At 43.3% G+C, this 144,179-nt stretch overlaps 2 protein-coding genes across 5 annotated transcripts; both read right to left on the bottom strand.

Moving 5' to 3' along the window:
- Window positions 1-28,106: 28,106 nt before the first annotated feature.
- Window positions 28,107-39,393, bottom strand: TMEM222 (transmembrane protein 222). The gene is made up of 6 exons (XM_056560644.1): window positions 39,152-39,393; window positions 32,144-32,228; window positions 29,191-29,222; window positions 29,019-29,115; window positions 28,749-28,876; window positions 28,107-28,652 (listed from the first exon to the last, which is right to left on the bottom strand). The coding sequence occupies exons 1-6, from the start codon at window positions 39,295-39,297 to the stop codon at window positions 28,565-28,567; spliced, it is 576 nt and encodes a 191-aa protein (XP_056416619.1). The 5' UTR covers window positions 39,298-39,393; the 3' UTR covers window positions 28,107-28,564.
- Window positions 39,394-59,769: 20,376 nt separating this feature from the next.
- Window positions 59,770-137,752, bottom strand: WDTC1 (WD and tetratricopeptide repeats 1). 4 transcript variants are annotated; one of them, XM_056557390.1, is made up of 16 exons: window positions 137,527-137,752; window positions 128,255-128,363; window positions 118,910-118,993; window positions 117,772-117,818; window positions 106,586-106,697; window positions 105,115-105,302; window positions 100,381-100,563; window positions 100,187-100,278; window positions 89,414-89,529; window positions 82,646-82,721; window positions 82,410-82,494; window positions 78,263-78,436; window positions 77,939-78,174; window positions 76,310-76,472; window positions 75,426-75,618; window positions 59,770-60,822 (listed from the first exon to the last, which is right to left on the bottom strand). In XM_056557390.1, the coding sequence occupies exons 2-16, from the start codon at window positions 128,303-128,305 to the stop codon at window positions 60,613-60,615; spliced, it is 2,010 nt and encodes a 669-aa protein (XP_056413365.1). In that variant the 5' UTR covers window positions 128,306-128,363; window positions 137,527-137,752; the 3' UTR covers window positions 59,770-60,612. The 4 variants fall into 4 exon arrangements, with proteins under 4 accessions (XP_056413365.1, XP_056413362.1, XP_056413364.1 ...); XM_056557387.1 differs by having other exon boundaries at window positions 76,310-76,475; window positions 137,527-137,749; XM_056557389.1 differs by having other exon boundaries at window positions 76,310-76,475; window positions 137,397-137,533.
- Window positions 137,753-144,179: the final 6,427 nt, after the last annotated feature.

Here is a 144,179-nt window from a genome sequence, read left to right as displayed (position 1 = left end):
TCAGCCCGGAATCGCCACGAATCGCCAATATGAATCTCAGGACGCCGATCTGAATCTCAGGAACCCATACCCCCCCCCCCCCGAGGCATTTGCACGGAATGCCTGCTGAATGATTTCAGCAGGCATCCTGTTCCAATCCCCGTCCGGCTAGCGGACGCAAGGGCGTATCCATACGCCCGTGGTTTCCACATAACTTCTGTACGGCTGGAGATATTTCAATAATACCTGGTACACATATTACTTATATGTCAAATAAAAAGATATGATAGTTAAATTAACCCTTACCTACACCCTTACATAAAAGATGGGTTTTTGTTTCAAGTCCCATGCAAGTATATGGGATTTCCAGTACCTTACTCCACAAGCTCCGCTCTGCATCTCCTGGTGAATGTGGCAATCTGGCTTGCAAGCCACACCCCATCTCACAAAGAGAGGAGGTCGGGATAGGAGGTCGAGATATGAAGATGGGATATGCGGTCGGGATATGAGGATGGGATATGAGGTCAAGATAGGAGGACGGGATAGGAGGTCAGGATATAAGGACAGGATATGAGGTCAGGATAGGAGGTTGAGATATGAGGACAGGATATGAGGTTGAGATAGCAGGACGGGATATAAGGTAGGGATATGATGACGGGATATGAGGTTGAGATATGAGGACGGAATATGAGGACTGGATAGGAGGTCGGGATATGAGGTCGAGATATGAGGACGGGATAGGAGGTCGAGATATGAGGACGGGATAGGAGGTCAAGATATGAGGACAGGATAGGACGTCGGGATTTGAGGTCGAGATATGAGGTCGGGATATGAGGTCGGGATAGGAGGTCGGGATATGAGGTCGGGATATGAGGTCGAGATATGAGGACGGGATATGAAGACGGGATGGGAGGTCGGGATATGAGGACGGGATATGAGGTCGGGATATGAGAACGGGATATGAGGACGGAATATGATGTTGAGATCTGAGGACGGGATATGACAACAATATATCAGGATGGGATATGAAGTCAAAAGCTTCCACCTTTTCCTCCCCAACAAGGATGAGGAAGGAAAAACCGGGCAACGCTGGGTACTCAGCTAGTAGTAAATAAATCTTCCAGTGATATTCCCATGTCTTGGCATCTCTTTCGTTCCTGCTCTTTATAAAACTTGTGCCATCTCAGCTTCCATGTAAATAAGTTGATATCTTTGGTCCATGTGAAGGAGTCACACTTGACCATAGGAACGAATGAGAGGCCTTTACTTAAAGCAAGATTCTGCACCCCCGAGGTTCTAAAAGGTGGGAGGAGGAAGCAACCTCTTGCTCTGCTAGATTCCTCCAAGTGTTACTGGAGGAGGAAAGACGGAACCTGGAGATCTCTGGCAGAAAGTTAAAAGAAATACAAGAAATTACATCTAGGTTTAAAGGTGACCCCGAGTTGGCTACAAATGAAACTCAGTTAGAGCATCATTGATAGATTCTGTTATTACCTTAACCCCTTAAGGACTCAGCGTTTTTCCTTTTTTTAGCATTTAAATTTTTTCCTCATCACCTTCTAAAAATCATAACGCTTTCAATTTTGCACATAAAATTCCATATGATGGCTTATTTTTTGCGACACCAATTCTACTTTGCAGTGTCATTAGTAATTTTACCCAAAAATCCACGGTGAAACGGAAAAAAAATTCATTGTGTGACAAAATTGAAGAAAAAATTTCATTTTTGTAACTTTTGGGGGCTTCCGTTTCTACGCAGTGCATTTTTCGGTAAAAATGACACCTTATCTTTATTCTGTAGGTCCATATGGTTAAAATGATACAATACATATATAGGTTTGATTTTGTCGTACTTCTGAAAAAAATCATAACTACATGCAAGAAAATATATACGTTTAACCCCTTAACACCTGGGGACGGAGCCCATTATGACCCTAAGGATGGGAGCATTTCTTGCAAATCTGACCACTGTCACTTTAAGCATTAATAACTCTGGGATGCTTTTACTTATAAATTTGATTCCGATACAGTTTCTTCGTGACATATTCTACTTTATGGTAGTGGTAAATTTTCGTTGATACTTGCATCATTTCTTGGTGAAAAATTCAAAAATTTTATGAAAAATTGGAAAATTTTGCATTTTTCTAACTTTGAAGCTCTCTGCTTATAAGGAAAATAGACATTCCAAATAAATTATATATTGATTCACAAATACAATATGTCTACTTTCTGACATAAAGTTGACATGTTTTTACTTTTGGAAGACATCAGAGGGCTTTAAAGTTCAGCAGCAATTTTCCAATTTTTCACAAAATGTTCAAAATCGGAATTTTTCAGGGACCAGTTCAGTTGTGAAGTGGATTTGAAGGGCCTTCAAATTAGAAATACCCCACAAATGACCCCATTATAGAAACTGCACCCCTCAAAGTATCCAAAATGACATTCAGTAAGTTTGTTAACCCTTTAGGTGTTTCACAGGAATAGCAGCAAAGTGAAGGAGAAAATTCTAAATCGTCATTTTTTATACTCGCATGTTCTTGTAGACCCAGTTTTTTATTTTTACAAGTGGTAATAGGAGAAAAAGCCCCCCAAAATTTGTAACCCAATTTCTCTCGATTAAGGAAATACCTCATATGTGTATGTGAAGTGTTCGGCGGGCGCAGTAGAGGGCTCAGAAGGGAAGGAGCGACAACGGGATTTTGGAGAGTGAATTTTGCAGAAATGGTTTTTGGGGGGCATGTCACCTTTAGGAAGCCCCTATGGTGCCAGAACAGCAGAAAACCCCCCACATGGAATACCATTTTGGAAACTACACCCGTCAAGGCACGTAAAAAGGGGTCCAGTGAGCCTTAACACCTCACAGGTGTTTGATGACTTTTCGTTAAAATCGGATGTGTAAATGAAAAAAACATTTTTTTCACTACAGTGCAGTTTTCCCCCCAAATTTACCATTTTTACAAAAGGTAATGGGAGAAAATGCCCCCCAAAATTTGTAACCCCATCTCTTCTGAGTATGGAAATACCCCATGTTAGAACATAAAATGCTCTGCTGGCGCACTACAATGCTCAGAAGATAAGGAGCGCCATTGGGCATTTGGAAAGCGAATTAGTTTGGAATGGTAGTCAGGGGCCATGTGCGTTTACAAAGCCCCCCGTGGTGCCAGAACAGTGGACTCCCCACATGTGACACCATTTTGGAAACTACACCCCTCACAGAATTTAATAAGGGGTGCAGTGAGAATTTACACCCCACTGGCGTTTGACAGATTTTTGGAACAGTGGGCTGTGCAAATGAAAAATTAAATGTTTCATTTTCACGGACCACTGTTCCAAAAATCTGTCAGACACCTGTGGGGCATAAATGATCACTGCACCCCTTAATACATTACATGAGGGGTGTAGTTTCCAAAATGGGGTCACATGTGGGGGGTCCATTGTTCTGGCACTATGGGGGCTTTGTAAACACACGTGGCCTTCAATTCCGGACAAATTTTCTATTCAAAATCCCAATGGTGTTCCTTCTCTTCTGAGCATTGTAGTGCGCCAGCAGAGCCCTTTACATCCACATATGGGGCATTGTCTTACTCAGAAGCAATGGGGTTACAAATTTTGGGGGGCTTTTTTCTTATTTTCCCTTGTGAAAATGAAAAATTTAGGGTAACACCAGCAGTTTAGTGAAAACTTTTTTTTTTTTCATTTTCCCATCCAAATTTAATGAAAATTCGTCAAACACCTGTGGGGTGTTAAGGCTCACTATACCCCTTGTCACGTTCCGTGAGGGGTGTAGTTTCCAAAATGGGGTCACATGTGGGTATTTATGTTTTTGCTTTTATGTCAGAACCGCTGTAAAATCAGCCACCCCTGTGCAAATCCCCAATTTAGGCCTCAAATGTACATGGTGTGCTCTCACTCCTGAGCCTTGTTGTGAGCCTGCAGAGCATTTTACGCCCACATATGGGGTATTTCCGTACTCAGGAGAAATTGCGTTACAAATTTAGGGGGGTCTTTTTTTCCTTTTACTGCTTGTGAAAATAAAAAGTATGGGGCACCACCAGCATGTTAGTGTCAACAACAGGCTGGTGTAGCCCCCAACTTTGCCTTTTCATAAAGGGTAAAAGGAGAAAAAGCCCCCCAAAATTTGCATTGCAATTTCTCCCGAGTACGGAAATACCCCATATGTGGCCCTAAACTGTTTCCTTGAAATACGACAGGGCTCTGAAGTGAGAAAGCGCCATGCGCATTTGAGGACTAAATTAGGGATTGCATAGGGGTGGACATAGGGGTATTCTACGCCAGTGATTCCCAAACAGGGTGCCTCCAGCTGTTGCTAAATTCACAGCATGCCTGGACAGTCAGTGGCTGTCCAGAAATGCTGGGAGTTGTTGTTTTGCAACAGCTGGAGGCTCTGTTTTGGAAACACTGCTGCACGATACATTTTTCATTTTTAATGGGGGAGGGGGCAGTGTAAGGGGGTGTATATGTAGTGTTTAACCCTTTATTATGTGTTAGTGTAGTGTAGTGTTTTTAGGGTACATTCGCACTGGCAGGTTACGATGAGTTTCCCGCTAGGAGTTTGCGCTGCAGCGAAAAATTTACCGCAGCCCAAACTTGAAGCAGGAAACTTACTGTAAACCTGCCCGTGTGAATGTACCCTGTACGCTCACATGGGGGGCAAACCTCCACCTGTTGCAAAACTACAACTCCCAGCATGTACTGATCGCCGAAGGGCATGCTGGGAGATGTAGTTATGCAATAACTGGAGGTATGCAACTACAACTCCCAGCATGCTGAGACAGCTGTTTGCTGTTTGGGCATGCTCGGATTTGTAGTTTTGCAAGATCTGGAGGGATACAGTTTAGAGACCACTATATAGTGGTCTCAAACTGCAGTCCTCCAGCTGTTGCAAAACTACATATTCCAGCATGCCCAAACAGCAAACAGCTGTCTGGGCATGCTGGGAGTTGTAGTTTTGCAACATCAGGGCTACAGGTTAGAGACCACTGTACAATGGTCTCAGACTGCAACCCCCCAGATGTTGCTAGGCAACTTACCGGCTTCCGTCGGATCCAGGGAGCCGTCCTCTTCTGCCGCCCGCCGATCACCGTCGCCCGCAGCCTCCGGACGGGTAAGTGGATCTTCGGCGCCGGTCCTCTTCCTTTTCCCCGTTCTGCCCCGCCTATTGTGGGTGGGCGGGACGGGGAAAACTAAAGTAAACCCCCCCCCCAGCCCCCCCTGCTATTGGTGGTCGCGTCTAGACCACCAATAGCAGGGATAGGAGGGGTGGAACCCCTGCCACCTCACTCCTATCCCTTCAGGGAGATCATGGGTGTCTTAGACAACCGCGATCCCCTTTATATTCCGGGTCACCGGGTCACCATAGACCCGTAATGACCCGGAATCGGCGCAAATCGCAAGTGTGAATTCACTTGCAATTTGCGCCGATCGCCAACGTGGGGGGGTCTGATGACCCCCCCAGGCATTTGCGCGGGGTGCCTGCTGATTGATGTCAGCAGTCACCCCGGTCCGGTCCCCGTCCCACGGGCGTATGGATATGCCCTTCATCAGGACGCAAGGGCGTATGCATACGCCCTTCGTCCCCAACAGGTTAAGGACGCAGGGTTTTTCCATTTTTGCATTTTCATTTTTTCCTCATTCCCTTCTAAAAATCATAACGCTTTCGGAAAAAACGGAACGGAACGCGAAACGGAAAAAAAATTCATTGTGCGACAAAATTGAAGAAAAAATTTCATTTTGTAAATTTGGGGGGCTTCCGTTTCTACGCAGTGCATTTTTCAGTAAAAATGACACCTTATCTTTATTATGTAGGTACATGCAGTTAAAATGATACCCTATCTATATAGGTTGGATATTGTCGTACTTGGAAAAAAAATCATAACTACATGCAGGAAAATTTATACGTAAAAAATTCTCATTTTCTAACCCCTATAACTTTTTTTTATTTTTCCGCGCACGGGCCGGTATGAGGTATAATTTTTTGCGCCGTGTTCTGAAGTTTTTATCGGTATCATTTTTGTATTGATCGGACTTTTCGATAGCTTTTTATTCATTTTTTCATGACATAAAAAGTGACAAAAAATACGCTATTTTGGACTTTGGATTTTTTTTACGCGTACGCAATTGACCGTGCGGTTTAATTAATGATATATTTAAATAGTTCAGACATTTCCGCACGCGATAATACCACATATGTTTATTTTTATTTTTATTTACAGTTTTTTTTTTATGGGAAAAGGGGGGTGATTAAAACTTTTATTAGGCAAGGGGTTAAATGACCTTTGTTAACTTTTTTTTTCCCTTTTTTTTGCAGTGTTATAGCTCCCATAGGGGGCTATAACACTGCACACACTGATCTCTTATGCTGATCCCTGCAAAGCCATAGCTTTGCATGGATCAGCAAGATAGGGGCTCGATTGCTCTTGCCTCAGCCTCAGCCTCAGGCTTGGAGAAATCAAACGCCGATCGCACGCGACGGAGCAAGGTAAGGGGACCTCTGCTCGCGTCCTAGCTGATCGGGACATTGCGATTTTAGCGCGATGTCCCGATCAGCCCGACTGAGCTGCCGGGAAGCGTTTACTTTCACTTTCAGACACGGCAGTCAACTTTGCGCGCTATTAGCCCAGGGTCTCAGCTATCATTAGCAGCCAGGACCGACCCGGTGTGATGCGGGGTCACGGTGTGACCCCGTTTTAAACACCGGGACCGGGCTTACAGGTACGCCCTAAGTCCTTAACTGGGTAAATTGTCATCTTCTGACCCCTATAACTTTTTATTTTTCCGTGTAAGGGCCGATATGAGGGCTCATTTTTTGTGCCGTGTTCTGAAGTTTTTATTGGTACCATATTTGCATTGATCAGACTTTTTGATCGCTTTTTATTAATTTTTTTATGATATAAAAAGTTACCAAAAATACGCTATTTTGGACTTTGGAATTTTTGGGAGCGTACGCCATTGACTGTGCAGTTCAATGGGAAGAACCCATACATCTTGCGACCGGCAGTAGGCCGGGGAAAATCCTAACCCCTATGAACAAATCTATAAGTACATCACAGATTCTTAAATCTAACTGACTTTCCACTCTCTTGCTTTAAGTAAAGGCCTATCTTTCGTTCCTACGGTCAAGTATGACTCCTTCACATGGACCAAAGATATCAACTTATTTACACGGAACCTGAGTTGTCAAACGTTTTATGAAGAGCAGGAACAAAAGAGATACCAAGACATGGGAATATCACTGGAAGATTTATCTACTATTAGAGACTTGACCGAGCTTCTTGAAAAGAATGAGAGGGATAGAGGTGAAGATCCCTTCACCGATCTTAAACCCAAGAGTAGAGCACAGCCTCCAGTAAGATAATTATCACGCATTGAGGAATTTTTACAGCTTGTCACATGGGATTAAAGGGAATTGACCAATCAAGATAGCTGTATGAGAAATAATCTGTCACATCAGGAGAGACTTGCCATCAAGGAACTGGAGAACAACAGAAACTTGATAATAAAATCCTCCGACAAGGGGGGGGGGGGGGGTTTGGGGGGGGGAATACAGTGGTTATGGGTCGTGACCAATACAGAGAGATGTGCTATAGGATCTTACGGGACAGACCTATGAGGTCTTATTAGGAGACCCCACAAGCAGCTATAGACAGACCCTCATGAGAATTTTGAAAATGCCAGAATTGACAAACTCATTAATGACAAGGAATTTTAGTTTCTCACTCCAACGGCTCCAACTACCCCCACGTTCTAAACGTTGCCCAAAATACATAAAGGGACAGTTCCCCTCAAGGGACGTCCCATAGTCTCGGGCATAGGAAGTATCACGCAGAACGTGGGGGTGTACGTGGACAAGGTATTGAGACAGTTTGTAACATCCTTGCCGTCATTTACCCGTGACACCATGGACCTTCTGTCCAAGCTGGACGGAATCGAGATTGAGGATGACATTATGCTTTGTGGGATAGATATGGAAGCTCTCTATTCCTCTATTCCTCATGAGAAAGGCTTGAGCGCAGTCTTGTACTATCTGTCCACGAGGGCGACTTTTATACAGAATCATAATACTTTTGTCCTAAACTTATTAGAGTTTATACTCACTCATAATTACTTTCTCTTTGGCGGATGCTATTACCACCAGCTAAAAAGGACTGCCATGGGCAATCCCTGTGTGAAAACTGATGCTAACATCTATTTGGGCTGGTTGGAATCCACCATAGCATTCGTCGATAAGAGACTTCCTTGACGTCACTATCTTCAAGGATGGACAGGGTGGTTTGGCCACCAATCTTTTCAGGAAGCCCACGTCGACGAACAGTCTACTGAGGTGGGAGAGTTGCCACCCGGGACCCCTCAAAAGGGGGATCCCAAACGGGCAATATCTCCGCCTCAGGAGAAACTGTTTGAGGGAGGAGACGTTCTTAACACAGGCCGGAGATCTCAGGGCAAGATTTAGGAAAAGTGGTTACCCCGATCAGGTTCTTATTCCTGCCTTTAAAAATACCCAGTCTACCACAAGAGATAACTTATTGGTACCGAAACAACGGAAGAATGAGCCTACAAAGTGTAGAATCGTAGGAACGTTCAACAATATGTTGAGTCCAGTGAGACAGATACTCCAAATATATTGGAGCATCCTACAAATGGGCAAGGACCTGGGCCCTTTGGTTGGAGACTACCCCCAATTAACATATAGCAAAGGGAGACATGGTTGTGAGAAGCCCCCTTCCAGCACCTCAAACATCAGGCACGTGGTTGGACAGGAATAACAAATCTGGCCACTGCCTACATCTACACAAAAATATAACATCAAAGGATTCATCAACTGCAGTTCAAAAGCAGTGATCTATGTGGCCGTGTGCTTATGCAATCTAAGATACGTAGGCGTATTGCGTAGAATTGCGTAGGCAAATTGCGTAGAAGAGTTCTCGAGCACATAGGCGACATAAAAAATAAATGTGACACGGCAGTGGCACGACACATTAATGAAATGCATGGAGGGGATATACAACAGTCGTATTTCATAGGTCATAGGGATCGAACAAATTAAGCCCTCCATATGGGGTGGGGATTTGGACAGACTATTATTACAGTGGGAGGCACGATGGATATTTATGTTGGACACTGTTACCCCTAAGGGATTAAATGAACAACTATGTTTTACCAGCTTTCTGTAATGTATATCCCACAAGGGATTACACTTTGAGGGTGACAGATAGGCAGTCAGTGGGGGCTGTAGACAGCTCTATAGGTAGTTCACCCTTTAAATGGGAATTTCTAGCGATGTATAGGTTAGGTTCCAGAGCAGGACCACCCTTTTTAGGGCGACCACCCCACCTAGGACTAGGGCATAGGGTTGCCCAGGGAGTATATCAGGCTCACTAGTCCCCTGCCTTTATCCCGCGCCCTGCCCCTGTGGATGAAGCCTGCCCCTATCCCTTGTCGGGTATGCATATATATATATATATATATATATATATATATATACAGATTCATCCCCCTTATACACTCTACAGTTATTGCCATCCAAACCCCCACCCACCCCTTCCCCTCCTTATCTTGCTCTGGGTTCATTCGGTCATGTGTTTCCCTACCCAGACTCCCGATTAGTGAACTTACACTGGGGTCTAAATTTACACCTATTTGGGTTGATCATAATACATTAACCTAACTGTGTTAATTATTTTCTAAACATAATTGTCACTTTTACATTGCCAATTTACCATCTAAGTGTGCCATAAGCTCTAGCATTCTAAAGCCATACTATACAAACAAACCATTGCTTCTAATGGTTGTTAGCAAGACATACGGTCCGGGACCGAATGGGTTAATGCGATGTGAATACTACACGTGCGGGAACGCCTCCTGACCCGGGTGTCTTGGTTGGTCTAGGTGAGTGATCATAGTGCCGCCCACAGCTCATGGAACCGGATATGTTGTCAGACGCCGCCGCTGTCTCACATGTGTGCTAGTAGCCGGCAGTATCGCACGGCTCCCCGCCACTGCGGGCACGCGCATGAAGAAACTGTCAGGACATCGAAACATGAGTGGATCGTCCTTTTCCTTTATAGGTGCTGTCCTTAGCATTGACCTCAGGTTGACAGTGCGTTGTATGTGTGTTTTGTTTGCAGGGACCATCGGATGTTATCCTGAAATTTATTTTTCCACAGGATTAAGAAACTATCTGATTGTGGAATACTATATGTATTTATACTGTTAGAATTACAAGCGGGGCTGTAACTGTATCTGCAACCCTAGCAAATTGGCATCATTTACTTTGTATATATATATGAGGGCAGACCTACAGTCTTCCTTGTCTTTTGTACGCATATTACAAAAAGTCACTGATGAGGTCACCTACTCGGGTGTACTGAAACGCGTAGGGAAAGGCATTGTGTATGGTCCGAATGCTATGTGGCCGGTTGAATCTTGATTTTGACTGTGATTGGTCAGACTGGTTTAATATAAGGCAATAGATAGACAGTATATTTTGTATAGTAACTGAGAGTCATATTTCCTGTGTCTTTTGGATCAGGGGATCATCACCAGTATTCCCTGTGAATATATCATGCACTAGCTTTTTCTTAACAGCATATAAATTAAAAAGTTAAGTTTTAATTCACTCCCCTCCCCATCATTCTGTATCTTAATTTTTTTGGGAGTCTGCTATATCCCAGTGGGTAGACACTGTATATATCTACATTCTAATGGCATTTCCGGTAGGAAATGCTTCCTCACCTGTGCTTGATACTCTTATTCTCCAGAATGTAGCTTCACTATGCAGTTACATCCATATTCTCCGCTGTGAAATCTCTCTTGCATGGAGAGATTTCACTTCATGTCTCCAGAGACCGATATAACTACATCGGACACAGACCACTCTGACACTGATCGGTCCACTGGACGATCGGATAGAGGATGTGGCAAGAACAGGGGAAAGCGAGGCAGGTGTTCCAGGAATCTGAGAGGGCGAAGATGCCAAGCCCGACAAAACACAAATACAAACACATTTCCATCATGTGGACCATCTTCCTCAGCCTCTTCGGGTACTGCCTCTTTTTTAGGGGTAGAACCGAAGGATGAATACCAGTTACACAATCGACAGAATCAGCACAAGTATCGATAGAACATAATAGTTCCAATCATGTACTCAATTTGTCTTGTTTCCCCATTACTAGAGATGAGGAACAGGTCTTGAGTAAGGGACTATCATTTGTACCAACTACCCCTTCTGATAACTTTACCTGGGTCAAGGATCTCAATTTATTTTTACAAAAGTTACGTTGGCTCAAATTTCATAAATTGAGAGATAGGAGGGAGGAATTTCATCTGGGTATCCCCTCTGAGGACCTGCAGCCCGTGAGGGAACTCTCCTCTCTTCTGGAGTCAAATGAAAGACCCAGGGGAGAGGGGCCTTTCACGGACTGCGGGTAGAAAAGTAAATTATTTCCACCTTTAAATGAAGTATCTTGTATTGAAGTTTTTGCCGATATGGTAACGAGAGATCTGGGATCCATTGTACATGCCCAAAACTCTTTACCCTCAAATTGTACTAGACGTGAGAGGGAGGCATTGAGATCCTTGGCACAGAATCAAGATCTGATTTTTAAAAACTTGGACAAGGGGGTAATGTGGTACTGTTTGCTTTACTTCACATTGACCCACAATTTATTTTTGTTTAATGGAAGGTACTACCACCAACTAAGGGGCACAGCTATGGGGAGCCCTCGTGCCCCCACATACGCTAATTTGGTCCTGGGTTGGTGGGAGGCTACCATCACCTTCCAAGATGACAAGGAACATCTATCTGAATATGCAATTTCCTGGTCCCGTTTCATAGATGACATTTTCATCTTGTGGACCGGGAAACAAGCACAATTCGATAAGCTACTAAAATCACTATACTGTAATAATATTGGGTTATACTTTACATGTGAAACATCACTAACAGGTCTAGCATTCTTGGATGTGTTTATTTCTAAAAGAGCAGGTGGGACTCTTGACACCACTATCTATCGCAAAGCCACCTCTATTAACAGTCTCCTAAGGTGGGAGAGCTGCCACCTGGGTCCCCTTAAGAGGGGATACCTAGGGGGCAGTATCTCTGCCTTAGGAGGAATTGTTCTGACATCCATGACTTTCAAAAGCAAGCGTCTGATCTGAGACACATATTCAGAGAACGAGGCTACCCAGATGATAAACCAGCATTTCAGAAACCTAGGGAATCATTATTATTACCGAGACCTAGAAAGGATGAGCGACAGCCCATCAGGATTATAGGGGCATTTTATAGCAAGGCTCCACAGGTACGCAAAATCATAGAACAGCATTGGCTGGCATATTTTGAGACTCGATCCAGATTTGGATGAGATTCTAACTAGTATACCCCCGATTAATTATCGTAGGGGACGCAATCTTTTGGATGTGTTGACCCAGTCGTCTAACACCAACAATTACTTATAGGGAAACTTGTTTAAAATGTGGAAAAAACTAGGACCTTGTTGAACTTTGGCACTGATAAAACATATCAAATTAAAAGTTTTATCAACTGCACAACCAAGTCTGTCATTTATGTTGTCACATGCCTATGTAATAAACGCTATGTGGGCAAGACATTCAGAGAACTGCAAAAAAGAATTCTGGAACATCTAGGTGATCTCTCATCTACACATATGAGAGAATTTCATGGAGACATGAGGGGTTTGAGATTTGTGGGGGTCCAAAAAGTGAATCCATCTCCACGTGGGGGTGACCATAATAGAATCCTACTGCAGCAGAAGCGCAGATGGATTTAAAATTTACATACTATGGCCCCACATGGACCCTTTTATATGAGCCTTATAATGTATTCTCTTTTTCTTTAAATCTTCATTCCTGTTTCACGTTTTTGATTCGCTAGCACATCGAATGGTGACCTGAGGTGGATTTAGGTAGATAAGGAGGGTCCCAGTGGACCATTGTCTTGCCCCACCTCTTAAGGAGTAGGGCAAACAGGGAATTGCAGGAGGTATCCTTTCTCCAGTACCGTCCTTTTAAGGACGTCAATGCTGCTTAGGCTATAGGGCCCCAGAGTAGGTGTTTTTGTAGGGCCATGGTAGACCCATAGGCCCCTGGTAATACCCTCCCCTTCTTGCCCAATAGGGTTCCATTGGTCACTTTACCTCGATGTGCTGGATTCTTTGAAGATTTATTTGATCATTTGAAACCGTTCTTACATACAATACCATTCATTGTTTCTTTGTTTACACCTTGTATTCCCCACCATGTGTTGCACTGTACTAATAAGAACCTTCTTCTGGAATACTCTATCAAACTTTAATTTTATTCTCTTGCGCACAAAAAAAAGCATCTTTGATTATATCAGGTTCCCCTTTTGCCATGCTTTGCCCAGTGTATAATGATCTTACACTGGGCTGTTTTGACACTGCAAGGGTTAACCCGCTTTTTGCAATGCTGCCATATCTGATTGATGGAATTTTGATGACCAATAGTGAGCCTTGCTGTCTAATCCCTATTCTCCACAGTTTCGCCTGACTTTATATAAAAGATAGTGATGGTTTTGTACTTTAACTTATGCCCTTACCTTTGCCCTAAACTAAGATGGCTACAATAAGCATATACTAAACGGCACACCTACTTCCGCCCAGCATAATCTTGTATGTGAGCGCCGAGATGCTCTATGACAGCGGTTCCGCCCCCTCCTCTGAAGTCGGAAGGTGAGCGGACCGGATGCTGTTATAATGCGGAAGTGAGGCTGTGTGCATTAGGCGCCGGCTTCACCACGAGCCACACCAGCACGCCGGGAGATCCTCCCGTTCTCCTGCCACTGCAGGAGCAATTATTCAAATCACTGCTCGGCGCAAGTTGTAAGTATAAACCCGAGCAGCTGTATGGTTCTTATGTTGGTTACAATATAGAGTTCTTATGACCTTGCCCCTCTTTTATAGGGTTTCTCCACTGTTAATATGAATATCTTTTATACTGAGAGAAATGGCTACTGGATGGGGTAAGGTCATTTACTATTATCACTTTCTTTTGTTGCAGGGGCTGACAGTCTAAACTGGCCTGTGTGGAACATCTACAACTGCAGAGAGCTATCCAGCCCAATTTTAAGGTTCCTCTGAGGACATTCCCATGCATTTTAATCAGCATGAGGACAGAAACACGTTGGGAACGCATATGTTATACTGATTAGTGAATCTTTATTTGTGCACAGTGATTATATTTGGAGTGCTTGTGGGCATGCATCATTGTTTATATTGAGCCCACTTGGATCAAGTATATACATTTGCCGCATATCTGTTAGGATACACTGGTATACACTGGTACGGTTGTAGGGGTGAACAGCTCGCAGGCTAACCGGGTTGCCAGCTGTTTCTCCCTTGCTGGTTGGCAGCATTATTGTCTCCTACACACCTGTTTGGGATGCACTTTCCCTTCCTGGTGACTATTAAAATAACCTAATAAACATTATCTTTTGGCGACATCCCTTTTTCTTTAGTACAAATGTTCTCATATCTTTAGTCTGTGGGGTCTGTATCATAGGTTTGTGTAGGCCTCTTACTAATTACTACATACATATTCTCCAGTAAGTAACGTAATCAGTGTCACCAGCACTACAAGCCTATACCAATATTAGTGCGGGTGATACCGATGACAGACTCATCCTTATAACGTGCTTATAGCTAAACACATCAGCGCTCAGCATAAAGATCTGATGAAGTAACGAGCCCCTAGCTCCTCCCTTCATCACTAGGGGTCTGACCCCTCTCTTCCTCTTTGCTCCGGTAGCTGCACCACAGGAGTCAGAAGCCTAGGTGAGTATGTTTTTTTTTTCCCCCACCTTATTTTTGGCAAGGTGGGAGGGCTACCTATTAGGCCACCTATATACATGGGGAAACTACCTACAGGGGGAACTATCAATAGGTGGACCTATATACAGGGGGAAACTACCTACAGGGGGAACTATCAATAGGTGGACTTATATAAAGGGGGAAACAATCTACAGGGCGACTACCTATAGAACTTATCTACTGGGGGGATTACCAATAGGGGGAACTTTATACAGGAGGAACTATTTATAGGGGATCTATATATAGAGGGGGAAACTACCTATAAGGGGACCTTTACAAAGGGGTAAACTACCTACAAGATCTACAGGGGGCTACCTACAGGGGAACCTACATAAAGGACAGTGGTCTCAAACTGTGGCCCTCCAAATGTTGCAAAACTTTAACTCCCAGCATGTCTGGACAGTGGTTTGCTGCAGTCAATGTCTAGCCAGGCATGCTGGAAGTTAAAGTTTTGCCACATCTGTAGAGCCACAGTTTGAGACCACTGCTATAGGGGGCTTTCTACAGGTGGGACTATCTATAAGCAACCTCTCTACAGGAAGAAACTATCTATAGGGGGACCTATATACAGGGGGAAAAAACATAAAGTGAACGACTCGATCAGAGAACTTGTGGAATTTCCATTTGTTACTCACTGTAATCAATATGGTCTGTAGGGGTAATTATAGCAGTTATGGTATGGTGGCATTATTTAGGCAGTATGCAGGGAAATTATAGTTTATAAGTGCACTGTAATCACTTATATGGTCTGTTGGGGTAATGATAGTAGTTATGGTACGGAATTATTTGACAAATCTTTTTAAAAAAAAACTTTTTTACTTACCCATACTGATCTCTGTTCTGCCTGCTGTCGGTACTCCAGTGTTACATGAGCAGCAGATGTGACCACCGCAGACAATCAGCGGCCTCGACTGTCACACACCATACTCAGGAGAATATACCGTGACAATCAAGGCCACTGATTGGCTGCAGGGGTCACATGACATTCGCTGCTCATGTAACACTAGAGTGCTGACTAAACACAGAAAAGCACCATAAGCAATGCACACCCAAATAATGTAAAATGGTATAAAGTTATTAGTCAACAATAAACTTTATACTATTTTGCATTATTTGGGTGTGCTAATGGTGTGTTTCTGTGTTTTTCTTTGACATTTGTAGTGGAATGCGCCCAATAACACCTGAGTCATTTGCTGACTGAGCCCCCCACTCCTATTGTGTGGGACAGTAATGACTGACACACAGGGGGGAGATGAGGGGACAGAAGTGACTGTAACACACAGTCGGAAGATGACTGTTTTTCTCATTCCGAAATGCGTTGGGGCTTTTTGTCCAGTTCAAGCACCCTGAAATGACGTCACTCATGCATATGAACTTTGTACCTCTGGACACGCGGTTGAGGATGCCACCGGCCAGGGCAGTTCCTCTCAGCGGAAGAAATATTCCAGCAGGAAAACCTTGAACCACAGAAGGAGCATTATTCTATTTCCGGAACAGAGAATACAGACATGGGGAAACAGGTATTTCTGAGTTATATGTTAACTTTAACCTTGCCATTTTAACATCGTTATCCTTATTGGACTTTCTATCTTAGGGGCTGTTTTGCCGCATATAGGCTATAGCATATAACAAGTAATATTGTTTACTGTAGGACATATACCTAGTGGTACAACATCACTACCATAAAGGATTTATTATTTACTTTGCATGGCTGATTTTACCACATCATTAAAGGTATAAGAGGACTAGAAGTCCCAGCAAGTGCTTAGGTACGCTATTGTTTTTGACTTGTTATCTTGTAGTGTGAGCATTGCTCCACTTTTCAACTTATAACAGCCTGCTGGGCAACTTAATTCATTTATTCCTTGCGCCAGTGTTATTACTTCATATAAGAAGTTGTTTAGGATGTCTTTGTAACCAAGTTAACTGTGCCTTTAAATAACCTGAAAATCTCAGAAAATAATGCCATGGTTTTAAGCTGTGTTCTACAGTATATTCAGCAGATTACAGTAGTGCTGTGTTATATTCAACATTCTGTTATAAAATTCTTTCTTGTAGCTTTGCGCCAGCAGCAAGAGTATATTTAAAGGGGTTATCAAGGAATAGAAAAACACAGCTAATTTCTTTCAAAAACTGCTCCATGTCTGTCTCCAGGTTGGTTGTTTTATAACCTTGCTCCAGTCACTAAAATGGAACTGAGCTGCCGAACCACACCCAACCTGGAGAGGGAGCGATTTTTCTATTCCTGGTAACTCCTTTAAAGCGTACCTGTCAGATTCCACAAAAAAAAAAAGAATTGATATGGATAATCAGTATCTAATTAGGATTAGATGCAGGATTTTAAGGCTGGATTACCACATCTCAGTAAACACATTTGGCCAAAACCAAGCCCCCATGCGTTCATCAATGAACACAAAATGTTGCCGGAATTGATGACTGCATGGGGGAGTGGTTTTGGCCGCATGCATTCATCTGCATATGGGAACGTGGCCTAAGGCCTTTGTGTGACACCTTGAAAAAAATCAAAAAGACATCAAAAAAAGAATAGTGGATCTTTCAAAAATGTCACATTTCAAATGCCTGAAGGTCCCACAATCATCTCACGATCTATAAACAGCATGGGAACCACAAAGCCAACTATCCCAACCCTGAGGAACAAGGATGGATGCATCATGTTGAAATGCCTTGTTGCAGGAGGGAATTGTGCATATCAAAAAATGGAAAGCAATCTTATGTGGAAGGAAAATAATGTGGAGACATTGAGGCAACATCAGCCAGGAAGTTTAACTTGGATAAAAATGGATCTTCCAAATGGACAATGACCCCAAACATACAGGATAACAAAGTAGGCCCCATAGTGCAAGCAATGGGGCCTACAGACCTGACTCATTTACACCAGTTATGTCAGGAAGGGGAATAAATTCCAGCAACTTATTGAGAAGCTTGTGGAAGGCGACCCATAATGTGTGACCCAAGTTAGGTAATTTAAAGGCAATGCACCCAAATACTTATTGCATGTATGTAAACCTCTGAGCCACTAGGAATGTGATAAAACATTTAAAGCTGAAATACAATAATCGTCTTAAGTATTATTCTGCTATTATTCTTACTAGTCAAATACAGTAGGCATCCGAACTGACGTAAGAGAAGGAATGTGTACTTGGACTTAATGTCAGAAACTGCAATCCACCGCACACTTCATAAAGAAAGACATATGACGGGAATTGCACTTAAAAAGTTCCTTTTTATCTCAATTTTCATTCATTCCAAAAAATGCAGTGAGAATTAAGAACATATTCACCCAGTGCATAAAAATGAGATCTTTCCATAAGGTGTCTTCAGAACTTTCCATCCAGAGCTTGCTGTCTGTAGGACGGTATGTTCCTGGCCGCATGGACGCTGATTCTGAGGGGGTAAGGACAAGCTCGCTGGCGTGCGAGCCGCTGGAGAACGTTTCAGGAGTCTCCTCCCTTTCTCAACTCAATATCCGTGAACCCATCACCACATACTAATACAGGTATTTCTCTTGCGAGATTTCTCACTTCTATATACAAAATGACATAAAATCAATAAAGAATAAAAAATAGGTTCATGACCGGACAGTACTTATAGAAAGACATTAAAATTGCAGCTCTCATTAATCCTTTTTGGTGCCAGAGAATCAAGACAATGTATCCAAAATACCTCACTGTATGTGCACACCTAAGGTCCATATACGTGTTTGAATTGATAGAAACTGCAATCCAACAACATAACCCAGAAGACAGTGCACTCAAAGTAGAGTAGCTGAAATGTTACCAAATTTTTGCTCACAAAGAAAATTCAAGTTTGATGTGCTAGGGTACATTTGCACTATGGAGATATCTCCACATGGAGATATCCAGGGCGGAGATTTCATCTGCAGTGGGCGCTGCCGAAATACACTGGCTATAGGATCACAAAAACATGCGTCGCCCCCATTAACCCCTTAACGACAATGGACGTAAATGTACACCATGGTGACGTGGTACTTAGCACACCATGACGTACATTTACGCGCCGACATGATCGCGAGCACCGGAGCGGTGCTCACGTCATGTCCGGCAGGTCCCGGCTGCTGTCAGCAGCCAGGGACCCGCCGGTAATGGCGGGCATCTGCAATCGCGCGGATGTCCGCCATTAACCCCTCCGATGCCGTGATCAATACAGATCACGGTATCTGCAGCTGTGCGGTACTTTGCACGGATGATCGGATCGCCCGCAGCGCTGTCGCGGGGATCCGATCATCCAGCACGGCGGCCGGAGGTCCCCTCACCTGGCTCCGGGCGTCTCCCGCGGTCTTCTGCTCTGGTCTGTGATCAAGCAGACCAGAGCAGAAGATGGCCGATAATACTGAGCAGTGCTGTGTTCTATACAATGCAATGAATAGTCCCCTATGGGGGACATAAAAAGTGTAAAAAAAAAAGTAAAAAAATGTTAAATTAAAAAGTAAAAAACTGTGAAAAATCCCCTCCCCCAATAAAAAAGTTAAACGTTCGTTTTTCCCATTTTACCCCTAAAAAAGCGTTAAAAAAAATTAATATACATATTTGGTATTGCCGCGTGCGTAAAAGTCTGAACTATTAAAATATATCGTTAATTATCCCGTACGGTGAACGGCATAAACGTAAACAAATAAAAAAAAGTCCAAAATTGATGCTTTTTTGTCACATTTTATTCCAAAAAAATTCATAAAAATTTAATAAAAAGTAAAACCTAATCAAAAGTGGCACTGATAAAAACTACAGATCATTTCGCAAAAAATGAGCCCTCATATCGCCCCATATACGGAAAAATTAGAAAGTTATAGGTGGTCAAAATAGGGCAATTTCAAACATACTAATTTTGTTAAAATGGTTTGAGATTTTTTTTAAGCGGTACAATTATAGAAAAGCATATAATGATGAGTATCATTTTAATTGTATTGACCCACAGAATAACAAAAACATTTTACCAGAAAGTGTACAGCGTGAAAACAAAACCTTCCAAAATTTCGGTTTCTAATATTTGTTTGGTTGCGCCGTACATTTTATGGTAAAATAAGTGATGTAGTTACAAAGTAAAATTGGTGACGCAAAAAACAAGCCCTCATATGGGTCTGTGGATGGAAATATAAGAGAGTTATGATTTTTAGAAGGCGAGGAGGAAAAATGAAAATAAAATTGGTCTGGTCCTTAAGGCCAAAATGGGCCTGGTCCTTAAGGGGTTAAACGCGTTCATTCATTCAGCATAATTTTTTACGTGTGCACGGTACAGCAGAATTCCATTGAATACAATGGGAGGCTGCTGCACCGGAATTCCGGAGCAGAATTTCTCTGCTCAGAAATTCTGCAGCTTGAATGTAGCCTTAGAAATGTGAAGTGACTTGTGTTAACAATTGGAAGGAATTTTTAAATGTATCGGGATAATTTCCATATCATACCCCTGCTAGAAGTCCCACAATGCTGCTCAGTTAAAAAAAAAACAAAAAAAACACACACACAATTTGGCTATGGTCGCACAAGGCATGCTCCTGTCTATGACTCTTCAGGTAGGCACACCAACTCTGTCCTGAGGCAGAGAATCTCCTTGCAGTGATAACTGGCTAAGAGGACTACCTCAAGAGCAGAAGCAATGTTCCAAGACAAATAAAGCCTAAAAGAAAGGGATGCTTTTGGGATTGTTTTTTCCTATCTTGGTTGTGGCTTTAAAATTGCATCACGGCTAGAATTATGCAGGGTTTATGTTGTGATACTGATTTAAGACACCTACTTGTACACCATATTTTTGTACCGCAGCAGTAACTTGATAAAAATTAAAATAAAACAGCGTTAAGTAAAGCCACAGTGTAGCCTGGCGGGTTATCCAGGGTTTAAAATCTATATTAAAATCTGGGGGTCTGACTACTGGCATTTATGCAGCTTGTTCATTCAATCGCTGTAGTACCTTTCAACTCTGCTGCTAATAGTACGGCAATTGCAGTGCCACCAAAACAATGTATTAGGCTCTCTTCACATATGAGCATCGTCCGGCGGCATTTCTCTCCGAAACTGGAAAAATCACTAGAGAAAAACTGACTGTAAAACTAATCCTATTTATTTGAATGGTGGAATATGCTGCATAGCAGTTGGACAGCGGAAGGCATCCTGCTGCATTCCTTGTCCAGCTGCATTCCTTGTCTGGATATTCAACAACTGATGCAGTTTTGTCATCAGTTGTGGCAAGTTTAGGCTGAGCCAGACACAGGACATATATGAAAGGAGACTTAGATAATGTTCACATTCCACTGCAAGTTCTGGCATATTTGACAAAACTAATGCTCTTCCTATCAACGTGACTGAAAGCATGAGGGAGCCCAATGAAAGCCTCATAAAAAGAGCTAACGTACCTTAAATGGGCACTGTCAGATCCAAAAACTTTTTATTTGCTGTTACATAAGACCTTTTGTAATATGGATGTTTAAAATTTTTAAATATTTAATAAAGAAAACCGCTCTGGAAAATCCCACCACTAAAGGGACCCCATACTTACTGGCACACTAACCAGTCCTGCATCAGCATCTGGCATGTCCATGAGTCATGAACAAGAGATGACTCAAGGACAAGGCTGCATAAGCCTACACACCAATCAGCTACCACCACCACCACCACAAGGGAGGGACCTGCCCCCTTCCCCTGAGAGGATTTCTAACACTGCGCTAATGAAAAAAAAGCATTTTTATAATATAGGTTATAGAGGCATAACATTTATATGAACATGGTCAGGATTAGATACTGATTATCCATATCAATAATTTTTTTGTGGGATCTGACAGGTACGCTTTAAAGGAGTTACCAGGGGGGCGCATCTGCGTGGACGTGTTCCCTGTGAGCTCCGTGCCACCTGCTGAGATTTAGCTATCATAAGCCCTGAATTTTCAGCTCCACAACGGCATCGCGAGCGCTACGGACAGGCTGAACCTGCGGAGATGGAGAAGAACCGAGCAGGAGGCTCGCAGAAATCTCTTTCACAAATTATACCCGAGATATTTCGGTCCGGCCAGAAATCCAACATGGCGCCGACTCCTTTGCACGCTTCCAGCCCTGCAGTCCCTGAGGAGGAAGACATAGCGGATGAGATGCCAGCTCCTGTACTTTCAGCGGACCCTATGAACCCGGCTGAATTGTACCGATCCATTCATGAACATCATGATGTTCAAGGTTGAACTGTCTAAGGCTGTGGCTGACCTCTCCAAACAGGTGGGCGAACTGGGTAGCAGGGTCTCCGATATGGAGCTGAGGGCAGATGATTTGGCGGAAGCTATTGAGGCTGATAGAGGTCTCCTCTCCGACCATACTGACAAATTAGACTTGCTGGAACTTAAGATCGAGGATCTCGAAAATAGATCCAGGCGGGCTAATGTTCGCATTCGAGGTCTACCGGAAACGGTTACTGACTTAAGCACTACTATTATGAACCTGTTTGCTGCGCTCTTACCTCAAACAGACCGGGCCTATTTACGTATGGATAGGATCCACAGAGCACTTGGCCGCCCCAAAAACCCTGATGTACCAAGGGATGTAGTCCTACGTATGCTGTATCCTGAAATGCGAGACAAGATTCTGCAAGCTGGAAAGAAGAAGGCACATGAGACCCGTTACCCTGGTGCTTCAAAAGGCCCAAATCAAATACCGTTGAGGATTCCCCTTTTCATTGCAATTTCAAGTACGCTCTCGCTCCTATGTTGTTCATACTCCCTCGGAAGCTATGGATATCCTGCACCGTGAGGACATTCCATATGACGAACATGCTACTTTGCCTGCCCGTTCTACGACTTTTAAGAGGCTATGGCAGAGAGCTGAAGTACCCCACAAGCGCCACCGGACCCAATCACACAAGCCTGGATGAACTTTGTTCTATTTTATATCTCTCCTCATCCCTCTACTATTGAGGTCTATGCCTAACCTTTGTTTATTTCAGGTTCTGCTGGTTTAGGTGGACTCTGGACTGTCCGGTCCCACGCAAGCTTTGTTTTGATTGACCTTCTATATGCTGTGGATTAATGTATTATTTCTGGTTCGGTTCACTGATGATAGCTTTGTTTATCTACAGTACTTAAGCAGTATGTAAGTGTCCATATTGCCTACTGTTTTGGATATTTGTCTTTTTCTATTCTTTACCTCCTTTATACTCCTCTTTCTTATAACTCAAACGTCCGCTCCCTTTAGTAACAACTTTCTTCTCTGTTCTCCGTAATCTGAAGCTAATTTCTGGCATTCCTTCTATTCTCCATTGTCTAATTTACCTGATACTAGCTTGTTGCATATCTCACTTTTTTCCACATCTGTGGCGATGCTCCTCCCCAGGGGGTCTCGGTGGGAGTAGACTATCTTGCTGCCCTGTATCCCGGGTTACTGGCGATGATGAGATGGCAGACTAATGTTGTCCAAATGCTGTACATCATCTCCTGGTACTGTGATTGTCTGTCTGGTTCCCCCGGTTTGTTTCCCTTGTTCTCTTCCCAGTTCACATGGAGCGCTTCACCTCATGTTTCTACCTTCCCAGTTCTAGTCTGTCAAATCGACCATCTACTGTTGTCTGTCTTGGTTAATGCATGTACTTCCCAGCGTTCACCCCCTCCTCCTCATGTGTCGTGTCATCTCTCATACTGTGAGGGGATTCAACTCCCCTATAAAGAGGAAGAAGGCATTTATAGATTACCTTAAGCATGATCCTGATGTCATTAACCTCCAGGAATCTCACTTCACCCCAACATCTTTCCCGAAATTCTTGCATAAAAATTACTCCCGGGTTTATACTGCTTCATATCAGACAAATACTAGGGGTGTGGTGGTTATGCTAAAGAATTCCTTATCATTCACCCCCTACGAATACAATTAGTGATTCCGAAGGTAGATTTCTTATTCTTGAGGGTGAATATCATTAAAAAAAAAAATGTGTCTTGTAAATTTGTATGCCCCCAATGATGATCCCCTTGCATTTCTTTGTCACATTGGCGACCATGCTGCAGTCTCTCACGTATGACTATTTAATAGGGAGTGGGGACTTCAAAATGGTTTTCAATGGCGTACTGGACAGGTCCAATACCTCCTCTCTGCGCCGTACAGGAGCTCAACAGCAGTTGTTGACTCTTGCTGACCTTGAATTGGTTGATACCTGGAGGGAGCATAACTTGCAACAAAGAGGGTACACCTATTATTCCCCTTCCCATGGACTATATACGCGCATAGACTGGATTTTGACCAACTCTTCCACTCTTGCACACCTACTGTATGCACGTCATGTACATTGTGTCTGGTCAGACCACGATTTGGTCTTATCTGATTTCAGCATTGGTACTCGTTGTTCTACACCCTTCTCTTGGAGACTAAATGAGTCTTTACTCTGTAGACCTCATGTTCACACCCAACTTGAATCCGACCTCTCTGACTACTTTTCTTTAAATTCTTCTTCTACTGATGCTGGATGGGTCTGGATGGCACATAAGGCTTATATTAGGGGTAAGATCATTTCTCTTGCCTCCCGTTTGAAGCGTGATAGATTGAAAGCTCAGACTATGCTTGAAAACAAAATGGCACGATTAGCAACTGCACACCAGCTTAATCCCTCTCTATATTTATTGCAGGCATTACGTACCACTAAACTACAATTAGATGCGGTCCTTTCAGAACGTACAGAGAAGGCTTAACGCTGGACGCAGGCTACTTATTATAAATGGGCCAATAAGCCTGACCGCCTTTTGGCCTCTATGCTGCGAAATAGACAGAGGATCAATAAGGTACATAGGATACAGCTGAGACCTGGGGTGCCTACCTCGGACCCATCCCGCATCTACTCTGTTTTTCATTCTTTCTACTCGTCTCTATATGGGACATGTCCTGCTTCCTCCTCTACTTCTGCTGTCTCGTTTCTATCTTCTGCTTCTCTTCCAACACTTACTTCTTCGGCTAGGGACTCTCTTAACTCTCCTATCACAGCTGAGGAGGTGGATGCAGCAATCTCCGACTTGAAATTGGCAAAAGCACCAGGCCCTGATGGCCTTTCTGCTCTGTATTACAAAAAATTTGCTCCCCTATTGATTCCGCATAGTGACTTACTGTAACAAATTGTTGTCCGGTTCCCCTATGCCCCCAGAATTCCTACAAGCATCTATAGTGGTTATTCCCAAGCCTAATAAAGACCCTCTAGTGCCCTCTAATTATAGGCCCATTTCGCTTATTAATTTAGATGCTAAAATTATTTACCTCCATATTAGCTCGGCACCTAAATAGCCTATTGTCTAGCCTCATACACAATTAACAGGTAGGCTTCATCCCGGGCAGACAGGCCCCCGACAACATACGGAAAGTACTGTCTATAATTCAATGGGCCTCAGTTACTAAAACTCCTTTAGCCTTACTAGGCCTTGATATAGAGAAGGCTTTAGACACCGTTTCTTGGCCGTACCTGTTCGGGGTTCTGTCTGCAATGGGCTTTTCTGGTCCCTTTGTGAAAGCCATTCATACCTTATATTCCAATCCTGTAGCATACCTTAAACTCCTGTCTCCTACCCCTTCCCCAATACCTATTTTGCGGGGTACTCGCCAGGGGTGTCCCCTTTCCCCAGCTTTTTGCTCTGGTTATGGAGCCCCTGGCGAGTCTTATCCATTCTCACCCGGACATTACTGGAGCCTCTATTGACTCGTCACAATATAAGACTAATTTATTCGCAGATGATTTGTTACTCACACTGACCAACCCTCTAGTTTCCCTTCCGAATTTATTTCCACTACTTGACCACTTTTCTAAAGTTTCGGGCCTGGTGATCAACAGATCCAAGTCGGAGATCCTTTTCTGTAATACACCTCCTCAGGTACGTGATTCCATATCTAATAGTTTCCACCTTGCTCCCTCCCGTATCTAGGTATCTCTCTCCCATCTACCCTTACGAATCTCTATAAACTTAACTACATTCCTCTCTATAAGTCTATCAGGGAGGACCTGGCCAGGTGGAATCTCCCACATATCTCATGGCTTGGGCATATCCATTCTGTAAAAATGGTCGTACTCCCCAAACTTCTCTATCTTTTCAGATCTTTGCCTATCCCTATACGAATGGCAGACATCAGAAAACTTCAACGAGATGTATTTGAGTTCATCTGGCGAGGTCTTAAACCTAGGATTCCTCGTACTATTATGTTTTATCATAAGAGGCTAGGTGGCCTGTCTGTACCCAACTTTGTACATTATTATACCTCTGCACGCCTGGCTCAGCTTCTTTTATGTAATGCTCCCTCCTCTTTCCCTCTTTGGGTGGCCTTAGAGAATGACTTGCTCTCACCTTACACGCTGCACTCTCTCATGTGGTCTACTTCTTCAGTCTCTTCTTGTGTGCCTTCCTCGGCTATTCTCTCGCTTTATTCTCTTCTTCTTTGGCGGTCTGTCCGTTTCAAGCTTAAACTTCAATCCCCTGTCACTCCTCTACTTGCTAATCCCCTCTTTCCTCCTGGTCTACAGAGGTCAGATTTTTCTTGGTGGCTGTCTCAGAAATTCTATCTGCTTCACCATTTCCTTATACATAAACAATTGAATACCTAGTCTCTGTTCATAGATAGATATAGCCCTCCCCCGGAGGAATTATTTAGGGTCTCCCAGGTGTTTTCATTCTGGCATTTCCCAACCACTGCCTCTGAGGTAGTGGAAAATTCCTTTTTTGAGTCCACGGCCATATACTCTTCATTACATACTGGAGCCCTCTCCCTTATATACTCAGTCCTTAACCCCCCTCCTAAAGATAATAAGCTACTGTTCATGTCCCAATGGGAAGAGGATCTACAGATTTCATTGTCACTACCACAATGGCAGGAATGTTGTGTGCAGTTAAGTAGGGGCAACTGGCAAACTTCCCTAACGGAAACTGCCCTCAAGATATTGCATAGGACATACTATGTTCCCTCCAGGTTGCACGCTATATATCCATCTGTCTCCCCTCTTTGCTTTAGGGGTTGCCCAACAACGGGTGACATGTTACACACTTGGTGGACCTGTCCGTATGTCTCTACTTTTTGGCTCCAAATCAGGGATTTGATATTCTCTATTTTACAATTCTCCTGCCCTCTAGACCCAGCTGTTTATTTATTAGGCCATAAACCTCAAGGTCTACCTTATGCCAAGTTTAGGTTGCTCCAATTTATCCTCTTGGCAGCAAGAATTCATGTAGCATCCAAATGGCAAACCTCAGTGCTATTCTCTGCGTCAGTCATAACTAAAATTAATGACATTATGCTATCTGAACGGCTCAATGCGATCAGAGGGGATGAAATTATACATTTTGACAAAGTGTGGGGTCCATGGGTTAATTCCTCATATGGGACAGATATCTCTTATTATCTTTCTTTGTGAGATTGTTTAATTTGTACTGACACATTTATACTACGCTTTTTTCCTCCATTCGTAATGCATTGACCATGCTTTGTATCTTAATGCTGTTACCACGATGTTCTGATGGACGGATATTACTGGACAAGTAACCTACTTCATATGTTCATGGATTTATACCACTGCCTATAGCTCCATATCTCTCCGCCCCCCCCACCCCTTTCCCCCTTAGGGCTTTTCTTTTATTTTTACTGTTACTTGGGCTTTAGCCCTTATACTCATTGTTGTATTCACACTGCTTTTTACGTACATGAGCTGTGTATTGTACTCTATACTTGAGTTTGAATAAACTTACTCCGTTTGATACTAAAGGAGTTACCAGGAATAGAAAAAACGCTCCCTCTCCAGGTTGGGTGTGGTTCTGCAGCTCAGTTCCATTTGAGTGACTGGAGCAAAGTTATAAAACCACACTCAACCTGGAGACAGACATGGAGATGTTTTTTTTAAGAAATTAGCTGTGTTTTTCTATTCTTTGATAACCCCTTTAAATATACTCTTGCTGCTGGCGCAAAGCTACAAGAAAGAATTATATAACAGAATGTTGAATATAACACAGCACTACTGTAATCTGCTGAATATATATTAAAATATAATCACTTTTACAGACAGAATTATTTATTTCCTATGCTGTAAATATGGTTCATGTGAAATGCTATGCTTGATCGGAATGATGGACAAAATGGTCCTGAACTGATTTGAGTTCCAGTCCCATAGACAATTGATACTTGTGACTGGATTATCATCTCAAATATGAAAAGTTGTCGGCTCATTGCATTCCAATATCATGCAACAAATAAAAATAAAGTAAAAATAATAAAATAATAAAAATAAAGTTTGTGTTATTCTTAGTTGAAGAGTATAGCAGACTGGTAAAGAACATTTAATTTTTATTCACATATGGAAATATACACAAACAGGTAAACCACAGGAAAATGCAAAAAAATAAAAAATGCAATGGAATTACAGTCCATATTTTATTTACAGTCATACTGTATGTATGGTTCTGTGCTTATGAGTGAGCTCTTGACACCAACTATTTGGCTAGTTAACATGAGAGTCTGGGTCCTATATGAGAGTTAGTAAGAGCACCTGCCCATCTGGATGATACTGTAAGAGGTTAAGACAAACTTCCATGTAATTTTCCAGTTTGTTCAAGGAAAGAAGATGCATGCCTCAAGGAGAGTGAGTGTAAGCAGAAAAATTCTGCAAAATGAAGACACAGTCTTCAATTCCATCTTATGCTTTATTCCAGCAGGGCATAGGGTAGATGGTAGACAATGATTTAGGAGTCCTTAGGAAAAATTTCACCGCAGGTGTAAGGTAAGAATGACTGTGAGAATTGCTCCTACCAGTAAAAGGGATGGAACCCAAGTCTTCAGAAAGCCTCCAACACTAGAAGTAGACATACATTGGATAACATAAATAAATATCTACATATTATAGAATAGATAAAATAATGAATAGAATAATGTATAGGTCTACACCCACCTGACATATCTGCCATAAATCAGGCTGTAAATACAGAGTTTCACCATATTCCAGGATGTGTTATTATATTTCATTAAGTTCATCGCCATAGCAACATGGGAATGACAGTTATCACAGCACAGATTGTGCTAAAAAAAAAAAATTCAGAAACAGACATAAACCCGGATACTATATAATAATGTGATTTTTTTTATATTTAATGTCTACAACATAATATTACTCAAAGAAAGACATACACTTTGGCAAACAAAACAGGGGAACAAGACTCACCATACGATGTTTATATTCTTCGGACGCTTCATGGATGGCTGTATCCCATGGGTTAGGCCCACTGGCATGTACAAGGTTAGGATCCAACTGCCAATATCTAAAGAGAATGAGGATAAGGAGATTTAACAACAAGAGCCAGTATGTCACTTAAAGTTATAAGAAAGGTACTTACTTTACTGGCTTCCCAAAAGCCATGCAATCCTCCTGCGGGAAAAAAAAAAAAAAAAAAAAAAAAAAAAGAGGGTTACAAGTTGGATACACTGCTGTAGTAGAATAAGGAAGGTATGTATGGAGTAGCAAAACAGGTGTGCCATGTATACAGAATGGAAATCTAGACCGACTATCTTGGGTGTCACAATCAGTGGGGTCAGAATTCAGATACTTATAGAATGACTCCACCTAAAGTCAATACGTTGCCTCCCTGTCCAGGACCCACACTTTGTTCAGAAGGCAAACTGATGTATATGAGACAGCAAGATATGAAAATAAGGGTGCGACCAATATATATTTCTAAAGGGGTCTGGCTGCCTCCATTTCCTGTTTTAGTTTTTATAAAATTTTTACAAAATAAGGCAATTTAAAGGGATTTTAAGTAACAGCATTTATTAGCCAGAATAAAATAAACATGTATTAGATACACCATTAGGTACTGGGCTGAAACACATCCAACAGTTCTGCTCTGAGAAGGGAGGCCAGATTCTGCAGAAGCCAAACTCGTGGTACCTACAGCCACCTCCTTTTTATTAACTATACTAGCAGATAACCTGGCATTGCCCATTTTTTCATGCCTAATCCTTGCGAGAGGAAAAGCAACAAAGCAATGTAGGAAGAAACTCTTGTCCTCATATCCCGATCTCATATGCTGTCCTCTGGTGGGGCCGAGTTGTGATGAAGAAATTGTAGGCCAAACATTGATGAAAGTATGTCTTTGTTGGAGCAGGGGTGACTTGCAAGCCAGACTACCACACAGAAAAGTTTGAAAAATATTAGGGGGCGTGGCTTTTCAGCAGGGAAGTGGCTTTGCGAGATGGGTGTGGCTGGCAAGCTGAATTGAGGCACTCACCCGGACATGCAGAGCAGAGCTTATGGTGTAAGGAACTGGAAATTCCATGGACTTGCATGGAACTTCATATAAAAAAAACGACTCTCACGTAAGGGGGTAGGTTAGGCTTAATTGAACTTTCCTTTATTTTTCTTTAATTATATACCAAGTATAATTTAACTATCTTCAGCCGTGTGCAAGTTATGCTGGAATACACATTTCCCATAGACTTGCATGATATTTTAAACAAAAACCCCAACCGTCGCAAATTGGGGGGAGTTAGGGATAATTTGATTATTCTATATTCTTAATTGGCATAGAAGTAACATTTGTACTAGGGATCGCCCGATTATCGGTTTGGCCGATATTATCGGCCGATAATCCAGATTTTGGGCATTATCGGTATCGGCAATTACCTTGCCGATAATGCCCCGCCCCCCACACCACCCCCACCATGCGGCGACCGCTTTAAATCAATGATCTGCAGCGGTGTCGCGGGGGGATAAATAGCCGATAACTTATACCGGAATATCGGTATAACCTCCACCGATTATCGGTATCGGCACTAAAAAAAAAAGATATCGGTCGATCCCTAATTTGTACCAAGTTGAAATTTCTCCAGCCGTTTGGAAGTGATGCTGGAACATACACATAGGCCCTGATTTACTAAGAGTGGAGTGGAGTTTTCTTTATGGGTTTTAATTCCATACAATTTTTTTCCATGGTATTTGCTAAGGTTTCCCTACATTTTGCACTTTTCCCTACACTGAAGATGTCGCGGACACGCACCTTTTCGGGATGGTCACGCCCTTCTTTTTTGGGTTCTCTCAGTAAAATGGAGAGTTAATTGGGTTTTTTAAAATTTTGATGCAAATTCTGGCACAGACAGAATCTGGCACACAACCCGACAAAACATGTCGGATTTATAATACTAAAATCAGGGCCGTTGAGTTTTATATATAAAAGGAAGCTTTTGTCCTCACGTCCCCACCTCAAATTCCATCCTCACATCCGGCGAGCTCAGGGAGGACAGAAACCTTCTGTGGAGCCGAAGGGCCAACAGTAGCGGTACCCATGCTCCAAGTCGGGCCCAGGGCTGAAGATACCGAAGAGGATAGCCAAAGAACCACAGCACTGAATGGCACCAGGTAAGTATCTGTCTGTGTCGACAGGTTAGTGCAGGTGAACTTGATGACAGATTTCCTCTTAGGTTTTTGGTTAAGATAATTTAACATGGGGCTAATATTATTAATTATCAGGATTTCTGTTCCATTGCTTTAATGGCATTACACACATTCGATCGTTTCAACATACGATGCTGCTGTGTGTTGGGACCATCGCAAAAACGGCTATGCGGCAGCGCTGAGTGTGTCAGCAGCTGCCGGAAAACCCATTTAATATGCCCCCGAACTCAGACGAAAAAAAGAAGTTGGTGGTTAGACGTAGCAGGCAGCGATCTCTGCACTGATCTCTCCACGCTCACAGTGGGGATACAGCTGGTTACATCCTGCTGTGAAAGCGCGGAGATCGGGCACTGTGAGAGCCACTTTTCACGCTGACCTCTGTGGCCCGTGTCCTGCTGCTTGGAGTACACCTAATACACCCCATACATCAATGTTTCCCAACCAGTGTGCTTCCGGCTGTTGCAAAACTACAACTCCCAGCATGCTCAGTCAATGGCTGTACAGGCATGCTGGGAGTTGTAGTTATGCAACAGCTGGAGACACACTGATTTATTAGACACTCCCCATACACTCAACATACAATGGTCGTCCCGGAACTAACTACCAGTTTTCACTAGAGATATGTACTCAACATACAATGGTTTCAACATACAAGGGTCGTCCTGGAACCAATTAATATCATATGGTGAGGGACCACTGTATATAAGTTAGCTGCCTCAATAGATCCATCCACTCACACACATGCACACTGTTAGCCAGAGAGAGGAAAATGTCTGTCATCAGAAGGCCAGTGACCCCCCCTTTACACACAGGATGGTTGGTCTGTCCAGATAAAATGGGCAGGTTCAGTCCACATTGTGTATGGCCAGCTTAAGAATCTAAAGTCATATCTTACTTACAGAAACATAATAGGGGCCAGCAAAGTCTCGTATCACACCAGATGATGTACAGATGCCCATGTGACCAATGAATGGGAAAAGCCATCTGAAAAAAAGGAACAAAATATTTTTAAATTACACATTTTAAATAAAACATACATATAGAATAAATCTAAACCTACATAAATAGATCAATAATTATTTCTATTTGTAATTATTTCACATTACCAAGATTATCCAAAAGTGTGAAGGATTGTTTACCAAGGATAAATGATTATTAGAAATAAACATTTATGGCAATCCCTAGTCCTCATACTGCAAAAATCTTTTACTCCAATGCAAATGAAATCATGCTTTTGGGCATGGAATAGGAGGGAACATATCTGTAAGGACTGCCGTATATAAACAGTCCTAGACAACACTGAGGCCTAAGAAATCAACAGTTCACTATGGGGGAGATGTATAGCAATCTGTGCAGAGGGAATGTTCACCAGTTGCCCATGGCAAATTTTCTCTTTCATTTTTTAAAAGGCCTCTAAAACATCAAAGATTGGCTGCTATGGGCAACTAGTCAACTTTTTCTCTGCACATGGTTTAATGAATTTCACTCCTATATAAATTCTACTTCTAGACTTACCCATGACCCACTATCATAAATCACATTAACCCCTTAACGACCAAGGACGTATATTTACGTCCGTGGATGGCTCCCGAGCTGTAAAGCGCGCTTAGGACCCGTGGCTAATACCGGACATCGCCGATCGGGCTGATGTCCGGTATTAACTCTTTAGACGCCACGATCAAAGTTGATTGTGGTGTCTAAAATGGGAGAATATGCTGCCGGTTAGCTCAGCAGAGCTGATCGGGACCGCCGCGGCAATGTCGCGGTGTCCTAAACAGCTAAGAGGACAGCAAGAGGCGCCTTACCTCGGTCCACACTAGTCGTTTTATTGCTCCAAGCCTGAGATCCAGGCTTTAGCAATCAAGCGCGGATAACACTGATCAATGCAATGCTATGGCTTTGCACTGTACAGTGCATGCAATCAGTGAATTGCATGTTATAGCCCCCTATGGGGGCTATAACATAACATTGCAAAAAATAAATAAAAAATAAAGTGTAAAAAAAAGAGTTAATAAATGTAAAAGAACAAAGAATCAGGCAAGGCACAGTGGAGGACTTGTAGTCCGAGGTGGGTGCACAGGCTCCAGGGGTCCGACTCAAGATCCCATGTGGCTGAAGAAATTGCAAGGAAGAAGCGGCACTCCAGGGATATTGATCCAAGAAATAAAATTTATTCACCCATCAGTGAGATGCAACGTTTCAATCCACAATCCGAATCTTTATCAAGCATGCTTGATAAAGATCCGGATTGTGGATCGAAACGTTGCATCTCACTGATGGGTGAATAAATTTATTTCTTGGATCAATATCCCTGGAGTGCCGCTTCTTCCTTGCAATTTCTTGAGTTAATAAATGTGATTTAACCCCTTCCCTAATAAAATTCAGAATCTCCCCCCTTTTCCAATTAAAAAATAAAATCATATGTGGTATCGCCGCATGCGTAAATGTCCAAACTATAAACATATATTGTTAATTAAACCGCATGGTCAATGGAGTATGCGCAAAACGCAAAAAAAAGTCCAAAATAGTGTATTCGATGTGTAGTCCGATCAAAACAAAAACGGTACCGATAAAAACTTGAGATCACGGCACAAAATATGAGCCCTCATACTGCCCTAAATGCAGAAAAATAAAAAAAAAAGTTATAGGGCACTGGCTGTTCTCTAGCAGCGGGACCCATCAGAGAGCAGCAGTGGCTGGTGCATCGGCAGATCTTAGTGACGTCACCGCTGCAGCTCTCTGCTTGGTCCCACTGCTAGAGAACAGCAGCGGTTGCCTCACTAAGCTCCGCCCGTGTCCCCAGCCTGGCCCAGAGCTGAAGCTAACGGAGATTACCGGAGATCCCCTGCACATAACGGGACAAGGTAAGTACTGTTCTCATCTGTGTAACCTGCACTACCTGTTGGTACTGACAGGTTAGTGCAGGTGACACTGGTGACAGATTTCCTTTAACCCCTTAAGGATCCATGACGTACCGGTACATCATGAGTCAGCTCCCGTTCTATAACGCGGGGCCACGGCATGGGTCTAACAACGGCCGGGACCCGTGGCTAATAGTGCGGCGTTCAAAGTTGAACGCCGTGTCTAAAGTGAAAGTAAATCATTGCCGGTTAGCTCCGGGGGCTGTTTGGGATGTCAGTGGCTAAATCGCGGCATCCCCAACAGCTGTGAGACAGCAGGAGGGTCCCCTTACCTGCCTCCTGGTGTCCGATCGCCGAATGACTGCTGCAATACAGTGCCTGCAATCAGTGTATTGCATGTTATAGCCCCCTTTGGCAAAAAAAAAAAAAAAAAAAAAAAAAAGGGGAAAAAAAGTTAATAAATGTGATTTAACCCCTTCCCTAATAAAAGTCAGAATCTCCCCCCTTTTCCAATTAAAAAAATAAAAATAAACATATGTGGTATCGCAGCGTGCGGAAATGTCCGAATTATAAAAATATATAATTAATTAAACCGCAAGGTCAATGGCGTATGCGCAAAAAAATTCCAAAGTCCAAAATAGTGTCTTTTTGGTCACTTTTTATATCATGAAAAAATGATAAGTCCTATCAATACAAAAATGGTACCGCTAAAAACTTCAGATCACGGCGCAAAAAATTTGCCCACATACCGCCCCATATATGGAAAAATAAAAAGTTATAGGGGTCAGAAGATGACCATTTTAAACGTATATATTTTCCTGCATGTACAGTGGTCCCTCAACATACGATGGTAATTCGTTCCAAATGACCCATCTTATGTTGAGGGATTCATGCAATGTAAAAAGTGAATTTAATACTCACCTGTCCCCGCCGCTCCGGACTGCATCCTCACGGCTCCCGATGCTGTCCCAGGGGCTCCGACGTCTCCGCATCTTCTCCGGTGTCCGGGCCTCGATTTCTGGTGACGTTATTACGTTGTTGCGCCGGGACGGCGTGTGCAGCGACGTAATAACGACGCCGGAAAGCGAGGCCCGGACCCCGGAGAAGATGCAGAAGACACCGGAGGATCGCGAAGTGGACCCGGAGCAGCGGGGATAGGTAAGTGAACCTGTCCGGGATGCTTAAACTGCTATTCGACAGTAGCTTAAGCATTTTGCACTGTCGGATAGCAGTTAATGCGATGGCCCCGACATATAAAAGCATTGTATGTCGATTTGATCATATGTCGGGGCCATCGCATGTCGGGGGGTTACTGTAGTTAAGATTTTTTTCCAGAAGTACGACAAAATCAAACCTATATAAGTGGGGTATCAATTTAATCATATGGACCTACAGAAAAAAAAGAGAAGGTGTCATTTTTACCGAAAAATTTACTGTGTAGAAAGTCCGGAAGCCCCCAAAATTTACAAAATGGCATAATTTTTTCTATTTTGTTTCCCAATGATTTTTTTTACATTTCGCATAGATTTTTGGGTAAAATGACTGATGTCTTTACAAAGTAGAATTGGTGGTGCAAAAAATAAGCCATAATATGGATTTTTAGGTGCAAAATTGAAAGGGTTAAGATTTTTTAAAGGTAAGGAGGAAAAAACGAAAATGCAAAAACGGAAAAACCCCTTGTCCTTAAAAGGTTAAAGAAGTTCCTCTATTGGCGGAAAAAAATTATTTCTTACATCAACTGGTGCCAGAAAGTTATATAGATTTGTTAATTACTTCTGTTTAAAAATCTTAACCCTTCCATGACCTATCAGCTGCTGTATGCTAGAGAGGATGTTGTTTAGTTCTTTCCAGTCTGAACACAGTGCTCTCTGCTGACACCTCTGTCCATGTTAGGAACTGTCCAGAGCAAATTCTCATAGCAAACCTCTATTGGGACTGGAACGAATTACACAACTTCCTCTTTAGTATACAGCAGCTGATAAGTACTGGAAGGATTAAGATTAAGGCATTTTTCTGATTTTATTTCCTTTCAGCATTTAAATTTTGTTAAAAGCGCTATGGGCAGAGGTTAAAGTATATAGCAAATCACTGAAAAGAATACAGATTTTTCAAAATTCATCATGCTCTAGGTATGGCAATTTATCAGATTTTTTTCATCCATATATTTTCCTATAATGCATGGTTTCTATGTTCCAAAATAAAAATTATTTTTAAAATGCATGTTTTGTTTTGTTTTTTTACGTACACACTATGGGACTCAATGGCCCAGATTTGCCAATCTGCCTTAAACCAAAACGGTCTGGTTTGCAGATTACAACCAATCAGAGCTCAGAGCTCATTAAGATATGAAAGCTGAGCTGTGATTGGTTGTTACGGGAAAAGCAGACAGTTTTGGTTTAAGGCAGATGGCTAAATCACGAGTGATGTGGAGTGTTGGTCAAGTCAATGGGAAATGATGGCTTGCCTGTAGTATTGCACATATTCATGTAAGTCTATTAAATGAAGTTGCCAGGGAAACCCACAGGAAATCAGGTAAGGAGAGGAAAATCTTCAGCAAACTGGGTGTTTGGGTGGCAGCCATAGAATCTAATGTGATCTGTAATGTGGTGCCAAACATAATATGCTCATCTATGTATGGCAAGAATAACCTGTTGAGCTACTTAGGTGTCCTTTATAAAAAAGAAAAAAAATACAGTACCTCTATTGGCTACAAAAGGTTTTATGGTTCTCTCGAACTGGGTTTCAGGGGATATTAACCCCTTGGCGACATCGGATGAAAATGTATGTCATGTCCTCTGGTACATCATGCCGTACATGTACGTCATACAGTGCAGTGAGTCTATAAAGCATTCGGCAAGCACAGTCACCTGATAGGTTTCCTCAGGCAGACTCTACTTGCAAAGCGCCAATATAACTGATCAATGCTATGCAATAGCACTGCATTGTTTAGTATAAGCAACTTAACTGAAAGGCGCTGAAACAGGAATTGCAGGGGGATCGAGGTAGATTAATAATATTTATTTTTACCACACACCCCCCCCCCCCCCATATAATCTAAGAGGGCCAAAGTTTTTCTCATCTTTACAGATAGGACATCACTGCATGCAACACTATACATGACATCACAACACTATACATGACATCACAGCACTATACATGACATCACAACACTATACATGACATCACAGCACTATACATGACATCACAGCACTATACATGACATCACAGCACTATACATGACATCACAGCACTATACATGACATCACAGCACTATACATGACATCACAACACTATACATGACATCACAACACTATACATGACATCACAACACTATACATGACATCACAACACTATACATGACATCACAGCACTATACATGACATCACAGCACTATACAGGACAAGAAGGCTCTAAATAGAATTGTGAACAGGGGCAAGTAAAGTGAAGGAAAAAGCCTCCAAGGTTTACAGCTTCAGGGATGTGGAAATCCAATTGCCCCGGACATGTAGTTCCGGGCGCCAGGCAGGTAAATTTTTCATAGATTTAGCCCTGTATCGGGCAAGCCCCCCCCACCACAGTGCAATCGAGGGGTGATCCACTGTGGAGGTAGCCGGAGGACTTACCTCTGTATTCATGGCTGCCCCCGTGGATCTGCATTTGATTGAGCTTGCCTTGAGCAGGCTCAACCAAATGAACACAGATCAATGTAGTTCAATAGAACTGCATTGATCTGTATGAGGAATATAATGATTCCCCCAAAATAAAGTGTATTTAAAAAAACAACCCATTAACCTCACCCATATTAATAGTTCATATCACCCCCCTTTTCCATATAAAAAAAATATGTAAACATAATAAAAATAAACATATTTGGTATTGGCGCGTGCATAATTGTCCGAACTATTAAAAAATAACATTTTATATCCCATACGGTCAATGCAGTTAACATTAAAAAAAATAATTTAAAAAACAAAGCACAGAATTGCGTTTTTTTAATGTTTATAACATCATATCCCAGAAAAAAAATGAAGTAAAAAAAGTGTTGAAAAAAAGTCCAATCAATACCAAAAATGTTACCGTTTCATACAGCAGGTTACAGCCTAAAAAATGAGCCTTCATACAGCCCAGTATACGGAAAAATAAAAAAAAGGGGTCAGGAATTTATTTATTTATTTTTTTATTAAAAAGTTAAAAAAAAAAAATATTTGGTATTGGTTTAATCAGGCGACCTAAAGTACTGAAATAATATGTAAGTTTGACCACAAAGAGAATGGCGGAAAAAAAAGAAAACCACCAAATTTGCATTTTTTTTTTTTTTTTTTTTAAATGTCAACTCACAAAAAAAAAAAGTGCTTTTGTTTCTGAGCATAAGTTATGGAAAAATGAAAGGTGTCATTACAAAGTATACTTGGCCCCGCAAAAAACAAGCCTCATATGGGTCTGTAGATGGAAAAATAAGACAAACAGAAGTGCAAAAACTAATAAAGACCTTATTTACATTCTATTTTGGTTGAAATTATTTTATCTACCAAGACAAGTGGATTGTTTTCTGTTTTAGACCCTTGGACAAGTAGATTTTTGTAAACATTTCCACACCCCTGAGCTTCCTAATATAAGTTGTATTGAAGATTAATGCCCAGAGTGGATGCAATAGTAACAAACTCTCAGCTGTGAGAAACCTTGGATCTGCAAATTGTCCCCATGTACCACGATTCCCAGTACCCCCCAGCTGTTGCAAAACTACAACTCCCAGCATGCCCGGACAGCCTTCGGCTGTCCGGGCATGCTGGGAGCTGTAGTTTTGCAACAGCTGGAGGAACCCTGGTTGGGAACCACCGCCATGTAGTGACAGCTAACAGGGAGGAAGTGATGTACACCAGACTCATAGCCCAGACATAAAGATGTCATTACAGTCTGCCCCAGAGAATACACTCAGTAATGACCACAGGAGTACTATCTATACACACATGAAACATAACGTTATATAATGGAGGTGCACTACAATAAACACAGTGTCGACTGCGGCTATACCGAGCCCATCCTTACGTCAGGACTGGAATTGGGGTCCATACAACACAATGAGGAAAACGGCTTCGCTCGGGGTCTGGCTTCATCTTCTCGTCCAGCACTTCCGCCATCATCAGCAACACATCCACTTCCGCCATCACTGCCAGTCCCCTCTGCGGCCTCATATGCCAGACGTGATGTCACATCCGTCACGGTTCATGGACTTGTAGTTTTCTTTTTTTTAATACGTCGGTCCAGGTTCGATTACCTTTTGGTTACTTTGTTAGTGCTAATTCTTCCTCCTATTATTTTCTCTCATCGTCATGGATAACTACACAGATAACACCATGGATATAGAAGATCACGATCTTGAGTAAGAATAGTGCGACCTCTGCTGGATCATTCTGGCATTACCAGATTTAGAAAAAGGATTCAGAGCAATAGAAAAGAAACTAGAAAACTGCAATAGCATTACATTGATCTATTTAACCCCTTAAAGGGAAAGTGGAAAACTTTTTTTTTTTTTTCAATCAACTGGTGCCAGAAAGTTAAACAGATTTGTATATTATTGCTATTAAAAAAATCTTAATCCTTCCAGTACTTATTAGCTGCTGAATACTGCAGAGGAAATTCTTTTTTTTTTGGAGCACAGTGCTCTCTGCTGACATCATGAACACAGTGCTTTCTGCTGAAATCTCTGTCCATTTTAAGAACTGTCCAGAGTAGGAGAAAAGGAGAAAATCCCCATAGCAAACATATGCTGCTCTGGACAGTTCCCAAAATGGACAGAGATTTTAGCAGAGAGCACTGTGCTCGTGATGTCAGCAGAGAGCACTGTGTTCCATAAAGAAAATAATTTCCTCTGTAGTATTCAGCAGCTAATAAGTACTGGAAGGATTAAGATTTTTTTATAACAGTAATTTACAAATCTGCTTCACTTTCTGGCACCAGTTTATTAAAAAAAATTAAAATAAAAAAGTTTTCCACCGGAGTACCCCTTTAAGAACTGTGTTTTTCCCTTTTTGCACTTTCGTTTTTTCCTCCTTTCCTTTAAAAAATCATAACCCTTTCAATTTTACACCTACAGACCCATATGATGGTTTGTTTTATGCACCACCAATTCTACTTTGCAATGACATCAGTTATTTTACAAAAAAAACTACAGTGAAACAAATAAATATATATTTGTGGGACAAAATTGGAAAAAAACGCCATTTTGCAGATTTGGGGGGGGCTTCCGTTTCTACGCAGTGCATTTTTCGGTAAAAATGACACCTTATCATTATTCTGTAGGTCCATACGATTAAAATGATACCCTACTTATATAGGTTTGATTTTGTTTTACTTCTGGTAAAAATCATAACTACATGTACGAAAATTAATATGTTTGAAAATGTCCTATTCTGACCCCTATAACTTTTTTTTTATTTTTCCGCATATGGGGATGTATGAGGGCTCATTTTTTGTGCTGTGATCTGAAGTTTTTATTGGTGCCATTTTTGTTTTGATGGGGCTTTTTAATCGCCTTCTATTCATTTTTTTTTTATGGTATAAAAAGTGACCAAAAATAAGCTATTTTGGACTTTAGAATTTTTTTTCGTGTACAACATTGATCATGAGGTTTAATTAACAATATATTTTTAGATTTCGGACATTTACGCACGCGACGATACCACATGTTTATATTTATTTTTATTTACATGCTTTTTTTTATGGGAAAAGTGGGGTGATTCAAACTTTTATTAGGGAAAGGGTTAAATCACATTTATTAACTCTTTTTTGACCCTTTTTTTACACTTGTATAGCCCCCATAGGGTACTATAACATGCAATACCTTGATTGCATACACTGAGCAATGCTATGCCATAGCATTGCATTGATCAGTGTTATCGGCGCTCCATTGCTCCAGATTGGAGCAATCAAACGGCGATCATACACCGAGGAGGAAGGTAGGGACCTTCCTCACGTCCGCACAGCTGATCGGGACACCGCGGTTTTACCGGGGTGGTCCTGATTAGCCCGACTGAGCTGCTGGGAAACATTTTTTAAAATTTTTAGAAGCAGCGATCAGCTTTGATCACAGTGTCTAAAGGGTTAATACCTGCATCACGGCGATCGGTGATGTCCGTTATTAGCCACGGGTCCTGGCCGTTGCTAGGTGCTGGGCCCGACCCGCTATGACATACTACAGTGTACTACAACTTTGTCAGTGGAAAAATACAAAAAAAGGGGGGGGGGGCTAGTAAGGTAATTCCCCTTCATTGGTCCTCTCAAAAAAATGATAATCTGTATCCAGGTAAAAGAGCTCCTCTTGCTCCTTGACACTTCTGTCCTGACCACTGATAAGAAATATGGATGCCACTGTGCTCTTGGGAAGTGTCAGTGCAGCATCTGTGGCTCCACATAATTCAGTCTCCTTGCAGCAAGACCTGCTTTTACAAATCTCCACCCAGAACTACATAAGCTTCACCTCATCACATGGAGGATGACATGGAGTGGAACAGAAGATTAGGGTTTCAGAAAATCTTATTTGTAGTTGCTGCAGCCAAAAGGCCTTCTTGGCTAAAAGTCTATGGGGGAGATTTATCAAAACCTGTGCAGAGGAAGAGTGGTGCAGTTGCCCATAGCAACCAATCAGATTGCTTCTTTCATTTTCCACAGGCCTCTTTAGAGGCCTGTGGAAAATGAAAGAAGCAATCTGATTGGTTGCTATGGGCAACTGCACCACTCTTCCTCTGCACAGGTTTTGATAAATCTCCCCCTATGAGAGTCTGGAAGAAGCTTAATGTGATCTTCACAACTTAGGCTGCATTCACATCACCATTTCTCCATCCGACCTGAGTACACGATTTTTATAACTTAAAATCGTATGAAATCGTATATAAAGTCGGATCCATTGTCCTCCATCCGATTTGATCCGCATCCGATTTCATACGATTTTTGTTCGGGTCTGAAATCGGGGTTGACCAGGATTTCAGACCTGAACAAAAATCGTGTGAAATCGGATGCAGATCAAATCGGATGGAGGACAATGGATCCGACTTTATATACGATTTTAAGTTATAAAAATCGTGTACTCAGGTCGGAGGGAGAAATTGGAGAAATCGTGATGTGAATGCAGCCTTACCTTATGATACTTTGTTTTCAGTGTTACAATTCTTGCAAGAAGGTTTTAAAAAAAATAAATAAAAAAATCAAATCTCAGTTTTTAGCTAATATTTAACATTTAACAATTTTCGCGGCACGGAGGTTCTTCAAATCTGTAAAGAAGTTTTACCCACTTGTCCCGTTCTAGAAGTTTACACTAGTCTTAAATGGTCTTATGGGATCTCCGTTTGAGCCTGCGGAGCAGGTCTCTATAAAGTTTGTATTCTCCAAAACTCTGTTTCTGATGGCTTTCATATCAGCAAAAATTATTCAAGAGCTGCAAGCATTGTTCTTCAGAAAGCCTTATCTTTGCATCTTTTCAGATCATCTTACAGTTCTGCCAGGATTTTTCCCTAAAGTTTAAAGGGGTACTCCCCTGGAATTTCTTTTTAATCAACTGGTGCCAGAAAGTTATACAGATTTGTAAATTACTTTTATTTAAAAATCTTAATCCTTCCAGTACTCATCAGCTGCTGAATGTTCCACAGGAAGTTCTTTTCCATTTGAATTTCTTTTCTGTCTGACCACAGTGCTCTCTGCTGACACCTCTGTCCATTTTAGGAACTGTCTGGAGCAGAATAGGTTTGCTATGGGGATTTGCTCCTGCTCTGGACAGTTCCTAAAATGGATGGAAGTGTCAACAGAGAACACTGTGGTCAGACAGAAAAGAAATTCAAAAAGAAAAGAACTTCCTGTGGAACATGCAGCAGCTCATAAGAACTGTAAGGGTTAACATTTTTAAATAGAAGTCATTTACAAATCTGTTTAACTTTCTGGCACCAGTTGAATTAAAAACAAAAATGTTTTCCAGTGGAGTACCCCTTTAACATCAATAAAGAAATATCCTCACCTGTTTTTTTCCTTAACCTCAGGATGAGGAGCAAGAGTGAATTCAAATCTTGGAAGGTACAAGGAAGGTTGGTGTTGGCTTGTATGTGATGTAACCTCACTCTATACGTATATTCCCTGGGACATAGCTTTGGCTGCGTTGGAATTCCATTTGGAAAAATGTAGTAACTATACTGCCGATTTGTGTGAATTTATAGTACAAACTACACAAATTTTTTTGACTTTCAACAGTATGTGGGGTTTCATTGGGGGCAAGACACTCTCCGTCATTAGCCAATCGTACTGTGTCATTCTGGGAGTATAGATTTGTGTTTACAGTTTCCAATCCATTTTTGAACAGCATCCAATGGTGGTGTGGTGATGTATCTTCCGCTGCTGGGGACACCGGGGATCCCCGCTGCGGCACCCCGCTATCATTACTGCGCAGAGCGAGATCACTCTGCACATAATGACGGGCAACACAGGGGACGGAGCATCTTTACGTCATGGCTCCGCCCCTCGTGAAGTCACGGCCCGCCCCCGTCAATACAAGTCTATGGGAGGGGGCATGGCGGTCGTCACGCCCCCTGCCATAGACTTGCATTAAGGGGACGAGCCGTGATGTCATGAGGGGCGGAGCCATGACGTCACGCTGCTCCGGCCCCTGTATCGCCCGTCATTACGCGAACTCGCTCTGTGCAGTAATGATGGCGGGGTGCCGCAGCGGCGATCCCCGGGGTCCCCAGCAGTGGGACCGCAGCGATCTAACATCTTATCCCCTATCCTTTGGATAGGGGATAAGATGCCAGGGTCGGAGTACCCCTTTAAGTAACAACAATTTTAAATTGAAATTCGCACATGAAGTATACCCTGATACAGTGTAGTTTTTGGAGGTTACGTTAACAGCCAAATGTGGGTTGAATGTACAGTCTATATCGTATAGAAAACCAATTTCAGGGAACACACTTTTGCGGGCAGACAGCAATCATCCAAGACACACTATCAAGGCATTCCCAATTGGTGAGATGACAAGGCTCAAGAGGAATAACATATCCCCTGAGACTTATGATATTCAGAAAGTTGAATTAATGCACTGTCTCAGGGAACATGGATATCCCAATAGATTTCTATCTGGAGCAGATGGTTGTGTGAGGGCGAAGGATAGGTCAGAGTTTCTATTATCCAATCGCAGAAATAAGAGCATTAACTCTAGTCCTGACTTACTCTCCCAATTTTAATACAGCTCGCAACATCGTAAGAAAGCAAATATATTTACTCAAACAGGATCCCATTCTATCGCAGATCTTAGCGCAGGGCTGCATGATAGTTTCCATAAGGACTAATACAATTGGTGACTGCATTTCATCGAATGCTATATTGAGTGGAACCTCCAGATCTAATTCTTGGCTTTTACAAATGTGGAAGGTCACGCTGCAAATATGTGAAAACATGTAATACATTCACCAATTCAGCAGGAGATTGTGAGTTTAACATCAAACAATTTATTAATTATTGTGCCACCAATGTGATATATGTAATTGAGTGTAACATTTGCAAACTTAAGTATATTGGTTGCACCAAGCGCAAGTTTAAAACTAGGATCTTAGAACATTGAAATGATATTAACCATACCTCATCACAATCAGTGGCATCCATGTACTTTGTCAATGTTCACAACTGTTCAGATCATGTGTTCAGGGTCTTTGCGATAGAGAAAGTTTGGCCGGCTAAGTGAGGTGGTGATTTGCACTGGAAGCTCCTTAACCCACGCAGCCCATTTGACCTTAAGGACCCGGCCATTTTCTGCAAATCTGACCACTGTCACTTAAAGCATTAATAACTCTGGGATGCTTTAACTTATGAATTTGTTTCTGAGATAGGTTTTTCGTGGCATATTCCACTTTATGTTAGTGGTAAAATTTTTGTCGATACTTGCATCATTTCTTGGTTAAAAAAATCAAAAGTTTGATGAAAAATTTGAAAATTAGCATTTTGTGAACTTTGAAGCTCTCTGCTTATAAGGAAAATGGACATTCCAAATAAATTATATGTTGTTTCACATATACAATATGTCCAGTTTCTGTTTGCATCATAAAGTTAACATGTTTTTACTTTTTGAAGACATAAGAGGGCTTTTTAATTTAGCAGCAATTTTCAATTTTTTCATGAACATTTCAAAATCGGAATTTTTCAGGGACCAGTTCAGTTTCAAAGTGAATTTGACAGTCTTTATGTTAGAAATACCCTATAATGGACCCCATTATGACAACTGAACCCCTTAAAGTATTCAAAATGACATACAGAAAGTTTGTTAACCCTTTAGGTGTTTCACAGGAATAGCAGCAAAGTGGAGGAGAAAATTCAAAATCTTTATTTCTTTTTACACTAACATGTTTTTCATTTTTACAAGGGGCAATAGATAAAAATGTCCCCCAAAATTTGTAACCCTGTTTCTCTCGAGTAAGGAAATGCCTCATATGTGGATGTAAAGTGCTTTGTGGGTGCACTAGAGGGCTCAGAAGGGTAGGAGCGAATTTCGCTGAAATGGTTGTTGGTGGGCATGTCTCATTTAGGAAGCCCCCATGGTGCCATAACATCAAAAACAAACAAACAAAAAAAAAATCCATATGGCACAGTATTTGGAAACTACACAGTATTTGTAAACCCCTCAAGGAACGTAACAAGGGGTATTGTGAACCTTAACACCCCACAGGTGATTGACAAATTTTAGCAAAAGTTGGACGTGAGCATGAAAAATTTTATTTTTTTCACTAAAATGCTGGTGTTAGCCCAAATTTTTCATTTTTACAAGGGGTAATAGGAGAAAAAGCCCTCCAAAATTTGTAACACAACATCTTCTGAGTATAGTATATTCTAAAGTGCTCTGCGGGCGAACTACAATGCTCAGAATTGAAGGAGCACCATTGGGCTTTTGGAGAGAGAATTTGGTTGGAATAGAAGTCAGGGGCCATGTGTGTTTACAAAGCCCCCGTGCTACCAGGATAGTTTAACCCCCCCCCCCCCCATGTGACCCCATTTTGGAAACTACACTCTTCACAGAATTTAATAAGGGGTGCAGTGAGCATTTACACCTCACTGGCATTTGACAAAATACAATTTTTCATTTTCATGGACCACTGTTCGAAAAATCTGTCAGACACCTGTGGGGTGTAAATGCTCACTGTACCCCTTATTTCATTCTGTAAGGGGTGTAGTTTCCAAAATGGGGTCACATGGAGGGGGGGTCCACTGTTCTGGCAGCATGGGGGCTTTATAAACGCTCTCCAAAAGCCCAATGGCACTCCTCTTCTGAGCATTGTAGTTCGCCTGCAGAGCACTTGACATCCACATATGGGGTATTTATATACACAGTAAAACTGGTGTTACAAATTTTGGGGGGCTTTTTCTCCTATTACCTCTTGTGAAAATAAAAACTTTGGGGGTAACACCAGCATGTTAGTGTAAAAAATCAGATTTTTCATTTTCACATCCAACTTTTCACATCCAAAATTGTCAAACATCTGTGGGGTGTTAAGGCTCACTGTACCCCTTGTTATTTTCCGTGAGGGGTGTAGTTTCCAAAATGGTGTAGGGGTGTAGTTTCCGTACTCAGGAGAAATTGCGTTACAAATTTTGGGGGTCTTTTTTTCCTTTCACCTCTTGTAAAAATGAAAAGTATGGGGCAACACCAGCATGTTAGTGTACATTTTTTATTATTTTTTTTACACTAACATGCTGGTGTAGACCCCAACTTTACCTTTTCATAGGGGGTAAAAGGAGAGTACGGAAATACCACATATGTGGCCCTAAACCGTTGCCTTGAAATACGACAAGTATTGAAGTGAGAGAGCGTCATGCGCATTTGAGGCCTAAATTAGGGATTTGCATAGGGACGGACACGGCAGTGTTCCCCAAAAAGGGTGCCTCCACCTGTTGCAAAACTTCCAGCATGCCTGGACAGTCAATGGCTGTCCGGCAATACTGGGAGTTATTTTGTAACAGCTGGAGGCTCCGATTTGGAAGCACTGCCGTATGAGATGTTTTTAATCATTTTTATTGGGGAGGGGGGGGGGGGGGGTGCAGTGTAAGTGTGTGCGTGTATGTAGTGTTTTACCCTTCATTTTGTGTAAGTGTAGGTGTAGTGTACTGTTTTTAAGGTACATTCACAAAGACGGGGGTTCACAGCGAGTTTTCTGCTGGGAGTTTGAGCTGCGGTGGAAAATTAGCTGCAGCTCAAACTTAAAGTGGGAAATTCGCTGTAAACCCCCATCCATGTGAATATATCCTGTACATTCACATGGGCGGGGGCTAACCTTCAACTGTTGCAAAACTACAACTCCCAGCATGCACTGACAGACTGTGCATGCTGGCAGTTGTAGTTATGCAACAGCTGAGGACACACTAGCTGTGAAACACTAAGTTAGGTAACAGACTACCACAGTGTTTCTGCACCAGTGTACCTCCAGCTGTTGCAAAACTACAACTCCCATCATGCATGGTCTGTCAATGCATGCAGGGAGTTGTAGTTTAGCAACAGCTGGAGGCACACAGGTTGGGAAACACTGAGTTAGGAAACAGACAGTGTTTCCTAACCAGTGTGCCTCCAGTTGTTGCAAAACTACAACTCCCAGCATGCCCGGAGAGCCGAAGGGCATGCTGGGAGTTGTAGTTTTGCAACATCTGGCCCTTCAGATGTTGCTGAACTACAACGCTCGGCATGCCTGGACAGTCTTGTCATGCTGGGAGTTGTAGTTTTGCAACATCTGGAAGTGCACAGTTTGGAGACCACTATACAGTGGTCTCCAAACTGTAGCCCTCAAAATGTTGCAAAACTACAACTCCCAGCATGCCCAGACAGCCTTTGGTTATCTGGGCATGCTGGGAGTTGTAGTTGTGAAACTACAAGGCAGCAGGGAGGATCACTTACCAGATCTTCACTGCTGCCTCTGTCTCCGCCACTGCTGCCTGCATCCTGCTGCCGCCAGTCCTCCCCGCTGCCAGTCCCCCGCTGTCTGCCACCATCCCCCCGCTGTCTGCCGCTGGTAACCGAAGTGGTCTGAAGAAGTGCACCTGGTGCACAAAACAGCTATAACACGCTCCTGGTGTCCCTCCTCCCCATGCTGTAATCTGCCGGTTATTGAATAAAGTACAGCTGTCACTCAGTTTATGGTGAGTGCCATCATCATTTCTTTTCTTGCATAATTTACAAATCTGTTTAACTTTCTGGCACCAGTTCATTTAACCTCTTATAGGGTTATAGCGGGTCGGTCCTGGCAGCTAATGAAAGTCGGGACCATGGGCAAATAGCGTGCAGCACCAATCGTTGTGCCGCGCTATTAACCCTTTAGACACGGCGTTCAAAGTTGATCACCGCATCTAAAATAGCAAAAATACACTCAAGTCAAGCTGATCAGGACCATCGTGGTGAAATTGCGATGTCCCGATCAGCTAGAACACGAGGAGTTACCTGACTCCGATGCTTCTGATCGGCGATTGATTGCTTCAAGCCCGAAATCCAGGCTTGAGCAATCGACCGCCGATAATACTGATCATTGCCATGTTAATGCATGGCAGTGATCTGTGTAGAAGATCAGTATGTGCAGTGTTATAGCCCCTAGAGGGTGCTATAACAGTGCAAAAAAAAAAAGTGTGAAAAAAAAGTTAAAGATCATTTAACCCCTTCCCTAATAAAAGTTTTCCCATTAAAAAAAAACTGTAAATAAAAATAAACATATGGGGTATCGCTGCGTGCGGAAATGTCCAAACTATAAAAATATATTGTTAATTAAACAGCACGGTCAATAGTGTATGTGCAAAAAAATTCCAAAATTGCGTATTTTTGGTCACTTAATATCATGAAAAAATGCATAAAAAGCGATCAAAAAGTCCAATTAATACAAAAATGGTGCAGCTAAAAACTTCACATCACGGCGCAAAAATTGATCCCTCATACCGTCATACCCGTACGCGGAAAAATAAAAAAGTTATAGGGGTCAGAAAATGACCATTTTAAACGTATTCATTCTCGTGCATGTAGTTCTAATTTTTTCCAGTAGTGCGACAAAATCAAACCTATATAAGTAGGGCATCATTTTAATTGTATGGACCTATAGAATAAAGAGAAGGTGTCATTTCTACAAAAACGTAGAAAAGGAAGCCACAAAAAGTTACAAAATGGCATTTTTTCTTCAACTTTGTCGCACAATAAAAAAAAAATTCCATTGCACCGTGGGTTTTTTGGTAAAATGACTAATGTCTCTGCAAAGTAGAATTGGTGGCGGAAAACAAAAGCCATAATATGGAATTTTAGGTGCAAAATTGAAAGGGTTATGATTTTTAAAAGGTAAGGAGGAAAAAACGAAAGTCAAAAACAGAAAAACCGGATTAAAAAGGTTAAAAAAAAAGGTTTTCCACCGGAGTACCCCTTAACAGGGAGGCGTTCTGGCAGTTCACACTAGATACATCTGTACCATCAGGATTAAATATACGGAAAGAATTGCCACTGCATTTTAAATCGTGCATCAGGCATTGTTGGAATACATACGGTTTCTATCATTATGAGTTTGATATATATAAAATCCATAGTTTTCAATTTCATTATTGTGAAACATGTTTATGGTGTGGATATGACAGGTGTGTTCTTTGTTGTTTCTGCTCATGAGTAGTTCCGTGTAAATACGCTCAGGTATCGCAAGTGTCACATTCACACTATACAGGCGGGTAACATGTACTTTGATTTTAATGAATGGATCAGTTACACATGAAATAATGACATTGAACGGGTGTCTGTTCAAAACGCGTCCGGATGGATTTGCCCACCATGCACATTGCTGTACATTGCTTTTAAACTTTCCACAATAACGCTGGGGTCGTTCATCTACCTTACGGGATCATCCTTTACTTTTGTTTGTAAATTTTTCTTACCTGAAATTTTTGTTTCTTGCCATTTTCTGTGTAGCTGTTAAATATACACAATTTTTTCCCTCTGTCTCCCTATGTATGTGGTACCTGATTGACCAATTAATTAGTGTTAATTATTAGTATTGCTAGTAACAGGTCTTCTGTTGTAGGATTGTAGGAAGGGATCAAGAACATTAACCCATTGAGTGCTATCTCTGGACATCCAGGAAATGAAAATTTCAAATTAGAAAATGTTACTGTTCACATTGGATGCCACATATATACACTTACTGACAATGAAAATAATGTGCCAAGAAGGAGCTGTTGGAATAGAATGAAACTTTGTATGTGTGAAGGTAATGATGACACATGTAAGTGATTCTAGTATTAGAGTAAAAGGATTTGTTTAGTGGAAAAAACAATACAACTGAATGAGGGCTCTTGTACCCTGTTGGGCCACTTTAAGCCTGGATACAAGATGAGATAACATTGGGCATGAAGGCATACAGGCTCCACATGCCATCCTGGGGCATATTTGCCCACAGATAATGTAGCTGGGTCTGTAGATCTTGCACACTGGTAGGTTTCTGTAGCTGTCTCACATTAATGCTTAATCAGCAGTGATGCTAGCGACCTGGCAGACCAAGAAGTGTTGCTATCTGGTGAAGCCATTTCTAGGAAACCCTTGCTGTGTGCAGATGAGCAGTATCCTGCTGAAAAATGCCAGTTGGAAACCCTGCCATGAGAAGTAACAAATGTAGCTGCAGAATGTCCTGTCAATGAGCTGGTATGTTCACACTGGGGAATTGGAGAGGAATTCTCACTCAAAAATACCGCTGCAGAATTTCTGCTATGCTTTTTTTGCTCGAAATTTGTGCGAAATTTGCGTGGAATTTATGCGGAATTCCGCATGGATTTTCCGCACGGAATTTTTTTTTTTTGCTGGACTAAAACCACCAATTAGAATTTCCCTTTTTTTTTCTCATGCAAATTCTGCGCGATAAGGCGTTTGGCAGAATTTATTTTTAAATTGCGGTCTATGGGAGTTAGACGCAGATTCCACATGAAGAAAGAATATGTTCATTCTTCATGCGGAACGGAATTCCGCATCAGAGAAATTCCTAAGTGTGAACTGAGGAGCGGAATTCAATTCAAATCAAGGGGGTATGGCATGTCGAACATATTGGGCTAAGTCCAACATGTAAGGCTCCATTATGCCTCCGACAAGCCATCTTCACGTGAAGTGTAAACTGCTTCATTCAAAGATCAGCTTTAAAATACATTAGATGGAGTTGCTTGAAATCTGCTGACGCCAATTCCCGCATGTTACCAATTCTATAATAACAAAAGGCCGATAATGAGAAAGTTCCAAAACAATCTAAAGGTTACAGCCAAATCTCACGGTAAATGAGACCAGGTGGCCGCTATCGTCAAACAAAGCCAAAATATATGACTATTGTTGACATACTGGTGGAGATCACACGTCTGATTTTATCTGTGTGGTCACTGGTAATGTTCATGTAGATGGGTGCTGCATAGCACCATCTGCAGGGGAATTTTCACAGTGCTCTCATGGGGGGGGGGGGTCTTCCTCTGTCCTGGGAAGGCCATTTATACCCATTGGTTAAGGAGTCCGTACATCAGGGTCTACTTGGCTGACAGCAAGCGATCATAAAAGCACCTGGTGACAGGAAGTAGGGGCGGTTGATGGGAAGAGAGGACACCAGAAGATGTCATGAGGTAGCAAGCCATCTCCGCCTGCCCCAAGGGGGGGTGCATGCCAAGATGAAGGCCCTGAGAGACCATCCCAGGTGCTGCTGTGTGTCCTGGAAATATACCCGGTAACATTATAGTTACGTATTATGTCTTTTCCTCTTTTCTTTGTTCCTATATACAATAGCTACTTTGTTAAATGCAACTGGTAAAAACAAGTTAACCTCTTACATGGTAAGAATCAGAGTTAAGACGTGGATGTCATTATGGCAATTGAGATAGCAAATAGACATATTGAATCTCCATTTAGAGATTGTAGTATGTTTAGTATATAGATCATCCAACTTTCATCTGCAGAGAAAGGGGGCATGGCCTATGCATATCAATGCATTAACATTAGTGCACATTTAGCACAGTTGCCGATCCTTTGCTACCTTATTTGTCATAAATAAAAATATATCCACGGAGTTCCTTATAGGAGCTCCTGTCAAGTTTAGTGCAGTTATATATATTTATTATGCTGTATCTAAATTGTTGTTCCTTTGTGTGTGGTTAGGCAGATGGGCTCATGTTAACGTTTGTGTCACTTATATCCCCCAATAGTGTTAACAACTGTGTCACTTGTATTTCCTATATCTAAAGAGTAGGAGGGGGGGGGGGGGATGCCTGTTCTGTATTCATCTTGTTAATATTCTCTCGGGGAGTGATGTCATAGATTTGATTTGCTGACCATGGGGTGACTGATGTGTGTACCACACAGTTACTTGTAGCTACTGTAATTCTGTAGCCTCTATATAGCTACTATCTGCATAAGCTTAGTGTGCTTTTATATATGTTCTATATATTTCTTATATTACATATATGTAGTCATTGCGTTTATATATTAAATAATATTCTATATGTGTCATATTGATTTAAGATATATATATATGTGTGTGTATAACCTTTGTCTTTATATACTCATGGGCCCTCATTTACTATTGCAAACCCGCAATTTTTTGTCGCATTGCGCCAGAATTTGCACCAGAAATGAAATGAAAAACCCGACTAACTCTCCATTTTGCTAAGAATACCCAAAAAGGGCGTGGTCATCGGGAAAAGGGGCATGGCCTCCGAAAAGAGGCGTGTTCCCAATATTTTCACAAAAAAAACTATATTTACTAAGGTTTCCACATAGAATGTTGTGGATTTGAGCTGAGGAAAACCCTACAGATCAGAGCATGTGTAAAAAAAAAATACAAAGTGTAGGGAAAGTGGAAAATGTAGGGAAACCTTAGTAAATACTGTGGAAAATAAATTGTAGGGAATTAAAACCCACAAAGAAACCTACACCCACTCTTAGTAAATAAGGGCCATGTTGTTTATTACTCATAACCAAGTTAATACCTGTGTGTTATTCCATGATATTGCAAAACATACCGCCATAGCGTAAATCAAGGAGCTTTTAAATATTCTGGGTAAATAGTCAGGCCCAGAGATATCAATTGCAATATAGATATTTAAGCAGTTCATAAGATCACATTTATGAAATTACTGGTGACTGCAGGTCATGATGTCACAATGACGTAATGACCGCCTGCCATACCGGGATAGACACAACATTCATATGGGGGTTATCCTGCGGGGGGAACTAATCCTATATTCAGGGAGTTGCCCACAGGGATGATTTACATATGAATAGTGGTCTCACCGTGCATAATCTCCTCCCACAAATTTAAGGAGGTCCGCACATGGGTCACCATAGTGTGTGATCAATCAGACTGACAAATTTGGTAGGTCCTACCGAGATCAGATAATACTGACATTATTTGGTAGGTCCCACCGTAGATCAGATCAATAATACCGACAGGCACTGCTGAATGAATTGGAGTGGAATAAGTGAGCGGAATTACTTGAGTCAATTCCTCTCCAATTCCTCTGTGTCACTCTTATCACTACTAGCTGTAACCAACTGCCATATGTGATGGCTCCCCACATCATTACACCAGCAGTTGGAGCAGAGTGTTGCTTTACAGCAAAGGCAGGATTAAGGGAAGGATCACACGTAACAGATCCGCAGAATATTTTACGACTATGTACATATGAAAATAGCTAAAACCTGAATCACTTGCAATATGAATACTTGCAATATGAATACTGTCATACTTGGATGACACCTGGAGCACTGACAGTATAAGTACAACGAGACTATTGTCAGTATACTTGGTAATAGGCTATTACTAGTGCATTGCGTCAAACTAAGATTTTTAAATACACCCAAAATGTAGTATTACTGGACAGTATTCGCATGCGTTATTCATTCACTGCTATAGTAGTCATAACAATATAATTACACAATAGGTGCACAGTATTTAGTGTAAACTCCTTTCCATGTACCAGTGTCCATGGAATGGAGTGCGCACTTAAGATGGTGAATGTATTGTGTTATTATATTGCATTGTTCTGAACCATAGACTGGGCTGAAAATGTACTGTTCAACAAGACGATGACCGTCCATAAGCAAATCCAAGTGGTTTAGGACAACTCTGTGAATGCTTCTGAGTGCCCCAGCCAGAGCTCTCATTGAAAACCATCTCCAGAGAACCCTGAAAATGTGCAAACCTTGTGGCTTCAGACAAGAAAAGTAGAGGCTGTAATCACTGCCAAAGGTGTTTCAAGTCTTGAGTAAAGGGTCTGAATACTAGCGTCAATGCAATATTTTAGTTTTTCCTTTTTTTTTTAAGAAGTGAAAGGGTCTGAAAACTTTCCAAATGCTCTGTTATTTGAAAATACACAAGTCTAAAATTGGTGCAGCTCACAACCAAACTAATCCGAGGTGATATTGGATATCACCAATACCCTATGGTGCTAAATTGAAATATAGAAAAAAAACACACTAATCCACACCTCAAGGACATCACCAGATCCTTAATGGAGCTGGGGCATGATAAACAGATATATCTATCAATGAACAATGGAACCGTGCTTCAATTATATGACAACATTTATTAAAATGTTTTATCACAATAATATAATCATACAATTCTATCCAGATACAGGGCCCTTGTGAAAGAATATAGTACAGAAAATAGCAATAACAATAAAAATATAATAACTCTGAGCTACAACTACCTATATTAGATATTCTATTTATATAAAGAATGGCGTAGCAATTGCATAAGATTTGCCAAATGTTGCATAGTGCGGTATCCGTTACTCCAGCAAGATGTTCACTAGATGGATGGATGAACACTTTTCTTTATAAGATATATAACAGATGTTAAACAGTCACTATAGCTTTGTGTATAGAGAATGACCAGCACTTTAATACTCGGTACTGTGTACCTCTCACCTGATGCCCTCCAGCCGAACGGACAGTGGCAATCAGAGTTCACCGTCCGATACTAATGGCAGACTGTGCTTTGATTTTAGGTTGCCCGGCACGGTCGCTCCTAGAGTCTTCCACAGCAATTGGTATGCGTCCAGAGCATAGGCAATTGCTCCGTAGTCACAGACGCACACACAGCTCTGTGATTCTATATGCCCGAACTTGCAGGCTCGGGGTCTCTGTGTGTCAGAGGGTCGGTGTCTGACGTCAGCAGAACAGCTACGACAGGTGGATAGTAATATAAGATGTTACGCCATAGTTGCCAGTTCTTAAAGGGGGTACTCCGCTGCCTATACATCTTATCTCCTATCCAAAGGATAGGAGATAAGATGTCTGATCGCGGGGGTCCTGCCCGCTAGGAACCCCTGTGATCTCTCCGGCAGCACCCTGTGTCATTTGCTGCATGGAGCGAAGTCCGCTCCATGCCTGATGATGGGCGATACAGGGGCCGGAGAATCTTGACGTCACGGCCCTGCCCACCTCAATACATGTCTATGGGAGTGGGAGTGATGTCACCACGCCCCCTCCTGTAGACTGGCATTGAGGGGGCGGGCCGTGACATCACGAGGGGGCGAGGCCGTGACGTCACTATACTCTGCCCCCTGTATCGTCTGTCATCAGGCACGGAGCGAACTTCACTCTGTGCAGCAGATGACACAGGGTGCTGCAGGATAGATCGCGGTGGTTCCCAGCAGAAGGACCCCCGCGATCAAACATCTTATCTCCTATCCTTTGGATAGGGGATAAGATGTTTAGGGGCGGAGTACCCCTTTAACAACATTCTGCTATATTCAAATTGCAATCCAAGGTGCAATTGAAGGTGTAAAACAAAGTGCTGGTTTTAAAGGTGGTCACGCTATATTCCGTGACCACCTTTAAAGCCGGCACTTTGGATTATACCTTCGACTGCACTTTGAATGTAGCAGAACGTTAAGAACTGGCAACTATGGTATAACATAGTCTATTACAAAAGTAAGAGCATGTCCAGCTCAACCACCTAAACCGCAGTGTCTCGGACACGTGTAGACCAGCACGTATAGGATAGGCAAAAGAGAAGTAGGCGTCCAGCACTCGGCATGCGGTAAAAACGACTGCTTTATTCTTCATCAATAGGACACAAACACTGCGGCATGGACAATAGTATTGTCCATGCCGCAGTGTTTGTGTCCTATTGATGAAGAATAAAGCAGTCATTTTTACCGCATGCTGAGTGCTGGACGCCTACTTCTCTTTTGCCTAACATCTTCTATTACTATCCACCTGCCGTAGCTGTTCCGCTGATGTCAGACACCAACCCGCTGACACACGGAGATTCCAAGCCTGAAAGTTCGGGCATACAGAATGACAGAGCTGTGTGTGCGTCTGTGGCTATGGAGCGATTGCCTATGCTCTGGACGCATACCGATTGCTGTGGGAGACTCTAGGAGCGACAGTGCCGGGCAACCTAAAAACAAAGCACAGCCTGCTATTAATATCGGACGGTGAACTCTGATTGCCGCTGTGCATTCGGCTGGAGGGCATCAGGTGAGAGGTACACAGTACCGAGTATTAAAGTGCTGGTCATTCTCTATACACAAAGCTATAGTGACTGTTTAACATCTATTATAGATCTTATAAAGAAAAGTGTTCATCCATCCATCTAGTGAACATCTTGCCGGAGTAACGGATACCGGACTATGCAACATTTGGCAAATCTTATGCAATTGCTACGCCATTCTTTATATAAATAGAATATCTAATATAGGTAGTGGTAGCTTAGATTTAATATATTTTAATTGTTATTTTTTTCTGTACTATATTCTTTCGCAAGGGCCCTGTGTCTAGATAGAATTTTATGATTATATTCTTGTGATAAAATACTTTAATACATTTTGTCATGTAATTGAAGCACGGTTCCATTGTTAATTGATGGATAAATGTTTATCATACCTCAGCTCCATTAAGGATCTGGTGATGTCCTTGAGGTGTAGATTAGTGCACTGTTATTTGAGCAGCACCAAGGAAGGAAGCAGAGGTAGAATATTCTAACATCTAGTCTATGGTCACATAACAAGGGGTAGTTTGGGGGTCTGGGGGGCTACAAAGGGAAAATAAATTGGTCAGGATATTGAAGCTAAATAAATTCCATAGAGCAATTGAACAACAAATCCACATTAAAATCTGCAAATTTGTGACTAGAATATTACCTGCAGAAACTGCTGTGGAAATCGGCATAATTTCTCTTCTGTGTGAATGCACCATTGCTGGGAGAGCAGAGTCATTTCAGTATCATAAGAAGTTGAGGGGATTAAAAGAGTATGCGCAACTCAGAGATTTTGATTGACAGGTAGGGAGCGAGCGCAGCCTAAATGAATTAGGTTGGCAGTGGTCTGAATTCAGGGGTGACGTCACGCCAGGCTGCAGCTGGCCACTAGGAGGGAGCCCCCTAGTGGCCAGTTTTTAAACGTAAAATTCACCATGATAACAAATAAAAAAAATAATGAAAATATATTAGAGATATGTTGTAGTACATAAGTACTACAACATTTCAAAAAATAAAGTTGGTGACAGTGCCCATTTAACTTTTTCTGGGATATGATGCTATAAAAAAAAAACTAAATTCTGTGGTTTGGTATTTTCTTTTGTTAACGTCATTGGCCGTATGGGATATAAAATGATATATCATTAGATTCCTCATACAAAATCAAAACAGTTCTATTGAACTCCTTTGATCTGTGGGATCTGTGCTCATTAGGTTTAGTCTGCTCCAGGCAGGCTAAATCAAATACAGATCCATGGCAGCCATGGGATGAGAGGTAAGCTCTCCGGCTACATCCACAGTGGATCGCCTCCCCGTGATTGCACTGCGGGGGAACCTAACGACCTGCACTGTATAAATACGGTGCGGCAGGTCTATGAAGTGAGCTCAGGAGCTGAACTCTCTTCATATCCGTTCAGTCCCAGCTGCTATTAGCAGCCAGGACCCGTAGCTAATGCCGGACACTGGTGATCGGGAAGATGTCCGGCGATAATCCCCTAGATTCCGAGATCAAAGTTGATTGCGGCGTCTAAAATGACGAAAATACACTGCCGGCAGCTCAGCGGAGCCGATTGGGATCATCGCGGGGAAATGCGATGTCCCAATCAGCTGAGAGGACGGCTATAACATAACAAAAAAAAAAGTTACTAATGATGAATTAACCCCTTCCTTAATAAAAGTAAGAATCACTCCCCTTTTCTCATTTTCAAAAAAAAAAAAAGAAAAAAAATGCGGAAATGTCCGAACTATAAAAATATATTGTTAATTAAGCCGCACGGTTAACGGCGTACATGCAAAAAAATTCAAAAGTCCAAAATAACTTATTTTTGAACACTTTTTATAGCACTAAAAAAAAATTATAAAAAGCGATCAAAAAGTCCAATCAAAACAAAAATGGTACAAATAAAAACTTCAGATCACGGCGCAAAAAATGAGCGCTCATACATCCCCATATGCGAAAAAATAAAATAAGTCAGAAGATGACAATTTTAAATATATAAATTTTCGTGCATGTAGTTATGATTTTTTTTCTAGAGATAACACAAAATCAAACCTATATAAGTAGGATATCTTTTCAACTGTATGGACCTACAGAATAAAGATAAGGTGCCATTTTTACTGAAATATGCACTGCGTAGAAACTGAAGCCCCCAAAATTTACAAAATGCCATTTTTTCTTAAATTTTATCGCACAATGAATTTTTTTCCCCGTTTTGTAAAATGACTAATGTCACTGCAAAGTCGAATTGGTGGCGCAAAAAATAAGCCATAATATGGAATTTAAGGTGCAAAATTGAAAGGGTTATGATTTTTAAAAGGTAAGAAGGAAAAAACGGAAAAACCCCGAGTCCAAGGGGTTGGGTTAAAAAAAAAAAATAAAAAAAATAAACATAAAAATATGTGTTAAAGTCGCATGCGTAAATGTCCAAACTATAAAAATATAACGTTATTAAAACCACGCAGTCAATGGCATATGCGTAAACAAAAATACCAGACTCCAGAATTGCGTATTTTTGGCCACTTTGTATACCCTAAAAAATGTTTTTTTTTAAATAACATCAAACTGAAAACGGTACCAATAAAAATGACAGATCACACATTTTTTTAAATTTCCGTACAAAAAGTTATTTTTTAAAAGAAGTAAAACTAAATAAAACCTATATAATTTGGGTATTGTTGTAAACGTATAGACCTTCAGAATAAAGATAAGGTGTCATTTTTACCAAAAATTGCACTGCGTAGAAACGGAAGCCCCCCAAAATTACAAAGTTTTTTGTTTTTGTTTCATTTTGTCCCACACATAATTTTTTTTAAAGGGGTTAATAGCCGGCCACAGTGATTGCCGAATGACGGCTATCAGCGGCAACCCCTAGGTCCTGAAATCAGCTGGGGGCCACCAGTTATGGAGTGGGGTTGAGTCAGGAAGCCACTTCATACACCCTGAGCGCCACTGTATTAAAATCAAAGGGATTTGTTAGTCCGTCCCTGCTTGCCTGAAGCACGGCTAAATGAATGAAAAATTCACCTGCTCGGCGCCTGGAACTGCATGTCTCGGGCATCGAGCAATAGAATTTCCATATCCCTGTAGTAATTAGCTTTTTAGGTTTACCTGATGCAACACTTAACCAGTTATAGTCATAAGAATAGAATATATCTGAGTATGCAAGTAGCCAAATGATTCAGAATGCATACTGCTTCTCCTCAGAAATAAAGAACTTTTTTTTTATTTGTAGATGTACATCAAATACAAATTGAGCAGAGTCACTCACAAGTCAAATACAGCTTCCCTATTAGAAAAATCAAAAGTCAGGGAGAGATGGTGCTGGCAGCAGGAAACTCTTGTGAGAGGGCAAACTTAGAGCAGCCTTATTCCAAACCTATAGTATTAAGCCAACTAGCTTGGTCTAGACATTATTCTAGACCATCAAAAGAGATCTTCACATTAGATAAAACTAGGCATAATATCAACAGACCATGCTTCTAGATGGTGATATCTAGAAACAAAAGCCTACCACACCACTGCAGGTAACCTTAACCAAAATTAATCCCCCTGGCAAACACTCCAAACACCACTTGATAATTTAATTAATAGAAATTTCTGCAATTCTCTTAGCTGCCTCTGGCATTCATAGTTAATCTTCAAATGATGTAGGTTTAGTCCAACTTGTAAATCTTGAAATAAAGCGCTGGGTATCCAGAAAAATAGTGCCCAAACCTCTTTTTAGTGTCCTTCAATTATTCCTATGAAAATATAAGAGGGTGGTTTGTGCAGAGATCAGAATCCAACTTATTTGCCTGGGGGTGAGTCAAAGCCTGGTTGTTAGTCAAGAACTTATATACGGTGGTGGTGTTGATGTGTAAGGACTGTTTCTGTACTTCCACCTTTTCTGCCATTGTCATTATGAGGTACATTGGTCTGTAAATAATTTTTTCAAAGCAAGATGAGTGGCCATTAAAATATGGTCAAGCTTGTCTTTCTAAAAGGTGTGTACACCCCATATCCCACACATATCACTCCTGTCAAGGTTAGCTGGGCCGGCACTGAACTTGTCCTTCAGAAGAATCCTCATCATCTGAGCCTCCACCGCCAGATGCTGGACCTCCTTCACTCAGTCCTGTGATTCTGTAACCCATGTTCAGAAGCATTACTTCCAGGGGATCAGCATTCATTCTTCTTTGGTTAGCTTGACAAGCACTCTCCATGTCTTGCACTACCCGTTTGTCTGAACCTTCACTCTGCAAACAAAACAGAAAGTTTCTTAGGGTAAAAAAAAAACGATTTAAAGCGTTATCATTTATACAAATTTTTGGAATGTCAAGCAGGCATATGAAAAGTTTCAACTGGACAGGGTTCAAGTACTGAGACCCCCTCCAATATTAAGATATAGCCGAGTGAAGCCAGAAATGCGCTTCAGTCCCCGGCTCGGCCCTGGGCCAATTTGATTGCAAGAGACGGGCTCTATTATAATTCTATATGTAAAAATTAGAGGGGATCTCAGCACTGAGACCCTGTGAGATCATAACTTTAGCTGTCTGCATTACACCATCCTTTTTTTTCTGTCCCTGCCTATTGTCCATCTATCCCTAACCCCCTCCCTGCCTTCAAATTTTTTTTTTACTAGATTAAAATGCCCTTTTGTCTGCCTGGTAGTGTGCTCACTTACCAGGCAGACTTCCCCAGCAGGCGCAACGTCACTGATGCCTGCTGGGGGGGAGGGGCCGACTTCCGCCCTTAGTTCACCTATACAGTGTACCTCCAGTTGTTTCACCACTACAACTTCCAGCTTGCCCTGACATCTATTGGCTGTCAGGGCATGCTGAGAGTTGTAGTGGAGAAACTACTGGAGGCACCCTGTGGTGAAAACAGTATGTGTGTTACGGCGATGGTCGCAGCTGCCGCACAACCCGCTCACCCCCCCTCCCTCCCTTCGCCCAACAAAGACTAAAGTGCAGGGTTAAATTCTATCTCACCAAAGAGTCGGGGCCGGCGTGCGAGGCCAGGGAGTCTGCGCACATCCTCATAGTTCAAGGCGCTCACGCTCGCCCCCGTCTGTCTGATTGACAGGCAGGGAGCAAGCGCAGCCTGACTGAATTCGGACCGATGCCCGGCCGGGATCGGTCCGAATTCATCTGTGACGTCACAACAGGCTGCAGACAGCCACTAGGAGGGAGACCCCTAGTGGCCGGATTTCCACATTAAAATAAAGTATTTTAATTACAAAAAAAAAAATAATATTAAAGTATATTAGAAATATGTTGTAGAACATCAGTACTACAACATATTAAAAAAAAAGTTCATGACGATACCCATTTGAATAATAATATAAAAAAGTGGCAGGCTCACAATACTGCATCAGCAGGTAATCTAAGAAAAAAGGTCAGCTTTCCATTGAACACCTGGGAAAGTTGATTTATCCTGTCCAATTGGTCTTTTCGAAGTAAAAATAGCAGAAATTTACAAAGTGCAGACCAGACCCATAATGTGTTTTCTCATTTTAGAAAGTCATTTGGGCTCCCAGCCCACATGAAAAACTTGTCAATAGGCCCCACTGTACCTTGCACAAGCCAATATGTTGGCATACACTGGGCTATGCAGGACCAACTGTACTTTGTATAGACACCTTTAACCCCTTAAGGACCAGGCCATTTTACACCTTAAGGATCAGAGCATTTTTTGCAATTCTGACCACTGTCACTTTAAACATTAATAACTCTGGGATGCTTTTACTTATCATTCTGATTCTGAGATAGTTTTTTCGTGACATATTGTACTTTAACATAGTGGTAAATTTTTGTGGTACCTTGCATCCTTTCATGGTGAAAAATCCCCAAATTTGATGAAAAAAATGAAAATTTAGCATTTTTCTAACTTTGAAGCTCTCTGCTTGTAAGGAAAATGGATATTCAAAAGAAAAATTTTTTGGTTCACATATACAATATGTCTACTTTATGTTTGCATCATAAAATAGTTCATCTAGCTTACACGTGGCGCTTGAGATCAAAGTTCATCTAGCTCACACGTGGTGATTGAGAATGATTCTAATTGGTTGTGTGACATCGCCTAACTAGGAAAAAGCAGTCAATTCTAGTTTTCACAAAGACGTTCAGTCAAAACTAGTTTTCAAAAAGGCATTTAGGCAAAACTAGTTTTTACTAGGGAAAACGAGTTTCCCAAAAAACTAGTTTTAAGTTTGTAAGGCCCCTTTCACACTATAAAGTTACTCCGTTAAAAGACCAGTTATAAACTTCAGTTAGAAAAGCCTTAAAAACTGATGTTAAACGGCCGTTACAAAATCCCATTAAAGTCTATGTGATTTTTTGATTATCCATTAACCTCCTGAGCGGTAATCCCGAGCGTGACTCGGGGTTAATTTTCCCTGCCAGGATCGGTAACCCCGAGTCACGCTCGGGGTAGAATTGCAGAGTTCCCGGCCGGGCTGCACGATATATCGCAAAAGCAATGTGATATAGCGATGCGGCCCCCCGGGAAAACATGCGATTATCTGCTCTGGTCGGCTCCCGTTGCGGGGGCCGGCCAGAGCAGGTAAAGAAAAATACTAAAAGTCAGTGTTTCCCTACCAGGGGGCCTCCAGCTGTTGCAAAACTACAACTCTCAGCATGCCCGAACAGCCAAAGGCTGTCCGGGCATGCTGGGAGTAGTAGTTTCACAACAGCTGGAGGCCCCCTGGTAGAAAAACACTGAGCTAAGTGTAAAAGGAAGAAGTAGTAAAATAAAAAAAAATTTTGCTCACCTAGTCCCGATCCCTGCAGATGCCGTTCCCCTCCGTGCGGTCCGGGGTGTCCTCTCTTCACTATTCATCTTCTAGGACCTTTCACTTTTCAGCCAATCACAGGCCGCAGTGGTGTAAAGCCTGTGATTGGCTGAAGGGGAAAGGGCTTGTTCTGCAGCAAATACACTAGGTTTGAAATCTGCTGGCAAACCTAGTGTATTTGCTGCAGGACAAGGTGACAAGGGGAGGTGGGGGGCGGGGGGGGAAATGTGACAAAGGGGGGAAATGTGACAAGGGGGGAATGTGACAGGGGGGGAATGTGACAGGGGGGGAGGCGAATGTGACATGAAGGGGGGGAATGTGACATGAAGGGGGAGAATGTGACAAGGGGGGAATGTGACTGGGGGGGAATGTGACTGGGGGGGAATGTGACAAGGGGGGAATGTGACAGGGGGGGAGGGGAATGTGACATGAAGGGGGGGATGTGACAGGGGGAGGGGAATGTAACATGAAGGGGGAGAATGTGACAAGGGGAAGAATGTGACAAGGGGGGAATGTGACAAGGAGGGGGGGAGAATGTGACAAGGAGGGGGGAGAATGTGACGGGGGATGTGACAACGGAGAGGGGAATGTGACGGGGGAGATGTGAAATGGGCGGAGGGAGATGTGAAATTCAGTTTAAAAAAATTGTACCGCTTTTGGTACACATTTCCAGACAGAATCATACCGCCAGGGAGGTTAAGACCCGTTATAGCCTGTCATGAATAACTGTCGTTATTTGTGACAGAAGAAAAAACGGCACATGCACTAATTTTTTTTCTGTCAAAATAACAGCCGTTAAATTTTTTACATTGAACTCCATGGCAAACGGATGAACCTTTAACCTGTTGGGGACGGAGGGAATATGGATACGCCCTCGCGTCCCAGTACTTAAGGATGGAGGGCGTACCTGTACGACATCCGCATTTCCGGTCAACGCCGCTCGTTGGGCGGAGATTGGACCGGGATGACTGCTGATATCTATCAGCAAACATCCCGTGGCAATGCCTAGGGGGGTCCAGAGGCCCCCCATGTCGGCGATCGCCACAAATCGCCGGTCAATTCAGATCGGCGATTTGCTGCGATCCGGGCCAATCGGGTCACTGGTGACCCGATCGCCCGGATAATTAGAATGATCGGAGCTGTCAGAGACCGCTCCAACCATCCTAAAAAGGACAGGAGCGAGGTGGCAGTGTTGCCACTTCCTCCTATCCCCTGCCATTGGTCGGTCAGGTTGACGACCAAAGGCAGTTGGGGACGGGGGGGTTAGAGTTCATTTCCCCCGCTCTGCCCACCGATCGTAGTCGGGGCAGAGTGGGGGGGACACTGGCGGCGAGGAGGGGAGCATGGCCGGCTTACCGAACCGACAGAGACGGCGTCCTAGAGCCACGGTGGCATCGACGGCAGCAGGAGGAGTGTGGCCGGAAAGTGCGGTGTGGAGAAGGCTGCAGTGAAGATCGCGGTAAGTGACCTTCACTGTGGCCTTCTAAAAGCCATAGCCTGTCTGGGCATGCTGGGAGTTGTAGTTTTGCAACATCTGGAGGGTCACAGTTTGGAGACCACTGTGTAGTGATCTCTAAACTGTGGTACTCCAGATGTTGCAAAACTACAACTTTCAGCATGCCCTGACTGTCTGGGCATGCTGGGAGTTGTAGTTTTGGACATCTGAAGTGGCACAGTTTGGAGACCACTATACGGTGGTCTCCAAACTGTAGCCCTCCAGATGTTGCAAAAGTACAATTCCCAGCAAGGCCTGACAGTCAGGGATGCTGGGTGTGTAGTTCTGCAATATCTGGCCCTTCAGATGTTGCAGAACTACAACTCCCAGCATGCCTGGACAGTCTGGGCATGCTTGGAGTTGTAGTTTGGCAACATCTGGAGGCTACTTAGCGGTCTCCAAACTGTTCTTCCCCAGTTGTTGCATAACTACAACTCCTAGCATTCCCAGACTGTCCATGCATGCTGGGAGTTGTAGTTCTGCAACATCTGAAGGGCCAGATATTGCAGAACTACACGCCCAGCATCCCTGACTGTCTGGGCATGTTGGGAATTGTAGTTTTGCAACAGCTGTAGGCACACTGGTTGGGAAACATTGAGCTAGAGTCTGTTTCCTAACTAAGTGATTCCAACCCGTGTGCCTCCAGCAGTTGCAAAACTCCAACTCCCAGAATGCACTCCCAACATGTACGGTCTGTCAGTGCATTCTGGGAGTTGTAGTTTTGCCACAGCTGAAGGTTTGGGGCACCCCCCCCCCCTCCCATGTGAACGTACAGGGTACATTCACACGGGCAGGTTTACAGTGGGTTTCCTTCTACAAGTTTGAGCTGCGGCAAATTTTCTGCCGCAGCTCAAACTCCCAGCAGAAAAGTTACTGTGAACCCCCGCATGTGTGAATGTACCCCATATGTGGATGTAAAGTGCTCTGTGGGGGGACTACAATTCTCAGAAGAGAAGGGGCGCCATTGGGCTTTTTGAGAGAGAATTAGGCTGGAATTGAAAGCTATGTGTGTTTACAAAGCTCCCATGGTGCCAGAACAGTGGACCCCCTCCACATGTGACCCCATTTTGGAAACTACACCCCTCACTGAATGTAACAAGGGGTGCAGTGAGCATTTACAACCCACAGGTGTCTGACAGATTTGTTGAACAGTTGTCTGTAAAAATGAAAAATGTAATTTTTCATTTGCACAGCCCACTGTTCCAAAGATCTGTCAAATCCCAGTGGGGGTGTAAATACTCACTGCACCCCTTATTAAATTCTGTGAGGGGTGTAGTTTCCAAAACAGTATGCCATGTGGGTGTTTTTGTTGTTTTTTTTTTTTTTTTTTTTTCTTTACTGTTCTGGCATCATGGGAGCTTCCTAAATGTGACATGCCCCCAAAAACCATCTCAGCAAAATTTGCTCTCCAAAAGCCCAATGTCACTCCTTCCCTTCTGAGCCCTCTGGTGCACCCACAGAGCACTTTACATCCACATATGGAGCATTTCCTTACTTGAGAGAAATGGGGTTACACATTTTGTGGGGCATTTTCTCGTATTACACCTTGTGAAAATGAAAAGTTTGGGATAACACCAGCATTTTAGTATTAAAAATATAATTTTTCATTGTCACGTCCCACTTTATAGAAAGTTTGTCAATCACCTGTGGGGTGTTAAAAGGCTCACTGTACTCCTTGTTACATTCCTTGAGGGGTATAGTTTCCAAAATAGTAGGCCATGTGTTTTTTTGTTTTTTTTTTTGCTGTTCTGGCACCATAGGGGCTTCCTAAATGCGACATTCCCCCCAAAAACCATTTCAGCAAAATTCGCTTTCCAAAAGTCAAATGTGATTCCTTCTCTTCTAAGCATTGTAGTTCGCCCGCAGCGCATTTTACGTCCTAACATGGGGTATTTCCATATTTTTATAATGGGGTCATTTATGGGGCATTTCTAATATGAAGGCCCTTCAAATCCACTTCAAAACTGAACTGGTCCCTGAATTTTTTTGAAAAATTAGAAAATTGCTGCTGAACTTTGAAGCCCTCTGATGTCTTCCAAAAGTAAAAACATGTTAACTTTATGATGCAAACATAAAGTAGACATATTGTATATGTGAATCAATATATAATTTATTTGGAATGTCTATTTTCCTTACAAGCAGGGAGCTTCTAAGTTAGAAAAATGCAAAATTTTCAATTTTTTCATAACATTTTGGAATTTTTCACCAAGAAATGATGCAAGTATCGACAAAAATTTACCAGTAACATAAAGTAGAATATGTCACGGAAAAAGTATCTCGGAATCAGAATGAAAAGTAAAAGCATCCCAGAGTTATTAATGCTTAAAGTGACAGTCGTCAGCATTGCAAAAAATGCTCCTGTCCTTAGGGTTATAATGGGCTCCATCCCCAAGGGGTTAATGTCATCCGTTTGCACCCGTTTTATATCATCAGTTATTACTTTTGAGCATGCTTAGAAGAGGTGACATCAGCAGACTCCTGCAGTGCTGAGGGACTACTACTACTCCCATCATGAAACAGACTTGTTTCCATGATGGGAGTAGTAGTTCTCCGGCTGCGAGAGTCTGCCGGTGGCTGGGGAGGCTACATTAGTGTTTGTACTACTACCCCATCATGGAACAGACTCTGTTCCATGATGGGGGTTGTAGTACAGGGGCTGAGGGATTGATCGCACTGGGTCTCACTTCTGAGACCCGATGCGATCAGAAGTTATTAAACAGTGGAGCGGGCGGCATGCTCCACTCCCCTGCGATGTACGATGTATTTTTACTTTCATTTTTAAATTCCCCGTCGGGAGCCCTGAATGGCCGATATGGAGGAGCCATTCAGGGCTCCCGGCAGGGATTTCAAACTTTTACAGTGTGCCTAATTACTGTATAATCACATTCCCCCTGACTTAAGCATATTCATTTTATTACCCCCATGTGTATATGTATGATTCCCCCCCTGTCTGCAGTCCGATCATCTTCTAGTGCTGTCACAGCGCACAGCAGGGACATGCCATTCCAATCCCTGCTGCTCATCTCCGTATCTGACAGAGGAGCAGCAGACAATGGGGGGACCTGTCTCCCTTGTGCGCTGTTATAGCACTCCATTCCCCGCCGCCGGTACCTGACCTGTCCCCCCTGTGTGCTGCTTTATTCATTCATTTCTCACTGCTCATCTCCGTCGGGTACGGAGATGAGCAGTGGGAAATAGACTGACATGGCTGTGCGCTCTGATTGCACTTGGAGCAGGGCAGCAGCGGGGACGTGTCAGTGACTGGCGGCGGTGAATGAATGAAGCAGCGCACAGCGGAGACAGGTCCCTCCATTCTCCGCTGCTCATCTCTGTCAAGTACGGAGCAGTATGTAATGGAATGGCATGTCCCTGCTGTGCACTGTGACAGCGCTAGAAGATGACTGGGCAGCAGGCAGTGGAGGAACCATACATATACACATGAGGGGAATAAAATGAATATACTTAAGTCAGGGGAATGTGATTATACAGTAATTATGCACAGTGCAAGTTTAAAAACCCTGCCGGGAGCCCTGAATGGCTCCTCCCTATCGGTCATTCAGGGCTCCCAACGGGGAATTTAAGAATGAAAGTAAAAATACATCGTACATTGCAGGGGAGTGGAGCATGCCGCCCGCTCCTCTGTTTAATAACTTCTGATCGCATCGGGTCTCAGAAGGGAGACCCGGTGCGATCAATCCCTCAGCTCCTGTATTACAAACCCCGTCATGGAACATAGTCTGTTCCATGATGGGGGTAGTAGTACAAACACTAATGTAGCCTCCCCAGCCACCGGCAGACACCAGTAGCCGGGGAACTACTATTCCCATCATGGAAACAAGTCTCTTCCATGATGGGAGTAGAAGTAGTCCTGACTGCGGGAGTTTGTAGGCAGAGGTGTTAAAACGGCCATAAAATAACAGTACATGACGGATGTTGTAACGGGTCTTAATGGATGAATATGCCCGTTATTTTGACAGATGTCATTCAGCCGTTAGCACCAGTTATTTCATCCGTTATTATACATTTGTTTCTTAATTATACAATACTGAAAACAGATGTTTAATAACGGATGAATAATCTATATAGTGTGAAAGAAGCCTAACACACACACATATATACACACATATGTATCATCTAATGTAGTTGTGGGGCTTTCTTTAGTGACACTTAGACCTCTGTGATGAGGCTGTGGTGATCTGTTGAGTGAAGTTATCAAAAAGTCACAAATACACACAAGCAGTACCAATAAAAACTACACATCACGAAACAAAATCACCCTCAAACATGGGTATTGTTTTAATAGTATTGAGCCAGAAAATAAGGATATTATGTTAGTTTTACTGTAAAGTGTGCTGCATAAAAAGCAATCAGTTGCAGAATTGCTGTTTTCTTTTCCCTCCCTTCCTCCACACACAGTTTTCTTTGGATAGGTTCACACGGCTGTTATCCCCCGTCCAGATTTTCTCAGTTATTGCTTTCTAAAAGGACCAATCTAACGGATGCAAACTGATGCAAAGGGATGCTATTTAGTGGCATCCGTTTGCATCAGGTTGCATCTGTTAGTATCAGCGATCTAGAGACTCCCACAGCCGGAACTACTACTACTCCCATCATGGAACAGACTCCTTTTCATGATGGGAGTAGTAGATCCCTGGTTGTGGGAGTCTGCTGGTGGCTGGGAGGCTAGATGATTGTTTCTGAGACCCAAGTGCCCCCCTCCCCTGGAAGTACATAGGGTGTTTAACTTTCAATTTAATTAAAAAACCATGCCAGGAGCCCTGAATGGCCGACACCAAGGGGCCATTCAGGGTTCCCGGTGGGGTTTTTAAAGTAATTAGTGAGGATTATGATGAACTACACTGGCAGCCGGGGAAGCATTGTGCTGCGTTCCCCAGCTGCCCTAATGCGCTGCGGGACCATAAGTATAGAAGTGCTGCGGGGGAGGGGGGGGGGGTCAAGATCTATAGCTAGCGCAGCAGGGGGCCAGACACAAAGCGCTATATATCTTGCCCCTCCCCCTGCTGCGCTAGCTATAGAACTTGACGACCCTCCGCAGCGCATATATACACTGCTCAAAAAAATTAAGGAAACACTAAGATAACACATCCTAGATCTGAATGAATTAACTAATCGTGCTGACAACAAAATCACACAAAATATATCAATAAAAATCAAATTTATCAACCCGTGGAGGTCTGGATATGGAGTCACACTCAAAATCAAAGTGGAAAAACACACTACAGGCTGATCCAACTTTGATGTAATATCCTTAAAACAAATCAAAATGAGGCTCAGTAGTGGGTGTGGCCTCCACATGCCCGTATGACCTCCCTACAATGCCTGGGCATGCTCCTGATGAGGTGGCGGATGGGCTCCTGAGGGATGTCCTCCCAGACCTGGACTAAAGCATTCACCAACTCCTGGACAGTCTGTGGTGCAACGTGGCATTGGTGGATGGAGCGAGACATGATGTCCCAAATGGCTCAAATCGGATTAAGGTCTGGGGAACGGGATAGCCAGTCCATAGCATCAATGCCTTCCTCTTTCAGGAACTGCTGACACACTACAGTCACATGAGGTCTAGCATTGTCTTGCATTAGGAGGAGCTAGGGACCACAGCGCAATACTTCCCCGGCAGCCCGTGTAGTTCATCATCCCAATCCTCACTAATGACTTTAAAAACCTCGCCGGGAGCCATGAATGGCGCCTCTGTGCTGGCCATTCAGTGCACCCGGTGGGGTATTTGAAAATGAAAGTAAAACACGCTATGCCCTTTCAAGGGGAGTGAAACATGCCGTCCGTTCCCCTTGTTAATAACTTCTGTTCGCATCGGATCTCAGAAGTGAGACTTAATGCGATCAACCCCTCAGCCCCTGTACTACTACCGCCAACATGGAACAGACTCTGTTCCATGATGGGGGTAGTAGTACAAGCACTAATGTAGCCTCCCCAGACTCCTGCAGCCAGGGAACTACTACTCCCATCATGGAAACAAGTCTATTCCATGGTGGGAGTAGTAGTAATCCCGCAGCACTGCAGGAGTTTGCTGATCTCACTCCTTCTGAGCATGCTCAGATGTAATAATGGTTCAAAAACAGATATTATAAACTGGGTGCAAACGGATGACTTTAAAGGCCCATCCGTTTGCCATAGAATTCAATGTTACATTTTTAATATCCGTTTCTATTCTGTTATTTTTGACGGGAGAAAAAATACTGCATGCAACATCTTTTCCCCGTAAAAAAACAAAACAAAACAGGAAGCAAACGGGTGATAAAAGATTGTAAAAAAATCCCATTGACATCAATGGGATTATTTTACAGCCGTTTGCAACCTGTTTGAAAAGTTATCAAACGGCTTGATAATGGGCATTTATTAACAGGAATAGACATTAATGTGAACAAGCCTTTACGCTGTACATTTTATGGTAAAATGAAAGGCCATGACAAACTATGTGGATGGAAAATAGAAGGATTCTTAAAAGATGAGTAGAAAAAAAATAAAAATTATATATATTTATTTTGCGTGTCCTTTTGCGGTCAAAATGGGCAGTGTCCTTAACCCCTTAAGGACCCAGCCATTTTACACCTTAGGACCCGGCCATTTTTTGCACATCTGACCACTGTCACTTTAAACATTACTAACTCTGGAATGCTTTTAGTTATCATTCTGATTCCGAGATTGTTTTTTCATGACATATTCTAATTTAACTTAGTGGTAAAATTTTTTGGTAACTTGCATCCTTTCTTGGTGAAAAATCCCAAAATTTGATGAAAAATTTGAACATTTAGCATTTTTCTAACTTTGAAGCTCTCTGCTTGTAAGGAAAATAAATATTCCAAATAATTTTTATTTTTATTCACATATACAATATGTCTACTTTATATTTGCATCATAAAATTGACGAGTTTTTACTTTTGCTGCAGAGGGCTTCAAAGTTCAGCAGCAATTTTCCAATTTTTCACAAAATTTCCAAAATCACAATTTTTCAGGGACCAGTTCAGGTTTGAAGTGAATTTGAAGGGTCTTCATCTTAGAAATACCCCACAAATTACCTCATTATAAAAACTGCACCCCCCAAAGTATTCAAAATGACATTCAGTCAGCATTTTAACCCTTTAGGCGTTTCACAGGAATAGCAGCAAAGTGCAGGAGAAAATTCACAATCTTCATTTTTTACACTCGCATGTTCTTGTAGACCCAATTTTTGAATTTTTACAAGGGGTAAAAGGAGAAAATGTATACTTATATTTGTAGCCCAATTGCTCTCGAGTAAGCACATACCTCATATGTCTATGTAAATTGTTCAGCAGGCGCAGTAGAGGGCTCAGAAGGGAAGGAGCGACAAGGGGATTTTGGAGCGTACGTTTTTCTGAAATGGTTTTTGGGGGGCATGTTGCACTTAGGAAGCCCCTATGGTGCCAGAACAGGAAAAAAAGCCCACATGGCATACCATTTTGGAAACTATACCCCTCGAGGAACGTAACAAGGAATAAAGTGAGCCTTAATACCCCACAGGTGTTTCACGACTTTTGCATATGTAAAAAAAAGTAAAAAAATTTCAATAAAATGTGTGTTTCCCCCCAAATTTCACATTTTTGCAAGGGTTAATAGCAGAAAATACCCCCGAAAATGTGTAACCCCATCTCTTCTGAGTATGGAGGTACCCCATAAATTGACCTGAAGCGCACTACGGGCGAACTACAATGCTCAGAAGAGAAGGAGTCATATTTGGCTTTTTGAGAGCAAATTTTGCTCGGGGGCATGTCGCATTTAGGAAGCCCCTATAGTGCCAGGACAGCAAAAAATACCCACATGCCATACCATTTTGGAAACTAGACCCCTTGAGGAACGTAACAAGGAATAAAGTGAGCCTTAATACCCCACAGGGGTTTCACGACTTTTGCATACGTTAAAAAAAAAATAAAAAAATTCACTAAAAGGAGTCATATTTGGCTTTTCAGAGCCAATTTTGCTCAGGGGGCATGTCGCATTTAGGAAGCCCCTATGATGCCAGAACAGCTAAATAACCCCCACATGGCATACCATTTTGGAAACTAGACCCCTTGAGGAACGTAACAAGGGGTACAGTGAGCATTTACCCCCCACTGGTGTCTGTCATATCTTTGGAACAGAGGGCTGTACAAAATTTTTAATTTGCGCAGCCCACTGTTCCAAAGATCTGTCAGACACCAGTGGGGTGTAAATTATCACTGCACCCCTCATTACATTCCGTGAGGGGTGTAGTTTCCGAAATGGGGTCACACGTGGGGTTTTGTTTTTTTAGCGTTTGTCAAAACCGCTGTAACAATCAGCCACCCTTGTGCAAATCACCTCAAATGTACATGGTGCACTCTCCCTTTTGGGCCTTGTTGTGCGCCCCCAGAGCAGTTTGAGCCCACATATGGGGTATCTCCGTATTCGGAAGAAATTGCATTATAAATTTTGGGGGGCTTTTTTCCCCTTTACCTCTTGTCAAAATGAAAAGTATAGGGAACACCAGCATGTTAGTGTAAAAAAATTATTATTTTACACTAACATGCTGGTGTAGACCCCAACTTCACCTTTTCATAAGGGGTGAAAGGAGAAAAAGCCCCCCCAAAATTTGTTAGGCAATTTCTCCCGAGTACGGCGATACCCCATATGTGACCCTAAACTGTTGCCTTGAAATACGACAGGGCTCCAAAGTGAGAGCGCCATGCGCATTTGAGGCCTGAATTAGGGGTTTGCATAGGGGTGGACTTAGGGGTATTCTATGCCAGTGATTCCCAAACAGGGTGCCTCCAGCTGTTGCAAAACTCCCAGCATGCTTGGACAGTCGATGGCTGTCCGGCAATACTGGGAGTTGTTGTTTTGCAACAGCTGGAGGCTCAATTTTGAAAACAGTGGCGTACCAGACTTTTTTCATTTTTATTGGGGAGGGGAGGGGGGCTGTGTAGGGGTATGTGTATATGTAGTGTTTTTTTAATTTTTATTTAATTTTGTGTTAGTGTAGTGTAGTGTTTTTAGGGTACAGTCACACGGGCAGGGGGGGGTTACAGCGATTTTCCCGCTGCGAGTTTGAGCTGCCGCGCAAAATTTGCTGCATCGCAAACTTGCAGCCCGATACTCACTGTAAGCCCCTGCCCATGTGAATGTACCCTGTACATTCACAGGGGGGGGACCTCCAGCTGTTGCAAAACTACAACTCCCAGCATGCACAGTCTATCAGTGCATGCTGGTAGTTATAGTTTTGCAACAGCTGGAGTCACACGGGTTGGGAAACACTGAGTTAGGAAACCGACAATGTTTCCCAACCAGTGTGCCTCCTGTTGTTGCAAAACTACAACTCCCAAACATTCTCAGGCATGCTGGAAGTAGTAGTTCGGCAACATCTTTAGAGCCAGATGTTGCCGAACTACAACTCCCAGCATGCTTGGAGTTGTAGTTTGCAACATCTGGAGGACTACAGTTTGCAGACCACTAATACAGTGGTTCCCAATCTGTGCCCTTCCAGATGTTGCAAAACTACAACTCCCAGTATGCCAAAACTGTCCAGGCATGCTGGGAGTAGTAGTTCTGCAACATCTGAAGGGCCAGATGTTACAGAACTACAACTCCCAGCATGCCTGGACAGTAAGGGCATGCTGAGGATGTGTAGTTTTGCAACATCTGGAAGGGCACAGTGGTCTCCAAACTGTGGACCTCCAGATGTTGCAAAACTACAACTCCCAGCATGCCCAGATGCCAAGGGCTGTCTGGGCATGCTGGGAGTTGTAGTATACAGGGTCCCAATACAGCAATGCATGTCGCTTTACGGCGACGTGCATTGCTGTAAAGGGCCCGACCGCAGCTGAAGATCTACTCACCTGTCGCCGCCATCTTCCTCGCCGGGATCCGGGTCTTCGGGGAAGAGGTAAGTACCGGGGCCGGTCCCCAGCACTCCTCCGTCCCCCGCCGCGTCCTCTGGTCTTCCTCCCGTCCTCTCCGACCTTCCAGGGGCCGGGCAGGACGGGAGGAAGTAACCGCCCCCCCCCCCCCTGCGATTGGTCGGTTAACTAACCGAAGAATCGCAGGGGTTCGGAGGAGGTGGCAGGCTTGCAGCCGGGATCATGCGAAATTACCGGGCGGTCGGGTCCCAGAGACCCGATCAGCCCGGTATCGCCGCAGATCGCAAGGGCGATTTCCCTTGCGATTTGCGGCGATCGCCGACATGGGGGGCCTACATGGGCCCCCTCGGCGTTTGCCCTGGATGCCTGCTGAAGGATTTCAGCAGGGATCCGCTTCCGATCTCCGCCGGGTGAGCGGCGGAGACCAGGAAAAGACCATGACGTATGCATACGTCATGGGTCCTTAAGACCCAGGGTGTGATGACGTATGCATACGTCATGGGTCCTTAAGAGGTTAAGTAGTTAAAGATAGCCTAGTTGTACTACATTGGGAGACTACTGATTCCAATAAATGGCCGTATGTAATAACGTGAAGGTGGACAAACTCCTTTTGACAATCTTGCAAGATTATCAGTAATCCTAACAAGGCTGCAGTCAGTAAAACATGCATTGTCTAATATTATACAAGTAATACTCTCATACCTCAGAACGTGGGCTCCATAGTCTGACAACAGGATCAATGCCACTTGTAGCCAAGAAGCAGTAGCTTGGATGTGGTTGTAGACAGTTAACAATGGATTCATCACCTTGGAGGACCCGGATCAGAGCGCAAGTTTCCTTTTCCCAGATAAAGAACGAGCCATCATCTGAACCACTTACTATGTACTGTGCATTACTAATAAAACCAGAAGAGGAAATGTTGAAGTTAACAGAAAATCTATATATTGTGGGGGATCAAAGTATATTATTGAGGACATAAAGTAAATTATGTTTGAACAAGCATTAATTTACATAAATCTTTCCTTTCTATACATGTGACTTACTACCAGCCACCCAACAAAATGGTCATTAATGTCTGCTCTGCACACCAGTCAAATGTTCCTTGTTTGGCTGCCAACCATCTTTAACCAGCTATCTTCAGCATTGATGCTGATTTGGGTCATAGTAAATACCTGGACTGGCAAGGGAGGGAATGAAAAGTACCACTACCACCAAACTGCTTTTCATTACATAAAAGACCAGGCCCAAAAACAGACTTTACCAAAGTCCTCAACAGCTATGGTCTGCCAAGGATTTCAACTATCCTGGATTTCCCATATCTTACCCAGCTTTCCCTGGATGAGATACGAGCTTCCTGAAACCTTGTAGCTACATATGAAAGGTACCCTGGCAAAATATAGCGGTCCCTGACCACCATTACTGTCTCAACATATATATATATCAAATAAATATATAATTTGCTGTAAAGATACCTGAAATATGACAATACTTTACAAATAACTTTACAACTGCAGGTAATACAACTATCACAGTGATAGGCTATAGTAAAAAAAAAAAAAAAAAAGCAAAGAGGACAGTAGTCTTACCTTCCCATAAAGCTAGCTTCTTTTATGTCTGTAGTGGTGTTACAGTGACCACAATATCTATGCTTATAGTCCAAGCTTTTTTCTCTAAGCAGCAGCTCATCTTCTGAGAGAGAATCCTTCCTTCCTCCAGATTGCAGGCGAACAGAGCCTCCTTTTTTATCATCTTCTGTCCAGGAGATACAGATAAGAAGAATTTGTCTCTGCTTAAACCTGTCGGATATTTGTTGTCTTAAGCATACTGAAGCTGGCCCTGCTAAATATTTCAAACAACCGTTCTGAAAAACTTATGGTCCACAGTTAATCTGTGTAGACTGTTTTCTGTCTTCGTCTGTTACCTGAGTCAGGTTTCTACCTTGATCTGTAACCTGGCCTGGACTTCTATTGATGGGTACACATATGGTTTGGCACAAATTACTTTACAAGGACTGAACTGGACAATAGCTAACAAAACCCCCCAGAAAATGAGAATGTGTTTTAAACAGACATTTGCCATAGGTTGGTTTCTTATAAAGTCTTTTGTGCAGTAAAAAAAAACAGTGACCAAACAAGTGGCCAAGACGAAAAACTAGTCATAATACTATAGGTCAATATTAAATGTAGTGCAGCCAGAAATTGAGCTTTTATTCTACTGTGTTCCAATGTCTCTTTAGAGGACAAGCCCTGTAAAAGCTATGCTCAGTTACAGCCTTACAGAGAATGAGACTGCAGCTGCTTGTCCCCTTTCTGGCGCTATATTACATTATTGTAACAAAGGAGACCAGATGGGTGCCACACAGTGTCATCAGTTACCCATTGTGGGGGAAATGTAAACTACATGGCAGTTAAAAGCTCTTAAGTTTCTTTTTATTGATTCTTGGTGACCGATGCCAGACAGTGGCATCTGTAACCCATATTTGCCCATCGTAAAAAAAAAAAAAAAAAATGTATATATAGATATAGGGGAATATGCAAATTAATTAATGAGCTGATTTGCATATCCTCCTACCCAGAATGCCTGCAGAGTGCTTAGTGGCCCTTGAAAGCTCCGTCACACCAGGAGTGGTGAACTCTCCCTGAGTTAAATACTCATCCCGTTTAGTTAATTAGTATATATATATATATATATATATATATATATATATATATATATATATATATATATATATATATATATATATAGTGATGGAAAAGCATAGTCTATTAAGGCATTTAATTGCGTTTTGTAGTATCATGACATAGAATGGCCAGAGGAAGGTCAAAGGGACATTGGCCCCTTGAGCAATTTAACCCTATAAGTTTAGAGTGTGTGTTGGTCATATATAGAGATGAGCGAACTTACAGTAAATTCGATTTGTCACAAACTTTCCGGTGCTCCGGTGGGCTGGAAAAGGTGGATACAGTCCTAGGAGACTCTTTCCTAGGACTGTATCCACCTTTTCCAGCCCACCGGAGCACCTGAAGGCTGAACTAATTTACGCAGGAAAAGTAATCAACTGCCGAGCGGAGAAGTTCGTGACGAATCAAATTTACTGTAAGTTCGCTCATCTCTAGTCATATACTCTAGACATATGGACATACTTACAGGAACAAGTAAAAAGCAAAATGGCAAAACTATCAGAAAATGGATATTTAGAAACATGCAAGACTTACGATTTTCATTTTTGGAGAATAGGGCAACCCTTATGTCCCTGTCCAGAGCATCACATGCACTGCTTTGGGCTTGTTCTGGAAACTTTGTTTTAAATTCCTCTAAACAATCTAGTGCTTCAGCCACATAGCGCAGCTCAAACAGGCAGCGTGCCAGACGAAAGTGTGCTTTTAAATGGGCAGGATTCAGTGCCAGTGCTTGCAGGCAGTCTCTCAATGCATCATAGTGATCCCCATCCCTAGTATTATAATAAAAACACAAGAGAAGGCATCAGATAAAGCTCTGCTCTACTCTAACCATCTAATTGCAGCATCTATTCTACTCACCACTTTCGTTTCATGTATGCTGCAGCCCGATTCCCAAACAACATAGCACTGCGAGGCGCCCTCTGCATGGCTTGGCTATAAAGTTCAATTGCCTGGCTCCACTGCTGACGAGCAAAAGCATCATTAGCTTTCTGCTTTACTTTTTCCAGATGTGGTGGAAGATCATTTGTTGACCTAGGAAAAAGTCAATGAAACAAATGGGAATTAGAAAATGGATGAGGAAGGGAAAAGTGAAGAATCTTTGGCCCTAGCACATTCGCCTACTGAGGAAGGGGTCGTTTTTAGCACCCTGAAACGCGTCTAGGCTGATATCTAATCTGAACAGAGCACAATTTGCACGCACCACCTAGACTGAAGCCGGACCAGAACTTTGTGCACCACTTGCTGCATTCATCAAACATCCTCTCCTACTGAGCGCATTACCAACCTGCTGCCTGCACTACCAGAACCCAGCCACGATCTCTCCAGCGAAGGTCAGATACACATCCAGGTATTTGCCGATACCACGGACCGTTCCCGAGAGAGTCTCCTGCCGGAGCCCATATCCATCCAGGCTCTCACGCCAGGATTGCTGCAGCCAACACAAGAATTTCAACTATCGGCCCGTCGCAGTACGGGACCAGCAGCCAGGGTGAGGTTGAACTTTACATTTGTCTAACAACTGTGGGCAGCTTTTTATACACCTATACATCAGTCCATCAAGTGACTTTGCCTTTTCCATTACAAGTGCCGGACTATCAGCCCTTTTTTATTCATCATAGGTGCCGGACTAATAGTAGACTCCGGATCATTATATATCGTTGAAAAATTGCATTTGTTTTTTACATCTATAGATTATTCTATATTAGGTGGTTGCTATACATATATTCATATTTTCTAAATCTGTCATTAGGGCCCAATGACAGTTTAAGATAACATTGACATTGCTCTGATATTTTTAACCATTTAGGTTTTTATTGTTTTAATAAAATCTGCACTTTTTTTCAAAACTTTATGTCTCAAACAATTATTCACTGTGTACCCTAGGGTAGTATTCTTGAGGTGTGGTTAATCTTTGTTTTAGTTTTTACCCATTTGGATTGGTGGGGATCAATCCTTTAACCACAATAACCTCGAATACCTGGTTGTGAGCTGCACACATTTTTCTAATTTGACATTCAGAAAGTGTTTTAACCCTTTAGGTGTTTCACAGGAATAGCAGCAAAGTGAAGGAGAAAATTAAAAATCTTCATTTTTTTACACTCGCATGTTCTTGTAGACCCAATTCTCGAATTTTTGCAAGGGGTAAAAGGAGAAAATTTTTACTTGTATTTGAAACCCAATTTCTCTCGAGTAAGCACATACCTCATATGTCTATGTCAAGTGTTCGGTGGGCGCAGTAGGGGAAGGAGCGACAAATGGTTTTTGGGGGGCATGTCACCTTTAGGAAGCCCCTATGGTTCCAGAACAGCAAAAAAAAAACAAAAAAAACACATGGCATACTATTTTGGAAACTAGACCCCTCGGGAAACATAACAAGGGGTAAATTGAACCTTAATACCCCACAGGTGAATAATGACTTCTGCATATGTAAAAAAAAAAAAAAATAATTAAAAAAAATGTTTTTTTTTTTACCTAAAATGCTTGGTTTCCCAAAAATTTAACATTTTTAAAAAGGGTAATAGCAGAAAATAACTCCCAAAATTTGAAGCCCAATTTCTCCCGATTCAGAAAACACCCCATATGGGGGTGAAAAGTGCTCTGCTGGCGCACTACAGGTCTCAGAAGAGAAGGAGTCACATTTGGCTTTTTGAAAGCAAATTTTGCTCGGGGAGCATGCCGCATTTAGGAAGCCCCTATGGTGCCAGGACAGCAAAAAAAAAAACAAAAAAAAAAAAAAACACATGGCATACCATTTTGGAAACTAGACCCCTCGGGGAACATAACAAGGGGTAAAGTGAACCTTAATACCCCACAGGTGTTTCACGACTTTTGCATATGTAAAAAAATAATATTTTTCCCAAAAATGTTTACATTTTTAAAAAGGGTAATAGCAGAAAATACCCCCCAAAATTTGTAACAGAATTTCTCCCGAGTACGGCGATACCCCATATGTGACCCTAAACTGTTGCCTTGAAATACGACAGGGCTCCATAGTGAGAGCGCCATGCGCATTTGAGGCCTAAATTAGGGACTTGCATAGGGGTGGACATAGGGGTATTCTACGCCAGTGATTCCCAAACAGGGGGCCTCCAGCTGTTGTAAAACTCCCAGCATGCCTGGACAGTCAGTGGTTGATTTGCAACAGCTGGAGGCTCCGTTTTGGAAACAGTGCCGTACCAGACGTTTTTCATTTTTATTGGGGAGGGGGGCTGTGTAGGGGTATGTGTATATGTAGTGTTTTTTACTTTTTCTTTTATTGTGTGTTAGTGTAGTGTAGTGTTTTTAGGGTACAGTCGCACGGGCAGGGGTTCACAGTAGTTTCTCGCTGGCAGTTTGAGCTGCGGCAGAAAATTTGCAGCAGCTCAAACTTGCAGACGGATACTTACTGTAAACCTCCGCCCATGTGAGTGTACCCTGTACGTTCACATTGGGGGGGGGGGAACATCCAGCTGTTGCAAAACTACAACTCCCAGCATGTACAGTCTATCAGTGCATGCTGGGAGTTGTAGTTTTGCAACAGCTGGAGGCACACTGGTTGTGAAACACCAAGTTTGGTAACAAACTCAGTGTTTTGCAACCAGTGTGCCTTCAGCTGTTGCAAAACTACAACTCCCAGCATGCACTGATAGACCGTACATGCTGGGAGTTGTAGTTATGCAACAGCTGGAGGCATACTACTTTGGCTGGGGATGCTGGGGATTGTAGTTATGCAACAGCTGGAGACACACTGGTTTGCTACTTAACTCAGTGTTTCACAACCAGTGTGCCTTCAGCTGTTGCAAAACTACAACTCTCAGCAGTCACCGACAGCCAGCGGGTATGCTGGGAGTTGTAGTTATGCAACCAGCAGATGCACCACTACAACTCCCAACATGCACTTTAGCTGATTGTGCAAGCTAGGAGTTGTAGTTATACAACAGCTGAAGGTACACTTTTCCATAGAAAAAATGTGCCTCCAGCTGTTGCAAAACTATAAGTCCCAGCATGCCCATAAGGGAATTCTGGGAGTTGTGGTGGTCTGCCTCCTGCTGTTGCATAACTACAGCTCCCAGCATGCCCTTTTTGCATGCTGGGAGCTGTTGCTAAGCAACAGCAGGAGGCTGTCACTCACCTCCAACTGCTGCTCCCGCACACATGTCAGTCCCCCATCGCCGCCGCCGCTCCTGGGGCCCCGATCCCAACAGGGACGCCAGGGGATCGGGGTCCCCAGCTGCCGGGATCCACTTCTCGCACCCGCTCACGTCCTCCAGAAGAGGGGCGGAGCGGGTTGCGGGAGTGACACCCACAGCAGGTGCCCTGATTGGTCGGCCGGTAAACCGGCCGACGAATCAGGGCGATCGTGAGGCGGCACCAGTGCCACCTCACCCCTGCTGGCTATGGCTGTTCGGGGCCGTCAGAGACAGCCCCGATCAGCCAGCAATTCTGGGTCACCGGGTCACTGGAGACCCGATTGACCCGGAATCCGCTGCAGATCGCTGGGCTGAATTGTACATCATGACCTCCCTGGGCGATATGCCGCAATGCCTGTAGAACGATTTCAGCAGGCATCGGGCACCGGCTCCGCTCCAGCTGGCTGCAGGGGGCCGGGAAAACTGATGACGTACTCATACGTCATGAGTCCTTAAGGACTCAAAGGAGACGTATGAGTACGTCCTCAGTCCTTAAGGGGTTAAAAACTACAGATCATGGCAATAAAAATGAGCCCTCATACAGCCCCATATTCTGGAAAATTAGAAAGTTAAAAGGGGTAAGAAATGCAATACAGCAACACCCTGTAAGGCGACAGATGTTCTTTACACATTTTGGATTAAACAAGTCCAATTTTGCACCAAAAAAACTTAAACGACAATTCCTGCAAACAAGACTGGGATACATTTTGTGATGTGACAGATTGATGAGAATTTGTAGTAAGTCTTTAGTTGTAAGTGTTGTCAATGGAGAAGTTATAAACATATGCAGCAATAACTAGCAAACAAACAGAAAGGTAAGACTGTAGTGTTCTCACCCGACCACGTTCTTAGCATCACTCACACGGATCCCATTACTGTAAAGATGGAGTCCATTGGTCGAGGTCTTGCCATTCTGGATTTCTGGAGAGGCAAAACTCACTTTGTTTAGTTGTTTCCAAGCAATAAGGCAATATATAAGTTATTGTACTAAAGTAGACTGTGATAATATAATTGAATCAGATTCTGGTAATAAAATGAAAGTTTCTCACAAGGTATTTATGGTTATGCTCACCTCCAGATGCATGGTGAGATTTAGGTAGCAGGAATGTACAAGGTCTTTGCTTGAAAGTAAGGTCAAAGAGGTAAACCTAGAAAAATATGACAAGTCATTGCAAACACACTAAAGAAAGAAAAAATCAATTTGCTCCATATAATAATCCACTCTTCTATATGTACTTGGATACTGTTGCCTTCTCTGCATTATTACGTATATATTTTAGTATGACTTTAAGACACTGCAACAGTCCATTTCACAGCACAATGACCGGCATTTCTGGGTTTCGTTTTTTAGAGTAATGTGGTAGATACCTTGCTAGAGTGAAGCAGTGTGTAGCATAGCTGCTGCCTCTGTGAGTCATGAGTCCTGCTGCACATTCACAATAATTCACACAGCACTAAGCAATGAAAAACACGGAATCTAGTGTGGGGAAAAACTATGGCTGCTGAGCTCAGTGATAAGAAGATGACAAATTTAAAAAGTAAGTGGGCTTCATGAAAAAAAAAAAATCATATCAACATGGATATCAACTTATAAATTGCCAATTAACCCCTTAAGGACTACGCGTTTTTTCAGTTTTTGCACTTTCATTTTTTCCTCCTTACATTTTAAAAATCATAACCCTTTCAATTTTGCACCTAAAAATCCTTATGATGGCTTATTTTTTGCATCACCAATTCTACTTTGTAATGACATCAGTCATGTGAACCAAAAATCTACGGTGAAACGGAAAAAAAATCCTTGTGTAACAAAATTGAAGAAAAAACGAAATGTTTTAACTTTTGGGGGCTTCTGTTTCTACGCAGTACATTTTTCTGTAAAAATGACACCTTATCATTATTCTGTAGGTCCATACGATTAAATAAATAACTAAATAAAAAATAACTACATGCACGAAAATATATGCGTTTATCTTCTGAATTTATGCGTCATCTTCTGACCCCTATTACTTTTTTATTTTTCCACAAGCAGGGCAGTATGTGGGCTCATTTTTTGCACAATGATCTGAAGTTTTTATCGGTACCATTTTTGTTTTGATCAGAATTTGTGATCGCTTTTTATTTATTTTTTTATGGTATAAAAAGTGACCAAAAATACGCTATTTTGGACTTTGGAATTTTTTTGCGCGTACGCCATTGACCGTGCAGTTTAATTAACAATATATTTTATGGTTCGGACATTTACGCACGGGGTGATACCACATGTTTGTTTTCATTTTTATTTACACACTTTTTTTATGGGAAAAGGGGGTGATTCAGATTTTTATTAGGGAAGGGGTTAAATCACATTTATTAACTTTTTAAAAACTTTTATGCAGTGTTATAGCTCCCTCTAGTGGCTAAAAAAACAGCAGTGACTGTTCTCTTCCACTTTTCAATGCATTGCCATAGGAAAGCATTGATCAGTGTTTTCTGCACTTGATTGCTCAAGCCTGGATTTCAGGCTTGCAGCAATCAAACGCCGATCGGACAGCTGGGAGCAAGGCAAGACAACTCCCGCTGTCCTGTCAGCTGTTCAGGATTCACCGCGGCAATCCCGAACAGCACCGCTGAGCTAACCGGCACTGTATTCTCCCGTTTTAGATGCCTAAAGGTTAAATACCGGACATCAGCCCGATCAGCGATGTTCGGTATTAGCCGCGGGTCCTGGTTGCTGATAGCAACCAGGACCTTGCAGATACAAAGCGCGCTAAGCTTCTGAGCGCGCTTCACAGATCGGGAGCGGCCACAGGACGTAAATATACGTCCATGGTCGTTAAGGGGTTAAATGGCCAATATTACACCAATGAGTTGTTGCACATCCCATTAGAAATCCATTTACAATAACATGGAGGTTAGGCCAGGGGCGGACACAGACAGCAGAGGGCCCCTGTGCAAAGAATGTGTCTGGGCCCCCCCAGCACTGTGCCCCCTCATGTACCTAGACCCCACCTGAGTGCCCCATTTACCCCGCGTGTGTAATGTCGCCACCTGCCTCGTCCAGCACAGATCTGGGTGCAGCAGCCCACAGGTGGATGGAACGGCTCCTGAGGTGGGCTTCGGGGGGCCCCTGTCCCTCTAAGTGTGTGGCCCAGGCCCGGGGAGTATCCCCCTTACACTTGCACCCTTGGACTTAGCATGACACCCCTCGGCGCCCCGCTCCAGCTACCCGGGCAGCTCCTGGCTCCATAGTGATAGAAGTGACTTACAAGCAGGGCTGGACTGGGATCGGAAATAGGCCCAGGCATTTTAAAATAAGAAGACATTTTTATGGTGGGGGTCTAACTCATGGAACCCCCACCAATCACCTCAGTTCAAGTGCCTCCCCAGATGTTGGAAATCTGCAACTCCCATCACGTCTGAAGAGCCTCAGGAATCATGGAAGTTGCCGTTTTGCAACAGCTTGAGAGCCACAGATTGGGTTACAGCGTCTCCCATCATAACAACAGAATTTACTGTGACTACAGCTGATGGGACAGTCAGGAAAATACACAATGATATCAGTTACCTGAGTGACGTCTTCTCTGTTGTCTTTACTTTTCTTCCTCGTCTGGTCCAGACACCAGGATGTCCTGCATCTTCTCTGCAGTGTCTGACACCTGGACATCAATGCTTCCTTAATTGGTCAGTATATCCTCATCCTCTGTATGAAGACAATAAGCATTATATTTCTGCCAACCACTGTACCCCCTGAATATAATACTGCCAACCCCTGTACCCCTGAATATAATACTGCCAACCACTGTACCCCCTGAATACAAGATCTATCATACATACACACAAACACACATATCTATCATACATATATACACACATCCCTCCCTCTTCCTCGCTTTCCTTATCACGCATACTCCTCATCCCATCCTCGGTCTCCTCCCCCACTCCATCATTCGTCTTCTCATCACCTCAAACCCTATCCTCGGTCTCCTTATCACCCCATACACTCCATCCTCAGTCTCATCACCCCATATACCCCAAGCTGGGTACTATATGGCAACCAAATCTGGTGATCAGTCTGCTCCCGCCCACTAATAATTATCACTACACCCCTGACCCCCCCCCCCCCCCTTCTGGTTCTCCTTATAATCACTACACCCCTGACCCCACTTCTGGTTCTCCTTATAATCACTACACTCCTGACCCCCCTTCTGATCCTCCTTATAATCACTACATTCCCCCATTGCATTACACTAACACCCCCCCCCCCTGTCTTGTTCGTCATCCTTACAATCCCCTGACGACCACATCACCACATTATCATTGCAAGCAGCACCCCCGCCCGGTCCTCATTACATTACTACCCCGTCATTCTCCCTCCCGGTCCGTACCCGATCGTTGTCTACTCACCAGCCTGCAAGCTCTGTGATGCGGCGGTGTGAGGCGGGAGGATCAGCTGTTTCTGCCGGGGCCGTGACACATCAGGGGCTTGGAACAGACGTGCGTGCCTGCGCGGGGGAACGTCTGTTCCAATCAGCCCCTGGCCTGTCCGTCTCGCCGGCACCGATAAAGATAAATAAGTGCTGGCAGCAGCAGGCCCGGGACCTGTTGCTGCAGCATATAGTTTGAAATAGTGGCAGGGGGCCCAGGCTGTGAGGCCTGACCTCTATGGCTGAGCCACTGGGCGGGCCCCTAACATGCTGGGCCCCTATGCAGCTGAATTTGCTGCACAGGCGGTATGTCCGCCCCTGGGTTAGGCCACCTTTTGTTTCTATAAAAGCCTCCATTTTTCTTGGGAGGCTTTTGCAGAAAATGGAATGAGTCTGTGGGAATTTGTGCCTTTTCATAAAAAAACAAAAAACTGATGCTGAACACTTAAGGACATTGGTGTACCTGCACGCCCTAATCCTGCTCCCATTATATGAAACATGCTCAGGAGATGAGCATGCTTTATACCGGGTGGGTCCTGATTGCTATCAGCAGCCGGGACCTGCGGCTAATGCCAGACATTGCTGATCGGTCCAATGCCCAGCATTAATCATTTAGATGCCACAATCTAAGAACAGCAATGTTTAGTGTTTGCAATCTAAAAAAAATAAAATTTTAAGTGTGTGTAAATTTCCAAACTATTTACATAACATTAAACTGCATGGTCAATGGCGTGCAGATAAAAATACATAATTATGTATATTTGGTCACTTCATATACCAGAAAAAAAATCAAAAGCGATCAAAAAGTCCCATCAAAAATGGTACCTATAAACAAGGTATAGGCATCAGAAGAGGACAATTTTAAGCCTACTAATTTTTCACACAAAAAGTTATAAAGTAGTAAAACAAAACAAAACCTTACCTATGTACATTTGGTATCATTTTAATCGTATGGACGTAAAGAATTTAGATAAGGTGTCATTTTTACCAAAACGTACACTGTGTAGAAATGCCAGCCCCCAAAATTTACAAAATGTATTTTTTTTAAATTTTAACTTACAAATATTTTTATTTTGTTTCACTGTAGATTTTGTGGTAAAATGAATGATGTCATACATGGTGGTGTAAAAACAATGGGTCTGTAGGTGGAAAAATGAAAGCATTCTCACTATTATAAAGGCAAAAACAAAAAAAACAGATGTCCTTGAGGTGTTAAAAGTTTTATCTCTTAGTTGGCATTACATATTTTCTTACAGGAGGTCAGTGGAGTTTATGTCAGGGCCCAGTCCAGGGCATTATGTTCCAACACACCAAACCATGTCCAAATACATCTTTATTTGTGCACGCCTTTCCCAAACTGTTTTATTTCGTAGCACTAATGTTACCCTTCACTGGAAATAAAGAATCTTTACCCAAAGTCAAACCCACAAAGACGGACCCATTCTGTTTGCTATTGAACTATTGCCAATCTGTTTCAGGACAGAACCTGTCTGGTTTGCCCATAGCAACTAATCACAGCTCAGCTTTCATTTAACCAGAACTTGTTAAAGGGGAACTCCGGTGGAAAAAACATTTCAAATTACCTTGTGCCATAAAGTGAAACAGATTTGTAAATTACTTCTATTAAAAAATCTCAACCCTTCTAGTACTTATCAGCTGCTGTATACTACAGATATACTTCAGTGAAATTTGTGAAGTTATTTCCAGTCTGACCACAGTGCTATGGGCATCAGGTGTCAGCAGAGAGCACTGTGGACAAGACAAAAAAGAAGTGGTCAAGACAAAAAAGTGGACAAGACAAAAAAGAAGTGGTTTTTGCCGTTTTCTGGATCAACACAATAGGGTTTTAGGTTGAACTTCATGGACTCTTGTATTTTCTGTCAACCTCAAACTATGTAATATGAAACAGGAGATGGGATGTCTATGGGAAAACCAGACAGACTTCATATAGATTGGAAATCTGGGAATATACACTTCGATTCATCTATCAGTCCAATGTTGGGCAAGCTTTACACCATTTCGGTCAACCAAACAAACCTATCAAATGATGCCACAGGCGGATGATTGACTCTTCCAAAGGCTCTTTTTGTACTCAGAAGTGGTTTTTATATGCCATGAACTTTAGATACAAGTTTTTTTAAATGATAGGGACACTAAAGATACATGATGCTCAAAAAAATAAAAATAAAATAAAGATGGGAAACGTTTCAAGAGCAGTACTGATTGGTAAAGGTATTACAGACTCTTAACTACAGGCAATTCAATAACCTGAGGAGGTTGTGCTGAGAAGGAAAAACACTTATAATAGCATGTAGTGTCTGCTGCCACTCTGATTTATGTATCATCATATACTCGTTTTGCAAAGAAACAGTGAAAAAAAGGGGCACTGTCTGGAGTGCTGTTTAGGAAAAAGCAAATGAAACCCACCGTCTTGTGTTGGGTGTCCCACCTGATCCGCTGGACTGATCCCACGGAACAAACGAGACCCCGTGACGGTAGCGCAGTGGTTAGGATAAGTGCAATATGCAGCTCACTTTCCCAATTTCCGTATCCACAGGGGTACGGAAAAGTAGAAGTGGAGTGAATGGGAAAAAGGAGGGAATTGGGTGGAGCGCTTCTGCTGGAAATGACGGGACTTGGAATGCCACGATAGCACAGGGCGATGTTTATTAAAAAAAAAATTGGACAACGCGTTTCGGCGCAGGCACGCGCCTTCCTCAGGTCCACAGAGCAATCAAGTTGGTGCCACCAACAGCACAGCCACACACCCCAGGATGCACCAACTTGATTGCTCTGTGGACCTGAGGAAGGTGCGTGCCTGCGCCGAAACGCGTTGTCCAAAATATTTTAATAAACATCGTCCTGTGCTATCGTAGCGTTCCGAGTCGTGTCATTTCCAGCAGAAGCGCTCCACCCAATTCCCTCCTTTTTGCCATTCACTCCACATATACTCGTTTGGGAGATTATAGCCCTCCTCTTTGGATTATAGTGTGCTCTCTTGCTGGCACTGCCACTGTAAGCATGTACTGCATACAGAAGAAAGCTTCCTTATTTATTGACAAATAAAAGAATTACTTTTTTTACATGTCAAATAAGTTTTTTAAAGTTCATCTTCTTGTCAGAGTAAGGTTTTTCTGCAACAAGTACACTGTCTAAGCCAGCAAGAGAGCACTCTATGCTCCAAAAGAAGTGTGCTATATTCTCTCACATGAGTGCATTCCACAATTAGAACACTTACATGAGACCAGCACAGATCAAACAGACGTTTCAAAAAACCTGCTTTCACAGTGCCAAATTTAATGTTTAAAGTTCTTTAGTATGACCCATATGACAACCAATGTTTATCAATGGAGACAGCATGGTGTGGGATTCACCTATTACAATGCAGTGCTCACAGTACACCATATAAAAAAAAGAATCTCTATTACTAAACTTACCTGCTCCCCTCCCATGTTGACAAGCAGCTCAGTGCCATCAGGACTGAAAGCTACGTATGTTGCCACCAAAACACGCAATCTGTTATTGTAATCTGGCAGTTTGACTGGAAGGTGGCCTGTAGAAAATAAACACAGATAACCAATCTATGTGTTTAATCTGTAATTACAAAAGACTGCACCACAGTCTAAGTAAAAAAAAAAAAGGGGAGGACAAAAGGCACTATGGGGAAGATTTATTCAAATCTGTGCAGAGGAAAAGTTGCACAGTTGCCAATCAGATTGCTTCTTCTATTTTTCAGTGGCCTTTTCAAAAATGAAAGAAGCGATCTGATTGGTTGCTATGGCCAACTAGTCAGCTTTTCCTCCGCACAGGTTTTGATAAATCTCACCTTATGTCTAAAAATGGCATCCAAGATGTTTTGGGCACTAAAGCCTGTATTTGCCATAATGAGTGAAACATTTGGAAATATAACATCAGGTAAAACATAATCCATGAATGGCTCAAGTCTTCCTGACTCAAACATCGGGTCTACCTAAATTACAGGCAGATTAATATATAGTTTTGTTAGAAAAGTTCCAGTGTAACTTTTAATTAAATCATTAAATCTCTGCTCCTTCTATTTCTAGTAAAAAGTGAATGATCCTACTCCGTAACTGACTGCCCACCCTGGATGACTGCCCATACACAGATAGCTGTCAATCACGGACTAAGACCGCCCACTTGACTACTAAACATAGAAAGAGCAGAGATGAAATCAATAAAATATAAGTTATACTGGAACTCTTATAACAAAACTATATATCAACTTGGGAGTTGTAGTCTTGTAGCAGGCGGGAGATGTGCGATGCAGGTGGGTAGGAGACAAGGGGGGAATGTAAATCAATGCCCCGTCATTAAGTGAGGGTAGCAGGGATAGAATCAGATGGAGCCCGGGCAGCTGCAGAGTGATGCCAGTCCGGGCTCCTTTAACATACCTTGGCGCCACTGAGTTTTTAGAGTCCCTAATGTCATTTCACATTCCCCGCTGGGTGCAGTGATTGTCCGGGACCGAGCAGCCAATCACGGAACCCGGCGGGAAATTTGATCTTACATTAGGGACTAAAACTCTGCGGCTCTGTTATAGGTTAAAAGGAGCCCGGGGTGGCATCACTTTGCAGCCGCCCGGGACTCCTGCAGACGGGCTGGGAGATGTGCAGGAGCGTCCCTGCCATCCATCATCCCTGTGGTACAGATTGAGGGATGGCAGGGACGGCTCCTGCACATCTCCCGGCCCGTCTGCAGGAGTCCCGGGCTGCTGCAGTGTTATGTCAGCCCAGGCTCCCTTTGCTACGGCACAGCAGAGTTTACTGTCAGTTCAGATTTCTCGCGGGGTCCAGTGTTACGGGATCAGACAGGAAATATGAAATTACTGTGATTTTCTGATCACCGCTGGCCAGGGAGTGGCGCGCATTACTGCCCACTTCCCTGGCTTGCAAGACTACAACTCCCAGCGTTTCCTTACAGTAAGCTTGTCACCTGCCCCCTGCCGCACTATTACAACTCCCAGCGTGCCCTTACTGTAAGGGAATTCTGGGAGTTGTAGTCATGCAGCAGGGGGGGGGGGGTAGGTGACAAGCTTGTCACCCCCCAGCACATCTCCCGCACCACATGACTACAACTCCCAGCATGTTCTTGCTGTAAGGGCATGCTGGGAGTTGTAGTTGTGAGGCACGGGAGATACGCGGGCGGGTGACAATAAAATGTATTAACCTATTTTTCTTTTTTTCTCATTTCAGATCCACGTATCCTGTGGACTACTTCGGATTCGGTGGACTGAGTCGATGATCAGTTTTTTTTTTTCTTCTTTCTGTTTAAATGTTAATAAAATGGTTAACGTGGGCTTGTGGAGGAGTGTTTTTTGGGAATATTTTTTTTTTTTTTTTTTTAACTTGTTGAGTTTTTATTTATTTATTTTATTTACTTGACAAGCTTAGTAGTGGAAGCCGTCTTATAGATTGAATTAATTACTAAGCCAGGGCTTAGCGTTAGCCCCAATTACAGCTAGCGCTAACCCCCAATTATAACCCATGTACCCACCGCCACAGGGGTGCTGGGAAGAGCTGGTACCCACAGGCCCGGAGCATCAAAAATGGTGCTCCTGGGCCTAGGCGGTAACAGGCTGGCGCTATTTAGGCTGGGGATGGCAAGTAACAATGGTCCTCGCCCACCCTGGTAACATCAGGCTGTTGCTGCTTGGTTGGTATTTGGCTGAAAATAAAAATGTTTTTATTTTTTATATTTAATTATTTATGCAAAAAAAATAAAAAATAAAAAAGCATAAAAAAGGTCCCCATATTTTTATTCTCAGCCAAATACCAATCAAGCAGCAACAGCCTGACGTTACCAGGGTGGCCGAGGACCATTGTTACTGGCCCTCCCCAGCCTAAATAACATCAGCCTATTACCGCCTAGGCCCAGGAGCGCCATTTTTGATGCTCCGGACCTGTTGGTACTAGATCTTCCCGGCACCCCTGTGGCGGTGGGTACCGGGGTAATAATTGGGGGTTAGCGCTAGCTGTTTTTGTGGCTAATACTAAGCATGGCTTAGTAATGGATTCCCTCTATAAGATGGATTCCACTACTAAGCCTGTAAAGTAAATAAAAAATTAAAAAACACAACACGTTTAAAAAAAATTTCATTCCAAAAAAAACACTCCCCCAAAAGCCCTCGTTAACCATTTTATTAACATTAAACTAAAAAAGCACTGGTCACCATAGTCCTCCGAATCTAAAGTAATCCACAGTATACACTGATCTGTAATGAGAAGTAAAAAAAAAAAATTTTAAAATTAGCACATTTAGGGGGAAAAAAGTAACAAAAATTAATATATATATATATATATATATATATATATATATATATACACACACACATTTTTTTTTCAAAGCTGCAAATTGGTGTTCTTGAGTCATTTATTGTTTTTTGCTTAAGTGTGCTAAAAATAAGGGTATTCAAAAGTGATTTATTGGTTTTTGCTTATTTAAGCCAAATTCATCAACCCCCCACCCTGTGATAGTATGATAAATGTGCCATACATAAGCAAAACTAAAGCAAAAAAAATTAAAATGCCTACAGAACCTGCTTACCAAAGCAACGATGATAAATGTACCCCATTATCTTTATAGCAGGTTATATATTTTTTTTTTTTAAAGCAGTACAGCGGCCCTCGAGTTATGATGGCCCCGACATGTTTTTTTCGACATACGATGGCCTTTCAGAGGCCATCGTATGTTGAAGTAAGTATCGACATATGATACTTTTTGCGGGGCCATCACCATGATTTTACTTACCGGTGCAGGCTGCGGGGCGCCGTGGTGCGGGGTGCAGTTGCGCCGGAGTCCTCCTCTTGATGCAGATCGACGAAACCGCAGTCATGTGACAGTGACGTTGCCAGCCTGCATCTACGCCGCCATTTGAGGAGCGCCGCCCGTGAGGAGAAGACGTGAGGAGCTGGCGAGTATGACTTAGTAGCTCACTCACGTGGCGGAGTCGTTAACCCCTCACCCCGCGGCAGCGTTAATGTTGCCGTGGGGTGAGGGGTTAACGCTACCGCTGCCATGGGGTGAGGGGTTAACTTTACCCCTCACCCCATGGCAGTCGTAGCATTAACCCCTCACCCCGCGGCAGCGTTATCGCTGACGCGGGGTGAGGGGTTAACGCTACCGCTGCCATGGGGTGAGGGGTTAACTTAACCCCTCACCCAATGGCAGCGGCAGTGATAACCCCTCTTCCCAGGACATAACAGCAGAGACCCCAGGCCTGGGTACAAGGCCCCCCAGGCCTGGGCCAAAGACCCCCCCAGGCCTGGGCATGCCCACCCCCTCAACGAAAGTCTATGGGAAGGGGGCGTGCACACAGCATTCGGAGTAATAAACTTCCGGACACTGTGAGCGGAGCTCCGGAAGGCAGGGCAGTGGAGAACCCCTTTAAGCCCAGTCTGTCCCTTTTTTTATTTTACCCCGCAAGACAACCCCAGAACTGTCAATCATAACTACAGTGACTAGGTTCATACATAAGAGCAAATGGCAAAAAAATTTGACTGTGACAAATATATAACAGATTGAGGAGACCAAAAGAGGCCTGATCTGGACAATAATGTTACTCTTCTCATGAGAAACATTTACATTCTTTATATTATAATATGTAATATATATTTTAACTGTGATGAGTTTGACCAAAGATACCCTCAACAATAAGGGAAAAAAGAGCTATTTCTAAGTATTTTTCTTAGAGAAAATGCACATGTGCAGTCTCTCTTCATTTTTCTTTAATCCATTTATAGAAAATAGTAGATACAGGACTCATGTTTCTAATCAGTGAAGGTCCCAGAACAATTATCACATTCTGGGAAAAAAGTGAAAAGTTTCTTTTTGTTGAAAACCCATTTTTATTTAAGTGGCTACAAGAGACAGGGGTGTGGAAATTTAAAAAAAAACTACTTGTCCAAGGGACTAAAGCGGAACACAATCTACTTGTCCCTCAAGAAAATCTACTTGTCCTGGTTGATGAAATAATTTCAACCAAAATAGTCTGATCCCCCCCACTAGACCACCAGGGATGGATATAAGATTCCTTTAGACACTGCTGACAGCGGTAATCTAATGGTTTAATAGGTGATCGCAGCATGCCAGGATATTAGCGGCTGGAGAGCTGTAGCTAGATCCTCTTACGCCCGAGACAAGCCCAGATAAGTCTACATGTAACTTTTTGATCACCTTATAAAAAATTTCTCATATGAAGTGACCAAAAATGAGCAATTCTGGACTTATTTACATTTACACCATTCACCGTACGGTTTAATTAACATCATATTTTAATAGTCTGGACATTTCCACATGCAGCTATATCACTTATGTTTATTTTTGTACATTATTTTTATTTAAAGAAAATTGGAAACTTTTATTAGGAAAGGGGCTTATTCACATGTATACGCACTTTATAAAATGTTTTAATCACTATTTTTCAGTCTCAATAGGAACTTATGTGTTACTGGGTGGTGTTCTGCTTCTCCAGTTTATGTGCTGCATTTTGTGTCAGAAAATGCTGGAAGTTGCATTTTGTTAACTAGTTGTAGATAACTACAACTCCCAGCATGCCCTGATGCAGCCTATGGTTCTGTGGGTGTTGCAGCATGTTGCACTGTATAGTACAGTTAAGGTTATTGTGTAACATGCTGGGAGTTGTAGTTTTGGTTTGTGTCAGCTGCAGAGCCATAGTCTGTGTCAAGGAATACTGGGAATTACAGTTAGTAACTACAACACCCAGCATGCCCTGATGCAGCCTATGGCTCTGCAGCTGACCCGAACCAAAACTACAACTCCCAGCATGTTACACTTTATAGTTCTACAGTTTAGGTTATGGTCCAACATGCTGGGAGTTATAGTTTTGGTTCGGGTGTGTTTGTGTGCATCCGTGGGGCTCTTGGTTGGCGGGTGAGTATGAAGGGGGGGGGGATTCTGGGGGTGCAATTTAGTGCGGGTGCCACTAAAAATAAATAAAATTAGATGGCACAACTGCCCTAATGCCCGACGTGACAGTCCGCTCCTATACAAAACATTCATGCATACACATATCATACATGCACCAGCCACTGCCCCCATATACATACACACACACCCCCCGCCACTGCCCCCCCACATCATACATCACATATACACATACACTCACACCATACATATACACCATACATATGCACACATCATACATACACCTGCCGCTGCCCACCCCACATCATACATCACATACACACATCACACTTAGACATCATACACATCACACAGACATCATACACACACACACACACACACACACCCCGCCACTGCCCCCCCACATCATACATTACATACACACATACACTCACACCCTACATATACACCATACATATGCACACATCATACATACACCTGCCGCTGCCCCCCTCCACATCATACATTACATACACATCACACTTAGACATTATACACACATCATACATTACATACACATCACACATAGACATCATACACACATACACTCACACCATACATATCCACCAGTGTTTCCCAACCAGGGTGCCTCCAGCTGTTGCAAAACTACAACTCCCAGCATGCCCAGGGCATGCTGGGAGTTGTAGTTTTGCAACAGCTGGAGGCACCCTGGTTGGGAAACACTGATATACACCATACATATGCACACATCATACATACACCTGCCGCTGCCCCCCCCCATCAAACATTACATACACATCACACATACACTCACACCATTCATATACAACCACCCTTCCTGCCGCCACCTGTATTCTCGGTCTCCTCACCTGAGCTGTAGTCCCGGCCGGTGTGAGGTGAGATTTCCGTCCTCCCCTCCCCCCCTGCGCTGTGTTTTCCCCGTGCAAACAAGCAACCGCCCCGTGGTGGATTAGGTCCTGTGGAGACAGAGCAGGGGGAGGGGGAGGGATAGAGCTGTGTGCGGGGGATGGAGCTGTGCACGGAGCTGTGTGCGGGGGATGGAGCTGTGCACGGAGCTGTGTGCGGGGGATGGAGCTGTGCACGGAGCTGTGTGCGGGGGATGGAGCTGTGCACGGAGCTGTGTGCGGGGGATGGAGCTGTGCACGGAGCTGTCTACATCCTCTCTCTCACCCTGCTGCGTCTTCTGAGCTCCGTCCATCCTCCGGGAGGGGAGATAAGGGGGCTCTGCAGTCAGCTGGAGGCCGCCGCCCCCTCCATACACTCTGAGAGCTGGTGTGAGGTGTATACTTCCATCGGCTCCTGCACCTCACACCGACATTAAAGGAAAATAAGGGGGAAGTCGGTCTGTCCCTGCCCGATACAGGGCTAAATCTATAAACAATTCACCTGCCCGGCACCCAAAACTACTTGTCCCGGGCGTCGGGCTATAGGATTTCCACATCCCTGAGAGATGAGCTTAAACTATAGTAAATGCATCAAAAACTGAAACTGCCGACTAGAGATGAGCAAACTTACAGTAAATTCGATTCATCACGAACTTCTCGGCTCGGCAGTTGATGACTTATCCTGCATAAATTAGTTCAGCTTTCAGGTGCTCCCATGGGCTGGAAAAGGTGGATACAGTCCTATGAGACTCTTTCCTAGGACTGTATCCACCTTTTCCAGCCCACCGGAGCACCTGAAAGCTGAACTCATTTATGCAGGAAAATTCATCAACTGCCGAGCCGAGAAGTTCGTGACGAATCGAATTTACTGTAAGTTCGCTCATCTCTACTGCCGACTATCGATTAGTTTGGTCTACATACATTAGGTCAGCTTTTAACCCTTTAAGGACTCAGACCATTTTCACCTTAAGGACTCAAAACTATTTAAGTTTTTGCACTTTTGTTTTTTTCTCCTCACCTTCTAAAAATCATAACACGTTCAATTTTGCACCTACATATGCATATAAGGGCTTGTTTTTTGTGTCAACAATTGTACTTTGGTACTTATTTTATAACAATCTGCGGCAAAACAAAAAAAATTAAAAATTTGGGGCTTCTGTTTCTACGCGGTGCACTTTTCAGTAAAAATGACACCTCATTTTTATTCTGTAAGTCCATACGGTTACAAGGATACCCAATTTATGTAGATTTATTTTACTACTTAAAAAAAAATTATAACTACATGCACCGAAATTAGTATGTTTAAGATCGTCATCACCTGACCCCTAACTTTATTTTTCCGCATACAGGGCTATATGAGGGCTCATTTTTTTTTTGCACCGTGGTCTGTAGTTTTTATCGGTACCATTGTTGTTTTCATGGGACTTTTTGATCGCTTTTTATTAATATTTTTATAGTATATGCAGTGACCAAAAATGCATAATTTTGGACTTTGGTATTTTTTTTACATGTACAACCGTGCGGTTTAGCTAACCTTATATTTTAATAGTTCAGACTAGAGATGAGCGAACTTACAGTAAATTCCATTCATCACGAACTTCTCGGCTCGGCAGTTGATAACTTTTCCTGCGTAAATTAGTTCAGCATTCAGGTGCTCCGGTGGGCTGGAAAAGGTGGATACATTCCTAGGAAAGAGTCTCCTAGGACTGTAACCACCTTTTCCAGCCCACCAGAGCACCGGAAAGCTGAACTAATTTATGCAGGATAAGTCATCAACTGCTGAGCCGAGAAGTTCGTGACGAATCGAATTTACTGTAAGTTCGCTCATCTCTAGGTCAGACATTTATGCATGTGGTGATACCACATATGATTATTTTTATTCTTTATTACATTATTTTATTTAAACAATGGGAAAAGGGGGTGATTTTAACTTTTAATAGGGAAGGGATTAATTAACTTTTATTAAAGGGGTACTCCGGTGGAAAACTTTTTTTTTTTTAAATCAACTGGTGCCAGAAAGTTAAACAGATTTGTAAATTACTTCTATTAACAAAATCTTAATCCTTCCAGTACTTATTAGCTGCTGAATACTACAGAGGAAATTATTTTCTTTTTTGGAAAACAGAGCTCTCTGCTGAATCACGAGCACAGTGCTCTCCGCTGACATATCTGTCCATTTTAAGAACTGTTCAGAGTAGAAGAAAATCCCCATAGCAAACATATGCTGCTCTGGACATATGCTGTCAGCAGAGAGCACTGTGTTCCAAAAAGAAAATAAATTTCCTCTGTAGTATTCAGCAGCTAATAAGTATTGGAAGGATTAAGATTTTTTTAATAGAAGTAATTTACAAATCTGTTAAACTTTCTGGCACCAGTTGATAAAGTTTTTCACCGGAGTAAACCTTTAACTTTAATTTTTACACTTTTTTTTTTTTTTTAGCCCCCACAAGGGACTACAACATGCAATCTTCTGAATGCATATACTTATGAATGCTATACCATAGCATAGCATTGATCAGTGTTACCGGCGCTCTGCTGCTCCTGCCTGAGCAGGCATGGAGCAGTGGATCGCCGATCAGACGACAGGGAGGCAGATGAGGACCCTCTCGTCGTCCAGTAAGCTTATTGGGACATCGCAATTTTGTCCCGATCAGCTCTGCTGAGCTGCCGGGATTGTTACACTTTCGTTTTAGACGCCATGATCAACTTTGATCGCGGCGTCTGAAAGTTTAATGCCGCGCATCGGCTCAATCGACGGTGCCCGGCATTAGCTGTGGGTCCTGGCTGCCCGTAGCAACCGGGACCCTCCGGGTTTAACCCGTTCTCCGCTGGCGAGAATGGTTTAAACCCGGTAAACGCGACCAGGGCGTACAGGTACGCCCCGAGTCCTTAGATACAGGGACGTCAGGGCATACCTGTATGCCCTGCGTCCTTAAGGGGTTAAAGTTGTCAAGAAAAGATCAGGATGACAGTCTAAGGTTTCCAAGGACTTATCTTTTTTGGAGCAACAAAGCACTTTGAAAGAGGAACCAATTTGTGCAGATTAAACTAATCTATCCTTTTCGGCTTTGGCCGCATTTACTGTAGTGTCACTCGTTTTGGCTGGCTGTATTTTAAGGAAAAACATCAAACTAACATAATAAAAATTATTTATGGCAAATTTTGTAGTGCCCTTCACCACTCAGAAAAGGAGTGCTTGATCCATTACAGTTCTAAAGTCTTCAACTGTCCCCAAATTGAGCTGTAAGAGACTAATTGGATATATCTTTTATTTAGCAACTAGCTGAGTACCCGGTGCTGCGTGGTTTTTCCTTCCTAATCCTTGTTGGGGAGGAAAATAAACAAAGGAGGAAGCTTTTGACTTCATATCCCGTCCTCATATATTGTTGTCATATCCCGACCTCCTATCCAGACCTCCCATCCCGGTCCTCCCATCCCGGTCCTGCCATCCCGGTTCTCCTATGTCCAAAGACAAAAGGGAAAAAAGAGGGAACACGCGCCCCTAGTGTGATATGTTTATAGACAGTGAATAAGTGCAATAAAGGTCACACTTACCACAATGTGTTGCGCTAAGGGCACAACACCATACAGCGTATTAATCAGGTTAGGTTGTCAGCAGCCACGATCCTCCGGTCTATCCTGGTTCACCGGTCCAAATAGCATCAATGAAAAATAGCAAACATGGATCTTTGCAGGCGCATGGACAGCAGTGGATAAAAGTTCTATCCACTGCTGTCCATGCGCCTGCAAAGATCCATGTTTGCTATTTTTCATTGATGCCATCCTCCTATGTCGACCTCCTATCCCGACCCGTAATATGTGTACCAGGTATTGAAATATCTCCAGCCGTATGGAAGATATGTGGGAACATACATTTCCCATTGATTTGCATGGGACTTTAAACAAAACCCCGACCCTCACAAATGGGGGTAGTTAAGGGTTAAATTAACTATCCTATATTTTAAGTGGACATATCAGTGACATGTGACCAAGTATTATCAAAATATCTCCAGCCATTTGGAAGTTATGCAGTAAGATATTTCCCATTGACTTGTATAGGACTTTAAACATAAACCCCGCCCCTGGCAAATGGGGGTGAGTAAGGGTTAAATCACCTATCCTATGTTTGTTGTTGACATATAAGTAACATGTGTGCCAAGTTTTATGTTAATAATCTTTAGCCGTTTGGACGTGATGCTGGAACATACACACACACACGTTGAGTTTTATATAAAATATATATATATATAAATATATATAAAAATATATATATATAAATATATATATAAATATATATATAAATATATATATATGAATATATATATAAATATATATATAAATATATATATAAATATATATATAAATATATATAGAGGTCGGAACACAGAGATGGAATCTTACCCGCCACATAATACTGTGCAGCTCCCTCAGGAATGGGTTTTTGTCTTGAGCAAAAGGTGTGAAGCCCAGTTTGTGTCTGCTGGAGATTCTTTCTGTAGTGAAGAACATGTATTAGGCGATAGTGAAGGTAATCTACCAACACCTGCTATAAATAATACTCCTTAAACTACCATTCCCAAACAGTAACCACTTACCTGTGACTGTGGATCATGCGGATATCATACAGTCTCACAAAAGGCCCACTGGCTCCTACTGCCAAGCAGTTGTTGTCTCGGGGACTAATGCTTACACATTTTGCCTCCACCAGCTGACCACAGTACTCCGTTAAATCAATCAAAACATCAGAGTGGGTGCTACTCTCCCTTATATCATACTGCCTGAAGAAAAAGCAAGCACAAATATATTCACCTAGTTACAATACATTCATAACGTTTTCGACCCTTAGGCTAGGTTCAGACTACGGAATTTCCGCCTGCAATTTCGCTTTGTGAAACTTCAGAATTTGTGAAGCGGAATTTGTGAACGGAAATTCCGCTTAGAAATTCCGCTCTTTCTTCAGGCGGAAATTTTCTGCCCTGAGATTCCGTAGTCTGAACCTAGCCTTACACTTTTTTCATGTTTTGTTATGTTGCAGCATTGCACTAAAAGAAAATTTAAAAATATCTCGTCTCCCACCATTATGCACCCAATACCCAATAATAAGTACGGTATGTAGAATTTTTTACAAATTTATAAAAAATGAAAAACTAAAATTTGACTTTGACAGTATTCAGACCCTTTATTATGACACATAAAATGTAGCTCTGGAGCCTCCCATTTCTCTTGATCATCTCTGAGATATTTCCACACCTTGATTGTGTTACGGTGAGCGCTCTGGTCCAGCGATCCGACAGTGAGCGCTCACCTCCCCGCTTCTTGCCTGCCTCCACTATGGCCCAGTCTCCTGCTGCAGCCGGCGGGGCTGGGATTCGCATCACGGGACGCGCCCGCATGTGAGTCCCAGCCCGTCACTCACCACAAGGTCCTTCTGCCTCCTCCTATGCCTCTCTGCTCTGGCGTGTGTGTCCCCGTCCCCTAAGCTCAGAAATTTAAAGGGCCAGTAAGCCCAATAATTAAAGGAGATGTCCGGTGCAGACTTTTTCTATTCCATCCTGCCCGGCTACAAAAAGAGACAAAACAAACTTTTACTTACCTCCATATGTTGCCCTGGAGCTCCACAACAGCTGATCGGTCGGCCGGGCTGTTTACTTCCTACTTCCTTTAGCCCGGTACGTCACACGGCACTTCAGCCTATCACCGGCCGAGGCGGGACATTGCTGCAGCTGGTGATAGGCTGAAGCGCCGTGTGACGTACTGGGCTAAAGGAAATAGGAAGCAGACAGCCTGGCTGTTGTGGAGCTGCGGGGCAACATATGGAGGTAAGTAAAAGTTTTTTTCGCTTTTTTTGCAGCCCGGGCAGGACGAAATAGAAAAAGTCTGCGCCGAACATCTCCTTTAAGTAATCACCTGTGCCTCAGTTATAAGTTCCTCCACCTCCCTGCAGGATCTTCAGTGCCCCTAGCCTGAGATTAAGCGTTCCTATTGTCTGTTTTCATTGCCCTTGTATTTTGACCCTTCAGCTAAGTTATTCGACTACACACCTTTTCCGCCTGCCCTGACCTTCTGCTCTACGCCTGTGCCTCATCCTTCTGTACCTCATCTTGCCCAGTTACCTGTGTGGTCGAGTCGTATTAGGGGTAGCAACCTGGGCGTCACCTGCCGCAGCAAGCCTATCCTGCCTTGCGGCAGGCTCTGGTGAAGACCATCGGCACCTTAGACTCTGCTCCCCGATACGGTCAGTGTCATCTGCCGCACAGGTTGAAGTATACACATCCAGCAGCACTACTACTACTACCGTGAGCGTTACAGCAAGATCTGGCCATGAATCCCACTGGGGTTCCGCTGCCCGATAATCCGGACCTCGCCTCAATCGTGGCTCTCCAGTCGCAGCAGTCGAGGTAGTGCACAGAAGCTGGTCGGACTGATACTGGCTCCCCGCCATTGCGGGTTTGCGCACCTACCGGGATCCTGTAATTGGCGGTTACATCAGCGGACTGTACTGGGAGTCGGACTACAGACTGTTATCCCTTCTGGATCCGCTGTGATCAAATACACCCGCATAGTGGCACCTATCGGGGTGCTACATGTATTGACTTATGTTAATATACTGAGTGACGCTATTGTTATCTCTTTATTTCACACAATCCACATTGTTGAGACTTTCTGTATGTATGAAGTTCTCCTGATGACGCTCTAGATTAGGGCAGAAACGCATAGAGAACGTTATATATGTGTATATATATGTCAATCCACCGGATTGGTGGCGCTCTGAATATTTGGTAAATCCACCATACGGGTTTTAACCTTGAGTGGATCCTGTGCATTAACTATTTTATATGGTGTTGGTTCACAATCACTATAGTGGTGTATTTTAATTAAACATATTAAAAGTTATACTTTAGTAGCACTCCCCTCACACTTTTTTTAAAAAAAAGTTTTTTTTACATTTTTGATGCTGGGAGATGATATGACTCCTTGTAGGTCAGCAAAATCATTCTACATACCTAATTTTTTTTGTCGCAGCAGTTGGCCCAGCAGGCACAACAGTTAAACCAATTGTCCGCCATGATGCAGCAGTTGCTATCTGCTCAACAACAACCACAGCAGCCACAGCCTCCTCCTGCTCCAGTGTTGCCTCTCGCTCCTGCAGTCACCCTGAGAATTATGAGGGGGATCCCAAGTCTTGCTGTGGTTTCGTGACACAGTGCTCCATGCACATATAACGTATGGTGGAACAGTTCCCTACGGAACGAGCAAAGGTGGCCTTTGTACTCAGTCTCTTAACTGAAAAGGCCCTGGCCTGGGAAACCCCGCTATGGGATCGCAGTGATCCACTCACTACTAATCTCCAGGCTTTTCTGTCAGAATTCCGTGGAGTCTTTGAAGAACCTGCATGAGCTTACTCTGCTGAGAAAGCTTTGCTGAGTCTTTCTCCGGGTAACTCCTCTGTGGGCGAGTATGCCATCCGATTCCGTACCCTGGCATCGGAGTTATCCTGGAAAAATGAAGCTCTTTGCACCACTTTTAAGAGAGGACTTTCTAGCCATATCAAGGATGTCCTTACTGGCCGGGAATTGCCTACTACCCTGAATTAACATACAGTTGGCATCTCGGATTGATATTTGTTTCTCTGAATGACGTGAGGAACTACGTCAAGAAAGGGAGTCTGCACGACCTCGGCGCTTTCCTCGCCTGGCACCCGTCTTCCAGCAACCACCTCAACCTTCTACGTTGCCTCCCGCTGTGGAGGCTATGCAGGTGGATCGGTCTCGCCTGACTCTGCAGGAAAGAACCCACCAACAAGTTGAGAATCTTTGCCTTTACTGCACCAGTGCAGATCATTTCCTCAGAGATTGTCCTCTGCGTCCACAGTCACAGGGAAGCGCTCGCACCTAGTGTTTGTAGGAGAGGCCTCCCTAGGTGTATACCTCCTCTCTATGCTTGAATTTGACGGTCCAGCTATCTCTACCCTCCAAAGAGACTATTTCCGTTCTTGTAATTGTTCCGATATTGTAAAGAAAACCTGACTCAGTCTGGATTTCAGACTGGGACTAAGATTCATCTTCCAACAAGACAATGAACATAAGCACACAGCTGAGACAGTATGGGAGTGGCTTAGGGACAACTATGTGCGAGGCCTTGAGTGGTCCTACCAGAGCCCTGGCTCAAAACCAGTCAAATAGCTCTGGTGAAACCTACAAATGGCTGTCCATTGACGGTCCCCATCCAACCTTACAGAGGTGGAGAGGATCTGCAGAGAAGAATGGCAAAAATCTCCAAATCCAGGTGTCCAAAAAATTTAGCATCCTCCCCAATAAGACTGGAGGCTGTAAAGGTTCTTCAACTAGGTACTGAGTAAAGGGTCTGAAGTCTTATGCTAATGCAAAATCCCCCCCCCCCCCCAATAAATTAGCAATGATTTCTAAAATTCAGTTTTCACTTTTAGTGCTGAGCGGTATACTGGTTCATACCGAATACCGAAATTTTTGTCCTGCACGATATGAATTATCAACCCAGCGCTGCACTGTCCCCACATCATGGAACTAATCATATGTGACCCGCGAGCGCTGTTCTGCTTCAACCCCCCCCCCCCCCTTAAATTATCAGCCCAGAGCTGCGCTGTCCCCATCAGGGAACTAATCACATGTCACCCACAAGCACTGCCTTCATCGTCCTCCTGTTTGTTGCGGGCCGCTGGCGCTAGAACTCTGTACTGTACGATGTATCCCTCTCATGTAAGAAGCCGGCTTTTTACATGACAGTGCGCTAAACCCATCACCGTCCGAGGCGGAACATCGCTGCGGCCGGTGATAGGCTGACGGCTCTCCGACGTTCCCGTACCCAGGCAGAAGGTGAGGCCGGTACCGGACCAACGGGAGGTGAGTTAAAGTTTATTTTGTTTATCTTTTGCAGCCCGGCATAGGGATACAGCATACAGTACAGAGTTCCAGCGCCGGCAGCCCGCAACAAACAGGAGGACTAAGGAGGCAGCGCTTGCGGGTGACATGTGATTAGTTCCCCGATGGGGACAGCGCAGCGCTGGGCTGATAATTCATTGGTGGGTAGGGGAGAAGCAGAACAGCACTCGCGGGTCACATGATTTTGGGGGGGGGAGAAATACCGTTATATACCGTGGAACCACCATAAGTTACAAAAATACTGTGATACACATTTTTCGGCATACCGTCCAGCTCTATTCACTTTGTCATTATGGGGTATAGAGTACAGAATGATGGGGAAACTTGATTTTTTTCAGAAGCACTGTATACTAAATATGGTTGTGCTCCATGAAAGAATAAATTCCTCCATTCTCAGCAGAGTTTCCTCACCGGATCAAGCCATCCTCTGCTGCACTCCAGAAAGTGTTTGGCCACATAGGGGCAGTGGCAACTCGTTTCACTCTGTTGGTATGTTCTGAAAAGACATGGAGTGTTTCCTTTGCGTTAATGTCATGGACATGAACCTTGGCATCTGCAGCTCCAGTGATCAAGATACGATCTCCACTATGTGGGAGGAACTGATAGGGAAATAAAATAAGATATATTTAAATTATAAATAACAATATTCCTTTAATCTGTGTTATCAGAGCGTCATAGAGAAGTATACATTAGGCAACAACATTTCTACAAAGAAACTGTCTGTCCATTCTTATGATTTAGCTCTTTTAGGTACATTTTATTGCAGTTCTATGCTGTTTAATACTCAAAGAAATAATAGACTAAAGGGGTTGTCAGAGAAAAACTAGTGACTGGGGTGGGACACAGCAGTGGCCACAGATTGGCTGAGCAAGCAGGTCATGTGACAGTAACCTAGAAGAAGCACAGACCAGCAAAGGAAAGGGAGCGCCAGCTCGGAGTAGGCAAATATGGTGAGGGAGACTTATCAAAACCTATGTAGAGGAAGAGTGGTGCAGTTGCCCATCAGCTTCTTTAAAATTTTTTAGAAAGGACTATGAGAAATAAAAGAAACAAACAAACAAACAAACAAACAAACAAACAAACAATCTGGTTGGTATGGGTAACTAAACTCAACTAAAATGATCTGCAGGCCACTGGAGGTAGAGGCTGGGCCACATCAAGTATTCCAGACAAAAAAAGGGAAGGCTGGGAGCTGCAGTTACTAACTACAGTGCCCAATATGCCCTGATTGAGCCTATCGCTCTGCAGGTGACCCAAAGCTACAACCCCCAGCATGCTGCACCATAATCTATGCTGTATTATTATATAGTGAAACATGTGAAAGTTGTAGTTTTGGTCAGCTGCAGAGCCATAGGCTGTACCAGGGCATGCTGGGTGTTGCAGTTACTAAATACAACACTCGACATGCCCTGATACACCCTAAGGCTCTGGAGCTGATCCAAACCTATAAATCATGTAGTACCAAAACCAATAATTTTACAACAAATATTTGTGAAAGGCTTGGCATCCCCTTACTCACAAGCGGCACTGTGTGGCAGCCTGAAATGGTGCAAAGAGGCACAAACTCCACCGTGCTCCTCTTCGGTGGGGCTTTGTGATGTCACTGACATCTTCCTTCCTGGTAACAGACGTGCCTTTGTGTGGCACGCATCTCTGTTACCGATGCCCCGCACTGTTTAAGGACCCCGAGTAACTTATGGGCCAGCGCTACACAGATTTTTATCAAATCAACCCCAGTATGTTTATTATTGTTATACAACCTTTGCGTTTTCCCGGACAACCCCTTTAACCTGAATTCCTACAAAGAACTACTGGTAACAAAATAGGATTAGATACACCTAGATAGAAACTTGTTACTGAGAATGTTATGCATGCCTCTCACCTTAACAGAAAAAATGTTGGCAGTGTGACCTGTGTGCATAGACAACAATTTCTTGTGGCAAAAAGGATCCCACAGCATCATGTGCTGATCATCTGAGCCAGAGGCCAGCAAGCTGGAAAGAGATAAAGAAAAAGGGCATATCACACTTCACGTTCAGTAATTCATACCTTTTGTTTTCATAAATGTTACAAAACTTTTTTTTATCAAATTTGCAAGTGATTTCGGAGCTAGTTAAAAACTGTAAAAAAAATAAAAAAAAAATTTAAAACATTTAAAAAACCTTACAGCAACTGTTTCATTAGTATAAAAAGGGAGAAAATGACAATGATAAGCTTTTGACATCTGTTGTGGTTAGTTTGTGATGGATAGATAAAAAATTTTTTAAAAATAACCCAAATATACCTGATATGTGACCCCAGCCTTACATTAATGCAAAGGCTAGGATAGTATGGGCCACTGTAGATAGGGATAACTTAACGCAGCAATCTGTATAGATCACTGATTTACTGTAAAACCTTACTAGGCTGAGTGATATGCATGGGCCCAGCAAGGAAAGGGTTACAGTGCTAGGTCATCTATATACATGGCTGTATAATGCACACTGTGGGCAGATAAGACCGGAATGAGGGTTAGGAAGTAAGGTTCTGTTTATATTGTGTGTTTTAGTATGTCTTTTTGTTTAACAACTTAAGGACCAATGCAAATAAACCTGTACGCCCCTGAAAGACCAGGCCTGTTTTTCAAATCGGGGATTTCTGACTTTATTAGAGAATAACTCTGGTTTGCCACGATAATTCTGAAATAGTTTTTTTGTCACAAGTTGTCCTTCATGTACATAGTACAAGTAAGCCGATATCATTTGTATTTATTTATTTATTTATTTATTTTTTTTTACAATGCAAAAAATCATGAAATAAAACTAATAGGTTGCATATATTTATACTTTCTGACCAAATAGTTTATGAAACTTATACTTTCAGATGTCTACTTTATTTTGAAAACATTTCTTTTGTTTTTGATTAACATTTTAAATCGATTAGAAGCCTAACAATTTAAAGGGGTATTCCAGGCCAAAACTTTTTTTTTAATATATCAACTGGCTCTGGAAAGTTAAACAGATTTGTAAATTACTTCTATTAAAAATCTTAATCCTTCCAACAGTTATTAGCTTCTGAAGTTGAGTTGTTGTTTTCTGTCTAACTGCTCTCTGATGACTCATGTCCCGGGAGCTGTGCAGTTCCTATGGGGATATTCTCCCATCATGCACAGCTCCCAGGACGTGACATCATCATTGAGCAGTTAGACAGAAAACTTCAGAAGCTAATAACTATTGGAAGGATTAAGATTTTTTAATAGAAGTAATTTACAAATCTGTTTAACTTTCCAGAGCCTCAAGGTATTCGCTAATGGGTAGTCAATATTTTAACACCATCGTTTTTTGGCAGGAACTATCACTAAGTCAGTGTTAAAAATTCGAAATTAGCTTTTCCTCCACAAATGCATCATTTGTGGGACATATTTTTTGTACATCGCTGATATTGAAAGAAATGCACCCTATATTTTATTGAGCTGTCCGGACTGTGTTTGGAAATACCCCGGCTTAGGTCATATTTGATTCCTTGGCCGTGTGGTAGGACCCAGAAGGAGAGGCACACCATTTGGCTTTCAGGGCATCATTTTAGGCCGAATGGATTTTAGGCCGCACTTCATGTCTACAAAGGGTTTTAGCTGCCAGAACCATACAGAACCCCCACAAGTGACCACATTTTGGAAACTGCACCCCCTAAAGTATTCACCTAGACCAAAAGTGAGTACTTCGAGTCCTTTTTGTGTGGCTGGAATGGATACAAAGTCAGTGGAAAAATTAAATTATTATTTTTTTTTCACAAATGCATAATTTGTGGGACATATTTTTGTACATTACATCTGAAAAGTAGAAAATGCGTCCCATATTTTATAACGCTGTTCATCCCGTGTTCGGTAATACCCCGCTTAGGCCATATTTGGTTGCATGTTGGGACCCAAAAGGAGAGGAGCACCATTTGGCTTTCAGGATATCATTATACAAATTATAGGCCGCACTTCCTCTTGCAAAGCATCCCAGCTGTCAGAATAATACTAAGTGACCCCATTTTCAAAACTACGCCCTCTAAAGTATTCACCTAGGGCAAAAGCGAGTACGTTGAGCTCTTATTGTGTGGCTAGAATTATTTCAAAGTCAGTGGAAAAAAATAGCAATTAGCTTTTATTTCCACAAATTCTTTATTTTTGGGACATCATCTTGGTAAGTCGCTTTTGAAATGAAGAAAATGCGCCCCATATTTTATCACCGTTTGTCCCGGGCTGGGCAGTACCGCTATTTAGGCCATATCTGGTTGCCTGACCGCCTGGAGCGCATCCGCAGCATATTTCACACCGCGGATGCCCCCGGCAGTCACAAGGGCGAGATCACTGCTGCGGCTCGGTAGCTCAGTGTGTCCGCTCATGAGTGGACACACAAAGCTACCCAGCCGCAGCAGGGAGCTTACTATTGTGATTGCTGGCTGGCATCCACAGCATGTAATATTCTGTGGATGTGCGCTGAGTGATACTACACAATATGCATTTTTAGTTTTCATTATATTTATTTAATAAATGTATTTTTATTTTTTATTTTATTTTTTTACACTTATTTACATTTTTTTTAACACTTTTTTTTACTTTGATTTATTTTATATTATTTCTGTACACTTTTTTATGCTTTGGAATACTTCGTATTCCAAAGCATTGCAGTTATATGTTCCCTGCCAGTTTTACACTGGCAGGCAGCATATCAGGACGTGCCTGCAGCATATCAGGACGTGCTTCCTTGTAAAGACCCCCGGCTGCCCAGGTAACTAGCAGCACCCCGCGACCGTTGCATTGTGCTACAGGAGAGAGACAGAGGGAGCCCCCTCCCTTTGTCAAAACTCCTTACAGCTCTTGGTCGCTTCCGACCGCGGCTGTAAGGGTTAAACTGCCGGGACCGAAGTTTACTTCCATCCTGGCAGTGCGGCAGGGTCCCGGCTGTGTGTTAGAGCAGAGTCCCTACCGCGATCTCGTGGGACCACTGGGCAGCACCCACGAGAACCATGGACGTGTATATACACATCATTAACCTGTTAAAAAAGGCTTGTTAAAATGCATAATGTGAACAGACATTTTATGGCAAGGTTTCTCAAACAAGGAGCCTTCAGCTGTTGCAAAACTACAACTCAGCATTCCCAGACAGCCTTTGGTACAGATCTTTGGTTTACTGTATATTATTGCTGGACAGGAGATATACAAGGAATAACTGCTGTCAAGACAGAGCTGTACCCACGGCTGTATCGCTGCAGACAGTTTAATCCTGCTACAAGCAGCGACAGTATACAGCACTGCACTATACAACACTGTATACTGTACAACCACCAGATGTAAGTAGAGATGCTATGCATCACTACTTACCACCGTAGATGCTGAGACTATAGCATTTTTGCCAGTAAAAACGCCATAGTCTCAGCATGCTGGAAAAGTACCACTGAGCCCTAAACTGAAAAATAACCCCAATATGAGTAAAAAGATGCCAAGTTGATAGAAATACATGTACTCGGGGGTGTGGTCTGGCGCTTGGTATGAGCGGACGCATGCTGTGAGTGCTCCCGATCCGAACCTGCTAATTTAACATCCTGATCGCAAATCCTGGCTTACCGGACTACCAGAAACAGGGTCAAGACAGGGAAGATGGGCCCTAAACTGGACACAGCCTGGAATTCGGATAAATCAGCTGCAGAAAAGCTCCAAGGAGTTTGCACGGGCCGACAAACAGAATGGTGCCGGCTCTCTTCTGGCTCCTCAGATCTTCCGGCCGGGGAGAACGGCTGGGGCACATGAGTAGGAGACGAGCGCTGCAGCAGCTATCATGTGGTGAGCTCCTCTCCTGCTCATGCACCCCAGCTGAACTCCCCGGTCGGGGGAACTGAGAAGCCGGAGGAGCTTACGCTTACGGAAGTGAGCAAACTACTTCTATCGGCTATACAGGCTTCCAATACCTCATGGGAAAGCTGGAGGAACTTAGAGTGGATGTCGGCCTGCTGCATCATGATCTCCAGATGCTGAGGGACCAACCGGGTCTCTGAAAATGAGAGGCGCATCTCAGCGGTTGAAGACACAGTGAGCCCAGTGCCTGAATCTCTGACCGCCCTTAGATCCCAGGTGGAGATGCCTAAACAGAAGAACGACGACCTCGAGAACCGGCTGCGCTGAAATAACCTAAGGGTGATCGGCCTTCCGGAGAGGGCCGAGGGCCAGAACCCCAGTGCTTTCAAGGAGCGATGGCTCAAAGAGCTTTTCCCTGACGCCCCCATCTAATCAGCATTTGCAGTGGATAGGGCCCACAGGGTGCCCGCCCGGCCCCCTATCCCCGGAGGCCCGCCGAGACCATTCCTTGCCCGGCTACTGAATTGCAATGACAGGGATGTGGTGCCTCCGGAGAGGTGACTGACCCCTGCCATGGCTTCTACCTGATATCAGAGGATCTACATTGGCTGCATACTGTTCTATATGCCCTGTTCCGAGATGCAGTTTTTGAGATGCTGTGGACCTGTTAACTGTGAGTGCCTTGGCTGCTGAGACTGCTCTGATCATTCCTATGTCCCCAGCACTGACTCATCCCCCTCACCTTCTCCCCGAGTCCCACCACTGCCCTTCTGCCCCCCCCCCCCCCCCAAAGGCCCTTCTCCTTGAATGTTGGATGTGCTCTCTTCCCCCCTCTAATCCCAAGGCCCTGTACCCCCTGTTCCCGCAGGCGATGTCCTTTCTGCACCCTTTCCTTCCCCCCTCATGGTGCTGTGGAATGCTATGGACTGCCTGTCCTCAAATGTTCCATTTGTTTATGGCCCCCTTGATCTCCTACTGACTGGGAACAATGACACGATCCTGTTCAGTCCACGGATCTTGTCCCAACTGATTTTTTTTTTTTTTAGGTGCTCTGGTGCCCGCCTTGTACTACTGGATACTGCTTCCTCCTCCTTTGTACTCCTCTTCTCTCCCCCCCCCCCCCCCCCCTTCCCTCTTTTTTTTTTCTCCTTCCTCTCCAACACCCCCTCCCCACCCCTTTTTTTCCCCCCCTCTTTCTTGCTCTCTTGGATCCCCTAGTCCCTTCTGCTGCATCACTGCTCCTCTCCCCGCATCTAGCATTTTCTGTGTCTCCATTGTTTGCTTCCCCCTATCTCCCTGTACTTGGTCCTTTTCTCTGTTTCATTCTGACCTTATCTAGGTTATGTACTCGTGTAGCCTGATCTTATGTGTCATGGCAGGTTCGCCATGACACTTGGGTTCGTCACTTAGGTGGGAGCTAAGGATGTCCAGATACCAATGCTAGTACCAGGTATTTGCATGGTATCGGGGACTCGTCTAATGTCCCCGATACCTGGTAGAGTGCTCTGCTCCGTTGGCCCGTATCCCTACCGCTGCCCCCTTCTGCCATCCACATTATAGTATCTTATGGAGGAGCATGTGACACACAGGTCCCTCCACCCAGCGTAACGTTACAGAGGAAGCAGAGTGACGTGTATGTCACATGCTCCTCCATAAGACGCATGATGCGGACGGCAGAACGGGGCAGCGGCAGTGATGAGTATGGGGCTGCAGAGCGGCGACAACGGCCAGCCGGCTATCCACAAGGGGGAGGGGGGGGGGAGGGGCTTACTCGGTCTTAAAAAATTGTATCATCCCTAGTGGGAGCCCATGGCTACTCATAGGGACCCTCATGGTAGATTTCTATTTATACATGCTTATATACATAATGTCTAATGTTTTACATAATGTTTCACTCTTTCTGTATGTGCCTCCTCCTGCTTCCCTGGACATCATACATATGGCAGTTGTCTTGGCGGCTGATTACCCAAATGCTAAGACTATTTGTCTTGGTGATTTCAACTTACTGATAGACCCTGTATTGGATAGACTTAGCCCTAGGGGTGTACCCCTCGATTTGACTTGTGCACACAGCTGGGCTGGATCGATATATTTAGGACCCGTATACCCCCTCTCTGTGTATATTCCTGTTATACCCAGGGACGAAACGCCCTCTCTCGTATAGATTTAGGCCTATGCAATGCTGAGGCTCTCTTCAGTCTATCATGTCACCTATGCCCCTCATGTTTCCGATCACTCCCGGCTACTACTGACATTGTCTATGGGTCTGGCTCCTGGCCTCTCCCGTTGGAAGATACACCCCTTCTGGTAAGACCTATTGGCCCTTCAGATAGGATCCCTGATCAGTTACAGGTATTTTTGCAGGCTAACGTGGTTGATACCCCTTTACCTCGTGTGGGAAACCTTAAAAGGCCTATTTGAGGGGATATCTTTGTTTTAGGGCTGGGCGGTATGACCAAATAGGTGTATCACGGTATTTTTGTAACTTATGGCGGTTCCATGGTATATAACGGTATTTACCGTGATTAGCCCAGTAATGCGCTGTCCCCATCGGGGTACTACTCACGTCACCCGCAAGCGCTGCCCTCCTCGTCCTCCTGTTTGTTGCGGCCGCCGGCGCCAACACGCTGTATCCCTATGCCCGGGCTGCAAAAGGTAAACAAAAATAAAGTTTAACGCTTGTTCCTACGTTGGCCTTACGCTCTTCCTGGGGACGTGAGCGTCGGACAGCCGTCAGCCTATCACCGGCCACAGCGATGTTCCACCTCGGCCGGTGATAGGCTGAGCCCACTGTCATATAAGAAGCCAGCTTCTTACATGACAGTGCGCTCAACCTATCACCGGCCGAGGCGAAACATAGCTGCGACCGGTGATAGGCTGACGGCTGTCCGACGTTCCATTCCCTAGGAAGCTGGTCCAGACCGACAGGGAAGGCGAGTTAAACTTTATTTTGTTTACCTTCTGCAGCCGGGGCATAGGGATACAGCTATAAAGTGTCAGCGCCGGCGGCCGCAAAAAACAGGAGGACGAGGAGGGCAGCGCTTGCGGGTGACATGTGATTAGTTCCTCAATGGGGACAGCGCAGCGCTGATAATTAATTGGGGGGGAGCAGAACAGCGCTCGCGGGTCACATATGATTAGTTCCCTGATGTGGGAAGGGCAGTGCTGGGCTGATAATTCATTCATTCCCAAGGGGAAGGGGCCAAACCAGTATTGCGGTATGGCATTATTGGAAGGGGCCAAACCAGTATTGCAGTACGGTATGGCGGTATGGCATTATTGCCATAATCATTGATAAAGAGGTTCAAGACCTCGAAACGCGTCTGATACGGCAATAAAGAACACTTTTAAATAACTGAGACTCACCACATCTTTATTCCATCTACGTTTGGCGCCGAACATACCGGGAACCTTTTTTTCCAGACCCCGCAAACCAGCTTATCGAGTGTGCTGCCACACAACTCGAGCAACCCGGACGGCTGCACCGCAAACAACATCCAAAGGGATCATATCTACCAGACGTCCACAAGGTTGTTGTGTGCCAACACAACCTTGCAAGGTGAGATCATCATTCATATCCACCTATTTCTTCCACCTAGTACAAACATACTGCCCAATAGGAAGCTCTGTTTTTGTATTTTTGTATACAGCCCCACCGTACTCTCTGGGGAGGGGGACGCGAAAGGGGTGCCCACTGTCGCCGTTCTTGTTTATGGTGGCGGGGGAGCCCCAGGCGCTCCTTATCCGACAGGATTAGGATTTATGAGGGCATGAGTTTTGGAGGGGGTGATGAAGGTATAGGCTTATATGTCGACAACATGGTTCTGTTCTTGTCTAGGCCCAGGATTGTTCTGCCTTATGTTATCCGCTTGATGGACTGGTTCGGAGTTTTCTCGGGCCTCTGCATCAAATGGATGAAATCTGCATTCATGCCTCTGCTGGAGGGGGACTGGCCTTCAGTGGTATGTGGCCTGCCGGTTGTCCAGTCCTTCAAATATCTAGGCATCTAAGTCAATAAGGACCCCTCTTAGATTTACAATCTAATATTCTTCCCTTGCTCCCTTATGTCCGTGCTACATTTAACCTCTTAAGGACCAAGCATTTTTCTGTTTTTTGCACTTTTGTTTTGTCCTCCTTACCTTTTAAAAAGCACCTAAAAATTCATATGAGAGCTTATTTTTTGCACCACCAATTCTACTTTGTAATGACATCAGTCATTTTACCCAAAAAGCGACGGCGACCCCTTTATCTTTTTTTATTTTTCCACGTACAGGTTAGTAGGAGGGCTCATTCTTTTGCGCCGTGGTCTGAAGTTTTAATCTACACCAATTTAATCTGTACCAATATTGTTTTGATCTGACTTTTTGATCTCTTTTTATTCCTTTTTTTATGGTATAAAAAGTGACCAAATTGACCGTGCGGTTTCATTTACAATATATTTTTATAGTTCGGACATTTACACACCCGGCGATACCACACATGTTTTTATGTTTATATATTTATTACATGGAATTTGGGAAAAAGGGGGTGATTTAAACTTTTAATAAGGAAGGGGTTAATGTGTGTGTTTTTAAACTTTATTATTTTTTTTTTTAACACACTTTTAGTCCACTCAGGGGACTTTTAGGAGGAATCATTTGATTCCTGATACAGATCAATGCGGTTCTATAAAACCACGTTGATCTGTGTGCTCTGCACTCGATTGATAAAGCCTGGCCCTGCCAGGCCTTATTCAGAGCGCCGGAGCCGGCACAGGACATGAGGTAAGCCCTCAGGCTTTCTCAGCAGTGGATCGACACCCCCCCCGCACGATTGCGCTGCGGGGGGGCTATCCACACCACTGGACCACCAGGGATGGAATAAAGGCACCTTTAGATGCCGCCATCAGCTTTGACAGCGGCGATCTAAAGGGTTAATAGCATGTCGGCTATTAATGCCGGCCCCCAGCTGCAAGAATCAGCTGGGGGCCGGAAGGTATGATATATCATACCCCGTTAACGGTCTATGGACGAGTTTACACGTCCATGGTCGTTAAGGGGTTAAGATCTGGAGTTCTCTTCCTCTGGCTGTAGTGGGCAGTATAAATCTGATTATCCTTCCCAAATGCCTGTATTGTCTGGAGCATTCTGCATGCCCTGTCCCTAAATCCTTTTTTGATACTTTTCAATCCCTGCTGTCTCCATTTATCTGGGAACCGAATAGACACAAGGTGGCCCTTTTAGTTTTACAACGCCCTAAATTGTTGGCAGGTGCTGCGCTCCCTGAAATCCATTTGTACTACTTGGCTGGACAGCTCCGCTACTTGTGTTCCTGGGTATTACCTGACCCCTTGCCTAGCTCTGAGCAAACCTTAGAGAGGTTTGTGAATATCCTACCGCTACATCCTCTCTTGAAGGACTCCACATTGGGAGGCCTTCTTCCACTTCATAAAGTTGCTGTACAAGTTTGGAAGGCGGCCAAGAGGATACATGCCTATATTGATGTGCCGTCTGATCTATCACTGTGGCATAACCCTCACCTGCCTCAGTCACTGGGGTCCCAGGACTCCCGCTTCTGGAGTGAGGTGGGTGTTGTTTCTTTGTCTGATGTCTACACTGATGGCATATTGATGTCTTTTTCTCAAATGTAAGAATCTCATAACGTGCATAGGAATTCTTTCTACAAGTACCTGCAATTGCGACATGCTCTTCAGGAACAATTCCCGGTGGGGGGCCCTCCAATCTCTGATTAGGAGTCTTGAAGTCTCAGGGTCCTAGAGGTCTGATCTCTGTTTTATATACACACCTCATCCAGGCGAAAATTGCCCACAAGCCTTTAACGGCTGAGAGACGCTGGAGAGATCATATACCTGAGATGTCTGCTGAACAGTGGGAGGAGGTTCACGCGTCTCACACAGCGGCCAACAATAAATTGATTAACTTATATATTATTCATTACAGTTACATTACCCCTAATAGACTGTTAGCCATGGGTCATTCTGACTCGGCTGCATGACATCATTTTCATGCACCTAGGTCGGACTTCTGGCATCTTATATGGGACTGTACCTATATTGTGCAGTTCTGGACAGAGGTCCTGCAGCTTTTAGCTACTCTTATACAACCTATCCCTCCTCGAAATCCTATACTTTGTTTATTTGGTGTCCTGGATGAGGAGGTGTGGCCCGATCATGTTAGTATGCTTCTCAGGGAATCTCTATTTATGGCACGCAAAATGGTGGCCCTTCGCTGGATGGACCCTAGACACCCGACATGTTCTAAATGGAAGATGGTCAATGCAATTCTCCCGTTCATTCCGGTTGTCTACAAGAATAGGAAATGTCCAGACAAGTTTTATAAAGTATGGGAAGACTTGTGCTCTTCTCCTCCCACGCAATGTACACCTGCTGAGGTGCGCAATTTGTGATCTTTGATACCATGAGTACATATCCCTTCGCCCTATGTATATGCTCTTGTACCACCCTCATTTCATGTTTTACTCTCTCCTCTGTGCGTTTGATTTGTCCTCCCCCCTTTTGTTGACGCTCTCTGTTACGCTACTGGTAGGTTAGGATGGGCGGAGCTGTTTCGTTCATCTACACGACTGGATTGTTATGTTTTATGTTTTCTTTTTACTCTTGACGCCGGTCTATCCTGTGTAGTCCCTGCACGTTAAAAGTCAGACCGATTATTTATGTACATTGGTATGCATACCTTGTCGTATTTCCCCTGTGTATATTCCTTTTGTATTGCTGCTCTGACTACATAAATTGGTGTTTTTTTACTGTTTCAATAAAACGAATTAAAAATTAAAAAAAAAAGACGCCAGGTGGCTTTAGTGTTTCATAAATCCCTAAAGGACTTTCAGCTAACATCTGGCGTGGAACCCTAGCCTGATAAAACACTCTTCGAATCCATAAGTAATTCCAGAGATACCAATTTAAAGGGGTACTCTGGCCCTAGTACATCTTATGCCTAATCCAAAGGATAGGGGTTAAGATGTATGATCGCGGGGGTCCCGCCGCTGGGGACCCCCGCAATCTGTCATTCCGCACCCACCTTTGTAAGCTCTCCGCAGCGCTGGAGGCTCAGAGTGTGTAGCGTGATGACCCCAGGGCCGGAGTATCGCAACGTCACGCCCCCTCCCATAGACTTGCATTGAAAAAAATAAAATAAAAAATACTAAAAATACTAATACTAAAAATTTAAAGAAATTCCAATAAATGGTTAGCAAATGCTTAACAGTAAAGAAAAGATTAAATTGATACTCACTCTCCCTTCTCATTCCATTCTAGACAATTGACACAACCAGAATGGCCCTATGGAAAAAAAAAAGAGGAATAAAATGATTTTCACTTAAACCTATACCTTAAGGTTGTATTCACAGGTACAGTATCTTGCACATATTTGATGCGCAGGATTTAAACCTGACGCCAGTGTTCAGTATTTTAGTTTGCATCGAATTCTGCAACAAAATTTCAGCAAACTTTAATCCTGCATCAAGTATACGAAGGATACTGTACTTGTGAATACACCCTAAGGCCAGGTTCACACGGCAGAATGTCTGTGTGCGGAAATCCGCATTAATCTTTCAATGGGTTTCTGCTGCTATGTTCACACTGTAAAATTTTCATGGCATCAACATTTTTTTTTGCAGATTCCGTAAGGAAATGCATTGCCATCTATAAGACGGCACATTTTCGAGCCGTCCAAGCACCAGCATGTTCTACCAGCACTCAGCTGTCAAATGTCCACACAGAGTTTCCATGCGGACATTCCACAGTAGAAACATAAACAAGGGTTTTTCTGGGCATTTAACAATGATGGCATACCCACAAGATAGGCAATCAATGTCTGATTGACTTAGTACAGGCACCCAGCACCCCTGCAGCTCTGGGCATACACAATAAGCAACATTAAGCCTCGGCACAGTTCATTTTGTTTTGGTGGTGCCGTGTTACATTCACTTCACCGTGTCACCACTACACAATGAATGGCCCTGAGGCTCACGACCACTGTGTATGAGCTAGAGCTTAACAGTGATAGTGCCAGGAGTCAACACCTTGCTGATCACAGGATAGGCCATCAATCACTGATGAGCGAGGTGCCAACATCCCGATGATCAGCTGCTTAACAGCTTGCACTGTAAATGGGGCTGAAAGCCCTGAACCATTCATTGTATAGTGGTGGCACCAGGTAACTGCAGCTTAGCTCATATTCATTTTACCATACAGTGAACAATGCAGGGCTTTCAACCGCATTCACTGTGTAGTGGAGAACAGCTGATCGGTGGGGTGACAGGTATGGGCCAATCATTCATATTGTCCTGCAAAATGCAATTAAATTCCAGGAACACGCCTTTAATTTGTTTCTTATACCATCCCAAAGGGCATATTTCTCATGCATATACCTGAAGCTCTGCTTCTAGCCCCATGCGACGAATTAACGGATCTGTTACATGATGACGTCTCTGAAAGATTCTAGCTTGTCTTTCCTTAAAGAAAATGAACAACTTTTGAAACTGTTACACCTTAACTTAAGGTACTTTAACACAACAAGAAAAACAAAGATTGCAAACACCACATTTAATCCTAATAAAAGTAAAAGGACAACAGTTGGAGATAGTCTCACTGGCAGCTCTGAAAATACAACACTGCCCTATAAATAGAATGGCATGTCATTGCATTGTGTTGTCCTGGATCTAGACACATTGGCCCAGATTTAGGATAGCTGCTATGATGGAATTCCCACCAAGAATCTGCAAAGGAGTAAAGTAAATAGGGATTTAACCTCATTCGCTCGTAAGAATATTGAGGATTTCATTATTTCAGTGCAAAAAGTTCAATGATGGCTATAACTGCACTAAAGTCCTTATGTAACGCAAGTGGATGTTATTGAGAATTTTTATTTAGGTTGGTTGTGGGTGAACCAAGCCTTATAGTCCACAAAAACAAACACCATTAGGGAGATTTTTCAAAACCTGTGCAAAGGAAAAGTTTGCCAGTTGCCCATAGCAACCAATCAGATCGCTTCTTTCATTTTGCAGAGGCCTTGTTAAAAATCCAAGAAGCAATCTGATTGGTTGTTATGGGCAACTGGACAACTTTTCCTCTGGCCAGGTTTTGATAAATCTCCCCCCATAAGTATGTTAAAAAGCATGTAGCAAGGCTGCAAATATTCTAATTAGTCTAAGCTGTAAGTAATTGTGGTTCTAAAGGGGATTTCTTGAGTATTATTTTTATACTTTAACCCCTTAAGGACCAATGCAAATAAACCTGTACGCCCCTGAAAGACCAGGCCTGTTTTTTCAAATCGGGGATGTCTGTCTTTATTAGAGAATAACTCTGGTAACGTTTTGCCAATCACGATAATTCTGACATTGTTTTTTTGGTCACAAGTTGTCCTTCATGTACATAGTAAAAGTAAGCCGATATCATTTGTAGTTTTTTTTTTTACAATGCAAAAAATCATGAAATTTTTACAAAAAATTTAGATTTTTTGCTATTTTAACACTAATTGGTTGCATATATTTATACTTACTGACCAAATAGTTTATGAAACTTATACTTTCAGATGTCTACTTTATTTTGATGTCATTTTTTAGTTTTTAATTAACATTTTAAATTAGTTAGAAGCCTAACAATTTAACTTGAAATTTTGAAAATTTGAAAAGTACATCTTTTTTTATGTGCTATGCAAGGTTTGCAGAAATTTAAAGGTAGTAGAACATAGGAACACCCCCCCAAATGACCCCATTTTAAAAACTAGACCCCTCAAGGTATTCGCTAGGGGGTACAGTGAGTATTTTAACACCATAGTTTTTTGGCAGGAATTATTACAAAGTCAGTGTTAAAAATTCGAAAATTGCAACTTTTCACAAATGCATCATTTGGGGGGCATATTTTTTGTACATCACTTCTGATATTGAAAGAAATGCACCCTATATTTTATTTAGCTGCTTGTCCCATGTTCGGGAATACCCCCGCTTTGGCCATATATGGTTCCTTGGCAGCGTGGTAGGACTCAGAAGGAGAGGAGCGCCATTTGGCTTTCAGGGCAGAACAGTACCCCCACCCCCACAAGTGACCCCATTTATATACCGCACCCCTACAAGTTATTGGCTGGACCAGGGACCTCTCTGATTGGTCCTTGGTCGGCTGGCAGTATAACGCATCTGTCTGTGACAGTTAAGGCTCCTGATGGATATATCCGCCATGTTGTGGGAATAAGCACCCGCTCATGGCGAATATATCCATTACTGCTGCGGCTGGGTAGCTCAGTGTGTCCGCTCATGACTGCTGGCGGAAAATCCGCCGCTATGAGTGGACGCACAAAGCTACCCAGCCGCAGCAGCGAGCTCATTACCGTGACTGCTGCATAATGTGTGGGATCACATGGTGGACATCCGCAGCATATTACATGCTGGGGATGTCCGCCAATGCGATCCTAAACATTATGCTTTTTTTTTTATTAGATTCATTTAATAAATGTATTTTTAATATATATTTTTTTTAACACTTTTATTACATTTTTATTTATTTTTACACTTTTTAATGCTTTGGAATACTTAGTATTCCAAAGCATTGCAGTTATATGCTGCCTGCCAGTTTTCACTAGCAGGCAGCATATCAGGGACAGGCAATACCCAGGGCAGACCTGGGGGTCTTTGTAGGACCCCCGGCTGCCCAGGTATGCAGCAGATGCTCCGGGGTGCTGCAGGAGAGACAGAGGGAGCCCCCTCCCTCTGTCAGAACTCCTTACAGCACGCGGTCACTTCTGACCGCGGCTGTAGGGGGTTAAACTGCCGGGAGTGAAGTGAACTTCACTCCCGGCAGTGCGGCAGGCCCCGGCCAGCCGCGTATTACACGCAGCTCCCTGCGATCGCGATGCGGGGTGCTGCAGGAGTGACAGAGGGAGCTCCCTCCCTCTGTCATAACACTTACAGCCCGCGGTCACTTCCGACCGCGGCTGTAAGGGTTAAAACTGCCGGGACCGAAGTTTACTTCGGTCCTGGCAGTGCAGCAGGGTCCCGGCTGTGTGTTACAGCCGAGTCCCTGCCGCGATCTCGTGGGTGCACTGGGCAGCACCCACGAGAATAATGGACGAGTATAGACGTCCAGGTGCGGGAACGCCCGCCAACCTGGACGTCTATACTCGTCCATGGTAGTTATCGGGTTAAAAGAGTTCAGGATGAGAGCAAAAAGATACTTCTGCGGCCAACTTTCCACTAGAGCTTCTTGGTGCTGGTGTTGTGTTTGCTACTTGCTCTTCTTTCGACACGTTCGGGTATGTTCACACTGGGTAATTTGAGAGGAATCTCTGTTCCGAGATTCCATCTGGCGGCCACTGCTGTAATACGGTGGTAGGACTGTGCAGCCCTGTGCCGTCACTATTGATGGCAATGCAGTGCTCGCGGAATTCCAGGTTGAAAGATATTGTTTTCCCAATATACAGTCATGGCCGTAAAAGTTGGCACCCCTGAAATTTTTCAAGAAAATAAAGTATTTCTCACCGAAAAGGAATGCAATGACACGTTTTTCTACACACGTTTATTTCCTTTGTATGTATTGGAACTAAACAAAAAAAGGGAGGAAAAAAAGCAAATAGGACATAATGACACACCAAACTCCAAAAATGGTCTGGACAAAATTATTGGCACCCTTAACTTAACCCCTTAAGGACCCAGGGCATTTGGGTCCGCCCTGGCTCCTTGGTACTTAAAGGACCCAGGGCATACCTGTACGCCAGTGGGAATTTCGGTCCCTGCTGCGCGCAGGACGGCAACCGGACCGGGATGCCGCTGAAATCATTTAGCAGGCATCCCGTGCAAATGCCCGAGACCCTACAATTCAAAACATGCAGAGACTGTCCAGGCATGCTGGGAGTTGTAGATCGGGAACATCTGGCCCTTCAGATGTTGCCGACCTACAACTTCCCGCATGCCTGGGAAGTCTAGGCATGCTTGAAGTTGAAGTTTTGCAAAATCTGGAGGGCTACAGTTTGGACACCACTACACAGTGGTCTGGAAACTGTTCTCCTCCAGTTGTTGCATAACTACAACACCCAACATGCCCTTTGGCTGTCCGTGCATGCTGAGAGTTGTAGTTCTGCAACAACTGGAGGCACACTGGTTTGGAAACATTGTCTGTTTCCTAACTCATTGTTTCCCAACTCGTGTGCCTCCAGATGTTGCAAAACTATAACTCCCAGCATGCACTGACAGACCATGCATGCTGGAAGTTGTAGTTTTGCAACAGCTGGAGGCACACTGGTTGGGAAACACTGAGTTAAGTAACAAATCCTGTGTTTTGCAACCAGTGTGCCTCCAGCTGTTGCATAACTACAACCCCCAACATGCACGGACAGCCAAAGGTTTGCAACAGCCGGAGGTTTGCACTCAACCCCCAACCCCCCCCCCCCCCCCCCCCCCCGCATGAATGTACAGGGTATAGTCACACGGGCGGGGGTTTACAGTGAATTTGAGATGCAGCAAATTTTCCACTGCAGCTCAAGCTCCCAGCAGGAGACTTGCTGTGAACCCCCGCCTGTGTGAATGTACCCTAAAAACACTACACAAAATGAAAAGGTAAAACACTACATATACACATACCCCTACACAGTCCCCTCCTCACCCCCCCCCCCCCCCCCCCCAATAAAAAAGAAAATGAAAAACATTTAGTACGGCACTGTATACAAAATGGAGCCTTCAGCTGTTGCAAAACAACATCTCCCAGTATTTTCGGACAGCCATTGACTGTCCAGGCCTGCTGGGAGTTTTGCAACAGCTGGGGGCACCCTGTTTGGGAATCACTGGCGTAGAATACCCCTATGCCCACCATGCAAATCCCTAATGTGCATGGTGCTCTCTCTTTTCAAAGCCCTGTCGTATTTCAAGGCAACAGTTTAGGGCCACACATAGGCAATTTCTCCCGAGTACGGAAATACCCCAACAAATTTTGGGGGGCTTTTTCTCCTTCTACCCCTTATGAAAAGGTAAAGTTGGGGTCTACTCCAGCATGTTATTGTAAAAAAATTAAACATTTTACACTAACATACTGGTGTTGGCCCATACTTTTCATTTTCACAAGAGGTAAAAGGGGAAAAAAAAAAGACCCCCAAAAATTTGTAATGCAATTTCTCCCGAGTACGGAAATACCCCATATGTGGACGTAAAATGCTCTGCGGGTGCACAACAAGGCTCAGGAGTGAAAGCACACTATGTACATTTGAGGTGATTTGCACAGGGTTTGCTGATAGTTACAGCGGTTCTGACATAAACACAAAAAAACACCCACATGTGATCCCCATTTTGGAAACTAAACCCATCACGGAATGTAACAAGGGGTACAGTAAGCCTTAACACCCCACAGGTGTTTGAAAATTTTTCGTTAAAGTAGGACGTGAAAATGAAAACATTTTTATTTTTTCACTAAAATGCTGGTGTTATCTTAAATTGTTTATTCTCACTAGGGGTAATAAGAAAAAAGCCCCCCATAATTTGTAACCCTGGCACGCTGTTGGCGTCTTACCACTGCCACCATTGATATGCCTCCCTGGGGTTTACCTTCCTCCCCCTCAGTCCCAGACATAATGTTACAGGTATCATACACAGGCCCATCACTCCTTCCCTCCTCCATCTTAGGCTCACAGGATTGGGATATATCACTCACTGCTGGTCCCTCATCCTTACATGTCAACAGGGGCACACCAAACTCTCCCCCTAGCCCATCTCCACTAGGTTTTGGCATTGGTAATTCATGGTCATCACATTTTACAATACATCCCATTTCACTTTTGGAAAACATCACTGGTTCAGTCACAGGTAAACATTTATCAATCTCCTGCACTCCCTCCCAGTTATCACTTTTCACAGTGTCTCCCTAAGTCTTGCACAGTACCTCAGAATGAACCAGGCTCTTTCCTAGCCCATCTGGTGTGCAGGTAGTATTCTCTGGAGCATAATGACAGAGCATCCGACCCAAATCATTCCCCAGCAGAACAAACAGGGATGTCCTCAGAGACCCCACCTCCCACAAACCTTTGCCTGTACCCCAATCCAGGTACACACTGGCCATGGGCACAGCAGGGCGCACACCACTAATTCCTTTTAAAGCCATGGTTCTTCCAGAGATGATGTCCTCTGTATCCACCACTTCAGGACGCACCAAGGTAAATGAGGCTCCAGAATATCATAAACCCACTGTCACCCGGTCACCCACAGTTACTATCTGTAGGTTATCCCCTCTTTTCTCCACCACTCCGGACACCAGAAGAACAGCTGTGTGTCTTCCAGCTGCCGGTGGAGAATTCTATTTGTTGGGGCAAGTGGCACTCAGGTGCCCATTCTTATTGTCCCCCTGACCCAATGTGGCTCCTGTTGCTTTTGGTGAAGATGGCAAGAATTTCCCGGCTGGCCTGGTTGTGCTCTGTGGTTGTGTGGCTACTCTCCAGGTACTTGCTCCAGCTTGTGAAGATCCACGTTTGCTGCTGGCGCCCTGTTATTCGCAAAGTCATCTTCTAGTTCTGCTGCTTCCGCTGCTGCCTTGGGCTTGCGGTCCAAAATCCACACTCTCTGGCTTCAAAGCTCCGTGTTTGGAGAAACTGATCCAGGAGCATCAAGTCCTCCAGGCCCTCATAAGTAGTTACTTGTAGGCCCTCAGTCCATTGCCTGAATGAAGTCCTTATCTGACCTGCACGTTTAGTGCAGCTTTCTGTGGTGCTTTGTTGCAAAGTCCAAAATCTTTTCCGATAAAACTCTCTGGAGTCAGATTAAAACTTTTTAGCAGGGCAAATTTTATTGCCTCATAGTCCTGGTCACTTTCAGAGGGAAGAGAAGCAAACACATCCAGAGCTTTCCCTCGCAGCCGTGGGGTTAGATATCGTCCCCACTGTTCCTTAGGTAGATGGAACTGCCTGCAAACCTTTTTAAATCCCATCAGGAACACATCTAGATCAAACTCTTTCTCCAACAAGAAGAAATGTTACAAGCAAGGTTTGTGGTCTCCTTGATCCTGCACATCACTGCGTGCAGATAAAGCATCCCCTCTCAGCCTCAGAACCTCCAATTCACGCCTCCTCTTTCTGCCGCCTCTCTCTCTGCGGTTTCTGCCTCTCTCTCTCTGCGGCTCATGCCTGTGCCTCTCTCTCTGCGGCTCATGCCTGTGCCTCTCTCTCTCTCTGCAGTTTGGTACTGGAGAAGCAGTTGGGAGTCCCCATTCTCAAAGTGTTGTAAGGCAGTCTGCATATGGGTCCGAGGCCTCATGTGGAGTACTGTCCTGATAGGGAGTAATGTTGTTGCATTCCCCAGGAGATATCAGTCCCTGGGTGGCAGTTCCAGCTGTAGGACTTTGTCTCATGTCACTCAGCTCTGCTGCATGGGCATCAAACTCCACAAGATCAGCAATAAGTTGTTCCTTGTTCTTTCCCGCAGGAGTGATCTCCTTTTCTTGGCACATTAGCTTGTGATATGCCTCCACATTTCCGAGATGAGACAGAGGAGGTAAAACAGGAGATGGGGAGGGCAGAACTGTCTAGCACTCTTTTTGTATGTCTTTTAAACCAGCACTGAGCTCTGACTTTGGAATTTACACAAAAGAATATGTATGCAATTTCTTTTAGTGCTAAGATTTCCTTACAGATAAAATCCAGCAAGCACTAAAAATCTCTAAATATATCCCGACACTGCCACCAGTTGTCACGATCACACCATATGGGTCCAGCCAAAACGCTAGAGAGAGTGTAATGTTGCAAGGGTTAAAGCCACCAGACCTCTGGGTATTTACTTCTAGTCCCAGCAAGTCACCCAATTAACCCTTTGATAAACGTGTTTCACCAGAGCTTCCTTCAGAAAGGTGAGCTCCTATATTTAGAGATCAAAGACCAGAGCTGATTAATTAAACATTTAATCTAAAAAAAGGTATCACAGTGCTACATATAAAATAAACAAATGACATACAGGTACAAAAATATATATATAAAAAAAAAAAAAAAAAAAAAAAAAAAAAAAAAAAAGTTCAGCAAGACAAGTTCAGAAAACAAAAAGAAAAGTCCTTACAGCATAATGGTATAGCAGTCCCTGTGAGTGAGAGTTTAGCTGTATCTTAGGATGTCTTGTCAGCTTTTGCCACAGGCTTGAACAAAGTTTTGTCCAGCATCTCTAGTGTTTTTTTATTTTTTATTTTTTTGTTAAGGAGGGAAAAGGGAATTCATCTGACCCCACAAGGTGTAGGGGGGGGGGCTGCCATCCCTCTTTCCTGGTCCCTTATTTTAGTTTGTGCCTGACTTCTAAGGAGGTATAACTAACACAGACAGACAGGTCCCCCAATAAAACTGGAATACACAGTTTGAATGAACCCTCACCCTCGTCTTAGCAAGGATGCAGTTCCGGGCGCCGGCCAGGTGAATTTTTCCGGCCCTTAGCCCGGGCATGCAGAGCCGGACCTGACAAGCACGGCGGTGCTCAGCAGTCTCCCGACTCCTGCCTGCTCCATACTCAGCAGCCCCCAGCTGTTTTCCGTAGCTGGGGGCCGCCGCTAATAGCCAGCAAGCGGCGATCACCGCAGCTGGCTATAAGCCCTTTCGATCACCTTGACAGCGGCGTCTAAAGGGACGTGTGAATGCTCCCTGGTGGTCCAGTGGAGTAGATCAACCCCCCCATCCCCCCCCCCCCGCAGCGTGATCGCGAGTGGGCGATCCATTATAGAAGTAGCCGGACGGCTTACCTCTGTTCCCTGCTCCCCGTGGCTCTGTCATTGATAGAGCCTGGCTGGACTAGGCTCTATGAATGGATCACAGAGCACACAGAGAAATGGAGTTCAATAGAACTCTATTGATCTGTATGAGGAATCTAATGATTCCTCCTAAAAGTCTAATAAAAAGTGTAAAAAAAAAAATTTTAATAAAAGTTTAAAAGACACACAAACCCCTTCCATGTTAAAAGTTCAAATAACCCCCTTTTCCTATATAAAAACATGTAAACATAATAAAATTAAACATATTTAGTATCGCTGCGTGCGTAATTGTACAACCTATTAAAATATAACATTATGTATCCCGTACGGAAAATGACGTAAATGTAAAAAAAAAAATACCAAACCACAGAATTGCAATTTTTATAATATCCCAGGGAAAAAAAAGGAGTTAAAAAGCGAATAAAAAGTCAGATCAATACCAAAATGGTATCAATACAAAAACAGATTATGGCCCACAAAATGAGCCCTCATACAGCCTGGTATGCGGGGGAAAAAAAAGCTACAGGTGTCAAAAGATGGCAATTACAAATTTTTTTTTAAAGTTCAGAATTTTTTTTAAATTAGTAAAACATGACGCAAAGTAGGCAAATCTGGTATTGCTGTATTCAGGCCGGCCTGAAGAATCAAAATAACATGTTGGCTCAACCACAAGGTAACTGGCATAGAAAAGAAAACCACCAAATTTGCTAAATTATGTTTTACTATTTCAATTTCATTTCACCGATTATATATTTATTTTTTTTTTGGATCAGAGAATATGTTATTGAAAAATTAAAAGGTATCATTATAGTAGTTCGTTATGGCTATAATAGGGCCAGGAGGAAAAAACGAGAGTGTAAAAGCGAAAATTGGCCCGGACAAGTAGATTTTGCTCTGTTTTAGTTCAGTGGACAAGTAGTTTTTTTATTACATTTCCACACCCCTGCTTATATTATACACAAATACAATTATAATACACATGTATGATTCCATAATCAGGCCTTGGGCCTGACAACACCACATACCCCAATCTGCCTGTGGATGAGATCCTTAGCAACGTTGGCTCTATCCATCATGGAGAACGACCACAGAGATCACAATGTCAAAGCCTGAAACTGTACCACTGCCATAATCCTGCAAGATAATAAAAAAGTTTTTTCAATCAAAACAAATGGCTTAGACATCAAAGTGTGGATAGCTATATTGTATTAATGTACAGACTGAGGGATTACTTAAAGGGTAACTCTCATTAAAACATTTTTTGCTATTGCACTCCTTATGGTAAATAAAAAATATTTCTAATATACTTTGGTTTAAAAAAATGAAGTTTTCTATGTTTTATTTGTGCTTAAAAAAGCTCAACAGCACATTTTCCCCCATCTCATACACAGACTTTGGACAAAAGTCCAAACACAGAAAGTGCAGTCTGGAGTGCTGGGGTGGGGGGTGTCCAACCTCATCCAAGCATAGCTCCTCACACTTTACTGCCATATGCTGATGGTTGGATAACCCTTTAGATCGTCACTGACAAAGTTGACAGTGGTGTCTAAAGGTGCCTTTATCCCGTCCCTGGTTGTCTAGTGGGGTGGATCGCCTCCCCCCCCCCACCCCCACGCAGCGCAATCGTGGGGGAGGGCGATCCACTGCTGAGAAAGCCTGAGGGCTCCTGCGCCTCTGCCGGCTCCTGCGCTCAGAATAATAAAGCCTGGCTGGGCCAGGCTTTATTAATCGAGCGCAGAGCACATGGAACCACATTGATCTGTATGAGGAATCAAATGATTCCTCCTAAAAGTCCCCTAAGGGGACTAAAAAAGTGTAAAAAAAAAAATAAATAAATAAATGTTTTAAAAAAAAGTTTAAAAACACACACATTAACCCCTTCCTTAAAAGTTTAACTCACCCCCCTTTACCCAAATTCCATATAAAAAATATATAAACATAATAAAAATAATTACGGTATGTGGTATCGCCGCGTGTGTAAATGTCCAAACTATAAAAATATGTCATTAATTAAACTGCACGATCAATGGCATACACCCAAAAAAAATTATAAGTCAAAAACTGCACATTTTTAGTCACTTTTTATACCATAAAAAGTTTTTTTAATAAAAAGCAATCAAAAAGTCCGATCAAAACAAAAAATGGTACTGATAAAAACTTCAGATCACGGCGCAAAAAAATGTGCCCTCATACTGCCCCATACAAAAAAAAATTAAAAAGTTAGAGGACAATTTTAAATGTATTCATTTTATACATATGGACCTATAGAATAAAGATAGTGTAATTTTTACCGAAAAAATGTACTGTGTAGAAACGAAACCCCCCCCCAATTTTTAAAAATTGCGTTGTTTCTTCAATTTTGTCGTACAATGATTTTTTTCCCCTTTTCGATGTAGATTTTTGGGTAAAATGACTGATGTCATTACAAAGTAGAATTGGTGGCGCAAAAAAAAAAAAAGGCCTCATATGTTTTTTTGTTTTTTTTTAGGTGCAACATTGAAAGGGTTATGATTTTTAAAAGGTAAGGAGGAAAAAAAGTGCAAAAACAGAAAAAATCTTGGTCCTTAACCCCTTAACAACGAGCTCTGTAAATGTACATCCTGGTAACGTGGTACTTAACGCACCAGGACGTACATTTACGTCCTAAGCATAACCGCGGGCATCGGAGCGATGCCCGGATCATGCGCGGCAGGTCCCAGCTGTTGATCGCAGCCAGGGACCCGCCGGTAATGGCGGACATCCGCGATCCCGCGGATGTCCGCCATTATCCCCTCAGATGCCGTGATCAATACAGATCACGGCATCTGCAGCATCGCGGTCACTTAATTGGACGATCGGATCGCCCGCAGCGCTGCCGTGGCGATCCGATAATCCAGCACGGCAGCCAGAGGTCCCCTCACCTGCCTCCGCTGCCTTCCGGGAGTCTTCTGCTCTGATCTTCCTTCCTGCAGACCAAAGCAGAAGATGACTGATAGCACTGAACAGGATTAGTAATACCCATTAGAGTAGGGAAATGGCCCGCAGAGCGTTTTCGGCGGAGGAGGCATATGCCATAATTGCCTCTGACACCGAGAGCGGCTCAGAGGACGATGAAGACCCCACCTTCCTTATTTCATCGTCCTCCTCATCATCTAGTTCTGATGATGAGCCACCAAGGCGGCGGAGACACCGCCGTGCGGCGCCGCAAACCTCCTCTGTCCTTGACCCTGTGCCCCATGCTAGTATGAGTCCCCCTGGCGCTCATACTAGTGAAGCCCCCCTGCCAAGGTCACCGGTACCTCGTACCGGAGAACTTGTCTAGGCTGAGCCAGCGGACCACGAGCCCGTGATTCCTGAGTTTGTTGGCGACTCAGGAATCAAGATTAACATCGCCGGGTTCACTGAAAAGGACTTTTTCGGTCATTTTTTCAGTGACAACTTTGTTAATCTAATGGTTACACAGACAAATCTGTATGCCCAACAGTTCGTCGCCGCTAACCCGGGCTCACTTTTAGCTAGACTCGGCGGCTGGACTCCAGTCGATGCAGCCGAAATGAGGACCTTTTGGGGCCTTGCGCTGCATATGGGTCTAGTTAAAAAACCCAGTGTCAGGCAATATTGGAGTGGGGACATTTTCTACCAGACTCCGCTCTACAATATGGCCATGACACGTCCCCGGTTCAAGGCCATTCGGAGATGTTTGCATTATGCTGATAATGCGGCATGTCCCCGCCAAACTGATCCTGCGTATGACCGCCAGTATAAAATCAGGCCGGTCATCTATCACTTCGGGGCCAGATTTTGGGAGGCCTATGTCCATGGAACGGAGGTCACTATTGATGAGTCTCTCATCAGCTTGAAGGGGAGACTTAGCTTCCGGCAATACATCCCTACCAAGCGAGCGCGGTATGGCGTGAAGATGTATAAACTTTGCGAGAGTACCTCCTGGTACACTTGCAAGTTTATGGTGTATGAGGTACGAGATTCCTGCATTGAACCCCCAGATTGTTACCCCACTGCGGGTAAATCGTTTGGGGCCTTTTGCACCCATTGCTAGATAAAGGTTACCACCTTTACGTGGATAACTTTTATACTAGTATTCCTCTCTTCACATCCCTCGCCATCAGATCCACGGTCGCTTGTGGGACAGTCCGGAAGAATCAAAGAGGGCTTCCTTCCTATCCCCTGCAGACTCCTGTCCCCCGTGCCTTTTCCCATGAGAACCTGTTGTTGGTCCGGTATAAGGACAAGAGGGATGTGCTTATGCTCCCCACTATTCATGGGAACGGTAGCACCCCTGTCCCTGTGCGAGGTACCGTGGGACCGGTCCTCAAGCCCGATTGTATTCTGGACTACAATCGGTATATGGGGGGAGTTGATCTTTCTGATCAAGTTCTTAAGCCATATAACGCCATGCGAAAAACAAAAAAGTTGCGGTCTACATGGTACAGGTTGCCATGTACAACGCTTTTGTACTGTACAAGTACGCTGGCAACACAGGGACATACCTGCAGTTCCAAGAGGAAGTTCTAAAGGCCCTCACCTATGGTGACCGCCAAAGAGTGGGTGAGAGCACCTCTGGAATTATGGGCGCCCAGATCATCCCTAGCCAACACTTTCCAGGTGTGATCCCCCACACTGGAAAGAAGGGACGATCTCAGAAGAAATGCAGAGTGTGTCGCAAGAGGGGGATTCGGAAGGACACCACCACTCAATGCGACACTTGCCCCAATCATCCGGGCCTCTGCATAGGCTGCTTCAGGGAGTATCACACTTCCATGGAGTACAAAATTTTCCATCCTTTGCCCTAATTTTCATTCCCCAAAATTCGACTCCAATGTACCAGTCCAGAGTACATTGTCTTCCAAATTTTATACCAACCCCCCCCCCCCCCCCCCCAAAAAAAAAAAAAAAAACATCTTTTTCCCAATACCCCCAATATCTTTTTTATTTCTTCCCCGTAAAAAATGGGTCATGGGACACAGAGTCAACAGCATTGGAGGTTTGTAGTTGCCTCAAATGCGCGACGCTCTATCCCCACCTGAGAGGGTTGCGCATTTGAGGTAACATTTGAGGTAACCCCTTCCCAGAATGATGATTCAGAGTATAAGGTTTAGGGTGGGCATCATTTTTACTTTTGGCTGTACTCTGGGTCATCATTCTGGGAAAATAATTGGTATATCAGTACTAAAATTGCAATTTTCTTCCCCCCATAGTACACTTCATCCATTCCTGGAAAATAAATGAAGGGAACACCCGTCTGTTCCAAATCTCCACTTCACCCTATCTATACACCTTCCCTAGGGGGTGTAGTTTGTAATAGGTTCACATGTAGGTGTTCCTTTCTTGTATTTTCCTCTGAATGTATGTAACTGTTATGTCCGTAACAAACATCCGCCTCAAATGCGAAGAGTTCTCGCTGAGCTCTGTCGTATTTCCAGGTGACAATTCAAGAGTCACATGTTAGTTGTTTCCAGAAAAATGAAGCAGAGCATAGGTTGAAAATTGCAATTTTCAAAAGCTACCCTTCATCCATTCCTGGAAAATAAATTTAGGAAACACCTGTGCGTTCAAAATGTCCTCTTTACCCCTATAACCATTCCCCAGGGTGGGTACTTTCTGTAATGGTGTCACATGTGGGCGTTTCATTTTTGTATTTTCCTCAGAATGTATGTAACCGTCAGCTACTGATCTGCTATAGGCCACAAATACAAAGTGACCTCTATGACTTCTGAGCCTTGTTGTGCGCCCGCCCAGCACGTTACCCCATATGTGGATGTATTTTCATAGTCAGGGGAAAAAGCCCTCCAAAATTTTTAAACACAATTCCTCATATTACCCCTTGTGAAAGTGTTAAAAATTGGGTAACCCCAGCATTTTACTGTAAAGAAATCAAATTTTTCAATTTATGGCCCACTTTTCAAAAAAACCTGTGAGGTGTTATTTCCCACTGTACCCCTTGTTACGTTCATTGGGGGGTGTAGTTTCTAAAATGGTGTCACAAGTGGTTTTTTTTTTTTTTTTGCTGTTGGGGGCTTTATAAATGCACATGACCCCCGACTTCAATTTCAACAAAATTTTCACTACTTCTATTCTGAGCATTGTAGTGCGTCCACAGAGCAATTTACATCCACATATGGGGTATTTTTTTTTCTCAGACAAAATAGTTCTACAAATTTTGGGGGCCTTTTGCCCTATTGACCAATGTGAAAATGAAACGTTTGGGGTAACACTATCAATATAGTGCAAAAAAAATCTAATTTTTCACTTTTATGGCCCACTGTTCAAAAAACCTGTGAGGTGTAAGTACTCACTGTAACACTGTTACGTTCCCCAAGGGGTCTAGTTTCCAAAATGGTATGCCATGTGTTTTTTTTTTTTTGCTGTCCTGGCACCATAGGGGCTTCCTAAATGCGGCATGCCCCCAGAGCAAAATTTGCTTCCAAAAAGCCAAATGTGACTCCTTCTCTTCTGAGACCTGTAGTGCGCCAGCAGAGCACTTTTCCCCCCATATGGGGTGTTTTCTAAATCGGGAGAAATTGGGCTTCAAATTTTGTGGGGTATTTTCTGCTTTAACCCTTTGTAAAAATGTCAAATTTTTGAGAAACCAAGCATTTTTAGGTAAAAAAAATATATATTTTTTTACATATGCAAAAGTCGTGAAACCCCTGTGGGGTATTAAGGTTCACTTTACCCCTTGTTACGTTCCCCAAGGGGTCTAGTTTCCAAAATGGTATGCCATGTGTTTTTTTTTTGCTGTCCTGGCACCATAGGGGCTTCCTAAATGCGGCATGCCCCCAGAGCAAAATTTGCTTCCAAAAGCCAAATGTGACTACTCCTCTTCTGACACCTGTAGTGCGCCAGCAGAGCACTTTTCACCCCCATATGGTTTTTTTTCTGAATCGGGAGGAATTGGGCTTCAAATTTTGGGGGGTATTGTCTGCCATTACCCTTTTTAAAAATGTAAAATTTTTGGGAAGACAAGCATTTTAGGTTAAAAAAAAAAAAAAAATTTCTCATTTGCAAAAGTCATGAAACACCTGTGGGGTATTAAGGCTCACTTTATCCCTTGTTACATTCCCCGAGGATTCTAGTTTCCAAAATGGTATGCCATGTGTTTTTTTTGTTTGTTTTTTGCGGTTTTGACACCCTAGGGGCTTCCTAAAGGTGACATGTTCCCCAAAAACCATTTCAGAAAAATGTTCTCTCCAAAATCCCCTTGTCGCTCCTTCCCTTCTGAGCCCTCTACTGCGCCGCCGAACAATTTACATAGACATATGAGGTATGTGCTTACTCGAGAGAAATTGGGCTACAAATATAAGTATACATTTTCTCCTTTTACCCCTTGCAAAAATTCAAAAATTGGGTCTACAAGAACATGCGAGTGTAAAAAATTAAGATTTTGAATTTTCTCCTTCACTTTGCTGCTATTCCTGTGAAACACCTAAAGGGTTAAAATGCTGACTGAATGTCATTTTGAATACTTTGGGGGGGGTTGTAGTTTTTATAATGGGGTCATTTGTGGGGTATTTCTAATATGAAGACCCTTCAAATCCACTTCAAACCTGAACTGGTCCCTGAAAAATAGTGAGTTTGAAAATTTTGTGAACAATTGCTGCTGAACTTTGAAGCCCTCTGGTGTCTTCCAAAAGTAAAAACACATCAATTTTATGATGCAAACATGAAGTAGACATATTGTATATGTGATCCCAAAAAAATATATATTTTGAATATCAAATTTCCTTACAAGCAGAGAGCTTCAAAGTTAGAAAAATGCTAAATTTTCATTTTTTTAATCAAATTTGAGGATTTTTCACCAGGAAAGGATGCAAGTTACCATAAAATTTTACCACTATGTTAAAGTAGAATATGTCACGAAAAAACAATCTCGGAATCAGAATGATAACTAAAAGCATTCCAGAGTTATTAATGTTTAAAGTGACAGTGGTCAGAATTGCAAAAGAGGGGAAAAAGGGCTCAGTCCTTAAGGGGTTAAGGACTTAGAAAATATTACTTCTTTATCACAACCAACCTATGGACAGGGGTGGCACTATTTCTATAAGAAAGCAGCCATGCTCTTCTAATCCGGTACAACCCCTTTAATTTAGATATGCCTTATAAGTCTGACATCAGTGACACATGGGCAGGCTATGTCCCCAAGCCTCTTTACTGGTGACAGACTAACTGCCACAAACCGAATAAGGGTATGTTCACACTGAGGAACTGGAAGTGGATTGAAGAGGAATAATTTAAGTCAGGAAAATGTAAATTTTTGCCATTTTCTCTCTTCCGCAGAATTGGCACAGAATTCACATGTGGAATTCTGCGCGGAAATGAAGAGGATTGGAGGAAGAGAAGGAAATGCTGTGGGAGGGGAAATTCCCCTTTTTAAAATTCCATGTGAAACTCATTTCCTCAGGAAGAAAAAAATTCAATTGACTTCAATGGGCTTTTAGCCACAGATTTCACCTGAAGAATGAACAGAATTCAGCATTCTGCTAATGGAAATTCCTCAGTGTGAACAGGGTAGCGGAAAGTCCTTTAAAGTCAATGGATGAATTGGAGCGGAATAAGCGAGCGGAATTACTGGAGTAAATTCCTCTCCAATTCTTAGTGTGAACATACCCTAATGGAGCCCCAGCACGGTGCCACGCATTGGCATAAATGGCAAATACTATTTCAGGTAAAGCCATGCTGATTTCAGGATCGATAAAAGGTATTTTCACACTGAGGAATGTTCCTACATCTGAACTAAGCAGCAAAATCCTAGTGAAACCAATGGGCGGCTGTTAGCAGATTCCGCGCGAAAAATCCTTGTATGGGTGTAAAATCTGTAGGGTGAAATTACAGCAGATTTTAGCTGTGCATAGATGCCGGAATACAACTAGGTGCTTACTAAAGGGCCACTCCAGGGAACTAGAGATATCCCCTGCAGGATAGTGACTAAAGTGTATGATCAAGGGGGGGGGGATCCAACCGCTGGGACCCCCCGCCCTAGGAGTAGGGTTACCACCTGGCTGGTATTTTACCGGCACAGACGGTATTTTGGCCACACTGCCAAAAACATCGGCAATGCAAAGGCCGTTATTTATCCAACTAGTCATCCGGAATGTTGCACCATATGCTATACCAATATTTCCCAACCAGAGAGCCTCCAGCTGATGCAAAACTACAACTCCCAGCATGCCCGGACAGCCAACGGCTGTCCGGGCATGCTGGGAGTTGTAGTTTTGCAACAGCTGGAGGCACACCTTGTTAGGAAACACTAATCTATTTTATATACTACTATACAGTCGACATGCTGGGAGTTGTAGTTTCCACTTGGAGCAGCTTCTGAGCCACAGGCTGTATCAACTAAAAACTACAGATTGGGGTGCAGAAAAACAAGCCCTCGTACAGGCCCATCTAGTGAGAAATAGGGGTCAGAATAGGACAAAATTTCCCTCGCATGTGTATCCTGTGATGTCACGCATACATATATAATTATGCAAATTAGCATGGCCGGTATTTTTTGGGCAAGAAAGGTGGCAACACTTCCTAGGAGACAAGCAGGGGTGATGTGCTGCTCTGCCCAACATGTGGATAGGGGGAGAAGTCTAGTTGCATGGAATACCCCTTTAAGCTGATGGGGGGGGTCACTACTCCCTGGTTCTAGGCATCAGAGGCGTTTTACAGGTCTTCTCTCACATCTTTTCAATATGCCACTATCATTTCTGGTACAAAACCACAAAAACATAATAACCATGTTGATGAGAAAACATAGATTTCAGCACATCTGTCACTCATTCCTGCACATTCTGCTGGATTTGGCTGCTGCAGTAGGTGGCTGACTGTGGGCTGCCATGACAGGAATGCATAGCTGTCAGGGAGAATGAACAGCAATGGTGGGATAAGGGACGATTTCCAGTCATACAAGTATATTAGGAAACAGTAAGGCAATCTCCTCCTGTGTGGAGCACTGTGAGACCTCAATGTGAAGCCCCGGCAGGGCATGCAGAGGGTGCGGGGCTCCGTGGGCCCCTGCCAGGTGTCCCTCACGTAACTTTTATAACAAGCTACTGCAGGTGAATGCACAATGCATGTAAACACGAAGTATGAACAGCCGGCACCATACAGGACAAAGCTTATATCCACATGCACACACATAAGTTTCTGCAGCGTTATTTCCAGTAAGGACTACGTGCATACCTCACTTACAAGAGCCCAGCCTCTCAGCACCACATACTCAGGCTAAATACCTATGGAAGACAGATACCGCAAACGGTATGCCCGGCTCCCCAGCGAACAGGCCCCTGACAGCCCAGTTACCCGTGTTTACCTCTCCGGGTGGCTCTCAGAACAAGCACCCACCAGCTACGTATTCACCGTACAGGGAACATCAAGTCTAAGGCCTACGCCACGTAAACTGCGCACATGGACGTTCAGGAATACGCCAAGGCTTACTAACGTAATACCACGGCTCCCTGGCAACGTGAAGAGGAAAAGGAAAGGTCATGTAAACCAATAGAAGGCGTAGCTTTTAGACTGACGGCTCATGGAACCAATAAGGGAGGTAGGGCAGATCAGCTGTTATGTTAGGTTGGCTTGAAGAATCAGCGCTTGCGCATTTACGCCCCGCGCAAAGCGTCTTGGAAGTTGTAGTTTATACTAAGAGACAGTGACCTTTATGGAGCAACATTGTTTTGGTGGTATGCCAGTGCGTGTGGGATGTTAGCTGGCGGAACTTTTGCGTTGATGTTATAGGATATGCTGACAGCTTTTCCTGTGTCGTGTGTGAATAGATGTATGTAGGAATACTTCTCATGGCCGCCTTTGGATTTCAGTCACTTCCTATGACCTGCCAGCTCAACAGCAACCTAAGGCTGTAGACATTGTGATACCCTCACTGACACTCAGAAGAAAATAAGGTTAAGTGATACCTGTGTAGAGCATAAGTGGTACAGTTGTTCCTAGCAACCAACCAGGTCACTTAAAAAAAATCAAAAAGTCCTCTGAAACATGAAGCAATGTGGTAGCTATGGGCAACTGCACCTCCTTTCCTCTACAAGTTTTGAAAAATCTCCATGCACTGTATTAATTGCATATTTTAACCCCTTAAAAGAGTAGTATAGTGAAAATTGTCTTTATTCTATTGTGCCCAGGCAGCAAAAAAAAAAAAAAAAAACATTAAAGGGGTTCTCCACTGGCCTGCATTCGGGACTAAATGTTCCAAACTACGTTTTTGCGTTGTGGGGGTCAGCCACGCCGCTTGTGGCATCACAGGCACGCCCCTCAATGCAAGTCTATGTGAAGGGGTGTGACGGTTGAGACTTGCATTGAGGCGGCGTGGTCGACCCCCACAGCGCGAAAACAGCGTTCAGAACATTTAGTTCCGAACGCTAGCCAGTGGAGTACCCCTTTAACTCACCTTCCGCCGTTCCCCCATAGCGCCGCTATAGCTCTTCGATCCTCCGGTCTGACCTTCTTCCATGTGCAAGAATCAGCACACTGCTGACAGCGTATCGCCAGCCACTGCGATGGCCCGCCTCGGCCGGCGATAGGCTGAGGGCAGTGTCATGTAAGGAGCCCGGGCAGCAGGGAGAAGGCGGGGCCCAGGCTCCTTACATGACACTGTGCTCAGCCCATCACTGGCCAAAGTGGGACACTGCTACGGTCAGCGATCTGTGCACACGGAAGAAGGCAGAAGATCGGACTGGAGGGTCGAAGAGCTATAGTGGTGGAACGGTGGAAGGTAAGTTAATGTTTGTTTGCTTTTCGCAGACTGGGCACAATAGAATGAAGACAATTTTCACTATACTACATCTTTAAAGGGGTACTCCACTGAAAACATTTTATCCCCTATCCAAAGGATAGGGGATAAGATGTCTAATCGCGGAGGTCCCGCTGCTGGGGACCCCCGCGATTTCCACTGCGGCACCCCTGTCATTCAGTGCACAGTGCAAACTCTGCTCCGTGCCTGATGACTGGCGAACACAGCTGCCACGCCTCCTCCATTTATGTTTATGGGAGGAGGCGTGGCAACTTTGTACTACGCTGACACGTCCCCTCACATAGACATGAATGGAGGGGGCATGGCGTTACGTTAAGAACACGGAAGCTCCGAGCTTCCGTGTTCCAGACTCCGACACTGCCGGCCCGGAGATCGCGGGGGTCCCCAGTGGCGGGCCCCCTGCGATCAGACATCTTATCCCCTATCCTTTGAACAGGGGATAAATGTTTTCAGCAGAGTACCCCTTTAAGAACATGGCCCATTTTGGCATTGAGGACACTTTTCAATTCTCATTTTTGCGTTACATTTTTTTTCTTCTTGCCTTTAACCTCTTAAGGACGCAGGGTTTTTCTGTTTTTGCACTTTCGTTTTTTCCTCATCACATCACCTTCTAAACATCAAAACGCTTTCAACTTTGCACATACAGACCCATGTGAGGGCGTATTTTTTGCACCACCAATTGTACTTTATTTTTCCATATACAGGGATATATGAGGGCCCATTTTTTGCGCCATGATCTGAAGTTTTTATCGGTACCATTTTTGTTTTTGATCAGTTTTTATAAATTTTTTTAGGGTATACAAAGTGACAAAATATATGCAATTATGGACTTTGGAATTTTTTCGGACATTAATGCCCGTGGCAATACCACATATGTTTATTTTTATCATGGTTACATATTTTTTATATGGAATTTGGGAAAAGGGGGGTGATTCAAACTTTTAATATGGAAGGGGTTAATGGGTGTTGTTTTTTTTTTTTTTTTACTTTTATTGAACTTTTTTTTATTACACGTTTAGTCCCCTTAGGGGACTTTTAGGAGGAATTTGTAGATTCCTCATACAGGTCAATGTGGTTCCATATAACCACATTGATCTGTGTGCTCTGCATTCGATTGATAAAGCCTGGTCCTGCCAGGCTTTATCATTGTCAGAGCCGCAGCAGCAACAGGACATGAGGTAAGCCCTCCGGCTACCTCAGCAGTGGATCGCCCAGGGATGGTTTAAATACCCCTTTAGACGCCGCATGTCGGCTATTAACGCTGGCCCCAAGCTACAGGAATCAGCTGGGGGGGCCGGCCGGTATGGCGTGGGCTTGATTAAACTGAAGCCTATTTAAGTACATACACATGGTTACATACACTGTTATAAAAGGCGGTGTGCAGAGCAACACCTCTGTGCTTTTATTTTCCATCCTCTCTGGCAGACAGGGTTTAGGCTTCAACAGCAAGCCCTGTCCAAATCTTGCACAGGTGCCATTGCATTGTAACACAGGCATGGCAAGCAAGTGAAGCCAATGTTAAACTTGTTCCACTCACCATGCATGCACTGCCTGTGGTAGGGGAAGAGAGCTCACTCCGATCTGTCATCTTTGTGGCGAACTCGCAGTGTGTCACAGAGGCTGATGTTTGTCAACCTCTCTGCGTCACAATGCAAGATAACAGTGCCTGCTGATCACTGAACGAGAGGACAAGGAATAAAGCGCTGAGGCACATAAAAAGGCATTTGTTTAGGGAAATAACCACATGGACAGCATATAACAGGTTCCACAAAGAAACGTGCCCCAGCCAGAGACGCCAAAAGGTGCTTTTTAATTTTAGGAAAGGTGCAAGTAGGCACAAAAATGCATTGTCCGAAGTATACAGATTTTTCTGAATAAAACTATGTGGTGACTGGGGTGTTGCAATGGTGAATGAAGGGTCTCGTGGTATTAACCCTTAGTTGTCATGACGCCAGGGTGCGGTTTGCTTAATAGTAATGTTCCTGCTGCCAACCGGCCCACAAACGGCAGGGATAATAAACGGAATGTCCATAGCAGATTTTATGAAGTAACCGGAAAACTTTACTTTAACTGATATGCAACAGTCTTTACAATTATGCAGTCTTTTGGAGAGAACCGGGATGCAGGTTCCTCACAGGTTTTGCTTGGACTTGAAATAATGAGCTTAAGCAGGCTACTGTGCTACGAATTATAAGATTTTAGCTGGTAGTAGTCACACAGGATTTGATAGGTTGAGCTTGATAACTCACGGTTTTAGTGGCTGCTGGTTATTTAAGGCTTTGGCCTAGATGAATTGAATGAAGTTATGCTGATTGTGCTTGCTTGATAGTTCAGCAGGAAGAGAGATAATTTACACACTACAGCCCTTTATATAATAGAGGGCTGGACTAAGCTCATTGGTCAGCAAACCTGTAAGTCCTGAACCAAGTGAACTCTGGGTACATCACATGACCCAGGATGGTCCTTAAACAATTATGCATCACAACTGTACATCACATGACCCGGGAAAGGTCCTATACATTTATATTTCCTATACATTAACCAATATATCCACACAATTTATATGAGGCGACCAGGGGCAAGCCCTGCAGGAGAGGCCTATAGAAATGGAGGGACTCTGGCTAAGGGGACTTTAGACAGGGACAGGACCAGGTCCTGTACCAGGACACCACAACTACAAATGCAATCTTGTCTCTGTGGTGACCAATGTGACTGTAAGACAGCAGCACCTGAAAGACCTTATTGTTTCTACATTTCCTCTAAAGCTATCAATGCGGAGGCCAAGAGGCACCAGGAGGCGCCGGGGAGCGCCGGGAGGTAAGTCAAGTTTGGTTTTTAAATGCTAGCATTCTGTGCAAGATTATATATATATATATATATATATATATATATATATATATATATATATAAAAAAAAGTTATATCCCAGAGTACTCCTTTAATATTAACTTTAAAGGAGCATTCCGGAATCAGGAAATTGTATTTGAATAAGGCTATCACTCAAAGATATATAACTTACTAGTATAGTGTTATCACATATTGTACTGCTTCAGCCTGCTTTTGCTTGATTCCATCTGACAGGATGTTCTGTAGTCCTTTCATTTTCAGTGTGGCTTGCCTCCAGCTTCCAAGCTCTCCCTCTCCCCCAATACAGTGCATAATCCCCTAATGTCTCAGGAGGCTTGGCTGGATCTTGTCTCTGAGCTTTAGCCCCACCTCTGATTGATGTCACCACCCCTGACCAGCCTAGATCACCATTACACACATACATTGAGGGAAAATAAGGTGTGTTTACATAATGCTGCCTTGTGTTGAGTAATGCCACTGGCAGAGGAGTAGACCAGGATTGAATAGCAGGTACTGCAAACCTCGCTGATTATGAGATAGTCTGCTGTGAAAAGAGAAATGAGATGAAATGACATCTCTGTTCAAGAAACTGGCATTCTCTGAGAGAGAAGAAAACTTAGGGAAAGCAATGCATTCTGAGAATTGTAGTGCTACGCAACTGTTCAAGCAGAAAGTACAACCAAACCAGAAAGTACAGAACTTAGGGGGAAAAGTTGCCTAAGTTGCCCATAGCAACCAATCAGATTGCTTCTATCATTTTTCAGAGGCCTTTTCAGAAATTAAAGAAGCAATCTGATTACTTGCTATGAGCAACTCAGCAACTTTCAGTCTCCCTAAGACCTCAAACTAATAGATTTCTTTTGGCTTCAGAACTGGGGCAGACAGGTAAGCAATGCTAAATGCTTCCACTGAGTATAAAATAAACTCCCCTTTCTAAATCATACTTAAAGCAGACAGTCATATTACAATTCTCAGGAGAAAAGTATGGCTAGAGAGTGAATGCCTATGCTCTTTTTTTTTTTTTTTTTTCCATTTTCAAAAAAGTATAAACATAGTTGACATTATTGCTCACCACTCACCACAAGTAACAACCTATGTGTGGTGTCAAAACGTATAATTCAGCAAATCACTAATATATTCTTATTAGCCATAGTAAACAGACCTCTCTATCAGCTCTGCTTTCTTGCTTGTAGCTGTGACATCCCATCACCCTGAGCTCCCTTTTCTGCTACCATCCTCCCTTTATGTTTGCTTAGGGTGAGACCATTGATGTGAAAAGGGGAGCTCATATTACTGATCATTAGATTTTAAAGCAGCAGGGTGTTTATCTCAGATTAGACAGCAGTGGGCCTGTTCTGAAGGAAACTACTGTGATTGAGAATGGTTTCCTCCACCTTAAAATCTAATGAGTAGTGATATGAGCTTTCCCTTCACATTACTGGTCTCTCTCTAAGCAGACAGAAGGCAAGAGGGGAGCAAGGACTGAAGCAGACTGCTTTCAGAGACTGTGACAGGATATCACAGCTATAACGGAGAGTAGAACTGATAACATAAGTCGTACTGTAATGTGCAATATGATTAAATACATTATGTCAATAAGTTGCTTTATCATATTTCTTGACACCATACACAGGTTTTTTTTTTTTTTTTGGTTGTATCAAATAATGTTTCAGGCTTACTCTTTAACAAGCTTATTCTGTCTGTGTGCTTAAATCCTGATTTCCATCCTTTTATGGCTCCTAATTGTCTTGTTTATGTTGCTCACACTACATGTAGGTTACTGAGAAGGAGCGGACGCTCCCCTGCTTGCCCTCACATCTCATGTTGGAACTTCCTTTCTCACTCCTCAGAGCTGTCAACTGGCTGCTGTGTGCACTGAGGCTCTGTGACACGCCCCTGGCTCAGTGAAGGGAAATTAACAAGCCGAGAGCATGTACAGAGCCCTGCTTGTACCACCCACACTTCCTGTATTTAGTCCAAAAACACACACGCAATAGCTGCAGGGATAAGACAGTCTTCTAGACAGTGGAGGAACCCCTAGTGGTAAGAAGTATGGAGCATTTTTTCAACCCAAAAATATATACATTTTTAACCAATGTATATTACAAATATACTTATAATGTTATTATTATCAACATTATATAAAATGATTTTGCAAATGACAGTGTCTATTTTATTCTGATGCCAGCATCTAGTCCGTCTAACTGTGATCGAGCCGCTGAACTTCTTTGTCGTTAGGGACAGTCTCAGCTTAATGGATACGCCCTGCATGGAATGGAAAAAAATGATTGTGCTAAGATATAAAATCAGAGTTAGTTATAAAACAACTTTTAGGATACAACAGGCTTACATACA

This window comes from Hyla sarda, chromosome 2 (assembly GCF_029499605.1).
Source record: "Hyla sarda isolate aHylSar1 chromosome 2, aHylSar1.hap1, whole genome shotgun sequence".
In the NCBI taxonomy this organism is placed as follows: domain Eukaryota; kingdom Metazoa; phylum Chordata; class Amphibia; order Anura; family Hylidae; genus Hyla; species Hyla sarda.
Note: the sequence above shows the minus strand (reverse complement) of the source record. Positions and strands in the feature narration are given on the sequence as shown.

Excerpts from the sequence above, each read along its gene's own strand:
- TMEM222 (XM_056560644.1), bottom strand. The coding sequence starts at position 39,297 with ATGAGGCCGCAGAGGGGACTGGCAGTGATGGCGGAAGTGGATGTGTTG. Across the intron at positions 29,223-32,143 it reads CTGGCCCCTATTATGTTTCT|GAGGATTGCATGGCTTTTGG; the intron begins GTAAGTAAGATA and ends TTTTTCCCGCAG. Across the intron at positions 28,653-28,748 it reads ATTTATGGCAGATATGTCAG|TGTTGGAGGCTTTCTGAAGA; the intron begins GTGGGTGTAGAC and ends GTCTACTTCTAG.
- WDTC1 (XM_056557387.1), bottom strand. The coding sequence starts at position 128,305 with ATGATGGATAGAGCCAACGTTGCTAAGGATCTCATCCACAGGCAGATT. Across the intron at positions 105,303-106,585 it reads CCAACATTTTTTCTGTTAAG|TTCCTCCCACATAGTGGAGA; the intron begins GTGAGAGGCATG and ends TTTCCCTATCAG. Across the intron at positions 78,175-78,262 it reads GCATACATGAAACGAAAGTG|GGATGGGGATCACTATGATG; the intron begins GTGAGTAGAATA and ends TTATAATACTAG.